The 123,727-nt window shown below is 45.2% G+C and overlaps 2 protein-coding genes across 2 annotated transcripts; both read right to left on the minus strand.

The window, feature by feature from the left end:
- Positions 1 to 12,360: 12,360 nt before the first annotated feature.
- LOC146199452 (solute carrier family 22 member 7-like) lies at positions 12,361 to 36,345 on the minus strand. The gene is made up of 10 exons (XM_084592769.1): positions 35,980 to 36,345; positions 32,122 to 32,225; positions 29,607 to 29,761; positions 24,432 to 24,600; positions 21,109 to 21,238; positions 19,441 to 19,565; positions 17,023 to 17,237; positions 15,621 to 15,802; positions 14,644 to 14,861; positions 12,361 to 12,472 (listed from the first exon to the last, which is right to left on the minus strand). The coding sequence occupies exons 1-10, from the start codon at positions 36,313 to 36,315 to the stop codon at positions 12,361 to 12,363; spliced, it is 1,746 nt and encodes a 581-aa protein (XP_084448895.1). The 5' UTR covers positions 36,316 to 36,345.
- Positions 36,346 to 58,326: 21,981 nt separating this feature from the next.
- LOC146199453 (solute carrier family 22 member 13-like) lies at positions 58,327 to 121,559 on the minus strand. Its single transcript, XM_084592771.1, has 10 exons — positions 121,224 to 121,559; positions 88,880 to 88,983; positions 87,133 to 87,287; positions 86,417 to 86,585; positions 83,658 to 83,787; positions 76,003 to 76,127; positions 74,849 to 75,063; positions 69,243 to 69,424; positions 61,563 to 61,780; positions 58,327 to 58,568 (listed from the first exon to the last, which is right to left on the minus strand). Exons 1-10 carry the CDS (start codon positions 121,557 to 121,559, stop codon positions 58,454 to 58,456), a joined length of 1,749 nt encoding a protein of 582 aa, XP_084448897.1. The 3' UTR covers positions 58,327 to 58,453.
- Between the last annotated feature and the right edge of the window lie 2,168 nt (positions 121,560 to 123,727).

Genomic DNA, 123,727 nt, shown 5'->3' on the forward strand with positions numbered 1-123,727 from the left:
CAACATTATCATCAAACTTTTACCCAAAATCATGAATAACTCCTTCCATGAAGGCAGGAGGAAAGCTAGTTCCAGGGGGCCTAAACAGAAAATACCTGAATTACGATAGAGTGGTGTACACCGACACCTCGGACTACAATATGGCTGGAGGTGCATTTGCCATCTGTGTAATTATGTAGTCCAGTAACCTCGGGAAATGCGTATCAGCTGCTTCGGTCAAAGTCCGCAACTTGGAGTAAGCAGAAGAAGCCGCAATCTCTTTAGCGATCGCTACAAAAGATGCGAACATAACTGTCCGCGATTCAAAAACTGCCACACATAACTTCTCACGTGGCAGAATATCAACTACGGCCAGAAATATCCTCGCAGATATCAGACTGGACAGAGAGGTAGAACTTGTATGGACTCCCGCCCACTCAGGGAACCGAGAAAATGAGGCTGCTCATCAACACGCTCGAAGTTTTGTCGGCAGAGCGGCGACACTTAATGCCGAAGTACTCGAAATGGAAGTATTGATCACGTACAGGGACCTTAAACAACACTTCAAACTCTCTAGGAGATTACATATCCAGCACCACATAATACACTAATAATACAACAAGAAATTATCTGGAGGAAACTACAAACCAACTCCATCCCCAACCCTGCGGTTTACACACACGTATTTTCCGACAGCATAAGCTGTTGAATATTCCGGGTGCTGCCTTCGCAGTCTTCACGGCATGACATTTGGGCCATCCTACTGACAACGGGGGATGGACGTACACGGACTGGAATAGCCCATTCTTTACCGCGGGGTACGGCTGTGTGCGCATGTGTTGTGTTGTGTGTGTCGGTGGGTGGCGCGAGAGAGAGACGCTCGTGCGCGTGCTCCCTTCAAGTGACAGAGACACTCAGCGTTTACGGAGCAGTGCGGTGCATAGTTCATGGAGACGCTCTCCGAACAGTGTCCATAGTGAGTGCAGTTTGAAGAATTAAAATTCATGTTGTTGTTGTTTAAAAATTTCTCCCCAACGTCATGGAATAACGAACATAAGCTCCTGCTGCACTAAGTATGGGGAAAAAACCGACCTTAATAATTTGCTATGATTGCTCAGAGGACCCACCTCCAAGGGCTCTCATAGAAGCTCTCTCGCTTGAATCCAGGGAGGAAGTGCTGCGCAACGCGAACCTCGATATACAATTGGGCACCGTAAACCACGCTGAAGAAGTCGCCGCAAGCCACCACTTGACAGCCACTTGGATCTTCCACAAAGACCTGTAACTCTTCTCCTGACAATGAAGTTTTTCCGCTCTCTCTCCGTAACGAACGCACGCCAAGGAACGCCACGAAACAGGAGCGACGATGTACCCTCCAATCGCACACTTGTAGGAGCACTGCAACGTACGCGTGCAAAGAAAAGAAAATTTCCATTGCGCGGCAAGAGATCTGGCTTTGCTAGCAGAAGCTCAAGGGGCTTGCGATTAACCCTGTGCAGCAGCAACGCTCAGAATTTTGTATTTCGCCAGTGCAGATTTTGCAATGCTCTCGTGAGATTTTTTTTTTCTGAACGCGCAACAAGTTTTCTTAGAGGGCAGGGGGCACTTAGATTCGCCTTTAAGGGCGAGACGCGGTAGCCTTAAGGTGTCTTCTGAGGATTTATACGCCGAGCCATGCTGCCCCAGGTTGGCATTTCACACTTGTAACAAGGTGCCATACGGGGCCCACTGTATCGGGTATTCACTTAAGCTCCGTGCACGGTGAATTGCTGGTAATTTTGGGGCAGTCTGTTATCTTTGAGTCCACCGTAAGAACAAAGGGAACGTCCGAATAAAGTGCTGCCGTGCCGTCCCAGTAGCAGTGGCATTTGCAGCTGTAGTTTATTGCGATGTGATAGGCTGTAATAGCAGAGCAGGCAATAGAATCTGAATAGTTGCGTGAAAGACCACGACTTTTTTAGGGTCAGAAAGTGCACATAAATAAGTGCGACAAACTAAACAACTATTTGAGATGCAACGTCGCTTATGGTTGGCCCTGCTCAACCATGTGGGTATATCGAAGATGAAAAATCCATGTCAACAATGGGCCGTGCTAGCATCTTCTGGATGTGCCCTGGTAGCCAACTGTTGTGACGATCCGTGCACGACTATCAGCTTGATTTACCCTCATGTGTAATGAAGTTGAATCTCGCAGCTCAAATTTCGCAAAACATTTCGCATGGTTCCATTTTTTCCAATGTACCGATTTCTGTTAGCATCGCGCAGACTTTCCAGGGAGTTCGAACTGTCACTCATGATGCCGATTCAGTTTTCAACAGTGCTGCCATGAGGTACAATGACAGAGAGAACGGGAGCACACGAGTAGCTGAGGAATGGACGTACCATACTTGTCAGAACAGGACGTCAAGATGGCCCGTCAACAAGTTTTGAGGTCACGTGAATACCTCCTATACCGAGTACACGAAGTTTCACATTTAAGTGTAGAACCTAATAGCGCTAAGAGGTCCCTCAGACTGTCCGAGGCGTCCGTATTCCGGACTGAAGGGCCATTGCGGGTTGCCGGAGGCCGAGCAGACACACGCGCTCCAGGTTGGCCAGTGCCAACTGTGATGGTGTGGGCCACTGCCACCCTTTAGTTGCCCACCCGTTAAGCCGAGGGCGACGCCGTTCAAGCCGGGGATGGCTGCCTACACTTGCGATCCAAAAATGCGAAGTAGAGAATGCATCATAGGGATGCTCGGTCTAGAGGATTACAGATGCCAAAGAAGACAAACCAAATCGTAAATACGTTTTATAGAGTTTCATACATGGTCTGACTGATGAATCAACATATCGGCTGACAGCAGAAAAAAATAAATTTGAGATATACAATAGTTAACGCATCATTTCGGAATAATTGCGCTACTCTGTCCGACAGACGGAGAATGACTTGAAAGTCAAAGAATTTCGTAAGAGAGAGAACGCGGGGTAGATCTGGAGAATTCGAGTCGCACCCAAGATAGCTTCGACAGGTCAATGGTTGCTTCCAAACACGATTATGTCATCAGAAATGCATGTCCCTCTCTCCTCTTACAAGTTTTGATACAAACTTCTGAATTCGAACAGGACACGATGTCAGGCGTAAAGGAGCAGAGACCTCATGGGGTATAACTGCATGCAACCTCTGTAATTGTATGCTTAATTGCAGGCAAAACAGGACACAGCGATGTCAGAGGCTGCCCAGATAACGAAATGGCCTGAGAGCTGTTTGCTTTAGCACGATGGCTGGTGGTGCAACAGGGAACTTCAGCTGCGTTTAGGTGTTTCCCTTTGAGAGCCGAAAAGACAGAAAATGCGCGCAGCATAAAGTTATCTGTGCGCTTACTCATTATCATTGACATCAGCCGAGATCAGTGCGTGAAAAACAGATCCTCCAATGACCCGTAATTAGTCTTGTGTTGCGGCAGACGCGACATCATTCCTGCCATTACCCTAAATTTTTTCCACCTGTCATACTGCCGCCCTCGACGTAAAAGTAGCACCTTTATTTTTGCCATAATTTATTTAGATCACCTTTCGATAATTATAACTTACGAACACTTCCTCACTTTTTCGTAACCTTACGCATCTAATCTTGCAGTGGTATTTGCTAAAACAATGCATCCATGGCCTCGGCGCACAACGCACCGTCGGTTCACGAAATCTCATAGCGAAGAAAAGCGCCTCGTTCACCGCATGGCAGGGACTCGGGCTCTCGTCCTGTTGGCAACAAGCAATCCTTTTACTGCACGAAATTAATTATTGACAGATGTTATATCACGATGCCTTTTATAGCATCGACGAGCTCAAATGAGCATGCTTGTCAAGCAACGTCTTGCCTACGTCTTTATTCCTGGTGTGCGCGTCCATGTCGCCCAATTTAAAAGACAGCAATGTATACTTTTTGAGTCCCTGCTAAGGAAATAGATACGGAATGCAAGGAGCAAGAGGACAGTGAGTTCTTCTCTGCCAGATAGGCTGCAGAGCAGAGGCTGCCAGATGAAGATAGCAAGCGTCTCCTGACAGCATATATGGGTGTGTGAGCTCCAGTTTGGCACCAATCTGTCGGGATTTCCGCTTTTATTCTGTTGCAAACCTTGGCTAATGATAAGCTAAACTCCGGAGCATGAGTCGTGGTTATCCGTATATTTTAATTCGACGTCTGTTGCATAATTACCATGACCGAAAGTTATTCTCTTCCGTGATTTCTGGTGATTCTTCTAGTGACTATCCTAGGGATCTGATGTCAAATCAACAAATCGGAAGAGACAACTATATATTTCTATGTTCCTTCATTGCGTGTGCGTTCCCACTCTAAACCAGCTCGCGAGAATGTATAACTGTCAATTAGATGACCGAAAATGTGTCTAGTAGTGTTAGGACAGATTTGTACATATCCGCAAGCGCAAATAATTAACCCCGAAAATATCCCACAAAACTCGGTGTAAAGGCACGAATAGCTTCTAACGCCATATCATTAACCAACACATATTGTAGTTACGTGCTACTGTGAATTGCTTTTTGTCATCGTGAGGATTTGGAAGAAGAACGAGCTGGCGGGGTGTGATTAGATTTTTTTTTTGCACCGAAATATGATTTCTTATCCTCACGTTCCTCTTTTAGCTTACCCGACGAACTGCGATCTCGTATATGGACACCTGGTTATTAAAAGGGTACCGAACTTCTAACCGGTGTCAGTTAGCTGTTATTCATACTAAATATACTGCATGTCATTTTTTCCTGCCTCGTTTTCTATCAATGGACGGCAATTCATTACCTGATTATTCTAAGAGGGAATGCGGTTGGCAAACAAAATCAGTGGAATGATTCTCGGCCCCTTGAGTGTTTTTTAAGCGAAGGAAGCCAATATAATAGGCTGATAAGGTCTCGCAGGTGATGCAATATTATCTGATTTGTTACGTAAGCCATGAAAAGATACTGGACAAATATGCGGCCCTGCTCACAAAACTTCCGCAGCAACCAAGATTCATCATAATGGCCCGCCAGGAGATACCGAAACAAGCCTGCGCCATACCCGCAAGTGTCCGTTCCGGGCCTCCGGAGGAATCTGCTCAAATAGCTGAACGGAACAATTGCCTCTCTGCAACCGTCTAGCTAGTGATTTTCATTCTCCTGAACGACACCATCTAGACACTGGATTCCCGCTGGCGTCACAGAAGAAGAAGAAAAAAAAAACATCAATACTCGCGCACCCGTTCGCACTGCGGGTGGTCAGCTCCCGCTCCTTCAGGCATGTACACGACCAGAGTTCAAATTCAGGAGTCATACTTTGCACCGAGAAAAAACAGAATCAAAACGAACGAAGAGACATAGCTTGTCGACGTTTGTGGTCAACTGCCATGTGCTGAAGAACTGTTCGCGTTACCTTATTCTGTGTATTTTTTTATTTTGTTGGCGAATATGGGGCGAAAACTGACCCTACCCTACGTGTTTTTCGTCAGAGCTCCTCGAGCAATATACTGCCCCGCCTACCCCTTCCCATCGTTTAACACACACACACACACACACACACACACACACACACACACACACACACACACACACACACACACACACACACACACACACACACACACACACACACACACACACACACACACACACACACACACACACACACACACACACACACACACACACACACACACACACACACACACACACACACACACACACACACACACACACACACACACACACACACACACACACACACACACACACACACACACACACACACACACACACACACACACACACACACACACACACACACACACACACACACACACACACACACACACACACACACACACACACACACACACACACACACACACACACACACACACACACACACACACACACACACACACACACACACACACACACACACACACACACACACACACACACACACACACACACACACACACACACACACACACACACACACACACACACACACACACACACACACACACACACACACACACACACACACACACACACACACACACACACACACACACACACACACACACACACACACACACACACACACACACACACACACACACACACACACACACACACACACACACACACACACACACACACACACACACACACACACACACACACACACACACACACACACACACACACACACACACACACACACACACACACACACACACACACACACACACACACACACACACACACACACACACACACACACACACACACACACACACACACACACACACACACACACACACACACACACGCACGCACGCACGCACGCACGCACGCACGCACGCACGCACGCACGCGCACACGCACACACGCACACACGCACACACGCACACACGCACACACGCACACACGCACACACGCACACACGCACACACGCACACACGCACACACGCACACACGCACACACGCACACACGCACGCACGCACGCACGCACGCACGCACGCACGCACACGCACACACGCACGCACGCACGCACGCACGCACGCACGCACGCACGCACGCGCACGCACACGCACACGCACACGCACACGCACACGCACACGCACGCACGCACGCACGCACGCATATATATATATATATATATACATATATATATATATATATATATATACATATATATATATATATATACATATATATATATATATATATATATATATATATATATATATATATATATATATATATATATATATATATATATATATATATATATATATATATATATATATATATATATATATATATATATATATATATATATATATATATATATATATATATATATATATATATATATATATATATATATATTAAAACGGGCCAGTCGGGGATTCAGCGTCGGCTAAAACGTGCAGTTTTTTATGTCAGTGCTACACAAGTCATAATTCCTGGTTTTTATTTCGTACGTACCGTTCTACATGCACTATAATGCTGCACAGGTTTATTGCCCGGCTTCTCGAAATGGTCACCTGTGCAGAAACGAGGCAACGACTCAAGTTTAAAGGACATCCACCTTTCACAAGGACGCAATTAAATGAAGAGAAAAACTCTCCATCTGTTTACTCCTCCAACTGTGAATGAGGGCAATCATATCCTTTGCGAATCATACGTTCTCTAACCTTCACTCGGAACGTGAATGCTGCACGCCCATATACAGCCCTCTGGTGAAACTTTAGTGGCGCTTTGCCTGTGTACTGAAAACATAGGCTGAACTAATAAATTTTCATTCCTTTCTTGCCTCGCAATACTTGTTTTGTTTTCACAAGGGCAACGCGGTCTTTGAATAAACAACTCTAAGGATAGGAAAGCACCACTGCATAAGCTGAATGTTAATCAGCAGAAATAGAGAAGAGAGTCTAATTCATTGGAGGAAAGCATCTAGAATGTTTTTATTGTATACTTGTAAAAAATATCCAGGGATTATATAATGCAGCGTATGCGCTGGTTTTGAGAGCTTAGAATGCAATCTTCGCTGCAGCTCTTCCCCTCAAAATATATCCCACTTTCTGAATGAAGACAGCGATAAAGTTTATTGCAGCAAAGGCGATGCTGACCAAAACGCTCCATGGCACAAGGTGTTTTAGTCGTAAGAATCTAGGACCGAACACCCCTTCGTCTAGGTAGAAATCCAGCTCCAAAAGAAACCGAGAACTATAGGATAGAGGAACGTACGTTTGTGCCCAGAGTATTTCCGATTGGTACTCAATGACACTGGAGACCGAATCCCGTACCTCCGCTACACGCGAATAACACTCAAAATCACAAGCCCTCTGAATCAGTGCAATCCGTTGCGACTGAATGCAGTCCTTACTGCACACTGATTAACCTCCCGTTTCGTGCACACATCCAGAAACTTGTGTGGCTCAATTCAACTTCACCCGGATTTCCGCCAGCGTTTCCACACCAAGCGAAAATATATGAAAAACAACAACAACTATCAATAACACTCAAAACCAAAACGAAGCCGGCGGAAAACAAACGCACATAAAGGCAGAGCGATTGCAAGTAAAGCCATATGCAGATATATGCATAGAGAGCTACTGCAGCGGCAGCAATTTTAGAACAGGAGGGAGGTGATCAGAAAAAAGTATTTTTTCGAAAGCAAGCTTCAACAGTGATTTCGTTCTGTTATAATAAAAGAGCCTATTCTTTGCACGTACGTATGTACGTCCATTAATAAAAGGTAAGAAAGTTGGAGAAAGCAGGAAGCTGCACTGAGAAGGAAGACCTTTTCAATGTACAGTCGTGCCTTGTTGTACGGATACTTTGGTTGAGAAAAACTGTCGACAAAGCGAGTTATCCGTAATAAAGAATTTCAGAGAAAGAACATTCAGAAAAACACACAGTGAATAAGCTCTCTTTTTATGTGTTGTAGCGACCAGTGAAGCTGAACTAAACGGTAATTTTAGGAGATATGAGTACAATATTCTATGTGTCAATATGTTAGAAATAGTCAAGTGCAGCTTTATGCACCTGTAGAGACCTAACCCTGACCTGACGGTATTTCGTGGTTAAATGGCCTGACAATGCTACGACAAATCACATCCCGCGAAGCCTCAAATGTATCATCAGCACTCTGTCGGTGCCAGCTACTGACTTGAGCTTTCTGCATGGAACACTCTGCAGTGGCAGTTATCTTCTTCGTCGGTAATCTGAGGCCCATCGACTTGCAACGTTGAACTGTGGAGCACGAAACGAATAAAGAAACCTGTTATTATTCACTTATTTGCATTTTTTTCACTGTGTTTCTCTTACGTCTTTTACCCAAAATGCAGGATATGAATCTTTTAGTTCCGGCAGTAGAAGTTTTGGGCCCATCACTGCCCGTAACAGGCAGCGAGTTTCAACAATAATGTTTCGTGCCTGTAAGAGCTCTCCATAATCCGGACTGGCCACATTAAGGGGTCGTAATAACGAGGCACGACTGTACTTCTCTGCCCAATGCGGACCTTGTTTCAATTTCGACTCACTCGAGGGATGAGGAAGAACCGGTGACGTGGTCCTCCGACGTCCGATTCGGGCAACAGCCAAGACGCGCGGCTGGCATTTTATTCCACTCGCTAGGGTGCCCGTTCTTCACGGAAGCCGCATTCAGCCGGATGCAGCGCGTCACGACAGATTGGGGGCGACGCGAGCGACCGCCGACAAAGACCCGAAACGCGCCGAACGAAAGAAAGCTACAATAGTCGTGTCTCTCTTACACTATACTACGACGTGGGCACACGAGATGATATATTCAGTGCTTAATGCACCTAATGATGTGCGGAAGAAGCTCGCCCAGGGTTTCTGCACTGCCTGCACGTTCATTAGGGTGCGAACAGAAATAGCCCATTGCGTGTCGAGGTTTCTTTAGGGATTAGGTGAGCTAGTTTTGGCTTCATCTGCATGACTTCCTTTTCCTTCCTTCTTGCTCTGCGCGTCTAGTTAGCAGTTATTACTGGTCGTTGGAAGGGATATTCGAATGCTATCTTTACACAAGGAGTTGAGTTGTGTGCTCTCCCAATTGGTAGCATGCAGTGTGTTGCGCTTTTAGGTATGTATATAGGGGACAAGGAGCACTTAGCACCACTAGAGCTTGTTTTACCATCCATTTAACTAAAGAAGGCTTTGGATGTTTTTACCATTATCTTCAGAATTTATTGCTATCAACCTTATGACAAGGTGCTCGAAAGAAGAAATTTTTTTTCCTGTGACGAATTATAGAACGCCGGTGAACTTTAATGCGTTCAATGAAAAGCTGGTTGTGTTCGACAAAGGGCGTGTTATGTACCGTCACGGCAGGTCATGACGTCACAAGGCGATGTAATACGAAGCTGACCCCACCGGGCGTCCGATCCAGGCGTCCGTGCGCCCTTTCATTTGCCGCTTCCTCCAACGCCACACCACACAGCAAACCGAAGCAGGCGTTAGTATAGCAGGAATCAGCGGCGTTTGAAATAGATTTGCAGGATAGGAAAGGCTCGGTATCTGTCACAATTCTCTGCGTACACATGTACCATGCCGTAAAGGAAGGGAGGAATGTGAAACAGTAGTCACCCTCTTTACTCGAAGCGTCATTCACCTCCACATTCGCAACAAATGCGTAGCAGAATGCGGCACTCAGGCTTTCGCTCTTCATCACTTTAGTAGCCAAAGTGTCTCCTATTTTTTGCAAGAGTTTAAGAGGCCCCGATGGCTTGTTCTAACGCCTTACAGGCGAGAACAGTATGTGGCATAGCCGATGGTCCCCCTGGCCCCTTGGTCCTTTCAGAGTTCTGCGCTGAGAGTTATATCTGAATAGAATACAAGTGAAGAAAACGGCAGTAATGAGGAAGTTCCATGCCTCGGCCTTACCTTAGAAACTCAATGTCAATTCCAAGATGGTAAAAGAGCTTTAATTCGTTGACCTTAAGCTTGCTTGAAGTCGCTTTTGTTGCAGTGATCCTTACAAGATTGAGTATGCATTCATTCTCTGTCAACTGGCAATTACTCGGGGGCATTCGATGCAATCAAGCCATGCATGCTCATTTAAACAGGAAACGAGGTTACTAATGCTCGCTTACAGGCACTAAGTACATTACTGAAGCTGCCTTCTTGAGTTTTCCTAAAACGCATTTTGTCTCCAACTCACATATTTTTCTAAGACTCGTATCTTCTGAAGGTGAATTTTCTGCCTGTTGAAACTTCTATATCTTTGCCGTCACTCTTTGTTACCATTTCACGAGTATTTTTGACAGCTGTTTCTATCAACTACGGGGCTGTTTTAGGGGAGGTAAATCAGGATAGGATTTGCAGGTAAGGGAGCTGACTGATATCAGATGGCAGTCGCTGACAAGAGACAGAGAAAACTGTGCATAAATGAAAGATGTATTATTTATTTTGTGAAGAAGGAGATGGGCCCATTCGCTGAAAGCTGACTAAGAGGAAGAAGTGTGGAATTGCAAACGCGCAGATTGTGTTGGTCTTGATCGCCCAGCTTCCCCGTCGACCTCGACGCCGTCCTCGACGTACTTCCTCTCACGGCTCCATTCTCCTTCGTCATTACTGCTAGCTACCTCAACCAATGAGTCTTTGCAGTCGCTAGTATACTTCCTCTTCCGGGACTTCATTCCCTGGTGGCCCTCGTCCGCTTTCGGGGATTTTTCACCACGGTAAACACAGGCAGGGTTGGTTCGTACTTAATTACAACCTGATTCGTGGAGTTGCCGGACACGTCTGTACAGAACCTTGCAGAGCTGTCAATGAGGCAGAGCGTGCCATCATGCTCGGCCATGTCACATGCACAGAGCACCTGCCAACTGACACCTGACAAATTCTAGCCCACCTGCTCACACGGCCATTCAAGGTGGCCTAATTACGTCACATACAACGTTGGCCAATCCGTGCTTAGCCTTGTAACATGGTACCATGTCACATACACTGTCGACCAATCAGTGAACAGTACGACGGGTGAAGTCGTCAAATGCTGCAGGATTTTTGTTTTAATGGGGACTTTAATGCTATCGTATTAAGAAATATTGTTGCACACAGAAGTAGATATGTTCCAAACAAGTATGTCCCTGGGCAAGTAAAGGAAGCAATGGTTGTCATGCGGCTGGATTCCTGAATTGCAATATTTTTAAAGTTCTTGCTCTGTGCAGTGAAGCGCAGGTGTACTTCCGCTGGGCCCATTCACTGGGCCCTATGGGAGTGTCCGCTCTTTACCAATGTTTTTCTCTATGCCTACGCCGGCTTCCAAGCTGGACTTGAATCGCGTGTGGAGGAGAAAAATAAACAAAGAGCTTACACGGACAAAATGGCGCTAAGCTCGTTTCCGGCTTCAGGAAATGCGACGTAAGGGCCCCTCCTCTACGTTTTACTTCCTCCATGTTCTGAAGCATTGCATCTATACTGATAATAGTGGCTTCCCCGCTGTCGTGAAAGAGTCTAAACCGAGTGATCTGGATGGTCTCCTGGAATGCAGCGCTGTACGCGAAGACGACATATAGGGTAGGTTGGCATTCCAAATCTTGTGCTCGGCGAGTCCATGCATGCCGAGCATTTTTGGCAATTGCACAATGGCTCCGTGCGGCCGTTATTTTGCGGATGGTGTGCAGCTGTTCGTTGGTCGCTGAGGTGGACATAGTTCAGAATGACTTGGATAAGCGGTACCGTAAATATAGTTCCCATTACGCTCTTCGGGCCGTAATGGGAACTTGTGGAACATGCGCTGGAACGCAACGTTTGAACGAATGCAATTTCATCGTGACTGCGGCCACATTACAATATCACAAAAGATTACGCAGCAATAACGAAGGCATCTATGCATAAGTTTCTATTCACTTAATTGCATTACATAGCGTTGGTACCACTACGTCTTCTTGAAAACCCCTGTTAATCGCAGGCTGTTGAGTCACTGGTAGCTTCTTGTGGAATGAAAAGAAGCCCACACTGCAAAAAAAAAAATAAAGATTATTGCTGTGCATAATAATAAAAAGTGTCCACTTCCAGAATGCACAATAGCAATGTGAGGAAAATGCAAAGGTAATTTAATGCTACGATCGCATTTCATATCAGCTCATTTGGCCAGAGGCACACGACGCAAGGCTTCCGTCCGCCATAAATATTCGTACATCTCCAGAGCCACTTGCGCGCATGGCGAATTTGTTTTTAAAAAGTATTTAACTTACAATAATAACTATATTAAATAAACATTTCAGAAGCGCAAGTAAATTGCATTGCCTAATACTGCGCACAAAGAGTAACAAGAATTATGTTTTAACTATCTTAAGAAAGGAGTATCGCTTTTCAATTCTATTCAATTTTTACGTCTTGTAAAAGAGTACACTGGACGCCATTTGCTGGGTTGCAGAAGCAGCTCAGCTTTAAAGCGGGTACAATAAATTGCAAAATGATGTGTAGATACATTTGTGTTCGCATAAGGTGCCTTATGCAATGTAGATATCCGTTTTCCGAATCCAAAGACGGCCACGTGCACATCCCCACTCGTTCGGGTGTGCAACTTCCCTGCCTTGTCGCCTATTGGCACTGCTTTGGAGATGCCCGACCTGGCGGACGGCCAAGAAAACAAATGCTTGCCTACACACAAAGCAGTGATGTAATCCTCCTAATCCCCTACAGTATTATCCCTCCATCAGAAGAGATCTTTACTACGTTTTAAAAAAGTTGCAAATATTCGAGCTGTGGCTGTATGGGCTCAGTGCACAAGATGTAAAATCACGTACCCCGATGGATTGCAGTGCGTCTAAATAAAATTTCAGCACAAGTTGAAGATGCCATTCCAAAGAAGATAGACAACAACCTTTTGTCAAGTACCCGCATAAAAAAAACATTTGAGAACGTTATTGAAAAAAAGAATGGAACCGATTTAGCTAAGCTGGTCAAGTACTACGTATGCGCGAAAGCACTTCACGTTTCATTTCGCATTCGATTCGAGCCTAGAATTTCAAGGTCAGGCTTAAGGCGAAGAACAGCAAAATCGGAGACTGCGGACCTTAGTGGTAGCGCAATGTAAAATGTTTGCTTAACGCACCTTAAGAGGGTCACGCGATAGCGGTGAGTTCGGATCCATTGCGGACAGACGGAATTGTTGAAGAGGACGACGCGCCGTGCACCGCACGAGAGAGCGGCAGTTAAACTCCCGCGTAATCGGCTGCGGCGATAGCAATGCGGTTCCGTACTTGTTTCGATCGAAAAATTCCTGAGTTCGAGCCCTCTCTGACGGACTTCCTTTTCTTCTAAGAAGGTCAAGGTATGCGGTTTCCCAGGTACCTCTTGGTTCTCCAATCGTTGCTCCAATTTACCCCGCGAAGTCTAGCTTCGCATAAAAAAAAATATAAGCGGATGTCTAGCTTAGCTAAGCACGCATATACATTCGAAAACTGCATTTCTTTTTTCTTTTTCGCTTGTTTACTTTGCCATGTCTTGCCAAGTCTAGCAAAGTATCATTACGATTTTGTTAGAATGAAGGAATCGTAATTGTTAGGGTCTTAAGTGCAACTACGTTAGAGGCGATCAATGTGATGAAAACTACGACATACGAATCATCATAGCGAAAAGGACAGCCAGCGTAGCACGTCAAGAAGCCAGCTACCAGATCTCGCACTGGTATAACGCAGTGGCTGGCAAAGCTGATCTCTTTGCTTGGGCTCGGGTTGGAAACGCATTAGCCGGGAGTTTTTAATCTTAACGAAATTGAAAAATGCGGGTAGTAATGAATATGCACTGAAATCTGTCGTCAGTATATTGAAAACGAAGATCGAAGGTTAAAAGCACGCCCCTTTCAGGAAAGACCACGTGAATGTCTGCGAGAACATTGTAATTTCATGTACCGCATCCATGAAGGCGGTCAGTACACATACTCTCCTGGAGTTCAGCCTTGGCTTGCTTATTTTTTATGTATGCACCAGTTTGCCGAGAGGTCCGCAATAGCGGAGCACGGCTTACTTGAAAGTTGTTTTTATTAAAAACAAAACAAAACAAAAAACCCTGAGAATTAATTTCACAAGAATTCCATCAGAAGTGCGCTACAGACATTTTTTTTTTTTTTGTTTAAATCGGGAGAGCTTTAAATGCGGGTCAAAGGAAGTGTGTCGTCTTACCGTTTTTTTAAAGGTGGCTTTTCTATCTCCGATGCGTCCGCGTCGCCGGTAAAAATTGGGCAGAAGCAGATACCCTGCCCCTTGCCGTACTGCTCGCCATCCTCAATGGTCTGCGGTAATACGGTTCCCACCGTCTCCGGCAGGAAGAATACAAGCACACTGGCCACCAAGGACAAACATCCGGTCACAAGCATCGGAAGATAAGCGTCCACATGGACCTTGAAAGAAAGGACAATAATTGCGAGGGCATTGAATTCTGCTTTAGTAATATGCGAAAGTATTAGCGTTTTGTTCCCGCTGATGATCCTGAATCAAGTGATTCTTGTTTGTCAAGCGACTCTGGTATGACGGCATCATTTTTGAAAGTCCTCCTGAACTACACGGCACTTATTCGTTACGCTGAATCATGCGACGCTTCTTAACATGTCTTAATAACGACGCAACATGATCAATAGAGCTACATACGGCGCACATGAAGCTACATAAACCATTTCAACCTTAATTTTGGTGCCTCATGACAATGACACTGCATGCCTAGTCATGGTCTCGAGGTGGTCTCTGTCACATAATTCAGTATTACACTGTATGACTTAGCACTGCGCCACTGACGATGATATATGACGGGCATACGCCTTCGTACGGGGTCAGGTGACCTTTTGAGTCCCCGACTTCCTGCGATACGTTCTGCGGATACTTCCGGCGACCCCTTTTACTTCTCGTGAGTCAATAAGGCTTTCTTCTAAAATGGCTGATGAAAGGCAGTCCTTTGACACAAGTCTATGTTTGCTGCTTCACGAGTCGGCAACCAGCCGGATGGTCATACGCAGTCATATGTTTGAATATTCACTAAGGTAGATGGGCAAGTAAAAAAAGCACATTAATTGCTAAATGCCTATCGCGCAATAAAATCAACGGAAAGCAGTAACTTTGGAAGTGAATGAACCATGCGAGCGAACCAGCGTAATAACAGAGCGTACCAGAGAGGCGACCTGGGTTCCCAATAGGCCACCCACGTCTCCGAGCATTCTTTGAAGGAGCACAGCGCGCCCTCGAATAACGGTTGGGAACACTTCAGACGCCACCTGGACCGCAATGTTGTAGCCGCCGGCGAAGAAGAAAATCAACGCTGTGGCCATCACAAGCGTCCATGTGTCCGATTCTGCAACATAATAAAAGAATTCAGAGCAATATAAATCAGAGCAGATGCCTCCGAGGTGGAATTAGACGAGTTGTTTTTGAAAGGTAGCATGACTTCTGAAGAAAAAAAAAAGGGTAATTGTGAGTCAACTCTAGTGCTATTCGGATTACTTTCTTTTTTTTTAACTTATTGCCTCAGGGCATAATGGAATTCGGATTAATTATGTGTTTGATTTATTGACAGGCATAAGCGAGTAAGGCACGAAATACGCTCTACTGCTTTCATTACTGCATTCCTACACTGTAAGTGTTCTCAGAAATTAAGGAATCCAGTTCAGCCTACTATTCAAATAAATTTTTGTTTAGTGTTCAATCTTTATATAAAATAAAATCTGAAATTGCTGATATTAAAAGACACATTTTTCTTTAAACGTGCTTCTCTGGAACGCGAACATTTACTAGAATCCTTGCACTACTCCGGGAGGGTAATTTCAACCCCGACATTGGAATTTGAACAAATATGCAAGGAACGCTCCGACTCCTGCCTTCATGATTAGCGTAAAAACTGGCGCCAACGAATTTTCGCATTTTTATTGCCCGATTTGCGACCTTTAAATAATGAGCAAATAGGAAGTCTTAATTAGGCTTATCTAAACCTATCACGTGATGACCATTTTTTTTTTTTGGAATACAGCAAATGGGGCTACGAAGGGTTGCGGTGAAAATCCCTTGTCTACGCTGAATGCAAGCTCGACAAATCCTATTATGAAATTCGAATACCAAAACATTTTTTTTTTCCCATGTTTTCAGGTGCGTGAGCTGAAAGTTTATTGTAAAATGTCCTGAAGCCAAGTGACAGCATCCACTGATGATAGCACACAGCAGTTGTCAGCGCCACTTCGGGAGTAGATTGCCATCGGTAGGTGTATTGTGTCACAGCTGAGGTAATAACGGCGGAAGCTTGCTCCGGTGTTAAGGTTAGGACTGTTCACGCGGGATAACACGATATTGCGAAACAAGTTTTTCAGAGTGCGCTAGAGGGGGCGCTGGGAAAATCATTGTTGAGTAGCCTGGTAACTAAGGCTTTGATCTGCAAGTTAAATGTGGTTATATTTTTTTCGTCTACATGGCAAAGGGTTACGTCAGATGACAAACGTGTTGACGCATGACTGTCGATTTTTCGCTGACGGGAGCCTTCCACTGCTCCAAAGCTGAACAGGACGATTAGGTCCCATCACTCACCACTGCGGAGCCACCACATGAGGAGGCAGACCACGCCTCCAGCCAGCATGCATATGGAGTTTGGCCAGCGCCGTCCCAATGCGTCCAGTGCAAAGATGCAGAAGAGATTGACCGGCAACTCGGAAGCCACAGCGACCGAGTAGCTGGTGTAAACATCCAGTCCGAGCTGACCAAGTTGCAATGTGGTGCCGTTGTAACACAAGCTGATCATGAACCTATAATAACAAGATTAAAAAAAATGGGGTGCACTTATGTTACGTCTTTTGTTCGTGGCTTCTTTTTTGGAGTAACCTTGCGGATCTCTATATGAGTGCATGTTCTTTGCTACTCGTTTAATCACTGATCTTTTCAGTACGTGTTTCTATACACGCGTAAGCTATCACCCTATATTCAACACTGCCAGATATGGATAAAAAGACTCGCTTCAATCATGCCCACGCAATAAGATGCCACAGGAACATGCTTGCGTGGCCTAGGCGTAGCTTGATTGCGCATTTAAGGGTGCCGTGTTCGATTCCCACCTCATAGGAGCTACCCTAGCTAGGAGCTACCAGTTCGTTTATATGTGAAGTGGTATCATGTAGTCACACAACTCGCCAGTTAATCAGTGCCCGCCGTGCCACTTGCAAACTCCCACCTGCCAGGAACTTTTTGTGGACAACGTCGATGCTGGATTTCTGGATAACGGGGACTTTAAGGCTGTTGCCTTAATGTGATAAGAGAAGAGTTGACGCGGCAGACGCCTGTCATCGCTGGCGTATACTTGACCTCTCTTGTGACAACACTAGGTTGCCGATGCGTGCAATCATTTTACCAATGCCAAGTATTGAATTTATGCAAGCGAATTAGGTAGTAAAGGCTTGCAGGTTTCGCCGTAATGTAACTCGCAGAATTAGGCACCGTGTACGGATGAGAGCATCAGCCTTGACGATTGTATCTTGCTGCGCAGATTTTCTTTAGGTTGGTTTGTGGGGTTTAACGTCCCAAAGCAACTCAGGCTATGAGAGACGCCGTAGTGGAGGACTCCGGGAATTTCGACCACATGGGATTATTTAACGTGCACTGACATCGCACAGCACACGGGCGCCTTGCTTTTCGCCTCCATCGAAAAGCTGCCACCGAGGCCGGGATTCGATCCCGCGTCCTTGGGAACAGTAGTCGAGCGCCGTAACCACTGCGCCACCCCGGCGGGGGCAGATTTTCTTTAAGTGGTCGTCGATGTTAGCGCGCATATAAACTTCTTGATTTCGAGGGACAGCAGTATCTGGCATGCAGTGTCAGTGTTCTGAGATGCGGGTCTAAACCAATGATCACACAGCAACATTTGCACCTCCGTCTGCGTTGCCGTCGCCTATAAGAAGCGAGAAAGTTAGGCGGTATTTAAATGGCTAGTGCTTATGACAACCTGACTCACCTTCGTGGTGCCTTTGAGGGCTTTATTGTAGTACGCGTTCCTAGCTTTGGCGCCCTGCTCCCCCGCACATTATTTGAAACCTGACAGCCCTGAGTCATGCACTTTTGCTTCTGGCATCTGTGCGGGCATCTGGCCCCACCACAGTCACCGCGGCCGAGGCGGGTGCCGGTTTGATTGTCATTGATATCTGCCATAAAGCTTGGTTCTGGGGTCTAAGTCAACAAACTCTCCGAGCTTTGCCCAGAGCATAGCGACGGCCGCATTGTCGAGAGACAGCAGAAGAACCCAGTAGATGCAGCTTGCCGGGCGGCTGGCAATTGGAATTTCGGCGAGAGCCCTGACTCGAATGTTAGAATACTCTTGACAGTTCCATACTTTCAAGAGTATTCTAACATAGCGACTAAAGGAACCGCCTCAAAGCTACGCCCTGCCCCCATTTCTTTGCAAACAAACGTTGCGTCTGTATCTTGTACACCATGAACAATATCCTGGTACAAATTATGCACGTTTTCTGATAGAGAAATCGTAGGGGTGCATTTGTGCAGCCTCACTGCTTAAGCAATTTTAGTATTCGAGGTGGTTAAAGCCATCATTGTCTCCAAATAACTGTTAAAATGAGTGAAATAAGAAAGCGCTAAAAGCATTTACAATAAAAAAGTCTTTGTCAGTTCTTAGGCTAGCTCGGCGTTTAAAATCGGTGTCTTGTAGCCAATTCAGCGCAATGGTTCCCCCAACAATTGCACTCGCATGGGAACCACACAATCAAGCCTTAAATCTGCGCCTTGTGTTTTATTTATTTATTTTTTTACTCACCATGCCTGTAATTTAATTCCAAAACGTTCTGCTCTTAATCAGTGATTTCAATTTGCCCGCTTAAGCAACGTAAAGACCACAAAATTTCGGCATAAAAGACCATTCGGAGAAGTAGCGAGAAGCTAAGAAACGTGAAAGACAGGCATGGAAGCATGCTGCTCAGTTATCAAGGTGAAACCTTTGCAACGCACCAACTAAGGTACATGACCAGGGATATCTTTCGAATATTCGGCGACTTCATCATGAGCCCGGTGCCCTTCCAAAAGCTCGGAGCCTTTTCACTTTGCCTGTGAACCTTTGCTTCATTTCCAGTTTCCTGCAGCTTGAAGAAAAATAAAGCAACGAGAAACATTTAGACACTCACAATAATAATAATATTAGTTGGTTCACAGGAAGGGAAAGGCGCAGTATCTGTCACACTTGGCCTGGGGATACCTGAACCGCGCCGTAAGGGAAGGGAAATACAGAAAGGGGAGCCGCAGTGGAGGGCTACGGAGTAATTTCGACCACCTGGGGATCTTTAACGTACGCTGACATCGCACAGCACACGGACGCCACTTCGTTTCGCCTACATCGAAACGCAGCCGCCGTGGTCGGGTTCGAACCCGGGAACTTCGGGCAGTAGTCGGGCGTCTTACCACTGCACTGCAAAACATAATTCTATGCAATCACATATTCTGACTCTTTTTTACTACTCTTATATATTCCAGGGTTTGTTTACCGGTCTGTACCTGCCGGTGTGCACAGGCAATGCACTCACACGAGTATAAGGTCAGGCCATGACATAAGGAGGGCTCTTTCTTCTTAGCTGAAATTTAGACACAGTGCTTCGATGACATGTTATTGATTTTTCCACTAATTTCAGCAGTAATCGACACGTAGAGTGAGCACCGCAATCTAAGCTTTGATCCCACGGAACAGGCTTTTTGCTCGGTGGGGAGCAAGATTTGTTCCTGTCGCAAATTAGGCCCAACTTCACGCAATGTTGAACGAAACGTTAGCCGTGGTTTTCCAACGCAGTTTTTACGACTGATACTTTCAAAAAATGTTGTTAGTGGTTAGCGAAATAAAACACAATAATTGCTATTTCATAACAGCTTGGGAAACAGGACAAAATTACTGATGTAGTTTCAATTGCTAGCGGCAAAATTTGCCATCCAAATATTTTACCGCTCCAAATACCTAAATACCTTTAGCGTCATATTCACGCCCTAGAATGTTTTGTTTCCTCCTCTAGACGAGCTTTCGAAGTGCAAATTGTTCGCGGATCTTATCTTGCACTCTATTTTGGTACAATCAGGGAGTGGTTCAGGTGTATACTAGCAACGAGACTTATTTGTCCTTTGTTTTCAACTTCCTCTCTTTCTCTGTAGATCGGGTATGTTGAACATACCGTGTGTCGGACAGGCTTTAAGTGGCCATTCTCTTCAAATCTCAGTTATTTTCCGACTGCGCTGTTTGTATTATCGTGTAAGCATTAAAAATAAAGCACTCCTCAATGGGTTGCGCAGTTGCATCAGTGAGCAAGAAGGCTGATTTGAGCGTGCACGCAGGCATACACACGCGCTAGCGCGGGCTGGTTAAATGATGGAATGAAATAGCGTTTATTCTAGCCATATGATTCACTAATTATCTGCGTAAACTTGAGCCAAACTGAGTCAATGCGCTTTGATGAGTTTCACGAATATTTCTGGCATCAAGCAGCGGTTGAACAAGGAGCTATACGTTCGTGCAATTTACTTATACAATAAGCCCCATGGCGAGAGGAGAAATATTGTTTTAGCAAACGCTGCGATAAAGCCTTGAGAACAGATAAGGTAACCTAAGCTACTAGTTTAGCGTAGCTACTGGATACACACTGTCAGGAGCATGTCGATCCGTTCTTCAGACGCTTCCTTTCCATTGAAACGCGCGATTCTCCCAAGAATGACGACGGCGTCTTGCTTGCGGTTCACCGACAGTAGCCAACTGGAGGACTCGGGAACCCACCTCGGGAAACAGACGAAACACCAATATGAACGTCGCTTAATATGCTATATTGACTGCTCAAAAAGGTGTGTCAATGTGATAATAGCCAATATGGGAAGAAATAAACTCGGAAAAACATCAATAACAAATTTGGTGAATTGAACAAAATGTTGCAAAAATGGAGCACTTCCTTCCCGTAAAATGTGCCCCGCGAACATTGTTTGGTGTTAAAACCAAAATCAAAATATGTATTTACACGAGGAAATAGAAGTATAAGCTTCTCTAAAATGCGCCTTTGAACGTTGGCTTGTGCCAACCACGTTATAGGGGCTGAAATGGCCAAGTTTCGTTTGGAATGCCACGGAAATACACTAAAATCCTATGGGGTGCTGCATTCATCTGGTTGTGCCAGCTAAGTAACGATGTAGGTACGTAGGTAAGACATCATTTTGGCCGCCAGAATAACATTTCACCTGTAACATGCCGCCCTTTGCTGTCGTCGTGTTCAATTTATTTACAGGTTTATATGGCCCAGTTTAATATTCGCGATTACATTTCATTAGGTGAACCTCAGATGAGATTATCATTAACGTCGTGGCAAGGGGACCCTTCGAACACTTCTCTGTTACTGCGTGCAGAATGTTCGTCTTTATTGCTGTTCACCGACAGCAGATAACGTGAATACTTGGAAACTCACCTCAGGAAACAAACAGAACGCAAATGGAAAGGTCACTTAAAATTCAATACTGACTGATCGAAAATACGCGTCAATGTGAGAATATCGAGAAAGAAGTGAATAAACTCGGGGAAAGATATTCGATAACAGATATCATAAATCGAAAACGTCGAGCAGAATGTGGCTGTGACCAAGATACAGGAGCATTTCTCTCCCGCAAAATGTTCCAACGGAACTCTAAAAGTGTCTGAACGAAAACAAAAATAGGTATTTGCACAGAGAAAAAAATTTGTAAGCTTCTTTAAAATTTGTACTTGAGCTTCGTTAAACGTTTACCAGATATTAGAGGGTGAAACTAAAGTATCTAAATTTGGTTTGGAATACCACGCAAATAGGGCAAAAAGGTATGTTATACTGCATTCATTTGGCCGTGCCAGCTTGGGAACAGTGTACGTATGAAAAGCATCATTTTGAGGCTCTAGAATTACATGCCACTTGCGACAGACCACCCTTTGAGGCCGTCACTTTCATTTATGAAGAATTACAGGTTTGTTTTGCCCAGTTTGAACCTCGCTATTACATGTCATTAGATTAACTTTTGAGTTAACTTTTTGAAGATTAACTTTTGATCGTCAAGCTGCTGGTAGCAGTAGCTTTTTGCGGCTGCTCCATCCTTGTACTTTGTGCAACGGAAAATAAAATTTGATTTGATTTGATTTGAATTTAACGTTTTTAACATTATGGCAAGATTGCCCTTCAGGCACTGCTCTGTTACTGCAAACAGAATGTTCGGAAAACACTCAAGTGTATATTTTTATTTTTGACTTGACTTTGTGCCTGGCGATCGTCCCTATTGCTTTCTTGCAGGACCTCACTGTTATTTGGCTGCCTTTCTACATACCAGCAATAGAAGCGGTTAATCTCTGGACAGGGAAGTTATTATCGCAGGCGAATTGCATGCCTCATACGAGCATATTGCGCACGCAGTCGCGATGGTCACATTTCAGTTCTAGCTGCGCAGTTTATTTTCCTATCGTGTTATTTCCCTACATGTGCCAGATCAGAGAACTTCATTAGCCACAGGTAATAATAGAACTTCCTACTGGCATTTGGGTGGGCTTAAACGAATACAGAAACGACAACGCAGAACAAAAGTTTCTGTATTCATTTAAGCGCACCCAAATGTCGGTATGAACCAACAACTAGTCCCATTTAAATCATTGCTAGATGTTCCTATATGAGAAAAATGTTTTCATTGCGAGCTATCTTATTCTCTTCTGCACAGAGGTGATTATGCTATCCGGAGGATTTTAATTTCTTGAGGAAAGTGCTGTTTTTCATCGCCGTGTATTCTTCCATTTCTTTAAAAAGCGTAAAGTACAACTCTACTTGGTGTGTCTTGCTTGAATAACGCAATAAATGCCACAAGGGTTTAACAACCACGCACAGAAAGCAGTACATTTATGTCCGGTGTTTTCAAGGCCTGTACTTACCACTCACATGACGCACGTTAGCGCGTCAAAAATTATTTATCCGCGTTTTTAAAATTTCAGGGAAGTACTGAGAAAGCTAACGGCAACCAATCTCCACACGAAAGAGGTGCGAGGAATACCACAGCGCATTATAGAGTCACGCAGCAATATCCGTCTCTTCTCTTTCGTATGTGCCCCAAACCAGACATTTGTCGCACCCTTGTCAGGCCGGTGCCTGGTATGGTTTGTATAATTTTACGTGATGTCAATGAACACTTAGGAGAAGTCATCGTCCATTAGGCAATGCAGGGGCGCCCGTACTCTCCTTGAAATCATCATTTTGGTTAGCTATGTGATGTTTATATGCATCGCACTTTTCTACTGGAAGTTAATGACCATATCATACGCAACACAAGGCAAGGTTCATGTGCTCATGGCACATCTTACTAGGGATGTCAACCTGTATTATGAGACAATACTAAATGTCTTTTCTTGATCGTTTTCAGAGTTTTTAAAAATGAAAGCTCTCATTATGTTTTTCTTTCGCTCCTTGTTCCCTCCTTACCTGCGTCTATATATACGGGAGCCAGAGGTAATGCTTGCTTAAGTCAATATTTTGCTGCAAGGCTAGATATGTTACCTCTTTCGTACATTCTAGTAGTGCTCCACATCATCCAAGTAGGTGACGTACTTTGATTTCAGATGCCCTATGCTTGTTTACAATGCTATATGCGTCGGCCTCACAGTGCCACTAGCAGGTCAAGTTTCGATTTCAGGGGAATTCAAACACATACATCATGATGGCGCAATTATATCAGTACTGTCAGCTCAATTTGTTTAATTTATGGAGCTATGAAGCATGAACAGCACTTCATCAGCATTCTCGTTCCTCCTACAATTTCGTCACCTTGTGGAACCCGTAGCTGAAATACGATCTCTCAGACGTTCAACCTAGTCGACAAAGAGTGATTGCGCAGCCGCGGGGAAAGCTTCTACCTTTCCCCCTCAGCTCTTGCGCCTTTTCTGGCAGGCCCTTCTTTAGTGAGCATTATTTGAGTAAACTCACCACGTGACGAGGAAAAGGGCAACACCGAAAACAGAGTTGGACACGACGAGGGCCCTCCAGTCCTGGAGAAGGTAGGCGTACCAGGGAATTAGCGTGCCGAAAACAGTCCAGCTGACGCTCCATGTGAAGGCCACTAGCGTCCTCCGTTCAGCCACAGTGTACTCCATGACTAGCAAGAGACACAATTACAAGCCGTAAAAAGAAAGGCTTAAAATTGGAGTTGTCCACATCGGAATCACTGAGCGCGCTCTCTGCTGTCCACGACTAGATTCTGCTTCTGCAGAGCAGCTTTGTTGACTAGTGGTGATTATATATATATATATATATATATATATATATATATATATATATATATATATATATATATATATATATATATATATATATATACATATATATTTACTAAGTTATAAACTGATGAAGCTAGCCGTAGCAAAAGTTCTGGTTTACTTTAATTATCTGGGGCTCTTTGACGTACAGAAAAATTTAATTACATGTGCGGCACCTGTGATTATTGCACACCAGCCAAACTTCATAGTGACTCGAGGTATCACGGCCTATAACGGCAACTTGGTCACCCTTTCAGAATCGACAAGTGCCGTATTCCAAAGTAGAGAATGCAATCAGACGAAACATTTCCGCAAAAACAGCGGATATTTGAATATTTTCTGAACATGTATGGCAGGAAACACAAAAGTTAGCCGATTAAAGCACAGTGACTTCTTTTCTTTCGAACTCGACCTATCATTAATAACCCGCGAGTACTGCAACTATGTGACTGCTCTGAGTAGTTGCTGCAGGTGCTGGCCATGTGATAGAACTTGCTGGGGAATAAAAATGGGGTAGAGTACATGTGAGGGGCACACAGGTTCATGAATACTAGCTTATATGCACCACTCCGGAGAGGGGAAATAAATAAGGATTTCACATTTTAACAGCACTGTCATGTACGGCTTCAACTCGAGGCTGAATTAAAAATTGAAGGAGGGGGCGATATGCTCAAGCTCTACCTTTAATAGCTAAAGACCATTAATTGGCACCAGTTTAACGGCTTCACTAGCGGGTTTTAAGCCGAAAGCCTTTTTAGGATCATGATTGTTGTTGTGGCTGTAGGCAGAAGGAAAAGGAAATGCACGGGCCTGCTACTGGCGCTGTAGCTGAGCCACCTCCGCTGCCTAGTGCGGACAGAACAGAAAATAGAGAACAAAGAAAAAGAAGACAGAGAAAAACGCGCGTGCCGCAACAGCCGTCATCCATCACCGAAGCGGTGGCGGGTGCAATGACGGCCTACAACAGATAAAAATTCGGTAGCAGGCTAGCCCCCGCCGCGAGCGGCGGTGACCTACCTCTCCCAGCCCCATTAGGGCACGGAGCAGCCACCCTCCGTCTCTCCCTCATGGAACGAAATCTCGTGCGCAAGATGTTGCACGCGAGATCTGTGCGCGAGATCTGTCATATTCCGTGAGATTCTGCGAGGAGTGTTCTCCCTGCCATCTGCAATCCCACACTTGAACGCGCATCAAGGAACGCCACGCGACAGGAGCGATGGTGTACCTTCCAAACTCACACTTGCCGGAGAGTGTGACAGATACTTCGCCTTTCCTTTCCCGTAAATCAATTATAATTGCATTGAGCACTACGGCGAACGTCGATCAGAGGTAAACGATGAGAGGCAAATGATAGGAGAGGAAGGGTAGGCTTTCGCCATTTTTCTTTTAAGAGACATCTGAGAGACCCTCTAATTTTTTCATTTAGGTAGATTCACTTCGCTACTCGTACTTTACTAATTCTTTAATGGATGCCTCAATTATCCCAGTCGTACTTTGCAGCTTGCAGAAGTTAGGATACCAGGTTATAAGAATGGCCACCCGATATCAATATAAGCCCGCTTGAACCAAGCCGTCATAAACTGCTGATGAGGCCTAGGGGAACCGTGTCTAACTCGGGATTCAAGAATCCTATAGAATGCTATATTCCGATCTCGCCCTCCCATCTCAAAGGCGAAGCCCGAGTTGGCAATACCTGGCCAATCAGCCACGTCATGTGGTCTCGTAACATTAAACAACTCGACGGCCAGTCCAATCAGTGCATGGCCAACGCTAGATTTTCTTGGGGACAAGGCTTTTAACGCTACTTCATAAAAATCACAGAAGTAAAATTGAGGCTGAGGCAGCTGGCTAGAATCTCTCTCATAAGGACAAAGTAAAAATACAAAAAAAAAAAATTGCCTTGCTGTGACAACAGCTTGCACAAGGAAGTTACGAAAAGGGGGTGAGGGGGAACTATTCCAGCCACCGACGAGCCGCGAGTATTTGTGCGCGTGCGTATAGCACTCGCGCGCGAGCACCTGTACGTCGCGTTACACGCATAGAAGCCTCTGCCCCTTGGCAACAAAATTCCCAGCAGGCACCGCAGAGACCTGCAGCTGTCACGCGACGCAAGGGGCCGGGCGCTGTGCGTTATGATTTTCCTAGATGATTGCTTATCGAAACTGCAACTGCATGGAGTGGGCGGAAAGTACGCGAGTACGCGAACTTAAAAAGAATAAGCTGCGCGAGTGGCAAGCACCCCATTCTAGTGAAGCTATTAAACATCGCATGTGGTCTTGTGCATGATTTGTTTGAAAATCTGAGTGCACATTTTTTTGGGGGGGGGGTGTGAAGGAGCGGCTGGGTGCAGACGTAGGAAGAACTTAAGCTCCGACTTTGGGTATTTGATGACACAGCGCTAATGAATATCGCGTCTACCGGCTCTTCTTGAGGATCCTCGTTGGCGTACATGTATTCTTATGCTTGTTTGATCACTAATCCCTTAATCTGTGTCCTTGTTATCTCGCACATACTAAGTTACATGAAGCATTCAGCTATAAAATTGTTAAAAAGAAGAGCACCCGACATATAGCTCTTACACCTGTGTCTCACCGACCCCAGATGACTCCTGTATCGCTTATTCAGGCCGTTGTGCGCGAAGAACTTGTAAACTTGAACCTATCTCTGGTGGTCTATTCCATCGCGAGCCTCAGCGTCCAGTAACATATTCCCATCGTTTCCATCCCAGGGCTCCGCCTTATTCTCCTTGCTACCGAATTTCGGCGGAACGATGAACGCCAGATGATCTCAGAATATGCTTTAACCACTCCCGCATCGGTCACGTTTCCCGGCATTGCTGCAACAGCACATGACCTCCAAAACATTGCAACGACTACTAATATCGCTACTGTTCAGAGATGCCCTGCCATTTTCCGTCTCGATCATAGCTAGACCAGTCTGACTCCACAAGTTCCCCACCTCGTCGGTTTTTCCAACCCCTATCTCAAAAGCACGTCGTTCTCGATGTCCGCAGCTCCATCGTGCCTTGGATGCTTCCATATACGTCTGTTCTGATTTATAAAACAAGCTGATGCAGGTGACGCTGCATCCACAACCCGGTCCACAAAACCTCTGCAGATCGCCTAACAGAACAAACTACACGCTGGAGCACAATGTCTCTGACTTTCGCCATTGCCTCCGCCATGACGTCGTCATACCCGTTTAGTCTCAGCTTTATGTCACGAACAGTGTAACCGTTGCTTTTCACAGATTCTCACCCCTGGCTTTAATTTCGTCGGCAACTATCTCCCTGTTCGGTTAACTGTTCCAAACTCTGTGCTCATGAAAGTTCTCGCGGTCTGGTATTCTGTCAGAACACCCAGCTCTTATCGACTGTTATTGAGGCGCTCTGCGCCCCGATCGCCCTATAATCGATCCTGAACCCTTTCCGTCTTCGCCCCAGTTCTATTTTTTTGACGAACTTTTTTTCTGCCATCGCTCACCGCATCTTTCGTTGCCCTGTGTCCCACCTTGTCTATCGTGATGGTGGGAACCCAGTTGCACCCATTGCCGATCTTCTGTTCAGCCGCAGCGTGGCACTGTGGCACTGACACATATTGTGGCTACGGTCAAGGGCTGTTTCATTGCCGTCTCTCAACATCGGCTACTTGCCCCAAGTGCATGCCTGTGGCATTTGCGTGGCGACGCTCTCCCCTCCAAGTTGCTGTCAACTCGGCCCGCTTCACACTGACTATACTCTTGCCGATCCTAACCACGCTACCAGCCCTGCAACTGATCGAAGCAACTCTGACAATGATGGCGTCGAATTCGCGCCTTGCGTAATTCAGTTAGCTTCGTGCGCTTCTCTGTTCTTTGTGTGACATCTTATTTCACCCAATTTGTAGTAACATTTAAAGCCAGTTTTAACTTAAGCCCTATGAAAGAGCCCACACATCCATATCTTACTCAAGATCCAGGGATTTTTATGCGTTCGATTCCCATTCAAAGAAGCTACCCGAGCTTGCAGTGCCTAGCTCTCACCTATAATGTGTCATATAATCTCATGACGTCACAAACACCAAGCGTCAATCTGTGCCCTGCCATATCGCATTAAATTATCGTTTGCTAAAGCCAATTCCGTAATTTTAGCGCAAAATGCCGATAATGAATTCTATGAGCTGATGAGGCCTTAACGTTGTCAGGTTCGAAGTAACTCAGTTCTCGCTAAGACTTTAGTCACATCTCTTAAGTCAAAATTTTCACAGGGATACTTTTTTTTTTTTTTTTTTTTTTTTTTTTGCGGCGTGACCTCCATCTCTCAAGCTTTAAGGGGGTCTCCTAAGGGGACTAGTGAGGTGGTGATGCCAGTCAGGTTCTGAAGACACTCCGCCACAATCATGGAAATGTCAAGCACTACGTGACGGGCACATGTATGACAATACGTAAACATATTAAAATGCTTCATAACATCGAAAGGAATTTGAACTAGCGGTGAGCGAAAATTTTAAATCCATTTCATCTATGTACAGCATTGGCGACCCAGAACGAAGCATTTTTTGGATTCCTAATGCTGCAGACGACGCGCGTTTCGAATCAATCCTGATCTCATCTTGCAAGTTCATCATTCAAACTAAATTAAATACGACAGACGGCTGTCTAGCGTCTGCGCGCCAAATTTCAACGCCAATAAGAGAGGGGTTTAGCATGATTGTGCTTTTTTTTTTCATTGCGGTTAGTGTATTCTGGTTGGTTTATTCGTTGTTTTTTTCTGCTTAGCCATACAGGAAATGCTAAGCATATTACGGCTTGAGTTTAGCGTTGCAGCAGTCGTTACTTGAACTCTTTTGCAAAACATAGTTCGGCTTACCCAACACAAACACCGTGGTCGTCACTGGGTATGACCCCGCAGCAGCAAAGACCTTGAGCAGAGTGTAGCTTAAGAATTCGTAGAAGAAGGCCCCCAACAAGTTGAAAAATGATCCGACGGCTATGAGCAGCAGAGCTGTCTTCCTGCGGCCGATTCTGAGAGGGAAGAGAAAGCCCTGCACTGAAGCTATGAGGGAAACGACATTATTTTGAGCATGTTCTTTTTATTCTTGAAGTGGCAACGATGTCGTCATTTTCGACTAAAAAACTTGTGGTATACGATAAAGTAGTCTAGAATTTCCATACAATCAGTATCATTATCTTGGACCTGAATACACGGGTCACAAGCGGATCACTCTCTAGCGGATCACTACAATTCACCCGTTCCTGTGCAGGTACATCCGCATAATCTATGCAAACTTCTTAATCTCATCGGGTCACCTCAATTTCTGTTGCCTTCTGCTATAGTTTTTAATTCAGTCAGAATCGGTTATGGTCACTAGATAAATAATAGATCTTTCCTTTTGGCTCTTCCCTGAGAAATGTGCCGTAATGGCCGGTGGAGGGCGAGTTTTAGAGACTTTACTAATGGCGATACTTTTGTTCCTGCTCGTCAAACTGCAAACATTGTCGCAATATTGCAAAAAAAAAAAAAAAAAGAAAGTCCTCACGTATTGATGACAGAAAAGAGACGGATATACGAAGTACCACTGGCTTACTGTATGATCACCGTTAAAAAAGCGGAGGAGACGTAATACTTCAATGGGCATACCGTTACATCATGGGGCGTAGTATTAATTGCGAATTGCGCTATTCACAGATTGCATGTCATAGAGGATGTGCGAGTAGATGTATTGTTATTAGACATCCAGAAATGATCGTAATTTATTTAATTTATGCAGTTCCCGTAGGTTTCTCAACATGTTTATCAATGCTTGCATATAGTACTTTCTAGGCGCCTATACGAACACAACTTTCGAACTTCTTAACCATTCCCCTGCATTTTCGTTGCTTGGGCTTTGGTGTTAAAGCATTTAAACCAAATTATTCACATAACAAAAAGGACGTTAATCGCTCCCAAAGGTAGCCATTTGCTGAAAAACATCGTGAAGCAATGCGATTATCATAGTCGCCCTTAAAACGCGTTTCTGTGTCCAAAAAGAACCGCGGGAATAAAACGTGACATTCATTTCTTTTTTTTTTCGTTTTATCAGTTGAAAACGCTCTCTATTCTCCCGCAAAGGTGAGACTCCTTCATTGTAGCTCACAAGGTTAGTCTATCCGGTCACAGCTGCCGCTGGTCTGTTTTGCTGGCGTTTTATATAGGGGAACATTTGAAGAGATAAATTACTTTCTACCGATGTATGTTTACTGGGACGCCAAGCGTATGTCGTGCCGGATGACACCCTTCTCCTTCCCTCCGCCACGTGTTGTAGACGCAAAGGGCAAAATGAGGGGTAGGACACAGCTGCAATGCTATTGATAAATTGCATTTCCCACTATAAAAAAATTCCTACGAGTTAATATTTAGAAACTCTTTAAAGTGAGGTTCAGGTCCCAGTCACACTGTACGCTCAAGAAAGCACTTTTAATCGTGTCTTCTCTCTAGTGGATCCAACGTTTGATTCTCCTTGGTCAAAAATGTCATGCTCGAGCCCCTGATAGTAGCCTATTAACGTAGGGACAGTGTCATGTTTGAAGTAAAACCATACTTAGTTTTAAGAGTCACTAGAGTGCTCTTCGAAATGGCCTAAAATAAAATATACACCTGACGGTGGCACTGAGCTATAATCAGTAAGCTCAAAGAAACACGCGGATATCCGTTATTGGTTACTGAACCCGAACGTACACAGGAAAAGAGACTTATTGTAAGCATTAAAAGCACTGAAAATAATAAATACCTAAAATATTCATTATTTCAAATTTTAAATATTCAGTATTTAAAAGAATAAATATGTGATGGCAACAAATTATGACGCTCTCGTCTTACAATAATTAGCTTAAAGATACGACAGACTTCAAACAAAAATAAAGTACGCAGCGTTGACAACCACGGTAAGTAGAAAAGTATGATGATATACAGCCCTTCATATAAATGAAAGTACAATCTAACTGTAGTAAAGATCTGACTAAGTGAGTACGTAACATTCTCGTGAATTTCCTTCTCGACTAATCCCAGCCACGTAATCAAGCACTATGTATAGAAAAGTATGATGGTATACAGCCCTTCATATAAATGAAAGTACAATCTAACTGTAGTAAAGATCTGACTAAGTGAGTACGTAACATTCTCGTGAATTTCCTTCTCGACTAATCCCAGCCACGTAATCAAGCACTATGTATAGAAAAGTATGATGGTATACAGCCCTTCATATAAATGAAAGTACAATCTAACTGTAGTAAAGATCTGACTAAGTGAGTACGTAACATTCTCGTGAATTTCCTTCTCGACTAATCCCAGCCACGTAATCAAGCACTATGAAAAATTCTGTCAGAGAAACCTGAGCTGTTCTTACTTATCGGCGAGAAGTCCTGAAAGCAGGTAGCCGGTCATTGATCCCACCCAGAACGCAGTGTGAACTGCGTACATTTTCCAGGTCTCAGCACATACCCAGCCATTCTGAAAAACCGGGAATATGAGAAAATATTAGCGGTCCCTTTCGTATGAAGCCTCACGATTACAGGAACAATACGAAGGGAATAAATCGAAATGCTTTAGTGTTCAGTTGAGAAAATCAGAAGTGTGTGTAGAATTGAAGCAACTTAAAGCAAATTCCAGCCCGATTATAATGCTGTATGAAGTAAAATTATAGAAAAAGGGAACTGCGAAGCTCATTGGTTGCGAGATATTTTAAAAGGATTTCAGCGCCAAGGTTACACAAAGGAAAGAAACGCCCGTTTTGCCTTCTATCTTGTAAAGTCCAGACGATAAAATCCTTTCAGAAGTAAAGCTAAGGAGTGGAAGCTTAGAAAAGCATTATATTGTTATTTATTACCATTCATGTCAGTTACACGCTCAGAGCCTTCATCATGTAATTGTTATTCTTTGCATATAAGCGAGAAGCTCATTCGACAGCTTCGCCTAGTAATTATTACCATTCTCCCATTAGATTTGCAGCGTTTTTCTTCGGGTTTGACACGTACTACAGGGACCCTAGAAGCATTACATTAGCTTTACGCACGTAACATGTTCACGGTAACAAAAACTTATTCGCAGTCGTCCATAACGAGCTGGCTCTCCAGAACCTTCGAAAGGCGTGCTTTAGGCTGCACGCATGACATCTAGCGCTAACAACTGGCTTGAGGTAGCCTCCATCTGATAAGAACTCCACTTAAACCAACTTTCGACAACAGCGCACGCTGTTGCAAAATGTTTGCGTGTAGGATCTTGGAAGCACAGCATTTCTTTCCTTCCTAATAGGTCCACACATTTTCACTGTCCTTGGGGCCTCGTGCGTTCACTTTCTGCCGCGATCAGATATCAAATAAGACCTTTTGTTCGGCGTCGACAAGGTTTGGTACGTTACGTTATATTTTCTTCTTATTTATTTTCCGAGCGTGTTAGCTGGATGTGTATCCCATATCTTGAATGAGCAGCCTATATACCTGAGGGCTTGCCTTTGTACTCGAAAATCAACTGATCACACTCATTCTATTCCACAAGCTATTCGGCTTACTGAATGAGACTGTTTCACTCCTGTGTAGGCATATTGCTGCAGAAAATATCTTCAACCCGGCAATCTTCCCGCTTGCAAAAATTTGTGGCAGCACGCGCCGCCGCGTGTTATCTCCGCTTCGTTCCTGTTAACTGCGGTACCTTCAACGGCAATCGTTGGCGTTAGCGGCTGAAGACCGGGGTTCGATAATGGTGAACACTGTTTGATCATTGTCGCAGCGCATGCTCAGGTGCAAGCCATCTGTAACCAATAGCTTTTGTTAGGCGTCAACCGTGCAGTCCGAAGAACACCTTTCGAGCCCTCTAGACCATAGTCTACATCTAGACAACCGTGCCGACGACTGACGTACCCCTTCTTCTCACCGCGTTAATACCGCTAATCTGCTGCTATCGTGTGCACCGCCTTACAGTTCTGAGCTTACGTGGACATGTAAGGTTTCAAGCTTTCTTTAACCGATCTCCTAAAGCATGTTGCATCAGCGTCCGCAGTAAATTAGTCGACACTTTGTGAGACAAAATTTTATTATGTCACACAGACATAATATTAAAATTGTGCTTCTGATCCCCCTAGAAATCTAATGCAATTTTTTCGAGTCATTTCAAGCAGCGATTTTTTAGAAGGAGCTGATACACTTTAGAATGACACCTAAAACATAGTGCATTTGCCCCAAATGAGGCCAGCGACGAGGACAAAGATGTGCATGGTGCGCGCGCTCTGGCGCGGGCTCTCTCTCGATGTGCTGTGCTTTTGTGCTGCATGCTGTGTCTTGTGCCCTGGAACTCCTAGCCCCGAACCACGTAACAACTTCCGTGGAGGTATGTGGTACAAGCCACAGCACACCACGCAACGACATATTTGCACCATTGTCCCCTTGACACGCCAAATAATATTTAAAAAATGTGCTTCTTGAACTCTTAGACCTAATATTCACTGATGTAATGTTTTGAAGCACTCGGCATGTAACAGAGCTTGACATCTTGCACATAACAACGTTTTGCGGGCCTGCCTTCGTACCGTCGAATACCACTTAGACCTCTTCTATCTTTCTTATCCTGGCTCCACATCTGCATATGTGCAGTGAATGCAACGTCAAGGAAAATCAAGCCTCTGAACTGTTTTATAAAAGGGAACTAGCTCTCACCTCACGTAAAAGGTGTCTATAATGGCAATATAATTATTAAGGCCTATTTTGAAAACGAGTATATTTGTATACTCACCAGACAGTCGGACTTAATACTTTCTCGCGGTTTAATTGACACCAAACTGTGTCAAGTCGAAATTTGTACATACGCTTGCAAAAGCACTCAGTGCGCCAATCCCCCCCCCCCAATATGCCTTAGATAAAAATAATAGCATACTGCACTGATTGCTTGAGTGCTAGATAAATGGCAGAAGACAAAAATGTAGCACATGAATGTGCCTTTATTTATTTTTTTTTTGCGCGCAAGCAAAGCACGGTGAGAAAGAGGCACCTGCGTGTGCCACTGTCCCATAAAGAGTTTAGCCGTGACGTTGCAGGCTGCGTTCTACTAAAAACTGACATCGGCTTTGTGAGCGAAAAAAATCGCGGACAGGTGGCAGATAACAGATTACGCGACCGGATACTGATTGGTCGTCGGTTTAATTGAGGTCACGAGATCGCACGCAATAGCTGAGTTGGCAGCACATGTCATCTCGTGCCTCCGTGCAGTTCGGAAGGTGACATGGGAATCGAGCCATGCAGGACCCCTCGGGTCTCAAGTCAGAAGAGGCAACATTTGGCCGCACTGGCAAGTTTGTTTGCGTTGGTTGAAACAGGGCTATATTTTTTTTGCCGTGCGGGCTTTCCTGCGACGTTGTAACATAAAACTGTAAGGAGTAGTATGCGTGAGACAATCCAGGCACAGATTAAGGAATTAGAAATTAAGCGAGTAGTTACGTACAAGTACGTGAACGAGCATCCCCGGAGGTAGCCGCAGAAGGTAGTAATCAACTATTCTTCCCACAAATTCTTCATATAGGTCCAAAAATGTGAAAGCCACAGAGAGGATCAACAAGGAAGAAGTTAATTATTATTTCCTCAAGCTTAAATACACTGCGCAGATTAGAGTTCTTAAAAAAAGTGGTGCTTCCTCTTTAAGACACTTTCTCCTAATTCGCGATAAAGGTCTTGATATGAGCAGTTGATTTATTGCAGCTTTTATATTACCATGAATGAATATTTAGTGCTCTGTGATATTAGTACATAATTTTATTCCATTCTTTTTCCCGTTGTCAGTTGAGTGGCTAGAACGTTCACAGCCCGAGGCCAAGCTCCCTGAGCACAATTTCGGCCGCCATAGTTGTATTATATGTGCAAGAACTCCAACTCGAGCCCAACATAGCGGTGTCATTCATACTGCTCACAAATTCAGCTTGAGGGCAATGAAATCCCAGCACATTACTCATACTTCTACCTGCCGCCTCTTTACGGTTTCCGCAGTATTGCTGTACTTTCCGAAGTTGTTCCGTAGACTCCTTTTCAAATTAATTTTCGTTACCGACGCTGCAGCTTGCATTACGTAACTGACCATCTATTGAATGAATATAGTTATAGACAAACTACAAGGCCCAGTACAGCTTTCTTCGGGCACAAATGCGAATAGTCTATATGTAAGCAAGAAGCAAATAAAGGATACAACTTCCTGAGCCTCGCATGCTAGCAGCACGTTTACGCACCTCCATCGTTACTGATGTGAAGAACTGCGATGAGTCGAAGTGCCATCCCGTGGGGCAGAAGGCTCTGCTGCCATCGGCGACGGTCACGTTCACGCCGTCCCTGGACAGGCTGACCAGTTGACAGCGCCCTCGCCAGAGTGCCCTGTAATTTGTCAGGTCTTCGTACGAAGTGCCGTTGACGAAGCACCACTGGCTCGTTGGTGCAATGAGCAGCAATATGTGGAAGTAGTAGCACAACGCTGTGTTCGCCGTGGCCATCACCAGAGCGGCAGTCATTATGGTCTTGTTGAAAAGGCCGAAGCCTCCCACTTCCCTAAGAACCTTCTCGAACTCCATGCCCTGCGAGGAGCCCTTCGCGGCAGTTGAGCTGTCATCGGGCACTTGTGGTTCTGTTCTTGCAGCAGGAGATGAAGAAAACATCATGGGACCAGCTTTAACGATGGTCATAGTGCTTCAAGTAGACCTGACAGTCGAACATCTCCGTGACATTTGAGCTGTACAGAACATAAAAAAGGCTTTCGCGTTGTTCACGAGCAGAGGGCAAGGATAGAAAGCACTTAAAGAGCGAATGATTTCTCTTAGTAAGAGCAGTGATACTGAATCAATTAGAGGGTACCTTGGCCGCCGGGGTGCCTCTAGCCACACTCTCGTGGCTGACTCGACTAGGTCTGCAGAACAACTGGCTGTGAAGTGAAAGTATCCGATTTATTTTTTTATTTGCTCCGCGCCGCCGTGCGTTGAAGCCCCATTCGAAACAGATGCGTGCACACAGACCTCGTGTGAAGCATTCAGAGCATAAGCTCTCAAAGCCGGTTGCATCCAGTCGCAAGTCGTCTATTTTATGTTTCCTAGGGAAAGAGCCCATCAACGGCTGTACTGATGAGCTGTTAAGCACGTGTTGTCGTATGTTGGTAATATGAAATGTCCGGTAAAAGGGCAGCGAGAACTGAAGTTCAATGCACGGCTACAGGACGCTGATAGCGCCGTGCAAAAATCTAATTCTTTCGCGCACTGTTTAATTTCGCCCCGTGGGTTGGGCGAAAAGCGAGATTTTGACTTCAATATCACTAAATTTTAATGTTCCGATTCAACGTGAGCTTTTATACTGTGAAAGTGCAAGGCCACAACGGCAGTATGTAACTCTGTGATATCGTTTTTTTTTTTTAATAATGTAGTAAATGCGATTATTTGCAAATCTGCGCAGTGATTCACACCGCTCTTCCCCGATACTGTTGCAAACGATCAGAACATCCTTGCGACCTTTATCAGCATTGAATCTTGCGTGAAACACGGCTTTGCATTTTCACATTTCGATAGATTATATATATATAGATGGGGGTTTATTGAGGGAGTGACCTAGAAGCACGTCAGGAACAGTCCGCGTACAAGCAGGTCCAGCGCACACACCGATAGCGATGTCACTGGCGACAGCGCACGGAATCTTCTTCTTTATTTATACAAGGGTCCCCAGGGAGAAGAGGAGCCACTCTGGCGACTTACGGCGTAGGCAAAATGGCAGGGTCGTAATATTGTTTAAGGCACTGGACGTGGACAGTTTCGCGGCCTCGTCGACGGAGATCAGGTGAGGGCGTCAGGGGTTCCACAATGTAATTGACAGGAGAGATGCGCTCCAGGATACGATAGGGGCCGTGATACTTGGAAATAAATTTTGAAGATAGTCCGGTAGTCCCTGATGGAATCAATAGCCACACAAGACTGCCAGAAGAGAATTGCGGTGTCGTCTGATGGTTGTCGAGGCGGGATTTCTGGTGGGACTGGGTTTCAGTTGTGAGAGACCGGGAAATTTGGCGGCATTCTTCTGCGTGTCGGGCAGCTTCAGAAGCAGTGGTATACTCAGATGCGTCTGGTTGGTACGTCATCGGGATAGCAGAGGCAGGTCTTCCATTTCAGTCCACGTAAAATAGTGTCCATCATTCTCTCGAATGTAGCAGGAGCATTGCAAAGGCCGAAAGGTATAACAGTAAATTTGTACAGGCCATCTGGAGTAACAAAAGCGGGTTTAGAGCGGGCGGCTACTTCCATCGGTACCTACCAGTATCCGGAACGCAAATCCAGGGAGGAAAAGAATTCAGCCCCTTGCAAACAGTCCAATGCGTCGTCTATGCGCGGAAGAGGATAGACGTCTTTCTTCGTTGACGGTAATCTACACAGAAGCGGATGGAACCATCCTTCTTTTTAACAAGCACAACAGGCGAAGCCCAAGGGCTGTTTGAGGGCTGAATTACGCGGTTTTGGAGTATCTGGTCTACTTGCTCTTCAATAACTTGGCGCTGTGTGGATGAGGCACGGTAGGGTCGCTGTCGCATGGGTGCGTGGTCTCCAGTGTCGATCCGATGACTGACAGTTGAACTTTGGCCCTAGGAATTTTGATGGGAGTCGAATGAGGAGCTGAAATGTTGAAGGAGGGCAAGAAGTTGCGTTCGCTGAAGCGGAGAAATACTGGCGTCGATGGAGGGGCGGAACAGGTCTGTGGAATAGGAAGCTGGTGCAGAAAGTGGAGGGTTGAGCGCAGTCATAGCGAGGCGTGGTGTGTCGTCAGTCTCTGCATATATACTCCGGCCTAATATAGAATTACTCGTACAATCCACAAGACCAGCAACAGCTGCTCTAGTAGGCCTGCAGGATAGCAGCGGCACAAGGGGCCCTGGACAGCCGGCTCCACTCAGGAAGGAAGGGATAAACGAAATATATGTTTTCCTCCTCCTTCTCGACACTATTGTTGTTATGTTGCTGCGCGTAAAACAGTGTGTCATTAAAACTCGTTCGCGAGGAAAGTATAGTGAATTATATTTAGTACATGCTAATTCTGGCGCATTTCTTGATTCAATCAGCGCTGGTGAAAGCAGGAAGCTTATATCTTCATTCACTACAGTTATTCGGTAAAGTAACGTGGAAATAAATTAGGCAGGTGAGTTGATCGGACTTCATTTGCAGTACACCGAGAGAAAGAAGATGGCTACACAGTATAAAAGAGCATTCAAAATGGTTTGAGGGTGTGCTTCAATTTGCAAGCCATGTGTTATCCTCCTCTGGGCCCGTTGGGTCGGCTTGAGAACTGAGGCACCCCCTCAAGCCTTGTTCAGTGCTCTTTCATCTCGTTTAAAATAGTTTTACAATAACTAACTCCGCTAAGAATAATCACTCTCTTTGGAAGAGTTATAGTCGTGGCCCACATTCCAGTGCACTAAACTCTGAATGCGTAGTCAGTCAATCTAGTAGGAGCTAGTAGCGCAAAATCTGACATAGTGCAATGCGGCAAACTTTAATGCTTGGAACCGCTAAACATTTAAGCATTTCCGCTACAGTTCCTTCTAGTAGATTTGGCTGGCTGGCTGGCTGGCTGGCTGGCTGGCTGGCTGGCTGGCTGGCTGGCTGGCTGGCTGGCTGGCTGGCTGGCTGGCTGGCTGGCTGGCTGGCTGGATGGATGGATGGATGGATGGATGGATGGATGGATGGATGGATGGATGGATGGATGGATGGATGGATGGATGGATGGATGGATGGATGGATGGATGGATGGATGGATGGATGGATGGATGGATGGATGGATGGACGGATGGACGGATGGACGGATGGACGGATGGACGGACGGACGGACGGACGGACGGACGGACGGACGGACGGACGGACGGACGGACGGACGGACGGACGGACGGACGGATGGATGGATGGATGGATGGATGGATGGATGGATGGATGGATGGATGGATGGATGGATGGATGGATGGATGGATGGATGGATGGATGGATGGATGGATGGATGGATGGATGGATGGATGGATGGATGGCTGGCTGGCTGGCTGGATGGCTGGCTGGCTTGCCGGCCGGCCGACCGACCGACCGACCGACCGACCGACCGACCGACCGACCGACCGACCGACCGACCGACCGACCGACCGACCGACCGACCGACCGACCGACCGACCGACCGACCGACCGACCGACCGACCGACCGACCGACCGACCGACCGACCGACCAACCGACCGACCGACCGACCGACCGACTGAAACCAAAGCGGTAGCCTAGTGGTAGAGCATCTGCCTCGCACTTGGGAGGTACCAGCTGTTCGATCCTTGGTGCCACCGGGTACCCACCGGTTTTTCAATGGGTACAAGCTTTCCCCCGGCGTGATGCTCAGCTCTTTGAGGTGAAATGCTTGGGAAAAGGTTTATAGTTCATAAATAGTTTTGTCGATGGGACAGTGACCAGTTCCTCCATCGGACAACTATAAGTCAGCCTCGCATGGCAAAAGCCCATTTGTGACCCCCCCCCCCCCCTTTTTTTTTTGGAACTGCTGTCGCTGCTCTCGTTGATATTACCGAGGCTTAAAGGAAGAGCCAAGGCAAGCATGAACCACCTTTGCAGGCTGCTAGTTATTCGAAGCTAGGTTTGGTCCACCAGGGGCAGAGCGGGGTTTACGGAGCTTCTCCCAAGGGCACACCCCTAGGAGAACCGGGTGCCAGGTCGGGGGACGCTTTTACTCATTTTTCCGGTGGGTGTCCGGTGGTGGGTTTCCAACTGACCACCTCCTGTAGCCGAGATGAGCGCCCTAACCACTGTCTGACTGATTGATTGAGAAGACAATAATTAGTTTAGAAAATTATCAGCTTCGACTCCAGAACTGGACGTCTAGAGACCGTGCTTCATCCCTACCTTCCACTCTCACTCCCATGTTGTAATATAGCGGGTAGCGAGCGGCAAAAAAATTAAGTGATAAACAACCGAGCCGCAGGTAAGGGATGGGGCTGGGGGCGTTTTCACCCCGAGTGTAGAATTCTACATAAAAACCCACGCTGTACCCAAATCCTTCGACAAAAAATGACAGTGAAATACATGGGTCATATTGTCACCCCTTCACCCCCCCCCCCCCCCTTTCCCAAATTTAGCACCTCCAGGTGTGACCCATAAAGCTACCCCTAGGTTGGCCCATTGGCGCTTTCGTGAAAGGAGCGGGGTCTTAGCCTGCAATGTTCATTTTTTTCTGGCTCAGTCTGGTGCATGAGCAGAGAAGAAAAAAGCAGAGGCCCGCTTTTAATCCTATGCTACGTAATCTAACAGTGCTCCGCAAGCTAGCTCAAAGCTTTTTTGTTTTGTTTTGTTTTGCAGCAGTATGATACATTATTAAACACCTATTGGTATTGTTTCTTTCCTTAACACAGCTAGAACCTTCGCGAGACCTTTTTAAGGCTGACCATTTCTTGCATGAGAAAAATTCCGTGAATTCAGTCTTGTTATAGAGAAAAGTAATAGAGCAGGCAGAAAATTTCGGCACTACATCTCTCGGCGCTGTGCGCGTGCGGAACGGCAACCCTATCAGAAGTTGCCATTGGCAGCGGAAGCAATAAATAAGTTGATTGCCCTCAACGTCACTGGGTACATCAGTCGGCGAGGAAGCCGCGTTAAACGCTTTCCAAAGCCAAGCGTCTAGAGAGGCACGCATGCAGTTCCATCTGACCGGAGCTCGCTCGAAGGGATGTCCTCAGTGACTCATGCTTAGGAATGAGAATCACTTCTGCATTTTCCATTCGTCCGGTAATTTACTTTCTTTCCATACTTTGTTTATGTATCTTGTGATTGCTTCCACCGAGCCTTCATCTAGATTTCTAAGCATGACATTTGATATCTTATCTGGTCCAGAGGCCTAGCGAGTTCTTAACCCCGCAATAGCTGCTCTGACTTCTGCTACCGTGATATCTGCATCTAGTTTGCCATTCTCTAGACCCCCATATTCCGCTTGTTTAATTTCTGTTGTTTCTCCTATGTATATTTCTTTGAGTTTCTCCATTAGTTGCTTATCCGTCCCATGGAAAGCGTGTCTCGCCTTCACTTGGTTGACGCTAGCTGTCTGTTTTGATTTGTTCGGGTGTAGGAGGTACCTCAGTAGGTTCCACGTTTTGGCTAAGCTCATATTCCTGCCCATTTCGTCACACATGCTGCACCAGTTTTGCTCGTTTAGTTTTATCGCGTAGGTTTCCATGTCTTTCATATGCCTGGCTGCACTCGCTGTTTGTAACGTCACGCTAGGAGGATAAATGGAGCTGCGACTACTGCGAGGAGCCGAGCTGCAGCCCCATTTATCCTCCTAGCGCACTGACTTGTCCCAGGAGGCGACCCTTAAATCATCCGAGATGAAGCTCACAGGACGGAAAAGAATGAGAGAATTTGACAAGCAATGACTATACTTTTTAACCTAATTGGTAGATTCTTTCTATTGGGCAAGAGCGTTTACCCGCGAAGCAAGCCCTGACAATTGAAGAAGTGTGATCTGCAATCATGTTTAAGACCACCGGTCATTCGCGTACTGGGAGTCGATCCAAATCGCGGTTCCGTTCCACAGTGAACAAGGAAAGGATATAGTAGCCTCATAAAGATTGTATTGATGCATATAGAGACTACTTCGTGTGGAAGTGTAGAGTCATTACAATAAAGAGGGATGTCGCGGTTTTGGGATGGTGTCTCATCTGGCACCTGGGTTGTCGCGTTGTAGAACCTTGGTTTGGGCCTGCTGGTCAAAATGCATAGCCCTGTTGTCTTGCGTCCGTCCTTGTCTGTTCGCGCTGCCTCTTATTACTGCCCCGTTGTACCTGTGGGCGAGGCTACATTTCCATATTTTCTTTTAAATGTTAAATTCCCCGTGCACTATCTTAGCTGGCCTTGCCATACTTACCGAGCGTGGTGCCATGGTGGTTACTATTTTTCGGTTGTGTGTATTGGTTGGCCCTTCTAAATAATAAAAAGGAAACAGTGGTTAGCAAATCTGTGTCTTCGCATTTCACTTTTTCGTAATGGGTGCAGAAGTTAATGCATTAGTTACGCAGGCTAAATGTGTTAAGCATTGCATGCATGTACTGTGAAGTGCTCACGTATGAATGCAATACGGGCAGGAGTATTAACGGCAATCTGTTTCCTAATGTAATGCCATCACATCGCAAGGCTTGCTTCGTCGGAAGCTGGCCGATTCCTTCTGATTGTGCCCACTATAAGAGTGTCATGTTCAAAGCAATAATTCTCCTAATCTGCGATCATTGTTTACCTAACAAAATTTGCACTATGTAAGGCCATCTTATATAAGCGGTAAGGCGAACCTTATAAAACAAAAAGGGGACACGTTCAACCAGGCTTGCGAAAAAAAAAAATATGTAGTATCCATGGGATGAGAAGCGCCTCGACTACATGTAAGCAGCCACAAATCAATCTGATTCTCAGAAGGCGATGGAACCGATCTTTCACTATCCCGCCGCGGTGGATCAGTCGATAGAGCGAACCCAAGGACTCGGAATTGCATCGCGGGCGTGGGGGGCTCTTTTCGATTGCAGCGAAAAGTAAGGCGCCTGCATTCTCTGCGATGTTTGGGCACGTTAAAGAACCCAAGGTGTTTAAAAATATCAGTCCTTCATTATGGCGCCTCTCACAGACGTGAGTCGCTTTCAGAAGCTAAACCCTAGAAATCAAAAGTAAATTTCTAACCGCCGTTCAGCCCAACCAGCGGTTGGCGCGAAATGGTTCCTTTTCCAGGCAGGGGCCCGTTGCACCAGCGGTGCTCCTCCATCAGGGACGCATATCTTGGGCGAGACAGAAGGGTTTTGACTGATGAACTTGTGAATTTTGTGCAGAAAGTGTTTACACTGTGCGTTTATACAGGATTGCAAAAGACATCGCAAAACACTAGAACTGGTTGGCCTGTCTTCCCGGGAGAGACTCCCACTTTCGGCAGAGCCGATGGGGCAAGGCAGCGACCTAAGACACGACCCAAGCCAGAACAACCTACTTTCATTCGCTACCTTCCGTTTACAGCTCGGGTTCACACACCTTGGCCTGAACTATCCAATCAATGGCCATAAGCGGCGTGATTGGTCCAAGAAAATTCACCCTCGCACCGTACTCGGTCATCGCTGTCCGCAGCGCTGCTCCCGCACTGAAAACAATACAGGCATGTGATCCATGGCGCTCGTTTCCTTTTTTTTTTTATAAATCATGAAACTGATCCCGTGAGAACTCTCAAAGATGTTCGCTCCCACGCATCTTCCGTCCTAGCCTGTCTGACCATCGTTAAACGATTTGCCGCTGTCATCCGCCGACGGCACCTCTCTTAGCCTCCGTTGTCCGATACCAGGTCCCGACACAGGAGTGATTAGGGGACAGTGCTGTCGCTGCGCGGCGCCTTTCTTGAAACGCGACACGGAGGGGCACCCACTTCCCATTCAGGAATTCAGAGGGAATCAACCAAACAATGCCCCGTTGTGTGGGCGCTAGGCACCGGCTTACTTCCCAGCCACTTCTTGTCGGCTTCCAGTCGTCGGGGCAATGGACGCCCCCGCGCGCATTTTCACGATCCCTTATACCAAACCAACCTTTCATTATTGTTATATCGGTACAAATAAAGATATTCACCGAGAGCTGTCCTGTGCGCTAAGTATGCGAGCAGAAACGCGTTAAAAATACCTCTCAATTTGGCCATCAACTGAAGAACCCCCCCCCCCCCCCCCCTTCCAATATGTGATGTGCAGGCTTGCTACAAGCAGTGCAATTCCTGGCCTATGCCCAGAAAACATTCTCGAGAGCATCACCTCCCCAGCTCACCCCAGATGTGGTTTTCAGTGAACATGCAGGTGGGAAACCAGGGATCTGAATATTACTTAAAATACGACGCTGTCTCCATCTACACTAAGCAGACACAGTTGGTCCTGTTGCTGCTGCTAAATAGCAACAGCGATGCTTATTCCAGCAAAAGTCGGTGATAACGCCAGCTGTTGTGCAAGCCTGCCCAGTATTTCATGCGCTGGTGACAGCTGCTTCATTGCATTCTATATAAAAGTACACGTGTTCGCCGCAGCAGCCGATACAGCCCGCCAGGCAAGTGTCGTAGTGCGCGGCTAAATCTTGAACGAGTATATTTGGGCACTGCAGCCATGCTTAGGACTGCCACTGCAAAATTTTTAACCGTGACGGAAGAAAATCCGGCTGTTTTGCCCTAATCTAGATGCATAAAGCTTGTTTGACTCTTTAGTGCATTATTATCGTCACTAGTAGTTCATTAATGTGCGTCATTAAGCGTAAAAGCACGATGACGAAATCAGTGATCAGATAACTCAAAGCACAGCGCTAGCGGATGCAGTATGAACTTCCTGACTACGTACTTGTTCTTTTCGCGTTGCAGCAGCGAACCCAATTTCCAGTTGTGATCGTGCTCCGGTGGCAACGTCGCTGTCTATTTTCGTAAACCTGTTTACTCAGGTGTTGTTTTAGTTTTGTAATGCCAGAATTACGTGTTTATTTTGCCTTCTTCTCACTGGTGGGTATACCCGCATAAGATTCTTACCGCGAGGCTATTTTCTGCATTGTCATTCATTTCTACTCCGTAATGTCAGGTTGTTGGTTTTAATTAAGTGGAGAAATTTAGAATGGGCTGGTGACTTCGAAATGCATAAAACTATAAATATACATCTTTTAGATTGTGAACGTATTACAGACTTGTTGATGGCCCTCTAGAAGAAGAAAAGAATGGTGGTTCAACCTGGGACCAATGATTTAGGTAAAGTTGGTAACCATAAGTAGGTTTCCCAATCTGATTTTTTCACGATAGGGGAAACAGAGACGCCTGAAAGGGTAAATAGCTGCCAAAACCAAAGGAAGCGTTGGTAGGACCCCCTTCTACGATATATAATTTTCCATATTCTGCTCAAATAACTATCACGTTTACGATTAGAAGCACTCTACTGGCCAATGATTAGCCCATTCTGGCGACGATAGCGATCAACGCGACTGATGAAGCGACATAGACCACGAATTTAGCACGGAAAATGGCTTTGCTAATCGTATAGAGCCGCATTCGATATAGTTCTTTCGCTAAGGGAAGCGATCACCAGTGCTGGCAGCCTCAAGAAAAAAGTGAGCCAATCGCAAGTTGTAATGCCAACGTTTATGAACGTCACATAATTTAGACCGCCTTTTTCACAAGAAAATCAGGCTTTAACCAAACGACTTTGGGTTGCATGACACTAATGTTTGCTCCTGCTGCACAGAAATACATGCGTCGCTTAGTTTTTCTTTCGCACTGAGCGAGCCGGCAGCGCAAGTCGCGCGCTCGCTCAATATTCGCCGACCGCACATCAGGAGCGCCACAGCTGTATGCGTGCTCATGTCTGGCGTATGCTCTGGTTTCATGACGTCATTGCTTCCACTACGGTACACAAGGACACCTTGCATCCCCCTAGGTTAGACAGGTGCAAGTAGAGTACTGTGCAAATGGCTGCAACACTACAGCATTGGCGCTGTGTAGGCTCGATTAAAAGAAAACAAGAGTGTCCAGCTGCACAAAGAAGGCCTAACTAAATACGCTTACCTTTGCTGACTCAGCAATAAAAAGGATATGATTTATTGGAGATAAAAAAATAGCTGTCTAATCTGTACGACGACTAGATTGTTCTATTGCGGGAATGTATACGCGCTGGCCCATGTTCTGTTGCCGCAAACAAAGTTCAGTTTTTAGTCACTCGTGTCCTCTGTGCTGTCGCGCAGGACAGCGAGTAACGGCACGTGGTAACTGAAGTAGAACCCATAGAACATACTGGTTACGTCGATGTGTAACGTAACGATGTAATCAATGCAAGTCGCACTTCTGGTAGTGGTTCTAAGTTGGTTAACAATTGTGACCCGAGTAGGCTGCGCATGAACGCAGACAATCACTGTGATTTCTTACCGTCGACGATAAAGTCGCCGCAGATGATGAGAGAAGCGCACAGTGTCAGCGGAATGCATGTGCTCCCATCAGCGTAGATCATTGTCCCGAGATACCGATGTTTCGGCTGCTTCGCGGACAGGTGGCGCCATGTGGTCCCAACACCGCAATTCTTGTTTCAATGGCAGCCGTTAGAAGCTCTACCAGACTAAGAATCATGTGCCTTAATTCGCAATGTCGTTATTCTAGTTACTAAATTAAAACCCGTTCTCAATTAATACTGCTTCACTTTAGGATATTTGAAGTATTACAACAGCGCACGAGATTTTTCGAAACTGCTCTAAGCCTCACTACATGCACCTATCATTCTCCTTTGACGTTCGTGGACGGAATCTTGACGGAGAATGGGAGCTGAAATTACTGCCGTTAAATGCATTCCTGCATTAAAACTCTTTACAAGCAGCGGATATATGAAACCGGCCACGACACAGAGTATATTTTCAGTTTGAGAGTCTTTTTTTGCTACAAGGCGCACAGAACTAGCAAATTTATTTATTTATTTATTTATTTATTTATTTATTTATTTATTTATTTATTTATTTATTTATTTATTTATTTATTTATTTATTTATTTATTTATTTATTTATTTATTTATTTATTTATTTATTTATTTATTTATTTATTTATTTATTTATTTATTTATTTATTTATTTATTTATTTATTTATTTATTTATTTATTTATTTATTTGCGGAGAAGGAGTGCCTTTATATTCAAACAGCGCAGAAAAGACGATGACAGAACAACGTCTATGGTACGAAAACATGGTTGCTCAGCTTCAACTTTTATCCCCAGTTGAGTCAGTGCTGGTGTAGTGCTTGTTCCGCCTTGGTCTTTTTCGCTCTGTTTGAATAAGAACAACCGACACGAACTCGCTCAGTTTTCTGTCCTAAAAAATGTCTCCAGCGTTAATTACATTACTTACAGCTGCTATTTATAAAACTGACTAAAGAATTAAACCTTTATAGATTGTCTTTAAACTGCGAACTTTGTCCTTTCAAGATATCCTTATTTTACTTTATTTTTCTGAAACTAGCATAATCTTGGTTTTATTTTTGCTTTGTTTTCATGCACGGAGGCGTATTAAAGTCCACGCTAATGATCATGCTGTTCATTGAGTTACTAGGATGTGTGCTGCGGTGTAATATAAGGATAAAAATTTGTGCGTTTTGCTTTTCTTTGCTCTTTTCAAAGTTAGGAAAATGTGCACCACAGATATACAGCATATATCGATATCGTGACATCGATAACTGCATTCTAGTATCTCGCATAGTTTTGAAAAGATAAATCTGTATCCGAATACACAAAACACCCGATACACCGAGCGTGTTTCAAAAATGTCCAGGATTTTTTATGTAAAGGTAACTGCTTTTCTAGGATTTTTTTTTTTTTTTTAGAGGGTTGGGCCATACGGCGGAGATCAGGTAAGAGACGGAGTGCTTCAAACATTCCTAACTAAATACGTTAAATTTTATATTTTTATTTCAAGGTGCCTGCCCGAATAACAGAATCTTAGCAAAAAACAAGAACCAGCTGACGCGAGAAATAATTGAAGCTGTCATCATTGACAAACTGAAAGCAGACAGCATCAGCATGCCCTCAGTACCCTCCTAGGAAACGAGATCACCTTCTTGTCCGGGTCAATTTGTGATGACCATTTTCTTACCCCTCTCATTCTTTTTTGCCTGTTAATTCTTACATAATCCTTTTACCTGATTTTAGCTACTCATTTAATTTTTGGCTGCTGATCCTTGCCTCATTAAATAATTTTTTTACTTGCTTTTATCTATAGCCTCATTGAAGTGTTTTGGCGTGTAGTTTGTTGGCCTAAATTTATTTTCTTTATGCATCTTCACCTATTCATGAATTTCGCCTTGGTAATTGTTGGCTCATCCTTGCCATTTTTCCCTTGTTATCATGTCTTGTCTTTTTACTTGCTTCTATGTCTCGTTTCTAGCCTCTTTAGAGATTTTAATTTTATTTTTTTGCGCGGCGTTAGTATTGTGGGCCCAGCCCTTGCCTTTTCTTCCTGCTTTTTTCGTGATAAAAAAAATCATGGCTACTGAGATTTTTATATCTGTTTTGTAGGTGCGCTTGCGCGTTACTACTATTCTGTTAAATATAAAGCGCGGATCAAAACATGTATAAAATAAAGTTGGAAGTTTACTCAGTTGCGTTTGTGTATCTCGTCCCCTTGTCTTCGTCTGCCAGCGCTACGATTCCATGATGAACGACAAGTACCAACTAGTCCAGCAACATACCCTGCGTTAATTACGTTTTATAAACTTAATTACTTTGTCGCGGGCACCCTGTCACCAAGAGCCGTCACTCTGTGCGATGGCTCCTCCAAAATATGCATCCACGCCAACTTCTTCGTGTTGTTACTGATTTCAATTATCCGTTATGCCCTAAAGAACAGCAGACAAAAATCACCTGCACCTTGCGTTTTGAGCTACTACGCAGCGCCAGGGCTAGTTCTACCCAAAATACGTGCTTTCCACACAGTAATATGGTTCCGCTTTGTGCCCAGTGATGGCAAGCAGTTGCATCCATATGAAATAGACGTCCTAAAGATAATTAACACTGCTTTCTGTATACATATTCAGTGTTTTAAGCCTTGCTGACAACGGCAGGAAAGCACTTATACGAAGAAATATTATAAAATGAAATCAGATGTGCCGACCAAGTCCTGAAACGTCTCACTTTTGCTTTGACCAATAGAAACGGTAATAAAAGCAACCTGAAGTTCCTGAGCGGCCGAGAAACGCAACCTTTCCTTTCAGACGGATCTTCTTAGCCAGCGGCTGCCTGCCATGAGTGCCAAAGATGTTCCACCAGTTACCTCTTCAAAGACCAAAGCAGAAGCCTCACAGGGCAGAGAAGCGTCGAAACTGCACGCTCCTGCTATCAAAATTATTACAACAGCTTAAAACAAGTGTTATCTGCAAGCTCTGCGACGTATACTTGCATTTGCATCCAGGGACTGCTTCAGAAGGCGCCACAATACTGACAGGCTCTAACGTATTTCATCACGAACAAAAATCTTACGCCATAAGGAACATTCTTGTCTCACACAATTAGCTACAAAATGAGTACTCTGGATTTTTTATTGTCTTTACTTCCGTACACTGATATTTTTAGTACTCCTATCTGTCAGAAAACAATTTTCCGATGAGTGTATTTTTTTTTTTTATGACGACCGCTGGTTTTCAATCTGAAGTTGAAAAAAATAAATTTTTTCTGCATTTTGATAGCGGCAGTTAATTGAGGTCATCCAAGTTATCACTGTAAACAATCTTAAAAAACACCCAAAAAATATACTTCTTTTGTTGTTGAAAGCAAAAAAATTAAATCCTAAAAGTGCAGTGATATGGCAAATCACTGATACGCTTAGCAGCATCCCACCTCTGCATTATTTCTTCAGAAATTCAGCCCATGTCAAAAACAGGCTTATAGCAACGAATTTGCAGTTACTGCGTGTGCGCAACAATGAATAGTCGTTAAAAGGCAGGTAGAAGCGTTGTTCAGGACAATTAGAGAAACTTTGATCCTTTTATTGAAGAAGAAAAACGAACTCATGTTAGCAAAAACCATTTTTATTATTTCCACATTTATGTTGTTTCCGGAGACATGCACATTACCAAATACGTTCAGAATGCAAGCATCCAAAACAAAAATATTAGCAGCAACCGCAAAGCAGATTTTAAACAAACCACTCACTCCTTTGCAGTATCATAATTTGTGCGACAAGCGAACAAAAGCAAATACTACAAGCAGTTATCGCAGCGAACCCTTTTATTCGCATGTTTCTCACACGGGAGAGTGAAAATATACTCACGAACCTTGAGCCTACGCACCTACGCAACACGTGGCATGAACACTTCTCACAGCGAACGGGTGAACACGGCGCACGCTGTAGAAATCCTTCGCATGATTGAAAAATGACCCAAATTTCTTTTGAAGCCGCCCTCAAAGCACAACGCGCACAAGTGAATCAAACAAGGTAAACACGAAGTAGCAAGTGCTGGCCGAACTGGCTCTCTGCCAGCTAGCAGATGTGTAAGAGAGGAAGAGTGCGCCGGCACATCCGGCTGACTGATCTCGATGTTTCGATGCTCGCAATTATTGTCGGCCCGATAGAAGCTGAGAAGCTGTGACAATTAGGCGGCGCTACTCGGCGGTGTGGAGCTTTCTGCTTCGTCACAGATGCCACTATTATTTCAATCTGTGTGACTGCCCTGGTCCGCTCGCTTCACTCGGGCAGATGGTCAGGCGAGATTCGCAACATAGAGATGGGTCAGCCTGATGTGTCAACGCACTGTCTGCTGCGCATCTGCTGGTATACAGAGCCCTGTCATGCACTTTTGCCCATTTCAACAACCGTTCGCGTATTTCATTTTGCTTTGGGTGCATCTGCACATTTGTGACGAATGCCTTGGAGTGCATAGTGCACACCTTTCCAGCTTCGCTTAGACTGCACTGCCGTGCAACTGAAGACAGACGCAGATGTAATAGTATAGACCTTTTACAGAGAGTAGTTCCATTCTCCTTAATAGGTGGCGCCACTAGGACGACCGACATTGCTGGCCTTCGGAACGCATCGGCGCGCAGTGCGGACTGCTGCTGTGCATCTTGTGTGAGAATGCCGGCTGGCTTTTAAACACCGCTGCTTTGATGCAGGTGTCATCTGTATTGTAGAAGCATTCTGCGAGGAAGTAGAACTAATGACCCTGTTGTTTATTGACGGAAGAACAGACGATGCTTTCTACATAAGGTGCAAATCATGGCCTAGGCCACTGTTTTTCTCGGAGGTGTATCATGAGTTCCCCCCCATGCTCCTTTCTGGGACAAGAAAACACGTGTGAATTGTAGAGAAAGGCTATACCTCACGCACCAGCTCATTTTAGCACCGGCAGCAGCCATGGGAATGCGAGAACGACCCTGCCGTTTTCTGGGGAGTTGCATATATTGCGCCTTTGCACTGCTACCGCGCTATTTTCGCAGGGCGTTAAGAAGTACCTTGACATGGCTATTAATGTACATATATGCATTTATAAGAATTGATTGTGCAGAGAAGGAAAGTCAATGCGGGCATGTCAGTGAGCCTTCTTACTTTAATTAGGTACTGTTCCCAAGGATATGCGGTATTGAATTCCGGCCTCGGTGGCTGCTTTTTGATGGAGCCGAATACCCAAGCACCCGTGTGCTGTGCAATATCAGTGCACGTTAAAGAACGCCGGGGGGTGGGAATTTCCGCATCCTCCACTCATAGCCTGAGTCGCTTTGGGACATTAAACCCCACAAATCAAACGAAACTTTAATTAAACAAGCAGTGCTGCAATACATGTTATAACTGCTGCCTTTATAAAACAAATGCACGGGCGAATGATGAAATTTACCAAAGATTTTTTATATCCCCACTTGCTTGGGCTGCCTAGTGTGGGTTCTGAATTCCCGTGCAGTTTCCAGTCACTTTCGCCCGAGCGCAGGTGAACGCCGCTGAGCGCCTGATGCGGCCTTCAAGCAGCGTAATAATCTTGAAGCCAGGACATTTACAGGAGGTAAAATTATACCTTATCAATTGTCGGGGATTACACGCGCGTCCATATTGAGCAGTAAATATTGTGCACAATGTTAAATGGTGAACATTCATAATGCGTCTCAGCCAGCACTGTCTGAACATGCATTCGCCCCTTGCTCAAGAAAATTAAAAAAAAAAAAAAGATGAGTTTGAAGGGATAATCAGTTTTTTGAGGGGATAATCAGAGGGAATAATCAGTAATCTATTCAGTTTTACAGGAAATCGTGTTTTTCAAAAAGAGCGCTAGAGGGGGAATTGATAAAAAAATGACGGCTGACGAGTTTGTAGAAACGTTGCAGCTAATGCAGGCAGTTAGGAGGACGCAATAAATGAATTGCATGGTTAAATTAAACATTATTAGCACCTACACATATTATGGGCATTCACATGAAGTTTTCTGGCTGTCTACAAGCTCGCTGCCCCCAGCGATAGCGGGTACGCCGCACCGTGCAGCCGAGTACCAGCGCGCCGGAAGCCGTCAAACCAGAAGGCCCGAAGGACGGCGATGGCGGAAGGGTCACATGATCAAATATGGCAGCGCCCATGCTCTCGCGCTGTAAAGGGTCTATATATCTAGAGGCATATCGGAACGTGAATGCTACCTGCGGCCCTCCGGTGCAGGAAAAAAAGAAAAAAGGATGAAGCAAGAGCAGTGAACCACGCAGTGACTAATGGTATGTACGACAATTGTTAGAAATAGTGCTTAACTGCATTTATACCTCGGTAATTTATCGTAAAACCTGATTTCGAAGATTGCGTATGAGTCACGCGACCATCGCCAGGTGACGCCGCCGGGCCGGGTAAAAGTCAGTAAGCTTGTGCGAGAACCCATGCACGTAGGGGATGTCAGCTAAAAGTCAGTGAGGTTAGGCTGTTTTGTGGCATGAGCCTGTGGTAGACGTCGTGTGGGTTAAGTTCGTTCAAGGCCAACAATCAACGCGGCCAAGAATAAAGGATGAGTGAACAGAAGGGGTGTGTAGAGGAGGGGAAGGGTGGCGATAACATGAAGAAGGGAAATAAGCATATAAAATAGAGTGATACTCTTACGGACCGAGAGTAGAAAAAGAAGAAAGAAAAGAAAAACAACCGCTGGCGCATCCCTTCTTATCTCTCCCGCCCCTCTCCACGTTGATGTCATCCCTGAAAAGAGTGCCAAGGGTCGTTTATTACCCTCGTGCTCTTTATCTCGCTCCAAGATTTGTGCCTGAATCTCTGAATAAAAAGGCAAACTGCTGCAACTCGGAAGCGGAAGTGCTCCGAAATTGGGAACACGTCCAATATTTTCTCTTTCGGCAGGGCAAAAAAACAAAAATTAAAAAAAAAAGCACAGTGTGCGTGGATGGCGACATAGCTGCCGCGCCACAGTATACGAGTTATGTGGCTAGCGCGCGTCAGGCTTGCGAGGCTCGATGTTGACGTATAAAAGATGTAATTTGTGCTCGCCGCAACTTTCATCTCGAAAGAAGTTCGTGCTATATGAGGGCTGCGCTGGAGCTAAAGCGAAGGGAGCATCGCCGCCCAACCGGTGGTTTACTTTTTAGGCTATTATCGTTGCGGTAATTTTTCTTCACTCTCCAGATATTTTACCGCTGGGATATTACTAATCTGGAAAGAGAAGTGCCTGTGTTCTCCCCAAAGGCAGGAGGCGCACCATGACACATATTCCAATTAGTCGCTTTGCCTTCAAAAACAATAATTTACACGTAACACAGCCCTGCTTACCTCGTCATCAGGCATGCTTAAAGTCTGATATTAATTTGCCGCTTGCTGTGTGAAATTGCATGAGGAAATATTCAGACATGTGTCCCCTGAAACTGGATTCTGTATCCATTCGCCATATATAGAAAGCGCGGTTTCGGTGGACAGCGCTGTCAAGCGTAAAAAGGCACTTACGTTTTTCCCTTACGTGCGCGAAACAACAGCCGCTTAGAGCAGACTAAAAGACAGACAACCTACATCGTTCCCTGTACACCGGCTGTTGAGCAATCACTTTCAAATATTCTAAATGATGACTCCGAGTAGGAAAATATATTTTCAATCATATGCTTTAAGCTACGGTTGATGTTTTCTGTTGTTTTTTTTTTTTTTTTTTTTTTTTTTTTGCTAGAATAGTTCAAATTTCGTCAACAAGAAAAGTAATACTAATCATTTTTTTTTTGTTTCAAATTAATTTCTGTTATTTTGTTAGTGCCTATGAGGTTTTGAAAACATTGTTCAAATGATACCATATCACCTTATTAGACAAATAAAAACGTGTTTTCTAGAGCATTGCGACGAGAGGAAATCTGGCGGTTCTTGCTTCGCGAACACAAAACTGAGTACTTCAGACGGCGCATCAAGGCTCGACCGAAACGAAAGGCCTACCGATGATGTGTCGCGCTGACTAAAGCTTCGATTCTTTTTTTGTTTATTTTGCTCAGTTGCTCTAAACATAATGAGAATGCAGTTAGCAATGGCTGCCGTTTACATTCCATCAAGTGGCGAAGCACAAAAATATATAAGCACAAGACGTAACACAACAGCGCATGCAGTTTGATTGTGGTATGAATCATGATCATGACCTACGCACTCATTGAAACAAGCTATCAGTGAACGTCTCACTTCCACTGAGCTTCCAGCGCGTCTATTGCGATCAGTGACTGTTTAGGGACAAAAAAAAAAAAGAAGAAAAGCGCTGCATTTTTTCGCGATGTAGGGCCTTTGAAAATGAGTTTTGCATTGTTTCAAGGACTGATATGGCGTCTTCCTGCCCATGACTTTGGAACTCCCCCTTTGCACTAGCCGCCGGTCTACGTTCACCAAAAGTCAGTTGTGAATTTTACTGTAAAACTATGTAATTTCTTTTTTAAGTCGATATTTATTGCCTCAGGGCATCAGTAGGTTATGAGATGAAGGATGAATAAATGATTAAATGAATGGAAAAAGGTTGGCTGCTTTTATGAAGTCCAGAAGTGAGCGATGATGAGGTCCCTGCGTCCAAGTGACGTATGAGGCAGGATTGGTTGCTGAAAGGCCAGCTATTCTCAGGTGCCGGATTCGTGTTGGCTTGAGTGCTGGGCAGTCCCACAGCAAGTGGTGGATGTCGGCCTCGACATATTCGTTGTTACAGATCGGGCATCCTGGGCGAGGATATAAGTGTTGGAAGTATGACCACGTCCTAGTTACTGCTGGTGTAAGGGCAACACCGACCCGGATCCTCCTAAGCGCAACCTCCTCTGCACGGGTGAGACCGCGGGGAAGGGATATCGCACACGGAGGGATAAGTGCACGTGTGCGGCGCCGGAGGTGCTCCTTTCTTGACAAAAGGAGGGTAGCGTCAAAAAAAAAAAAACTATGTAATTAGTACAGTTTTGTGAATAAACAGTCAACTGTAGTGAAGAGTTTATTTCCGAAAATATTTCATATTTATTTTTTATTTCCTATTTTGATTTTTTTTTTAATTTTCCCACGCTAAGTATAAGAACTCCTCGGAATTTCCGGACCATTATTTTTACGCCACCACAACACTGTCCAGGACTTGTCTGTGTAGATGACATTGATGCAGCCTCCCATGTCAAAGGGATGCCATGGTCTTGCACCCTATGAGACACTGGTGAGTCGAGACTGTGCATGTAAGTAGCGTCATGTGCACGCTCTGATCACGACCCCGTGATATCATTTCCAACTGTCTATGTCGCCGGGAACGGAGAAAAACATCTCAGGACGAAACAAAAAGAAGCGTCGCAAAATGAGGACCCGAAATTACTGTTACATTCCTGCGAAGTGTTGCATAAATTGCCTGAATAATCGAAAGCAATCAAGAGCATCCCGGAAGTTAACGCGCGAGCACAGACGTTCAAGAGCCATATATGACGACACCTCGCACAACGTCGTAATTAGGCGGCATGGTGGAGGTCAATAACACTAAACATCGTGCGAAACAAAGTTACGCTGACGTTTATGTGACCTACCAATAGGAGCCTCACCAGGTTGCAACGCATATCGATAAGTTGAATAAAGCTGTGCTGGAAAGGTGCAGTAAAATTAAATTTCCCCTATCATCATCGCAAGGCTACGGCGGTGTGCACCAAGAGAAATATAGCTCTAGCCCACAACTCAGTCACACGGTTTTGCTATCAGCGAAGAGAACATGCGCCCAATACTCATTCCTTGAAACATTTCCTGTGACTAGATAATAATTTTATTCTTGCTGCATTCGCATCCCGTACACCTTGAAGAGAATTGTACTAGCAGGAAACTGCATGCTGTGAGTTCAGCAATGCTTATAGAGCCCCGTTCTAAGCCGGAGTTTGATAGAAACTCTTTTTAGTAGTGAAATTTATTGTAGTTATGTTACCTTTCTCTTTCTCCTCGCTTTTTTTTAACCCTTCATTGTTTACTGTCGGCAGCCTTCTTTCCTCTTAGCGAGTGCTTGTTTTCTCACAAAGTGAACATATGTTTCTGCCGAGATCTTGACGCAAATAATTTTTATTGCCACTTTTTATAGTTAGAGTGAAATAGCGATTGACAAGAAATAAATTAATATCATTTACTTAGTGTTGGCCTAAATATCTATAACAATGTTCCTGCAGCAATTCATGCCGGCTAGCTAGTTCACTTCATCTCCTAGTAAGCTTCCTTCTTCGTAAACATCGATTGTTATTCTTTATTGAAATGTTCAGCTTTTAATTTCGCAAAATCAGCGACAGTCTTCTTACCCTTGAGGGGAATGCATGCTTCCTATGCGTGTACCAAGCAGATTGCTTCCAAAATACTTTAGTTGTGTTTGTTAGGTTCCACCTTCTGAGCTAATTCAGGAATTAATAATAAATGTGGGAAATTTAGCATCAAATAAGTGTAGGAGAATTTACAAAGCAAGTTCTACGTACACAAAGTGAATTCAAAACACTCGTAATGTAATTTTATCGTAAGTACATTGTTAGGCGGCATGTTATTACGAGCTGATTACCCCAAGCCTGACGTTACCGTAAATCTCTTATAACAAAACGAGCCAGCATCTTTATCACTGCCATTCTTAAGCTGAAACTTTTACTGTCAGGAAAAATATACTAACTATTGAAAAGATACTTTTACTGTGACGTTGTAGAATACTCTCCAACCTCATTTTAGTAAAGACTGTGATGTATGTAAAATTACGCAATCCTCCACATGTGTAATCTGATAAGAAGTCAATTCCCTAGTGCGGGCCCTGTACTAGGCCCCAGAATTAAGTGCGAACCTGAGCAGCTCATTCAAAATGAAAAATCGGGCTTTTTTGTCCAAAAATGCCAGTTTCTTATGCATATGGTTTCCTGGTACTTCGCATAATGAGAGAGCTCGATTGCAATACTTCCCTCGTATAGATAATTTCTCTCGAGAAATAAAACCTCCCCAGAATTCAGCGGTAATCTGTAATATATGGCTTCACATGCTGCAAGTGTAAACCAAATAATAAAGTTGCATTATTTTATATACTTGTGACAGCTATTTTCCTTTTTTTTTTAGGGAACCAAAACCAATAAGCTTGTATGCAGCTTAAACATACGCTTCCCGAAAAAGGATATCAATTCAAGGCCACTTAAATAATCAGGACTGTTAGTAAGGATTTGAGGTCGCATCAGACTGCACAAATTTGAAACCTGAACACATCCCAAGTTTTTTCAGATACACTCTCGTTTTCTTTCCGGTTGCATAAACTCTGAAGTTTTGGTAATAACGTAACACTAAAATGTGAATGTGGTCTGTATTAGTTAGCCCCACCGTGATGGCGCTGTGGTTAGGGCGCTAGACTGCTATGCCCAAGGATACGGGATCCAATCCTGGCCTCGGCGGCCGCTTTTCGGTCCAGGTGAACAGCAAGGCGTCCATGGGCTGTACTATGTCAGTGTACGTTAAAGAACCCCAGGCGGGCGAAACTTTAGGAGTCCTCCACTACGGCGTCTCTCATAGCCTGAATCGGTTTGGGACATTAAACCCCACAAAAACAAACAAACTTTGTGTAATGCATTTATTTTTTCATCACAAATAGCACGAAAGTGAGCTGTGGGGCTGAAGTTCACTCTGAATGTTCATGGGACAGCAGTAATAATGGGTTTGCAGACCAGTGAAGTATTTATGAATGTTCCGTCTACAACAACCACAAACTGTGGATGCTTCACTTAAGCGTAGTATATATTGTTGGCACCACCACAGAGTCGCCATCAAATCCTATGTTCACTGCAGGTTGCCGGGTCACGGGCAGTTTCTTGCGAAATAGAGACAGACGGGTCCTGCGCGAGAAAGAATCGCCGAAATTCATTAAAGCAAAGCAAGGTCCCCTAAAAAAAAAACTAAAGGGGTGGTCAGAAAGTTAAAAGTTTAATACAGTTAGTCAATGGCATTGTACGGAGTACTGCTTTCGCTCATGGTTTATTAGGTCAAGGTCCAAGGACAAGTCAAAGTAATGGTTCGTCATTGGTCAGTCTAAGGCTACGGTATGCTAGCCTTAGTTTAGACTGCCCGCGCGAGATCACTCAGTTGTGCCGTCCCTAAAGAGTTTATCCAATCAGAGCGACGGCACATAATGTTCGGCGGAGTTCGATTCTATTTCGCCCTTGCGTATGAGAAGAGCTGCCATTGCTGGCATATTATTCCAGCTAGAAAATGTCGTCGGGTCTCGTGACGTCACCTAGTCCGCCGACGAATTAGTGCCCGCGGGTTTGTCATTTGCCAGCTACCACCCGCATGATGAATGCCCTTGATTGTTTGAGGCTGCGGGCTTTAAACAGGGGGTTGCCACAGCAACCAACGGGCGTAGGCTTCTATGGGAAATGCCAATGACGTTGTTAGAATTAAGACATTTCGGAATAGCCTAACAAACCAGGGCAACAGCGCACAGAATTTTGACGTTGAATTTGGGTAATCCTATAAGTGTAAAGTTCAGCACAGTAAACATTCCAGCCTTGACAAGCTGGTAAACGAACAGTAGACTAACATTTCCTGGTAGCACACTGTAAGGTAAAGTGTATTTTACAATACAGGTTCGAGCAGTTGCTTCGCTTACGGAAGCACCGCCTATGATTTAAGCAAACAACACGTATACAGTGCGCATAAGATCGCGCTATTGGTTTTCAACATCATGGGGGGTTTTAATTTCGGTATTCAGCTCACTATAATGCCTTTCGAACCCTTGCAAACACTCTGTGAAATGGGCTCATATAAATGAGTTCATTACACACAGTGTTTCAGACAGTGGGTTCATATGCGTTCATTTCACACAAAAGTCAGAGCATTTGTGCCTACCCTTCATGAGTGCAGTAGGCGAACATTACGAAATAGATGTACAGTTTTTTGCACACAGCAAAGCAGATTATTCACTTCTCCATAACCGACAGGACTCGGCACGGAGTCCGCCATGGTGTGCCACTGCCAATGAAGCTGCCCGAGTTTAACCCGAGGAGAAGAATCCAATAGAGTGAATTCGGTGCCCGGTAACCGTTTTGCCTCTAATGTCCGCGTCGTTGGGTATTTTTCAAATGAACAAGGGGCTCCACTTTTGAACAGAATACGAATATCGATCAACCGTTCATATTCTGGTGGCTATCAAAATGTTTTTGTTTGCTCGTCCCTGATGTTTTGGCATATTCACCATTGGTGCTCAAGGAGACTTTTCTGCTCAAAGCATTCACCGCATACAGCGCTTCTTTTTATTGGCATTGAGAGTAGTAGCTCTACTACTAGCCACGTACGAAGCCCAAAAACACCTCGTTTCGTCAACCTGACCTTCGAGCTCAGCGAAGGTTAAACTGGGACTTAGCGTGCCTAGTGACAAGTCTCGCTAAGAACGGTGTGCTATGGTGAACTGGTGCACGACCACATTTCTTACTGACTACTTTTGACTGTGTAAATAACTGACCACATTACTCAATACATGTCGTAATTGAATACACTTATTGGTTAAAAACTGAACTTTATGCGGCAGCATCCAGTCACATATTGTTGTATATAGCTTATGTCAAGTATAATTGCACTAAATGTATAGCAGGCTTTAATTATCACTCTTAAACAGGTAGTTCTGGATTAGAAGTAGCACTGCACCATAATGCAAAAACATTTATCATTGGATAGCAAATGTTAGGAACTGCTGCACTTGACTGAATGAAGTATTAGTAAATTACCGTGAAGTATTCAATTGTGATTGAATATTCATCGTATCTTCCGGCATCAAGAGATATATTGCAGGATAGTCTATTTCGTGTACTATAGCACTGCATTAATTGAAGATCGTAATTATTGCCGTTAATTAGTTATGTAGGAACAAAATATTACTTTACGCTACAACACCAAACCATATTCGTTGAAAAAGTCTGCACAAGTAAAATCTGAAAATATACACCAACGTACAGCTATCGCTTTGTGTGTGTGTGCGGGGGGGGGGGGGGGGGATAGTGCCTCAGCACTTGGAATTTAGAATACTTTGACAACATAGGAGTGTGTTCGCGTTTCTCCTCTATCTAAACACTGCCGTCCATGCCGGCTTCAAATCTATAGCCTCGGTTCCGGAAAGCGAAACCTTAATCGCTGTGCCACGGAGCCGAGTGCCCGATAGTTTTGTTGCTTTTTACCTTCCTTTTCGGTGGCCCGGAACAACTATCGCATCAGCGAAGCAGAAGACATTTGCTGACGTCTAATGAGATCTCGGTATCTGAATGTAAACTACCCATTCAAAAACGCTTCCCGCTCTCGTGGAGCAAAAAAGTTGCTCTGAGTTATCGATTGGAAGGCGTCATCAGAAGTGCTTTTCACAAGCAGGCGACGAGCATCAAAGCGACGACATGAAAACAGAAGTTGCTGGCATCTTCAGTGTCATTTATTAAGACACGCAGCAACTGCTGTTTCCGAATCACCCCTTCCCCTCTCCGAAAAAAAAAAAAGAAATATATAAATATATAATCGCAGGTCTAGCAACCAAAATGGTTTCGACCAATTCACGTCATATGCAGGCTTTCTCGCCCGAGGGTTTGTATTTTCACAATATATTTTATCACTGGTATCACAGAAAGAAAAACAAAAGGCAAAACAGCTTCTGCCTTTCTGCCTGAACATGGGGACGTCGCCTATTTCACACCCTCTCTTGAATCCTCCGCAGCGGGGCAAGCGTTAAGTCATTAATGAAAAGTAGAGAACTTGTCATCCCCACCGTCATGAGTACTGTTTAAAGAATATTAAAAAAAAAAACTTTTTTCGAAGAATCTTCACAGTTAGTTCGGTCACTTGCTTCATACCGTTCTCTCCTTGACGATTTCTTATTTGCTGGCGCATCGGAGTCACGGCTGAACAACGGACAGAAGCAGAGACCTTGACCCTTGCCACAGCGCTCGCCGTCCTCAATAGTCTGCGGCAGTGGTATTCCAGCCGTTTCTGGGAGGAGAAAGACGAGCACACTGGCTACCAAGGACAAGCAGCCCGTCACCAGCATGGGAATGTACGTGTCCAACTGGGCCTGAAAGAATAAATATGTCTTGTTATTTGCGGGGAGTACCTCAATCGAAACCCTTCAAAGCTGAAACAAAAAGGAAGGTCTCCTTCTAAAGACTGCGATCACATGCAAAAAAAAAAAAAAAAAAAAAAAAAAGCTGTTTTGAATGTGTAAAAAATGCAATAATTCAAGACAGCCTCGCCCAGGTTTTGAAAGCAAATATATAACTAAGTCATATTTGTATCCATGACATTTTTAGAAACTGTGAACAAGCCTTAGACAAGATGTTATTTATGAGCGTTATTTATCGCGCATCGCAAAATTTCATTACAGCAAAAAGCATAAGCGCATACGCACTCAGGGGGCTCGTGTATGCTGTCGGTTTCACTAATAATAGTTCTTGTAATGTTTGACGTTTTTCCTAGCAAAGGACAAGCTTAAAAAAAAAAAAAAGATTATGTTGTGCATGGTAAATACAATTACTATTTTTTTTTTTAGTATTTCTATAGAAGGCTCTTGCAATTTTCTGACGTTCACTTATTAACGTTGATGTCCAAGATAGCTTGACTAGCCCCAAATTCGTTTGTCGGATATTTCCCTAAGCCTTTACACAGAGTTGTTCGCTCGAGCCCAGACCTATGTTTTATCGTTGAAAAGTGCAGTACTTCTGAAATCGTTTTAATTAGCTATGTGTTTGTTATACTCTATCTTGCAGAAGTAACGCTCGGCAATTATTCAAATGTTCAGTACAATGATCTCATTGTAACCCAGAAGGCCCAAAGTGAACGGTAAAAGACAACGAGCTGACACTGTCATTGCGGCCAATAATTTCCTCACTCGTACGTGCTATATGCCGTAGCACCTCAGGAATCGTCAAATGCAGTAGGCCGTTTTTCCATTTTTTTTTTTTTCTGACTTCATGCGCATCGCTTACCCAGTTTTCGTAAGAACTTTGTTGCATACCGTCTCTCGTGGGCCTGAGAAGGCGAGCATTTTGGTAGAGGCCGATACGGCAGCACCTCAGCCGTTAACCACCTAGACAACTACCGCATCCGATCTGCCACTTGCCGAGTCCACGTACACAACCGAATTACTGTCTATCGAATCGAAGAGCCTGATTAGGGCTTCTAGTCCCTTTTCCCTTCTCTCCGTGCTGAATATGGGATGCATGTTACAAGGAAGGGGGGTGGGGAATTAATAAATTGTCTCGGCAGTACTGCGGACTGTTTGACTTGCCTTGTAGTCCCCTACCTATTTGCAAGTCTACCATTTTGAGGATAGATGTGACCGCATTCGTTCAGCTTAATCTTTCGAGCTGCGAAATTCTGACAGCATCTGCTATTTCGTCCCCGCTGTTGTGTCTTCCTCTGCTAATTTGTAAGCCCAGGGTGTTCTTTATGCACAGTCGAATGAGTGAGTCTAGTTTCGTCTTCTCCTCCGACCTGATGTTTAAGAAAGAAGCGGCATAGCTCACGCGGCTTATTACGTAAGCTTGGGTTAGTTTAAGCAAGCTTCTTTCCTTCAGACCTCGTCGTTTCAGCGCGACCGTTGTAAGTATTCCATGGACTTTCGTGGCAAATCTCTCTAGCTTTTTGATTTTCTATCGTTACATCCATTCTCCTGAATGAATTGCCATAAGGTTCTGATGGTATCTACCTTTGGAACTGGTTTCCCCTCTGCTTTAATGTCAAATTCCCAGCTGCGCTTTCATCGGAGCCGCTTTGTATTATAGGAGAATAATTGTGATTTTCGCGGAGAGCACGAGAGACCTCGACAACTGGCAGCATAGTCCACGACAGTGTCCGCCGCCGCCTCCAGGCGCTCCTCAATGCCGGCATCGGTTCCCTGGTTTATCCCGAAGTTGATGCCATTCGCAAAAATATTAAAAATGAGGCCCCCCTCCCCTATGCTTTTCAAAGCTTCGGCAAGGACCCTAATCGCCACATTGAAGAATAACTGGGAGATAATCAAGCCCTGCGGCGTTCCCCTGCTCCCTAACCTGACTGTGGAAGACAATGTCTTGGAAATTTATTCAGGAGTTCGATCTGATAAAACATCCTTTATGTAGTCATAAGTTTGCGCGCTTACCCCAATCACTTGGAGAGCGCGGATGATCGCTTCGTGTTTAACATTATCAAAATTTTCTGTCATCTTCAAGCAAAGTATTACTTTTGGCGTCTATAGAATGCAAGTGTTCAACCCCCGCCATTGTGCAGGATATAGAGGTAATCGGGAAAGTGCGATGCAGTGACCACAGGATGGTGAGGTCCCGAATTAGCCTAAATCTGAAGAAGGAACGCAACAGATTAGTAAAAAAGAAACCCATCAACGAATTAGCGGTGAGGGGGAGGGCAGAAGAGTTCAGGATCTCGCTACAGAATAGGTACTCAGCTCTAACTGAGGATGGCGACATTACCCTAGAGGCAAGGAACAATAATTTCAGAGATATCATTACTGAGTGCGCGGTAGAAGTAGGCGGTAGGATAGTTAGAGAGGATACCGGTAAGCTGTCTAAGGAGACGAAAGATTTGATTAAGAAACGCCAGAGTATGAAAGCTTCCAATCCAACAGACCAGATGGAATTGGCCGAGATATCAAAGCTAATCAATAAGCGCAAGGTGGCCGATATAAGGAAGTATAACATGGAGAAAATTGAGCATGCTGTAAAGAACGGGGGAAGCCTTAAAGCGGTAAAGAAGAAATTGGGCATAGGCAAAAACCAGATGTATGCGATAAGGGACAAGGCGGGCAACGTCATCACTAATATGGACAAGATAGTCAAAGTAGCCGAGGAGTTCTATACAGATCTCTACAGCAGCCAAAGTAGTCAGGACCGTAATGAGTTTGACGGTAGGGAAAAACAGTCAGACGTTCCACCAGTGACGAAAGACGAGGTCAAGAAAGCATTAGAAACTATGAAAAGGGGGAAATCAGCTGGAGAGGATCAGATAACTACAGATTTGCTGAAGGACGGGGGGGATATCGTGCTAGAAAAACTGGCCACCCTGTATACGCAGTGCCTGTTGTCATCGACGGTACCGGAACCATGGAAGAATGCAAACATTATCCTCATTCACAAGAAAGGGGACACTAAGGACCTTAAAAATTACAGACCAATCAGCTTACTGTCTGTTACGTATAAGGTATTTACTAAGGTAATCGCTAATAGAATCAGGACAACCTTAGACTGCAATCAATCAAAGGATCAAGCAGGGTTTCGGAAACGGTACTCTACTATCGATCATATCCATACCATCAACCAGGTGATAGAAAAATGCTCGGAATATAACCAGCCCTTATACATAGCATTCATTGATTACGAAAAAGCATTTGACTCAGTTGAAACCTCGGCGGTGATGCAGGCATTGCGAAATCAGGGGGTAGACGAGCCGTACGTGAAAGTGCTGGAAGATATATATAGTGGCTGCACAGCAACCATAGTTCTGCATAAAGAAAGTAACAAAATTCCCATAAAGAAAGGTGTTAAGCAAGGAGACACAATCTCCCCAGTACTATTCACAGCTTGTTTAGAGGAAGTATTCAGAGACTTGGAATGGGAGCAGTTAGGGATAAGGGTAGATGGAGAATACCTCAGTAATCTGCGATTTGCTGATGACATTGCCTTGCTAAGCAACTCGGGGGATGAACTGCAAATAATGATTGATGACCTAGATAGAAAAAGTAGAAAGGTAGGCTTGAAAATCAATATGCAGAAGACTAAGGTAATGTTCAACAGCCTCGGGAAGGAACAGCAGTTTACATTAGGTAGCGAAATACTGGAAGTAGTAGGCGAATATGTCTACTTAGGACAGGTAGTAACCGCAGATCCGGACCATGAAAAGGAAATAACAAGAAGAATAAGATTGGGATGGTGCGCATTTGGCAAGCACTCGCAGATTATGACTAGCAGCTTACCGGTATCGCTCAAGAGGAAAGTATACAACAGTTGCATCTTGCCTGTACTCACCTATGGGGCTGAAACGTGGAGGCTAACCAAGAGAGTTCTACTTAAGTTGAGGACAACCCAGAGGGCTATGGAACGAAAAATGGTAGGGGTAACATTAAGAGATAGAAAGCGTGCAGAGTGGGTCAGAGAAATAACTCAAGTTACCGACATTCTAGTGGAAATTAAGAAGAAGAAATGGACATGGGCAGGACATGTAGGGCGAAGAGAGGATAACCGATGGTCGCTGAGGGTAACAAACTGGATTCCAAGGGAAGGAAAGCGTAGCAGGGGGCGGCAGAAAGTTAGGTGGGCGGATGAGATTAAGAAGTTCGCAGGGGTCAAGTGGATGCAGCTAGCACAGAACCGGGTTAAGTGGAGAAATATGGGAGAGGCCTTCGCCCTGCAGTGGGTATAATCAGGCTGATGATGATGATGATGATGATGATGAGAATGCAAGTCGATTATGTCATGTTTGAAGTGGAGTATCACGTCCTGCGTACACAATCCTGGTCGGAAGGCGACCATTTCCTGCTACTCCAGGTCGTTTTGCTCCATAAAGCGCGTAGTTCTGGTCTAGACTACGCACTCCATAGGTTTCCTCTTGCTTGATGTTGAGAAAATAGGTCTTAGATATTATAGTTCCGGGAGTTTGCCCGGCTTTGGGATTAGAATTACGTTTGCCGACTTCCACTGCCGAGGCAGTTGGAAGCCTTTAGTCCCGAGTTCTCGCATGTACTCCGTGAGAGCGCTGATGGAGTAATGGTCCAGGTTTCTTAAAAGTTTGCTGGTTATCCCTTCAATGCTCGGGTATATTTCGTATTTAGTCTCAATATTTCTGCCCTGACCTCCGCCTCATGATAGTTGTGTCGAGCTCCTCCTTGGGAGCTCCATTATACTCTGGGAGGGAGGTACTGTGGGTATCGCAATTGTACATAGGGATTAATTTGTCCATAAATTTGACGTCTGTACCCTCAAACGCTTGCCTGGCTTTTGAAAACGTGATTCCCGATTGGGCCCGGGTTTCGAATTGGTCTGATCCAATAGGTGTCTCAGCAGGCCACACGTTTTGGAAAGGCTCATGACCCTTCCTTCTCGTCGCATCTGCTGCACTAATTCTGTTCACAAAATTTTATCGCATAATTTTCAATTTCTTGTCTATTTCTAGCGGTCCTCCGTCTGACATCACGGTTTCATGTTTGTTTCTTAAGTCTATGCTGTATGCCATGTTTTGCTCCCACATGTGAAGCAGTTTGCTATCAGCTATCTCCGGGGCATCGTCCCCTTCAAGCGTCTTTGTTGCTTCTCCTACGTGACGGTTGAGGGCCTCCGTTTATTTTTCTATGTTTGTGATCCTCCCTGTGGCAGCTTTCTCTCGCTTCGCCCTAAATCGGTCCCACTCCGTTACCCGCGGTTGGCGTGCGGGACGTGTCTACACTCCATTTTTCAGGATCGAGGCCAGAATGAAATGATCGCTGTGGACATTTTGCTCCGAATGTTGCTAATTCAGATCTATCACATTTTTGGAAAAGGTCCGGTCAGGGGAGCTGTCTGCGCACGCGCTGTTACTAACCCTGGATGAACTACTAGAGTCTGTGTGTGAGGTCAATCCCAGCTCGTGCGCATTTTCCCATAGCTACCTGTCCTTAGAATCTTGTTGAGCATAATCCCATTCTGGGTGCACCACGTTAAATTCGCCAACTATAAGTAAGGGCTTAGTCTCGGTATCCTTAATCTTTTTGCGAAAGAGAGCCCTGAATCTCGCCTTTCTCTGGTGTGGGAAACTGTACAAATTTGAGAAGAACATGCTCGGTTCTTCTTTTTGTCTCGTAAGAATTTCTAATACCACTGCCTCAATTTCTCTCGAGTTAATTTTGTGCTCGATTGCCCCACTGTTCCTCCTAATGAACGTTGTGATGCGTGATTTCTCACCTCTGTCACTCAGAAAAACTGGTATCCAAAGACTTTTGCTACTTTTTCTCACTAGAAACAGCTAGCTGGTTCTCATCAAACAGCGTCAAATGCATTTCTGTTGCAGTAACGCTCGCTTGAGTTGGAAGCCACGACATTTCCACTGCCAGATTAAACACTGCAGCTGGTCGAATGTTTCTTAAGCTGTTTGTTGTTATTCTCCACTGACAACTAAATCTGCCCTTTGCCTTTGTACTCTATCCGTAAGGGCTTGGATCTGAATTTTAATCTGATTTATTGCTCTCACAATTTGGACCATGAAATATTCGCATTTGGCTTTGTTTTTGGACAGTCATCATTTCTTTAGTACTTGCTCAGTGCACCCTGAACCCAGCAGGAATGCCTATGACAGTTCCATATGTGACGCCGTGATTGGCTAAGTAAAAAATAATAATAATAAATAAAAAAACAGATTGTCATTGCTGACTGCCGTTTCCAATGGCTCGTAATTTTGTGGCGTCAACAGAATCCCTCTGCACTCACCGATGAACGAATCTGAGTTGAGTGAGACATAGCTGGACCGTAAGTTCACAGCTAATCGCTCGTAAACATCTCCATAACCGCACCATTTGACAATTTTCGTCTGTTCTGATTGTAGATCGGTTCGTATCTATGGGGCAGAACAGGCAGCTAAATCTGGAGGAAAGGTATATAGGTGGTCACGAATACACATTAACCGTATATCCAGAGTCAACGGTAGGCATGGATGTAGTTAGCCTCCTCATATGCAGTGGGATAGAAAACATGTTCGCTTATTCCACAGCGACTTTGACCACTGACAATGTGTACACACGGTAACGCTTAAAACTGCAAAAAAAAAGAAAAATCAATCTTCAATAAAAATTTTTCAACATCACTGCAGAATCTGGAAGGAAGAAATGCGTAAGCCTAAGCGTTGCAGCGTTGCCCGCCAAATGCGCCAGCGAGATTGCACGGGTGACAGATACTGCGTCTCTCATTTCCTTTAAACCAATTACAGAACGCTGGTGAACTTTGATGCGTTCAACGGAACGCTGATTGTGCTCGACAAGGGGCGCGTGATGTACCGTGTGCAGGAGCAACGCTCAGGCTTTTGCATTTCTTCACTCAGATTCTGCAGTGGTCTCGGAATTTTTCAGACTGCAGTTTGCTGATTATCTGTCTTTACACACTTTTTAAGCATTTCCACCCATTTGGGCGCGCAAATCACGCCTTTTCTCGTTCGTTCACGTTCGAACATTTCAATTTTCCCGTTTCCGGAAGTCTACACATGACCCCCTGTATTTACACATGACCCCCTTTGAAAGCCGACGGTATCCCTCCTGACTATTTCGACGTCTGATTGACTTAATTGGCTGGAATTAACTAATTGGTCCATATGCACCTCTCAATTTCCCATAAGAGTTTTTATGCTCTATCTGATGCAACTATTAATTTTCTTTTAAACTCATTCGTTCGAACGTAATTGTGCGGACAAGCTCATGATTACACCAAACCACAAACATAGCTGTACAATGGTTACGCATTGATAAGCTGAGTCCCATTAAGGCTTTCCTTGGCAGTCATGAGAATACAAGCGCAAAATACGCGTACCAGCGAGGCGACCTGGGTTCCCAACAAGCTGCCCAAATCACCGAGCATTCTCTGGAGCAGCACGGCACGGCCCCGGATCACGGTGGGGAAGAGCTCGGAAGCCACCTGAGCCGTGATGTTGTAGCCGGCGGCCAAGGAGATAACCAGTGTGGTCGCCATCACGAGCGTCCACGTGTCTGAACCTGCAAAAATTGCGCGAAGAACAAAACCAAAATGTACCGTAACACGGGAGCCTATGTTTGTAACCCTTTGTTAGAAGTAGCCACTTCTCAGTCATATAGTGGAGTCTTTACAGAACGTCTAGAGAACAAAAGCTCTCGAATTTGGAGTGCAAAATTTCTCTTTTACTTACAAAGATTTAGAACTTTATAGGAACCATAAATGTCTCGTTACAAATCTAAGGAACAAACTTCGTTGTCTAGTGACTTTTCCACACACACACACAAAAAAAAATGCGCACTATCGCGGTAATAAAAGTGCGATTAGAGTGGCGCCTACGCGCTCCGCTGTTCCAATGTCAGGTCGCCGCACTTCTACGTTGAACGGAACAAAACGCTCGAGTCTTCCAGGAAACACTGAGGAACTGATTGCATTTTTTCTATCGCCCCTGTATATGGTTGCCTCCTACTCTCATGTCAGCAGTACTATACATAGCTCTTTCCATCCCGTCTCAAGCGAGAACAAAATATGTTTTAGACCCCTAGTAAAAAGTAAGTTTTTTGACCCAGCTAACACCCCCGTTTGTGACACCCTAAAAATAAAAAAAAATATTGTCCTGACATCTTGAGAACAGACCCCGAAAAGTCTCATTTTTCTATCAAAACAGCGCACATTTGAAGACTTCTCGGGTGGCGTTCTAGGTCCTTTGCACGCGGCGGTAAAAGTATCATTTCACACATTTTATTAGAGGAAAGAAAAGTATTTTACATGGAATTCAGGAATCTAAATTTACCATAAGTTTATGCACGAGCATGACGTATAATTCCGACTGTGGTGACAATTCCATAAATAAAAGCTCATCTAATTACGCATGTAATTTGGTACATTCTCACAAAAGTCTTGATCTTCTGCTTTGATGCTATCTATTCTGTCAGACGATCATAAAAAAAAAAACAATTTTTCTGTAAGGAAATTAGAAAATATTGGTTAGTGCATTGATGGGTCTCAAAGGGATAGCCCTTCAGTGCGTTAGGGGCTAGTTATAGTACTATGAATTCATCTTTTAAATTTCGCTGTACCTGATGCTACAGAGGCTACGCAGCATCTTTTGAGGCTATGTGAATTTATTGCACATCACAACGAGCAATACGTGAGCTCTCTGTGACATTGTACGTTTCGCACCAGCTCATCGAGAAGCCATTTTAGTGTAATGGAGGCTCCGGTGTGCTTCTGGAGAAGCTCTCTTTATTATTTAACTTGTATATTGCCACACAGAGCATAACTAACATAAATATATGGCAAGTACTGGCAACAGTGAGCTATGTAAAATCTGAAACATTGATTGCATGAATTGATAATGGCAATCACCCATTAAGAGCCATCCTCAAATCACCGGTAGTTGCATTGAGTTCTTCAACGCAGTTTATTGGGGCACTTCTACAAATTAAAAATATATTCTCACTTGTAAATCTCAGCGCGCTACGACTCATTAACAATTAAAAAAAATTAGTTGTGGTTTAGCTCTGGTTAATCCTAGTTGAATTACGAAAGCAACGGCGGAAGCCTCTTTTGAATGCTACATTATTCTCCTATCACGCCCTATCAGTGTAAGGTGCTACATTATTGGATACAAGTAAGCTCATCCTTCAAGGGTATGACGCGAGAGAGTAAGAGAGACCAGCCCACATATAAAGTCCCGCTTCAACCAAGCCGTATGGACGTGCCTGCGTGTCGTAGGGGCAGCGGGAATGCAAACGGTTCTGGCAGGCTGATTCTGATATCGCCCTCCCATATGAAAGGAGCGACCCGAGTTGGCAGCTCCTGCCCGTTGCATAGGGGTAACCTGAATTCAATTGTCATGGCAGGCCGATTTTTTATGAGGAGACCGTAGCTACGCGTCTTCACGGCGTAGCTGCGGCCACCCGAGGTCTCGGTTTGGCTATCGTAGTATTGATTCCTCAGTAACAAACGCAAAAAGAGAGAGGACGAACAGAGCGCGAACACGAAAATTCAACCCTTGTTATTATGCATTTTTTATGCATGATTTGCCATCGGATTATCACATATAATGCGCCTATCGCCGCACCTCTATCCGTTATTGATAAAGTTAATTTCGGATCTCGTCAATGCGATGTAAGCATCACTAACACACTTCTCTGTATCTGTCTTGCTGTTGCAAAGTTGCGTACCTCTGGTGGTCTTGACAGGCAAATAGCTTGTGGAAATAGAATTTTAAAAATTTCCATGCACCCCTTCGCAGGTGTCGAGCGCAGGCGTCCCCACCCATACCATTAAAAAAGCTACTCGCCACCCACGAGCCTGTTCATCTTCTTAAAAAAAAAAAAAAAAATAATAATAATAATAATAATAATAATTGGGTCACATAAAGGGAAAGGCGCAGTATCTGTCACACTTGTTTGTGTGGACACATGAAACGCGCCGTAAGGGAAAGACGGTGGGAGTTAAAGAGAAAGAGGAGCCGTAGTGGAGGGCTACGGAGTAATTTTGACCACCTGGGGATCTTTAACGTGCGCTGACATCGCACAGCACACGGATGCCTCTTTGTTTTGCCTCCATCGAAACGCAGCCGCCGCGGTCGGGATCGAACCCGGGCAGCTCCTCTACCAATAGTAGTATTATGCATGTCTATTTTGTCGTTCGGCCTTTCCCATTCAGAAAGCATATAGAGCACGAAGACATATAGCGTCATCTCTAGGTATCGAACGAGCGATAAAGGGGCGTGAGTATCGCCACGGCCGCTCGATGGAAGCGCACTTCCATCGAGCGGCCGGGGTATCGCTCTCCAGCTTTGCAATGCAACTTAAGTCCTTTAATTTCCACGATTTAGTTTTGCCTTATAGCGCCATATACAGTGAATCTAAGTGATTATTTCCACTTTTTCGAAAACAAAGCACCTCACCGAGTGAACTATGTTAAAATATAACGCATTGTTTCATTCTTGGCTGCTAAGGTGGTGCAGCGACCAACATTCCGCAGCCGTCATTCAGCGCATGTGTTGCCGCCGTTGTGAACAACTCTGAATCTGCTACGCGATGGGGCTGGGACAGGTAGGTCACCGCCGCTTGCGGCGGGGGCTGGCCTGCCACAGAATATTTATCTGTTGTAGGCCGCCATTGCCCCCGCCACCGTTTCGGTGGTGGACGATGGTTGTTGTTGCGGCGCGCGTCTTTCTCTCCCTCTTTCTTTTCTTTCTTCTCTATTTTCTTTTCTGTCTCTTTCCACTTTCACTCCCATCGTCCTCCCTTCCCTTACGGCGCGGTTGTGGTGTCCACAAAAAAGCAAGTGAGACAGTTACCGCGCCTTTCCATTAACAATATAAATAAATCAAGAAATCAATCTGCACGAGGCAGCGGAGGTGGCTCAGCTACAGAGTCAGTAGCAGGCACAGGCATTTTTTTTTTTCCTTCTTCCTACAGCCACAACAACAGGCGAGCGGTCGCTAGGCCGCTAAAGTTTGCTAAAAATAAATTTTCAAGTTTAGGTGGGGACCTGTGCAGACCCCAAGGTCAATCCGCTGATTGATTTAAGCAGGTTTTTTATTTAAGGCCCTGATTGTGATGCAGGAAAAATCAAATGCAGGCCGATACGCTTCGTTTTGTACCCTCGAACGCAGCGCTGTTCGACAGCGCTCTTGAACTGTTTTACAATAGGAGGATAAGCTAAAGGTACCCAGCTTCAGTCCGCAGGCTGAGAACTGAGGCTTCCCCTCAACACTTGCTTGTTTTTCTTAAACTGTGGAGAAGTGTTTCAGCCAGTTACATCTGCCTAAGCTGCTCTGAAGAGCCACTTTATCGACAAGTCTATCAAAATAATGTTGCTTTCTGGAATGCTTGCTATACACACGACAGTGAAACATTTATTTTATATCCATGCTTAACATTTAAAAAATGCGAGGGACTTTAGCGAATAAAGTAGTGACTGGCGAAAGACTGAGTGCCCCATCCTGCTACGCAACTGGCACTAATTAGTGAATAATAATAATTAATTAATAATTAAGAAGGTAATAAATTACTTCAGCGTTTAATTAATCATAAATTGGTTAATTAATGCAATACTTTATGGGGCATCAATTGGTAATTGCTTTATTTTCATTAATTAGTAATTGATCATTCATTGACATATGGGGCATGCATTCGCGCATACTGTGGTGGTGTTCTGTGATTGGTCGAGACCTCTATGACGTCCTCCTGCCTCGGCCAACCTGAACGCCGCAAAAGCGGGACACATTTTGTTCACGACAGCATGATCCATTGAAGGCTTTCGCCTTAATAGTTCTGGTTCTTTCAGCATCAAGTCTTTAGGATCGAAATCCCAACTTGCATAGAACAGGTCCTGTACGTCTGGAATGGAGGTCCTAATAGAGAGATTTAACATAGTAGATATGTACTATGGTAGACGTAGTAGTAGTTGTATTAGTAGTAGGAGTAGTATTAGTAGTACTTGTAGTAGCCAAATAGAACAGAAAATAATTGCTCAAAATTGTAAAGTATACCAGTTTACCGGATGCCTCCTGCTACCGCAGACTGGCATCGGTGGGCAAAATGCGGCAACTGCACATGCGCAGCCAGCCTAGTCTACAATTGCATCTACACATGCAGGTATCCCCTATGCTAAATTTTATGAAATACACGTGAAAAAAAAAAGAACATGCCACTTCCCCCCCTCTCCCTACACACGGTCACAGTGTGCCATATAGGAGCTCATTAACGCTAAATATAGATAAAATTCTTTCGAGCACCTCTGATCCCGAAGTAGGAGTCACGTTGCCCTATTTACGGCAAAAGATCGACAATGTAGTCCCGTTAGCTACGGTGGTCGAGCTTGCACCACATACTAATGAAGCGGCAACTTATACTCATATGTACCTTTTTCAAATATTGTGTTTCGTTGATGAATAACATAGCCAATGTTATATAAGAAATGTCTTAAATGTTGAATGTAAATAAAAAAATTGAGCATACTGACGCCTCGTCCAATTTTTACGATTAAGTTCGGCTCCCATAAATGTCCTGAAAATAAAAAAGCGAGCGTTAAGGCAAATTAAGCGACCACTGCGGTTTAAGCGAAAGAGGATATCTAAAGAAGAGGCAAGTACCATGCACGTCTCTACTTAGTGTTTCTTTCAGAAAACAATGCCCAGCATCTCCGATTCCTGATTTCATGGTTCATGAAGCCCCTTCTGACACGCATGCCACAGCCGTGCCCATGCGATGCGTGAGCATCAGGCTGTTTCCGCTTCAATAATGCGTAGCGACCAAATTCTCTACGTCGGATTTTTGTTCTCTGGCCTATATAATCTTATGATTCTTGTTTACGAATCAGCAGCAGTCTTTGCGTATAATACAGTGAGAGCACCGGGGCAAACGATCCGGATTTTGTGGAATCGATGAACATATAGCTCAAGAGGCATATAGATTCTCACTCACTGTCCCTTAGGAACCACATGGCGATGCTGACGACACCACCCAGTAGCATGAAGCCAGCGTTCGGCCAACGCCGCCCCAATATGTCCAGTGACACCATGCAGAAGATGTTGACGGGAAGCTCGAACGCCACAGTTACAGAGTAGCTAGTGTAGATGTCCAGGCCCAACTGACCGAGCTGCACGGCGGTGCCATTGTAACACAGGGTGATTGTGAACCTACGTAAACAAACAAAAATTTTGAGGAGGGGGAGAAGGACAAGAGCGAGTGAAATGTTCAGTACTGGTTTTTATTTATTCAAGAGTGCCGAATTTACTTCTGACAGCTGCTGGCTAGCACGATGACTTGTTTTAGAAGCGAGGTGCCCAACGTTCTTTTATTCAGTTTTGGAAGCCTGATTCTTTTCTACTTGCTTCTTAGGAAACCAATGCTGCCTTGAAAACAGCCAGTACATTCCTGAACTGCGAAAGTAAATGTTATGTTAGTTGCATTGGAACTGTTACTCTACGTGTTTCATTTTATATGTTTCGTGCCGAAAGAGGTATTATTTGGTATTATTACATTATTACTTAAGGGTATTTTTTTATTACTTAAGCGTAGTAAGTAGGTTACGAAGGCACAAAGCGAATAGTATCGATCAGCCCTCCAGAACCGGAAGCGCTTTTTCAAGTACTCCAAAATTCAGTCCCCTAACTTACCATCTTCTCGGCCTTATATATAACTAATCTCAACTTTTCATCACTGGCCTCCATGCTTTTCGTGGCATGTGGTTATGAACGAGCATATTTCAGCAACTAAACAAACTAACGTTTCATAGGCTATAATTCGAAGAGTAATACATGTATGTCTATCATCCCCCAAAATTATCATAGCGACGCACATTCTTCTTTTCATGAAACACATTGTTCGTTTTGCACGGATGGATGGGGTTCAGTCCCTATAATTCATCCTCTTTATTCTTTGTCACAACATATTTTCTCATGTTTCTTGCACAACGAATTGCATCTAAAAATGAGGTGAGGCCAGGTTTTGTTTAACTTAATTTTATAGTAAAATCTGAATCCGTTCACCTAGATTTTCGAGGCTTAGTTTTTAAAATTGAGCACCCTCAGAGACCGTCACCGCTTGTTTACATAGCGAATAGATGTGCAATGTACCAGCCGAGGTATACGAGCAGCGCCATCTTGCGGATGTTTGGAGACTTCAGCATCAACGCTGTTCCTTGCCAGAAGGTGGGAGGTTTGTTGACGCTCATCTGGGCCTGTGCATCGTCGGTTGTTTCCTGTAGATGATGAGGAAGCCGTTATGGTACTCAGGCTATTCACAGGTTTCGGCCATATAATAAGCATGGCTCTGGAGCCTCTAGACCGCTAAGACGACAATCAGAAAATTATAACGTGATAACAATTTGTTATACCTGAATCTGTGCCTGCTGCTTCCGCTATAATTCGACTGCTGTAGCGCTTTAGATGTAAAATGTGAAGAAACCATTCCCCAGTTACACATCTAGGCGATATGACACTGGAAACGTTTCTTTGATGTGAGCTATAGACATATCATTAGTGTAGCTTCATCCCAAAGCCAAGCCTACTACATTTCGGCGTTCTGAAGCGTGCACAAATGTTCCTTGAGCGCGCGCGATTATTAAAGTTGCATTTTTCGAAATTATGCAACTTTTCTTTCTTTCTTGTACTTCGTGTATTTCTTAGTCCACTTCCGCCCCAATCGCCTATTGGGTGCTTGCACTTTCTCGAAGTTAGACGCACCCGGGTTTATTTTAAACGTCAGGGTTTCTCACATCACTGTGGTCACATTGTGCACGTAGGCCTGGATGGCCTTACATCATATAAGAATACTATTTATCATATCTCTGTCTGTGTTCGTTCACCGCCATCGATGGTGTGAAATTATCCTCAGTTACACATATCACGCACTCGTCCTGAAGCTCAAAAAGTAAAGCGCTTTTATTTTCGAATTGTCAGGGAATTTCTTTTTATTTAAAGGTTACAGTGTAAATTACATTTTTGGGCGGTGTTACATAGGAGATTTGTTCAGTTAAGGTGGACTGATTTTCTGAAATATTCAGTTCAAAAAATACTCGTCACCTTTTTTTACCACTTTCGAAGTAATCTACATTGAGACAAATGCACTTGTCATACTTTTTACGCCGTGTCTGGAAAACATGGGCGAAGCCATTTTTCTCCATCTGCATCAAAACCGCCTTCAATCTTGACCGTATTCTGCCGCTTATCAAAATGAGCTCCCTTTAATAATTTGTTTTTGCTCCAAGTAGAAGAGGGCGCTGCGAACGAGGTCGTGATAGGGTGCCTCGATTTCAGCGCCGTCCTTGGTCGCGACGGTAAGGTGGAGGAGAGTTTGTTGCGATGTCTTTAGGGTCACGAAATCGGGTCACAATGTTTGCAGTGCGAGCTCTCGCGTTGTCATGGCGCAGGTTACAGTTTCACACACGTTCTGACCTGTCTTACATTTGCCTTCTGGTCAATGTGTCCGAAACACTTCTGTAGAACTTGTCGATTAGTGCCTAGCCTGTATAGAAACTAGCTGGCCGTGGAGAATGATCCCGTGTGGCCGACAAATATGCTTTGTCTGCAGATATTGGAGCTTAGCCCTCATTGTTCAAGCCAGCCCGTTCACAACCGATTCACTGGATTGCACCTCATCTTTTAGTCACGACAGTATAACCAGTGCTCGTCTAAAGCCATAATGAACTTGAACCGGCCTTCTCCTTCTTCCCGCAGGAGCCTTTTCCACACGAGATAATTTTTTTTTTGTCTCTGCACTAGCGCAAGCAGGTCTCTGCTACTTGTGACCTCTTCAAAATTTATGCATGCATCCTACTTAACTAAATATATGGCTAGTTGTCTGAGAGGAAGACATAAGCGGATTTAATTGTTGCAGCAGCTGTGTTGCGAATGGTTTCCACAGAAAGGGCTGAAGACCACAGATCCTCCTTGGTGACTCCTGCAGTTTTTTTTTTAATTATTTATTGTGATAAACGCACCCGATCCCTTTTCTATGGCTGTCTCAATGAAATGGGGCAAGCACAGCACAAGCTTTAAAAATTGGTGGATTTCTTAACCGCATCCTTAACAAAAGAAAATGGGGGAGCATTTATGTTGTTGGTTTTAAGCAACAAAAGAGTAGCTTCCAGTGACTAGGTCGCAATCTGAAACCTGGTAGTGGCGAATCACTCTATTGTCATGTGTAATTCGCCAATAAGGCGAATTTCTAGCAGGTCTACCATACGACCTTTTTTCCGGGAGTACTGGGTTGCCCTAAGTGCGTGCTGCATTACACGCAGTGTTAAGGAATCCTCCAGGGATGTGCTAGGTAATGAAGACTGCCAAGCACGTGAGTGGAGTGAGGGAGCATGTTCGCACTACACACGTAATTACGAAGCATATTCTTGGTAGGTCGACATGGCGACGTGCCCTGTCAATATATCACAGATGAGTTACGTTGGGGAAGAGCGCACTAGAACATTTACTATTTGTGCGAAGTTTATGCCCACACATCCTCTGACAGGTATGTACAGCCCCCGTCAAACACACAGAAGACGCTTAGGCTTCGTCTTTAAGAGCTGAATGTGATAGCATTTTCGGGCATTGTTCGCATAGCATTATAATTTGCTTCTCATACTTTTAAAGTTTGCCTTCCATATCTCCGAATTCGTATACTCGGGATGTTCGGGCCTTCGGGCCGCTTCTCACTCGGTACTCAGCGCCTTCAGCCCACTTCGTCCCCATTGCTTCCGCCTCCCCCGATCGGCACTGAGCGCCCTCGACCCGCCTATGTTGCGATGCTTTTGCCTGCCTCGCACGACACGTTTGGTCCTCAGCCCATTTCACGCGAATTTCGTCAACATATCTTGCTCGCATCTGAGCGCTTTTGCGCCGAGTAGCCCTCAATCATCACCTCTGCTTGAATAGCAATGGTCTCTGCCTGCTCGACTTCAATCTTATTTGGGCGACCACGTCGGCGAGCAGGACAAGACGGAAATATACACCGTCCGCACCCGCAGAAGACGACAAATCATACGAACGCCCTGCACTGTAACTAGATGGCACCGCGTCCATCGTGCGCATGTTTCGGAACTTTAGAAGCGCGTCTGTACTTCGCATGCTTCATATATATATATATATATATATAGACATGGATTGCTTGTTACTAATGGGCCAGGGTTAAATTCAAACAGGGTGTCACACAACTTTCCCGATTACCCGATCAGAAGATTGCAGGGAATAAAATAGATAATCGGGAAAGTTGTGTGACACCCTGTTTATATATATATATATATATATATATATATATATATATATATATATATATATATATATATATATATATATATATATATATATATATAGAGAGAGAGAGAGAGAGAGAGAGAGAGAGAGAGAGATGAAGGGGAAATGAGGGTGCTCGTTATAATACATGAAGGAAAGAAGCCAAGAGTCGGCGAGGCCAAGGAAAGCATTGGGGATTGTACTTTGTCTTTTTTTTTTATTTTTACTTTGGTAATCACATAAATTAGTAATGCAATCTGTTTAGGGGAAGATAATTAAACACAAAGTCGAAGAAATAACAACGTGCCGATTGTGGGAACCGCACCCACGACCTCCGAATATCGCGTCCGGTGCTCTTCCAACTGAGCTACATCGGCTGCTGTCCCACCTCCTACTTTCTTGGGTATTAATGTTGTCTGTATAGAGTGTTCACCAGCGCCACCCTCAACCATAGCGGTGGACGTGGAACGTTCTGTGTTACCGCCAGTGTCACGTAGAACGGGATCAAGAGCGAGGGCGAAAGCTGAGCTAGAACCCTCTTACGCTACCTATGGCTTCAAGACTGCCAGAACCGAGACAAGCAGATAAATGAAGGGGAAATGAGGGTGCTCGTTATAATACATGAAGTCGGCGAGGCCAAGGACAGCATTGGGAATTGGGAAAGTCTCTTTTCTTTAATTTTTACTTCGGTAATCCCATAAATTAGTAATGTAATCTGTTTAGGGGAAAAATAATTAAACACAAAGTAGAAGGAAAAACAGTTCCCACCATCGGCACGCTGTTTTTCCGTCTACTAGGAACTTCACTCTACGTTACCTCGTAACCATTGATAAGTATAACATTTCAAATGTACGTACCTTTCAAAGAGTACTGCAATTGTACTTTCGCCGAGAGAATGAAGGTATAAAAGAAAGTCGTCCTCTGTTTTCGTTGAATTTAAAGGAGTAGATTTCACGAAAGCTACCCTGAGTGCATAAAAATATGAAGGACATTTAAGCTCCGCCCTGAACGGTATGACGAGACAGCGTTAATGGCTCCCATACGGCTTTCTTTGTTGATCCTCTTTCGCTCAATTGGTTATTATATTAATCCGCCTTTTTCAGAAGGCCGCTTTGCGTATCCGCGCCCTACCCCTGGTTTAAAAACCCAGCTGCGTATGCGCCATTCTTGGCCTTCGTGATCGTTGCAGCCGGAGCCGATAGCGGAGGCCCACTGTAAAAACAAAAACACCCTTTTGGGTATTTGTTTCATTCAAAACACGGTTACACCCTGAGTTTTGGGTGTTCGTGCCATTGCAAATCACTTCTTGCATACCAAAGGGGTGCTATAGTTGGAGAATATGCCAAGGATATCACTCAACATGCTGGGGGTAGGGCTGCATAACTTCGTAGAATTGTATACACAAGCGACGCTGCTGATATAACCCAACACCTGAATAAAGCGCCAAAAATAACGCTAACATTAAAATTACACAGGAATGCTTTCTAAAAATGCAACTGAAACTGTAACAAAATTTCACCGCCAGGAGGCCGCCGGTAGCTACCCATGCTCTTTTCAAATTTCACAATATGGCCGTTTGCACGTGGTGTGCGTTTCGACTACGTTTCGGCGAATGCTGAATGTGCTTCTTCGATTTCTTACCGTCGTGAAATGTGTTGCGTGTCGCGTGCATATCTTACAGAAGTGTGTACGCTTGTGAAGGGCCTTCTAGATGTGGTGTTTAACGCAAACGGGCATTTATCGTGTCGACAAGTGTCCGTGTTTCTTTGTGCTTTGCTCAGGCGGAAGGACTGCTGCACCGTGTCATGTTTGAGAGGCTTGAAAGAAGACGGCATGAACGATTTTCTTTTATGCGTGACTAAGAGGTATATGCGCCGACTACATTGCACTCGCGCTGAAATCGCACTGGTTGCTTCGGTTCCGGTGATACGAAGGCGGACAACGTACTGCACGGTTGACGCAATCGCCTGTAAAGGTAAGCATATTCTTACGCACGTTGCGCTTTGTGGGAACAGTGTCCTACCGGATTGCTGCATTCTGTGTCTTTTTGTGCCGGAATGCTCCGGAATGTGCTGAAGTGAAAAAGTGGGAAACGCGCTTTGTTTTCACCTGGCTGCCAAAATGACATCGCACATGTGGTTAGATGTTGCGGCGAGTTACGCAGATTTCGCGCACGAATATCAGCCTCAACTTTATTTGGCAGAAATATTGTGTGCTACGTTTTCCTTACACTTAGTACGCGCAGGAGGTCCACGAAACGAATTTAGTTTCTTAGCAGTTAGTTTCTTCACAGAATATGAACTGCTCATGCATGCTTAATTCATATTCGTTTCAGGCTTATGCGAAAGATGGTGGTAGCTTGCAAGTACACATAGGGTGCCTCGATGTTGCCCGCGGCGCGCGGGCGCCATCGACGCACCTTAAATACAGAAACTGTACCCTATAGTACACACATCGCCACTTCACAGGCGGCTGCGTCTCCCAAGGACCAGTAGCAGACGAATTTTCAACCACTCCGCAGAAGGCGTGAAACCTTTTGCAAGAGGCGGATTTGTGCCGCCCTTATCTCACATATACGGAATAGCACATAATAGTATAACCTACCGCATTATGTGGCAGAGCCCTGCTTATGTGTTCTGCCACGACGCCGACAGCGCACCGCTGAATTTTCTTTAGAGCAAAGTATTTAACGATGTCGCGTTAAATGCTCACAGTATTACTAGAGTGACCGCATAAACGCACATGAATGTATTATGACAGTTAAGGTAGTAACAAAATTGGAACAAAATAGCGCCAGTGCGCAACTCGATGTTCTCGACTCAAGATTCAAGCCAACTGACGGTATTGGGCGCGAGCTCTACCACTGGAGCGGGCGGCGCTAGTGTCGACCTAGAAAAGCAAGTGAGATCACTTGACCCCGTTTACTGGTGCTGAAACAGGCGCTGGATTGAATTTGTACGTTTTGAAAGCTAAAAATCGCGGTTTTCTCAGCAGTTTTGCTTTTTGACGTCGGGTGGCAGGATAACACACTTTCATCTCGCGTCGTCGCTGTTGATGTTTTAGTTTATTTAAGCGGTTCACATGGTCTTTACTACTCTGTATATATACGCGACGGAACCCGGCGCACGCTCCCATTTCTCCCCGAAAAATTAGCTGATTGAAGATTGGTTAAAGAAATTGCCAATGTGTAAAGGAGTCAGTGGGCATCCTTGTGTGTGCAACAGTCGTTTCATTCAGCAAGATTTCATCCATATGGAGTTGGAGAGTTCAGTGAGCTGCGGCCGAAGGACTGACGCAAATTAAAGTTTCTATTCTTGCGCTTAATACTTGTGAAGCTAAGTCTGATTGCTGGCGGGATAGAACATATACTGGCTTCTTCGCCGAACAGTACCTACCCAGAGCCAGGAATGTTCGTCCGAAAGTGGGGACGTGCCAAATTTCTTCTCATTGAAGACATTTATGCCCGAAGCTAAACGTGTCTGCTGCCACGCGCAGCGGTACGCGTTGTGAATCGCCTTATGCAACTTCAGCAGTGATTTCAAATGACCCATAAAGCAAATAACCATGCATATCATGATCTGCTCAATAAAATTGCGCGGAAAAGCAAACACCCACCCGAAGCTCGAGTGGCAATGATCGCGGTCAGTGTGCAAGAAGGAATGCATTTCTGCGCAGTTACTTTAAACGATTTCTTCGCTTCATCCCCACTGTAAAACTTGACTACTCAAGGAGCAGCCGAATGGCACGCTCTTGTCGGCACTGCGCGAAGTGCACCGCATCTGTCACCCCTGTGAGCTCTGTTCCTCTAGCATGGATATTTGATTACCGAGCAAAGCAGGGATACAGCGGTGAAGCGCATAATTTTATCAAAATGGTTATCGTGATTTATGACCACTTATTTCTGACTGGATCTGTCGCATGTTGACTTTCTTTAACAGCGACAACCACACTGCAGGTGTGCGGCGTCGTAGCAGTACTTTAAACTCGTCGGGTTACGCTTCGACAGCTCACGGGTGCTCTGTGAAATTCCTTTTTGCCGGATAGAATTTGTGTAACACCTCAAATAGCCTCCATCAGGACTAGAGCGAAGTGCATATGGAGGAAATAAATAAATTCAGCATTAACGCGCCACTAAACTGCCTAGGAAAGCATCGCACAGCAGCAGTTCAACGCGCGTTATCCCACTTACTACGTCATGCGGCGCTGCTAAACGGTGGCGCTACGGCATGTCCTCGCACCCAATAGGTTTGTGAGCTTCGTGTGGGAGACATTGGGTGCCACTCGCTTCGTGTTCAGCATGCCAAAACCACACTGACCTCATTCGGTCACGCAGCCTCGCCTAATGTGGCACGCAAAACCTCGTTCTTCAACGAAGAGTTACGTTCAGAGGCTCTGTAACTCCTTGTTCCACTTTCGCTCGGCTCATACCGAGTGCAAAAAAAAAAAAAAAAAAATGCGATGTTATTGAAACCATTACGCGGAAAGTTACAGTGCGAACTACCTACCTGGAACATTTTGTTGAGTTGCTCTTCAGACACATTTTTGCCGTTGATGTGCGCAATTCTCTGCAATGTGGCGAGGGCGTCTTGCTTTCGGTCCACCGACAAAAGCCACCTCGATGACTCGGGGACCCAACTGAAGGTGTAAATTGCAGGTTGTGATGTGTCTGGTAAAGCTCTACAAGTACACGGTATCAAGCATGCCTTACGATTTTGCACAGAAATTGTGTGAACACTTAAGCTCCACATATAAGGTTAAGACGCAACAGCCTTAATAACTGCCGATTCTGCGGCTCTTCTTCCAGATTCTCGCACATATATATCCACTGATTACGCCCATTTATGACGATGATGGACGATTTATGTAGCCAGAAATGAGGGATTATCGCTTAAACTTTTATGTCAAGAAATTTTCACAACTGCAAGTTTAAGTACTTTGAGACATTATTCAGAAAGTAAATAAAATGAAAACAAAAACCACGGAAATGGTTGACGACAGGGGAGACACCTTTTTCGGCGTTGTGGAAGACGCCTTTTATCTGGCTGCAGCCCAGGATACTTACCCGGTCCCAGAGAACGGTTTTAAGCGCCTAGTAGCCTATCCCATTGCGAAACGCCTGGTGGCGATAATTTTACCAGGCGTTTGGTTTAGAACTCCCACTGAACGCCTCCCGATAGGAAGTAAACGATGCAAAAATAACATCAAATTTCCTTCAAAAAAGTATGAAGAACAGTTAGCTCCGCCTTTAACGGTATGACGCGATAACGTAACAACTGACGTCTGTGGTTCTATTTTCGGTTCCTCTCTCGCGAACATGCAGTATCTGCTCGGAAAATTACTAATTACTTGCTTAAATGTTGCCCGTAATATATCACACATTATTATTAACATGCACTCCTAAGCTAGGTTATTCAGCTACCGGTCGTTAGTAACCACCTCGACATAGATTAATCCGCGCTGTAACCCGGCACTACGAACATGTGGCCTAGAATTAGCGTGCCTGGCTCGAAAGAGCCATGGAAGGTTGATTCATATCCCACACTCCCACTCAGATGAGCAACCATGTTGGCAGCGCCTCCAAGCTTTGTGATATCATCTGGTTTCCTTCCGTCACACGCGCCCGTCGACGAATGAGTGCTCGGCCATATAGCACCTGCCAGCTATCGTCTACCAAAGCAACGCTCATCTTTTTTCGCTCACAACTCCGTATTTTGTGTATAACGGGGCGTTTAACGTCATCTCTTAATACGACATTCATAGCAAAGATCGCCTCATTGGCCCACTGGGTTGCGCGCCACATCCGACAGCATGCAATGTGTTCCACAAAACTGTCTCCTCTTTCAGGCAAGGGAGACGCATAAAGGCTGCTGACCGAACCGTTCCCATGGTTTCCAGAGATTCCTTGGTCATGACGTTCCCCGCAATTCAGGCTATCATCGCACCCACCCAAATAGGCCAGACGCTTTCGTTGAACAATGGCCGCGTCCCTCTGCTCGGCGCAGTTTCGCTCCAGCATGCGTCTTTTCCCGAGAACTGTTATCGCCTGCGTCATTGAGAATTAAGACCACTGCGCTCTGTCTGGCGGCCCTTATTTTTCCTCGCCCATTGCATTGGAAACCTTTATAGTGCATGACTTCAGCGTCTTTTGAACTATAAAGTATCCTATTCAATTTTTCCGGCGTCGAACACTTGTTATTATTATTGGCCTCCCTCAAAAGCACTCTTCTGAACCGTTCCATCCAGCGGTAGTTCTTTTCTTGCCAAGGGGCGTCCAGCTCGTGGTTGTGACGCATCTGGTCCGTCCGCTGGCGACTCTTTTGATAATGTATATTCCCTTGCACCTGTTTTCAAATCAGGCTCGGAGTAAGCAGCCTTGTCGGCATGAAGCGAAAAAACAAAGGAGAGGGACAATTAAGCTTCACTTTTAAATGACATAAAAGCCTTAATACCTCCCATTTGCCGGCTGCTCTTGCAAATGCCCGTTCACATATATTCACATTGGGCCTAGCGTAATCAGTAATCTTATTTTGATACATCTATTATGCCAAAGATAATCGTTTGCATACGGTCGTAAGACACCGCATTAGGTTAAAACCCACTCAATTCAACACAGATACAAAACCCCGCTTTAATCAAGCCTTACTAACGCGCCTGCATGACCTAAGGGTAGCTTGCCTGACTGGGGATCCAGTGGTCTTAGGAGGCTGGAGTCTGATCTCACTCCCTCATCTAAAAGACAACATCCTAGCTGACATCGTCTGCCTCGGCCATGTGATGTGGTCTCTGAGCATCACACAGCCCGACGACCATTCAGAGTATACTGCCATTCCTTCTGCCAGTTACGGCCTGTCAGAGCCTAGCCGTCATTTTTCGTTCCCAACGCCTACGCCACATTTTCTGGAGAAAGGTAACTTATGCTGGACATGGTGAAAAAATGTGTCTTGCTCTTCGGAAAAAAAAAAAAGAAAAGACCGCGCGAAAACGAACGAAAAAACAGGGCAAGCGTGGAAGATCTGAGAGCATGATTCAACTCGACCAAACCAGAAATTTGTTCAGGACGTTACATATTCACGCATTTCCGCTCGTGAATTTCTCGGTTCTCCTAGGATATTCATTTCTCTCAAACGATTCGCCTTCTGTTTTCTTGTCTGTCACGAATGCCTTGCGAACTATTACATCCAATCCCCACCTGTCCATTAGGAGCAGCGACGAGTCACGTGCGGGCAGGAAGCTGGAGGCACGAAAAATCGATGGAGTTACTCACCACGTGGATAGAAAAAGGATGACTCCGAGGCAGGAGTTGGTCACGATAAGGGCCCTCCAACTCTGCAACAGGTAAGCGTACCAGGGCAGTGTCGCCCCAAACGCGCTCCACGTGACGCTCCATACGACGGCGATCAGTGTTCTCCGCTCAGCTATGGTGTACTCCAATACTGCGTCAGTGAAACATCGTACACCTCAAGCGGCTTATGTGAACTTCTGGCTTGAATAGTTGGGTCAAGCATTCAAGCAATGAAGAACAGACAGCATAAAAATACGCCCGTAATACCAACGAATGTGAAAGAGCACTCTTTGTGGTATATTCGGATAAGCAGGGTTATGATAAGCCAAAAAAAAAAAAAAAGCGTCAAGTTTACCCTCGAGGCATTGCGCATTTCATAGGCCACTAGACTGGTGCAAAAGGCTCACTCGAGTCGGAATGTTTCGTAGATATATAACTATGGATAGGGCATGAGCATTACCTAAACAAGACAGCGTGATACGCGACAAGTATTATCTCTCTCCGTATGACGGCAATGAAGCGTCGGTGTATCGATTAATCAACGTGGACCGCCTCGCCAGTACTTTTCTTCCTTACTTGAAACTCTTTCGCATTTCGCCGACAAAAGCGAGGTTTTGCCTCCACGAAACGAGCTTTAAAAACTGTACTTGTGAAACATCCGCCCTGATAAACTGAAAATATGAAATAATGCAGCTTACCTAAAACGAAGATGGTAGCTGTCACAGGAAATGGTCCTACAGCAGCGAAGAACTTGAGCACCGCGTAGCCAATAAATTCAGGGAAAAAAGAGCTGAGAAGGTTGCAAACTGACGATACCACTATGAGCAGCAACGCCGTCTTCTTGCGACCGATCCTGTGAAAGAGAAAGCGGAAACCTTTTGCCTCAATTTAAGAGTCGAACTTTGCACGAACTTCTCTCATGACATTTAAGCGATGAACGGGAAAATTGCGTACTACTTGAGCATGTATCCATTATTACCGTAATCCAACATCGATAAATTATTTTAATTGTATCTGCCTTTAGGAGGAAAAGTCTGAAGCATTCAAGCCTGTCCAGCATCCACTATTAAACATTGTTACATCCGCAAAGTTCATTGGCTATGCTGCTCAAAGAGAAAAACGTTTTGAAGATTTCGAAATTTATTTAAATCAAATCTGGTCATATATATATATATTGTAAAGAAGACAAAGAACAGAAAACGCTGCGGCATCGCCATCACCATCGCTTGTCTCCGGCGCCCATCTCGCTCGCGCTGAAGCTGTGCCCTGCGGCTGGTAATTCGATCCTGCTGTGCCCGAAGTACTGCCAGCGCTTGACGTTCCAGCCTACCATTAAATCCACATTTCACTATGTGGAGGTGCGGGGTATGTTATATATATATATATATATATATATGACGTTCCAGCCAACCATTAAATCCACATTTCACTATGTGGAGGTGCGGGGTATGTTATATATATATATATATATATATATATATATATATATATATATATACGCCTTCTAAACGGCTGCGGGAGGTGGATCGTTCGAATCCACCGCCGGTCACCCAGCCGGTAAAAATTGGTACAAGCTTCCCCCGACCTTGCGGCCGGGTTCCTCAGGGGGAAAGCCTGGGAGGAGGCTCCTCACATGCGGCTATGTCCTGTGGAAGCAGACTCGGTGTAGAAAGCTGGCGCATATGCGTGGCCGCTGTTCGTGTTCCGGTGTTATCCCCCCCGATAAAGGCCGACCCAGATTACGAATACTGGGTTAGGGCCGTGTAGAACACCGGTTTTTAAATGGGTACAAGCTTTCCCCCGGCCTGGTGCTCGGCTCTCTGGGGTGAAATGCTTGGGAAAAGGGGTCACGGCCACGCCTTCTAAACGCGTGTTATCTTTCTGTGTTATTCGATATATACTATTTGTACCGTTTTGACAAAATTATATTCAGTTTTAGTCATTTTTTGATAATTTGGCGCCTTATTTTTATCGTTTGCTCATTAATTTGTATTTGTTTTATGTTTATTTTTTGTTCAAGAATTCTTGGTATGATAGTGGAATTTAGCCTCGCCGTAGTGGCTAAATGGTTAGGGCGTTGACGACAGAAAACAAGGACGCGGGATCGAATCCCGGCGGCGGCGGCCGCTTTTCGATGGAGGCGAAAAGCAAGGCGTCCGTGTGCTGTGGGATGTCAGTGCACGTTAAGGAATCCCAGGGGGTCGAAATTTCTGCAGCCCTCCACTAAAGCTTCCTTCACAGCGTGACTAGGTTTTGGGGGCTAAATCCTGTAAACAATAAACCGGTAGCTGAATTTAGGATGTTATTTGTACATTGTACATTCCTTAATATTTTTTGGAAACTTCTTGAAAATATTGAAATGCTTAATTGTTAGCAGCTGAAGTTTTTCCTCGAAGAGGTCTGGTTATATTTTTTATATCATGACTATGTGGTAATGGTCCTTACTTGTCTGCCAGAAGTCCTGAGAGGAAGAAGCCTGTCATTGATCCCGTCCAGAAAGCGGTGTGGACGGTATAAGTTTTCCAACTCTCACCGCATATCCAACCATTCTGAAACGGAAACAAAAAATGCATTATTGGTTACTGGTGACTGGCGCAGTGAGACCGTTGCTCGTGAATGCAAGCGGATGGGAAGAGTGAGTCTAGCAGTACTGAAGGAAGAATGTAAAGATGCAGTCTCGGCGTAATGCCCACGTTAGACAAGTCAACACCACTTGGCCGAGTAATGGTATAGAGACAAGCAAAATCCTATGCAGTCCTCGACCATGTGGCAGGCTGGCAGGTTATTTTTGAATTAACATAAGATATTTCGTAGGGAGAAAGACCCAGTCGGCGTATGTGATGTAGTGACCAAAGGAGCCACCTGCCACGGATACACAGATGACGAACTGGAGAGGGAGAAATTCCCATTGCCGCTATTAAGGAACAGAAGCCGGAGGTTGCTGAGGCGGAATAAATACAAAATATTAGGTGCAGCGGTGGCGTAGCGGTAGAACATCCGCCTCGCATGCAAGAGGACCGGGGTTCAAATCCCGGTGCCGTGCAATTCTCCACCGGATAAAAAAAAAAAAATCCGCGTGTCGATGGAATTGCATACACAGGTTTGGGGTGCGACCTGATGCCGGTGAACACCTCCGGCAACGCACTCCCTCACCAGAACAGGAGTTGGCCACCCTGGTGCAGTAATTGGCCGCAAACTCCTATGACAAGCTCCATAAAAAAAACCCGGCCCTCAGTCACCAGCGGCTGCGGAACAACTGACCACGGCGGCGGTCAGACCTGTGACGCAGCAGGGGGTGCTAAGAAAGCCTGGCTCCGCTGGACAGGCCGCTATTGGAAACTGACCCTGGCAACGTTTAATGCTAGAACCCTAGTTAGTGAAGCTAGTTTAGCAGTGCTGTTAGAGGAACTAGAGGGCATGAAATGGGATGTCATAGGGCTTAGTGAGGTTAGGAGGCCGAATGAGGCATATACTGTACTGAAGGATGGGCATGCACTGTGTTATCGAGGTTTACCAGAGAGGCGACAACTAGGAGTAGGTTTCCTTGTCTATAAGTATATAGCGGGTCATATAGATGAATTCTATAGTATTAATGGGAGGGTTGCAGGCACCGTAATTAGGCTTTATAAGCGGTATAAACTGAAGGTTGTACAGACCTATGCACCTACATGTAGTTATGATGACCAGGCAGTTCAACGCTTCTATGAAGATGTAGAATCGGCAATGCGAAAAGTAAAGACGCAGTATACTGTACTAATGGGCGACTTCAATGCTAAGGTAGGGAAAAAACAGGCAGGAGACAAGGCAGTAGGTGACTATGGCATTGGTTCTAGGAACAGCAGGGGGGAGTTACTAGTTGAGCTTGCAGAGCTCAATAACTTACGAATCATGAATACCTTCTTCAGCAAACGGAAGAACCGGAAAAACAGTCAGTCGTTCCACCAGTGACGAAGGACGAGGTGAAGAAAGCACTAGAAGCTATGAAAAGGGGGAAATCAGCAAGAGAGGATCAGATTTGCTGAAGGACGGGGGGGGATATCGTGCTAGAAAAACAGGCCACCCAGTATACGCAGTGCCTGGTGTCATCGACGGTACCGGAACCATGGAAGAATGCAAACATTATCCTCATTCACAAGAAAGGGGAGTCTAAGGACCTTAAAAATTACAGACCAATCAGCTTACTGTCTGTTACGTATAAGGTATTTACTAAGGTAATCGCTAATAGAATCACGACAACCTTACACTGCAATCAAGCAAAGGATTAAGCAGGGTTTCGGAAACGGTACTCTACTATCGATCATATCCATACCATCAATCAGGTGATAGAAAAATGCTCGGAATATAACCAGCCCTTATACATAGCATTCATTGATTACGAAAAAGCATTTGACTCAGTTGAAACCTCGGCGGTGATGCAGGCATTGCGAAATCAGGGGGTAGACGAGCTGTACGTGAAAGTGCTTTAAGATATATATAGTGGCTGCACAGCAACCATAGTTCTGCATAAAAAAAGTAACAAAATTCCCATAAAGAAAGGTGTTAGGCAAGGAGACACAATCTCCCCAGTACTATTCACAGCTTGTTTAGAGGAAGTATTCAGAGACTTGGAATGGGAGCAGTTAGGGATAAGGGTAGATGGAGAATACCTCAGTAATCTGCGATTTGCTGATGGCATTGCCTTGCTAAGCAACTCAGGGGATGAACTGCAAATAATGATTGATGACCTAGACAGGAAAAGTAGAAATCTAGGCTTGCAAATCAATATGCAGAAGACTAAGGTAATGTTCAACAGCCTCGGGAAGGAACAGCAGTTTACATTAGGTAGTGAAATACTGGAAGTAGTAGGCGAATATGTCTACTTAGGACAGGCAGTAACCGCAGATCCGGACCAAGAAAAGGAAATAACAAGAAGAATAAGATTGGGATGGAGCGCATTTGGCAAGCACTCGCAGATTATGACTAGCAGCTTACCGATATCGCTCAAGAGGAAAGTATACAACAGTTGCATATTGCCTGTACTCACCTATGGGGCTGAAACGTGGAGGCTAACCAAGAGAGTTCTACTTAAGTTGAGGGCAACCCAGAGGGCTATGGAACGAAAAATGGTAGGGGTAACATTAAGAGATAGAAAGCGTGCAGAGTGGGTCAGAGAAATAACTCAAGTTACCGACATTCTAGTAGAAATTAAGAAGAAGAAATGGACGTGGGCAGGACATGTAGTGCGAAGAGAGGATAACCGATGGTCGCTGAGGGTAACAAACTGGATTCCAAGGGAAGGAAAGCGTAGCAGGGGGCGGCAGAAAGTTAGGTGGGCGGATGAGATTAAGAAGTTCGCAGGGGTCAAGTGGATGCAGCTAGCACACAACCGGGTTAAGTGGAGAAATATGGGAGAGGCCTTCGCCCTGCAGTGGGTATAATCAGGCTGATGATGATGATTGGGTATATATAATTGATAATGGCTCTGAAAACTAAAAATGACTAAGAAAAATTGACAATGACTCCAAATGACTAATCATTACTGAAAATTACTATAAATTTCAACAATTACGAAAATCATTGAAAACGAGGGACCAAAGAGCGCACTAAGTTTGCGCAAGCATATAGGATCAGTATATTAAAAAATACAGTATGTGAAAAATGCATGGTGTATGCAGTATATGCATATATGTAAAATCACAAGCCAGCGTTGTCACCCCACAATAGTATTAAGCGCGCCCCGAAACTTCTTATTGCGAAAGTATTTATGCGCTACTTGTCGAGATTTCGCGAATGTCAAAAAGAAAAGGAAGATTCAGTCGAAGTCATTGGAGGAATGGGTAGCCGTGGTAAACATAACAGCCAATGTACGATTTGGAATTGGCTCTCCGGGATGCGAATTGCATCGCATGCAATGCATATTACAGTACATTGTGCGTGTCATCTAGGACATGTCGTGGAGAACCAGAAATATGATCATGGAACGACCTTGGACAAATTTGAACGCTGATTAGTTGGGGTCGGGAGAGAATTAGATGAGCCCATGCCAATATTGGGTTAGGGCATTCTCGAGACTGCCTTGGCCCACCCCAAAGTGAAACTAGCCCACTCACAAATTTGCATGTATAAGAATTGAATTGGAACCAACTTGGGTAACTTCCAAAATAAACATCACCCACTCAAAAATTTAGCAGCCCATATTGAAGACTTTGCCTAATGCGAAAACTGAGTTTACCCGCGACAAAAACCGACCTGGCGCACCACCAAAAAAGAAAACAAAATACAGGATTGCATTTAGCTTCGCTTAAGAGCTTAAAGGGCAGCTTCATCACTTTTCGAAAATTCCGCGATATTCACCGGACTCTTCAATCGGACCTATAAAGCCGAACAAGGCCGCAGTAATTTTTTTTTAAGCGCCGCCTCACAGTAACAGGATTAGTTGTTTTCTCCTCCTATTGCCAGACACATCTAACGTGGCGGCACTTTCTAGAAACATTATGCGCCTGTGTAGTAGTAAAGTAAACCTTCTTAAAGTTCAAAAGTTCTATCTGGGTTCTTATCTATTTTAAGGCGAAAGCCTTTAGCAGCTCATCAGGGGCGTGCGTCCGACTAGACAGATTCAAAGCCAATCCAGCCCAATCCGCGTAACAAGTCAAACCATAATACAGTCTATAACCCAAGCGATCCACAATCCAATCAAATAGGCGATAGCCCAATCTGAAAGCCAATCCAGAAAAGTGTCCATAATCCGATCCGAATCCAATTGAGTAAATTCATTAACCTTTAATAAAACCATCGTCCGCTGGGAATCGATCTCCTACCCCTCCGAGCACCAGCCGAGCACGCTAACAAACTACGCGATGCCGGTTGTTTTTGTTTTTTTTCTCATTATTGCATGAGAAAACTTCCTAGAAAACTGTAGCAAACAGCTTATGCCTCAAGTCACTGGCCTGCAGAATGCAAGCCCGCTAAAACTAAGTAATTCATCACCATAAGAAATGTCGAATTCAGGGACGCACACACAAACATCGAGATGCAGTAGCCAACACGCGGCTTCTTCGGGGAAGAGTATACACTCCCCGGTGGTAGTGGTAGTGGTTTATTATTATTAAATAATAAAAAAGATGGAAAAGAGTGTTGCCGGCCGCGGCAACTGCTATCTAAAACAACTGAAGCACCTGAGCGGCGGCCGGCGGGAAAGAAAAGTGGATAGGGAGAGGATAGCCAGGTGAAGTATAGAGGGAAGCGATAGGAAGAAAGGACAGGGGAGCATTATACATTATTTAAAAAATACAAACGGTCAACAAGTTCGCGTCGCTCGCGCGCTAGTGTCCGAGCACTGTCCACAAATACCTGCGCGCGAGCGGCCACTGCAATTGTTTACAATATATATATATATATATATTGCTGCATAGAAGACGACGCCAAAGATGATGACTGGCCCCACAAGCGCGAGCCTGGAAGAGATGGAAGTTGGAGCGCAAGACTCGTCCAGGTTGATTATTAAACCCGTCCTATCTTTGGGTCCTCCTTGGCGTTTTATCGAGACGTGACACTGGTGGAGCGCGCTGGGGTATGCATAAGACTCCTTCCGGCAGTCCACAGCGAATCCCAGACATCGACACGCCTGTACATCGCGCTAGACGCCGCCTTCTAGGCCTAGCCCCGGAGTACAACTCTCTGCAAAGCGACTCTTCAAACGACCGAGTCCATCAGGTCTCCCAAGCCATGGCACATCCCAACCCTACGCCGGTGACTCTTCAGAACACCAAGGCGTCAGAGTGCTTTCGCGGGGAAGCGTTTGAAGAAGTCGAGGACTGGCTTAACCAGTTTGAGCGAGTGGCCAAGATTAATCAGTGGAGCGCAGATCACAAACTTTGCAATGTTTATTTTGCCCTTCAGGATAATGCTAGAACGTGGTTTGAAAACCACGAGGCCAGCTTATCCACATGGAATGACTTCCGTCACCAGCTCGTAGACACCTTTGCGAGAACTGATCGACGCGACAATGCGCTGCGCCTGCTTGAAGTGCGTGTCCAGAAGCCGAATGAGAGCGTGGCTATGTTTGCGGAAGACATGGCTCGCCTTTTTCGCCGTGCCGACCCTGATATGAGTGAGCCAAAGAAGTTACGGCATCTCATGCACGGTGTCAAAGAACAGGTGTTTGCCGGCTTAGTACGCAACCCACCTAAAACCGTAAGTGAGTTCATTAAGGACGCTACGGCTATAGAGCGAGCCCTCCAAGATCGGTGCCGCCAGTGCAACCGACCAGCCAGCTGTGCCCCGACGACTGCGGCGGCGCTGACTGCAACAGATCAGACCACTCTTCGAGACATGATTAGAGAAATTGCCCTTGAGGAGTTGCAGCGAATTACGGTTACGAAAGCTCAGTCGTCAGAGGCCCTCGTGCAGGCTGTAAGGAATTAAATTCGGTGCTCCCTATCACCGTCTGCCCAGTGCAACGAGTTTTATCCAGTCGACAACGCGGCAGCCATTTCCGAACCACCATACTGCGTTCCACAACCGGTCAACTACACGGCCAACATTCCTGCACCTTATCACGAGCCGCGATCTGAGAGCTACGCCGCGGTCCTACGTCGCCCGCCTCCAGGCCACGCCTCACCGAGCTCACCAAGCCGTCAGGAGACGCGATTCTTCCAGGGGCCTCAGTGGCCTTCCAGGCGCTCTCAACCACGCCGAACGGACAGGTGGCGCAGTTATGACAGCCGGCCAGTCTGTTTCTACTGCGGACAACCTGGCCACGTATATCGGTACTGCCGCTACCGCGAAGAGGGGCAGGCCTTTCCGTCTGCTTCTGCTCGCCGCCGCTTCGACGCTGACACTGCCCAAACCGAGGACGGCCTTCCGGTCAGCAGGGAAACCGAATCCCCGGGCTTCCGCCGCCGCTCCTCCCCATCGCCACAGCGTTATTCTCCGCCGATGCGTCGTGGCAATGCTGACGTTGGCGGACGGCGGTCCCCTAGCCCTCACCGGGGAAACTAACAGCCGCAACCTCGCGAGGGGAAGTTGCACACAGTCTAAAAGTGTCAAAACCCTCACCACCGCCGCAACTGCCGACAGCCCGTGCTTCTGACGCTGCCGTTAGTATTGACATTGCCGCACCACCGCCGAAAATGCCGCCTACATTACCACCGAAAATGCCGCACCAGATGAACAGCCCTGACGACGAAGCTGACACCGCTGACCTTGCCGCACTTCCGCCGAAAATGCCGAAAGAGACGAGCAACCCAGATAACGTTGTTAGCGCTGACCTCGCTGTTTCCATTGATGGGCTGGAGGTACATGCTCTGGTGGATACCGGGGCGGATTTTTCAATTATTAGCCAGAAACTGGCTGACACGCTGCGCAAAGTAAAAACCGAATGGACTGGGCCAGTAATAAGAAGTGCTGAGGGCCAGCTACTGGCACCGACAGGGAAGTGCACTGCCCGGATAGGAATAGGAAACGCGGTGTTTGTTGGCAGCTTCGTTATTCTCCCTGACTGTTGCAAAGATCTCATCTTGGGCATGGACTTTCTGCGTCTTCATGGGGCTGTAATCAGCATTCGTGACAGCGTCGTTGCCTTCACCAACAATCATGAAGACCTTGGTTATGCGGAAGTACCACTGATGCCCTTACGCGTCGCCAATGAGACAGTGACATTACCTCCGCGATCATGCTCTCTTGTTGAAGTGAAGTGCGACATGGCGCATACCGGCGATGGTATCGCCGAAAGGGCAGTTGCCCTGGTACTAAGCCGAGGTGTTTCTATAGCTCGAGGGCTAGTCAACTTGACCAATGGACAGACCGAAGTGCTGCTGACAAACTTCAGCGACGAGCGTCAGCAAATTCCGAAAGGCACAACTGTGGCCTTTTTCATCAGCCTCCCAAATGTGCAGCACTGCTTCTCACTGCAACAGGAAGGATCAATGTGCAAGACGCCCGTAACCATCGTCGATGTAAGTCCAAATTTGTCTTCTTCAGAACGGGACCGCCTTTTGGATCTCATAGATCAATTTCGAGACTGCTTTGCTTCCGAATCGCGGATCGGCCAAACGCCTTTGACAAAACATCGAATCATCACGGATGACTCGATTCGCCCAATTCGACAAAATCCTTACCGTGTAGCTCCGAAAGAACGTGCAGCCATTCAGCGCCAGGTGGCCGAAATGCTTAGAGACGACGTTATCCAGCCGTCACAGAGCCCTGGGCTTCCCCCGTGGTACTTGTTAAAAAGAAGGACGGCAGCTTACGATTTTGCATAGATTACCGCAAGCTCAACCAAGTAACTAAAAAAGACGTGTACCCTCTTCCTCGCATCGACGATTCCCTTGATCGCCTACGAAATGCACGTTACTTGTCATCAATGGACTTGAAAAGTGGATATTGGCAGATAGAAGTAGACGAGAGAGATCGGGAGAAGACAGCATTCGTCACTCCCGATGGATTGTACGAGTTTAAGGTCCATCCGTTCAGTTTATGCTCAGCACCAGCAACATTTCAGAGGTTGATGGATACTGTGCTCTCGGGACCTAAGTGGCAAACATGCCTGGTGTATCTTGACGACGTGATTGTGTTTTCGGCCACATTTGAAGAGCATCTACGCCGTCTGCTAGCTGTATTTCAGGCCATACGATCTGCGGGCCTCACACTAAAACCCGAGAAGTTCCACTTCGGGTACGAGGAGCTGCCATTCTTAGGTCACGTCGTTAGCCAAGAAGGTGTCCGGCCTGATCCTGAAAAGCTCTCCGCAGTCGCCAAGTTCCCGACACCTACGGACAAAAAGACATTGCGGCGTTTCCTGGGTCTTTGCGCCTATTACCGCCGGTTTATTGCTGGTTTCTCACGAATTGCCTGGCCATTAACTTTGCTGACGCGTGACAACGCTGTCTTTCACTGCGGTGAAGAACAGGAACAAGCGTTTAATGAGCTGCGGAGACGTTTACAGACACCACCTGTCCTGGCGCACTTTGATGACGACGCCCCTACACTACTTCATACGGATGCCAGCAACGTGAGCTTAGGTGCTGTGCTGGTGCAGCGCCAGGATGGTGTGGAAAAAGTAATTGCTTACGCCAGCAGGACCCTATCTAGAGCAGAAGCGAACTACTCGGCAACCGAAAAAGAGTGCCTTGCAGTGGTATGCGCGGTTATGAAGTTCCGCCCTTATTTGTACGCTCGCCCCTTTCAAGTCGTTAGCGACCATCACTCGCTCTGTTGGCTGACGAATCTAAATGACCCTTCAGGTAGACTCGCGCGTTGCAGCCTTCGATTATAAGAATTCGACATGGCAGTTATTTACAAATCTGGAAAAAAGCACACGGATGCTGACTGCCTTTCGCGAGCGCCGGTCGAACCTTCCACTATGACCGATGAAGACACTGCGTTTTTAGGTGTCATAGATGACGCAACGCTTTCCCAACAGCGGCGAGAAGACCAGGAATTGCTCCCTCTTATTGATTTCTTGGAAAAACGAACTACCGTTGTGCCTAAGATTTTCACCCGAGTAATCTCTTCATTCTTTATTCGCAACAACGTACTTTACAAGAAGAACTTCCGCCCTGGGGGAAACAGTCATCTACTCGTCGTCCCATCTGCTCTCCGCTGTGAAGTTTTGCAAACGTGTCACGACGAGCCAACCGCCGGTCACCTAGGCTACACCCGCACGTTGGCTAGAGTCCAGCATGGATACTACTGGCCAAAACTGCCTGCGACAGTGAAACACTATGTACGTACGTGCATAGACTGCCAGCGCCGTAAATCACCCCCTGTAAAACCAGCTGGTACACTCCATCCTCTTCAAGTGCCAACAACACCTTTTAAGCAAATCGGCATGGACCTCCTGGGACCATTTCCGATGTCGACAGCCGGAAATAAATGGATAATTGTCGCCACCGATTATCTAACCCGCTACGCGGAGACCAAGGCTCTGCCAAGGGGTACCGCCGCCGAAGCAGCTCGGTTCTTCGTAGAGAACATTGTCCTGAGGCATGGCGCCCCGGCGCTCATTATAACTGACCGAGGAACTGCATTTACGGCCGAACTTTTGGAGACCGTTCTCCGCCTCAGTGGTACCAGTCACCGCAAAACTACAGCCTATCACCCCCAAACCAATGGGTTGACGGAACGCCTCAATAAAACCTCGCAGACATGCTTTGCATGTACGTTGACGTGAACCACAAGAATTGGGACGAAATTCTTCCCTACGTCACGTTCGCCTACAATACGGCACGCCAAGACACCACTCGTATGACACCATTCAGCCTCTTTCACGGGCGACCAGTAACAACTATGCTGGATGCAATGTTGCTCCCGAATGCCGACACCGACGATCTCAATCAGGACGCCGAGGAAATCGCTCAGCGTGCAGAGGAAGCCCGCCAACTAACGCGTGTGCGGATCAAGAATCAGCAAGAGCATGATGCACGACGCTACAATCATAGACGCCGACAGGTTATGTACGAACCTGGCGACAAAGTGTGGGTCTGGACGCCTATTCGCCGCCGTGGACTCTCGGAAAAACCATTGCGGCGATATTTCGGGCCATATGTTGTTCAGCGACGTTTAACCGACGTCACTTATGAGGTGGTGCCAGACGGGGTGTCGACCTCAAAGCGACGCCAGCAACAAGCCGACGTCGTCCACGTTGTACGCATGAAGCCGTACATCTCGGACTGACCTTGACCTCCTACTCCCTTTTATGCTCATCGGAACGATGCTTCATGAGGAGGGGGGCAAATGCCGCATAGAAGACGACGCCAAAGATGATGACTGGCCCCACAAGCGCGAGCCTGGAAGAGAAGGAAGTTGGAGCGCAAGACTCATCCAGGTTGATTATTAAACCCGTCCTATCTTTGGGTCCTCCTTGGCGTTTTATCGAGACGTGACAATATATATATTGTTACATTGATGTATATACATAGCCGCGCGCACATAGCGTCTTATCGTAGACAGATCGCACGCGACACAATGCATAAGGTGCCAGGGTGGGGCGGCCGGCAGCGTATACGTCCAAGGTAGTACACACGGAGCGTCCGGGTCACTCACGCACTACCTGGCGAAGAGCAAGCGACGCTTCAAGCCCGCCTGCTCGATGAACGCACAGAGGCTCACCATTGTCCTGTCACGGGTGTGCGCACTTCCTCGCGGACATAGGAACGTCTCGATGCTGTCCGGGATTATTCCGAGCGCCCTATATGTCCCGAGCATCTCGCGACGTGGCTCTGCGGATGCGGTAAAGCAATGGCGCATGTACTCCAATGTCTCCACTTTCCCGCAATCACCACACACGTCGCTCGACGAAAGTCCGTGGCGCACCCGTCTTACCCCGGGCCACACGCAGCCGACGCGTACTCGGATGGTCATTGCACACTGTAGGCGCGACACAATGAGCGTGCGCCGACAGCAGGGATGCGCTCTCCTCGCGCGATGCGTGGGTCCGGGTGTTGCTGACTGAGATGGTCATAGGTCACCGCACGCACGTCCTCCAAAGCGAAAGGTTCGTCGCAGAGAGGAAGCTGATGTGCGGCGGTGGCGAGTTCGTCGGCTTGCTCATTGCGGTGTATGCCGCAGTGGCCGGGCACCTTCTGCTCGCGAATGCTGCACCTGCGATCTGCGAGGCACTCGAGGCGCTTGCATATCGTGCACAGCAGCGATGTGGCATGGCCAGGAGTTTGCAGACGGCGGAGGGCGGCGCGGGTGTCACACAGCAATGCACACCTGGGCGGTGGCGAAGCCATATAAGTAATAGGTCCAGGCACGGCCGGTCTCGAGGGAGAGCGCGTTTCTTTCTTCTCTTACGGCCTCTCCAATGGGGTCTGTTTCCACCGCCCGCCGCGCCTCCGTGGGGTCGCCACCGCCCCACTGCTGCTCCTCCGCTGCAGCCGTTCACGCGCAAGGGAAACGCGCGCTCGCTCTTCGCTCCGCCCGCATCGGTTGCAACCGGCAGGTTCTGATATTTCACCCCTTATGGCTTATAGGAAGAAGCCGTAATCAGCGTCTGATTTATCGTGTATGAGTCAATAATGCGCGTGCGCCTTCGTCAGTGCTGTCGCGCACGGTAGAATGAAGTTTCGGGTGCACTTACATCAACACTTTTTGCCCCTAAATTTTTACAAAACTATATGCACCATTTTGCGCAATGTGCCTTTGAAAGCTGTAAGCAGGTATAGCGCGACCTGAAGCTAGTGCATGGTAAACTGTTCAGTGGATATTCTGTCAACCGCTGCCGTTTTCGTTTAAATCAGAAGAGGCACTGACGAAAATTCATAGCACGTCTCAGATTCAGAGTAAGGAACAAAAATTTACGCATACAGTTAAAATTTCAGTTGTCTAGTGGAGTGGGCTGTTCTAGCTTCGTTTAAAACAAATCAATAGGTTGAAAGACAGCAAATGTATACGTAGTGTCGCGACTGACGCAGACGTAGACAGTCGTAGTCAGTTTAATACAGTGATAGAAAAATAACATTTAATCAAGGAAATGGGAATAAACAGATATGCATAATCGAAAAGAGCGGCAAGCAATAAAAAAAAAATGTCCTTCAAAGTTAACGCATTGCACTCATTCATCAAAACGGTACATGCGGATAGAAAATTAAAGTCTCAAAATCTTTCTGGACAGTTTGTGCACATAATTGAGCTGGCCTTTCGTTTCTATCTGTCACTTTCTTAGCATAATTGACAAGAAGAATTCTGAGAAATTTCTCACATATAATGCTGCATATATATATCTAATATATATGCAGCATTATTCTAGCGTTCTTGAAAATGACAAAACAACCCTGCACGAGCATCTAGCCTACCATTGGTGACGGTACACAACTATGCAATACAGCGCGACATACAACTCCTGAATAAATAGCACAGAGAAAAGCTTTTATATCCATTATTGAGGAGTGTCCCTTGAGTAATAGTGGCGAATGTGTAATAAGCAAACCATTCTACCGAAATAATGGGGCAGCGATTGCTCTCTAAGGCAGGCATTACTGCACAGATAGTTACAAGGAACTATTAGTTCAAAAACATACTAGAAAAAGAAAGAAAATATTGCTAGGAATTAGGGCTTGAAATAGATTTCCTATTTTTTCATGAAATAATCATGATATCATGTAAACATTTCATTAAACCAACGTTTATTTGCAAAATTAAAATAATGTTTATAATACAACATAAAAGATTTGCTGGTCTATAAATTATAGCAAAATTGATAACAAAACTTAAAAGCGTCTACTCTGACTTTATACCAATACTTTTTGTCATAAGAATTGTGCAACTTACATTACATTTTTATAAAATTATTTTCATCTTCGGTGTTACCTCGACGGTTTCTCATCTAGCGCTGACAGACGGTTTTGCAGTTATTGCTGTTATGTTTGCCTTGAAGAAGCTTCGATGTGATCACTGCTCATTCATTTTTTTTATTCATCTTCTCGTACAGGCTTGGGAAAATTTCAGATTAAAATGAACAAACGTAGATACCATGCCGCAATACATGTCATATGCTTGTCGAACGTTTGCTGAGCGACAGTGTTTTTTAATATAAAGACTCTATTCACGTGTGTAGCACGCTGACAGGATGTCGCTGCAGCATCTACCTTCTGTAATCTTTCATTTAGGGGCTGCACTCACCACGAAACTCGCGGGCGACAGCGCAAAACCAGGCAAAAGCCACCCGCCGCCACTGAAGCAGATGCGGAGCGAACAGTGAGCAGGTCGCGCCCCTTGCGGCGGCGGAGAGCGTAACTCAAGGAGAAAAATTCCCATTGTTCACGCGGCGATTGAGAAGGCCGTAAGAAAGAGCGCGCTCTCTCCCTCGAGACCGGCCATGGTCCAGGCCACGGGTCCAGGCGCAGGAGAAGGGTCTAGCGGACGCCGGCCGGCGAGCGACCGCTGCCTGCGCCGGCGCGGGAGTGACCCTTTGTCTACTACTGCGGCAGCCAACCCACCCCGCTCCCCTCCCTCTCCCTCCTTCGGGACGGAGACGGGCTACGTTTCAGGCCTGAATTCCTCTTGGCGTTCGGTAGCGACGGCAAGGAACCGTCCTTGTGTTGAAAGGACCAGAGGCGCGTCACCGAGCAGCCTTGATCCCGCTCGCCGAATTCTCGAAGCAGGCGGGTGACCTCGCAATTACGTGGGGAAATGACCGCCGCCAACGGGCGACTTCGCGGGCTGTTTCGCCTTGGTGCAGGATCTCCACCACCAGCACAACATCGTCATCGACACCAGAGCAGTTCGCCCTCGCCACCCAAAAATATGAGAGGAGGTTCAAGCATCACCCTCGGCAGTGGGCGGCATACCGAGAGATCTCTTGTGCCCCACTGATTGGACTACACCGATTGAACTTTGTTCCCCCAGCTAGGGAAGTTGGGACAACCGACCGTATTTAAGCGGTGGAAATTGCCTTCACAGAGAGCTCCGTTTTCTTCCTCCTACCTGTAAATGCCCCATCACGTAAAAAGCATATATAACACGTTCTTCTTCGCCTCTCCTGCTTGGCTGCTCCTGTTCCTTCTCCTACATCTGGGCCCCTATGGTTTCACTGCGGTGAAGCCTAAGCCCCCGAGCCTCGATCATATCAACTGGTGGCAGCTGTGGAATCATCCACGTTTGGTCCTGACATCGGCAGAGTGGTGAGCGCTTGACTTTCTCTGGGAATCTGCCAGGTTGATAACTCTTGAAATTTTATTCGAACCTGCAGAATAAGTTTCTGCACGTGCTCGCTTAGGCTTTTCACGTAGCAGCTCGAAACGAGAGTCCTCGTTCCTGAATCGCTATGGACCGGTGTGAATTAAAGAAATCAGAGTTGATTTTACTTTTTGAAGAGTTGGGTATTGAAGTCGGGGAAAGCCTTAGAGAGCCTCAGCTTGTGAGGGCCATTCAGGAGTGTGGAGCAGAGGATGACGAAATTTTAGAGATGTGGGAAGTCATTCAGGAAAGGTTCAGGGAGGCTCCGGAGGAGGCCAACAGACGCAAGGAGAACGCTTTTAGGGCTGAGAAAGAGCTCCTTTCTTCCAAGAATCAGAAGCAAGGCAACGTGAATTCAGATGATTGGATTTATAATAGCTGAGGTAAAACGGAACAGTTCGACTACTAATCAGGCGGTTTCAGCGAAGTCGGATATCAAAATTAAAGAGCTTCAGCGAAAGGAATCTGAGCACGCGCACGTCCTATCAGGATCTAAGGTTGCTTGGTATAGACGATTTTACAAAAAGGTGAAGGGCGCTGCCATGTTGGGGCGCTGGGCGGCTCCCGCAGCACAGGAAGAGTTGGCGACACCCCCCCCCCCCCCCCCCTTAACAACTCAGTCAAACCGGTTTTTCCGAGGGTCGTAAAATGTTCCATATAGTCAGGGGCACTTGCACGAAAGGGAAAAATGAGAATTCCGTGATAAACTCGTCGTCTAGTACCCGGCCTCCAGAGCAGAGGATTGCCTCATGTGCAAAAGAAGAGATGACAAAGGAAAGGATTTGTAAAGATAGAAAACCGGCCGTCCGTTTCTGTCGCCGAGTGCCAGGGAACGTTGCGACCGGCTGCCGTAAGCCGAAAGTTGTCTTTTCGTCTCAATCTAAGGGCAACAACTTGCAACCCTCACAGCCCTTTCGGCGAGAGCTAGCGGTAACAGGAAAACCGCCTAAACTTCCCCTCGACTTGGCTACTGGAAAGGAAGTTGTCTACCCGATAGATGTACAACTTGCGGAATTCACAAGTGAACGTGTATTCAAAAGGCACGCTTATCGTCGGCGTCGAGATCAAGGAGACATATTCAAGCGTGCTCAGACCGCGGCAGGCATCTCTCAAAACCTATCCAAGCATTATCCCTTCAGGTTCTTTAATCACTCGGATATGCTCGTTAAAGGAAAGGGCCTTTGTTTTGGAGGCGACGCTGCCCGAAATCTCCCAGGATAGCGCATTGCAAGCAAGGCGCGAGGATGAAGAGGGCAGGAGTGAACCTAAAGGCGAAGGGAACTTTCACGATCACGAGATAGAGCGGGAGGTGCGCAAAATTGACCTTGCGAGGGAAAAGGGTAGCTTGATCTGTAAGGGCTCCACGAGTACTTGCGACGCGCCAGATAAACCAGCAGTGGAAATTTCAAAAGGGCAGCATCACCTTCAGAAAGCCTCAGGGGAAAGTTTCAACAAGGAAGAGAAAGCTCGGATCACTTTCACTGACGAGTTTTAAATCGTGAAGCTACCTAAGAGCCAAACATCGGCACCTCAACAGTGTATGTTCTACACGCGTCACGCTAGGCGAACGCAACTGCAACTACAGTCGCCTTCAGCTTTGCCTAAGTCCCGCCTGAAAGGCAGTCGTAAATCAGCGACTTCAAGGCCCCACAGCACTTCTAACGTGTCTACCCATACTTCGAGACCTGCGTCATTCTCGCTTGTCGGGTAACATGTTTCGCTTGCTTATTAGGGCGCAGAGCTGCCGCATTAAATTAGCACAGCCTAAACGTGCGCAGCGGAAACTAAAACGACCTACGGCCCAGTCAGTGTCAGGACGTAGAGGCTTATCTAGATGCAAATGCGCAATGTCCCTCGCTATTTCAAACATGTCCACCTGTACCTCGGAACACCTGGGTCGTTTTCGCTTGTCAGGTAACATATATCGCTTGGTACGGAGGTTGCGTAGCTGGCGCGTGAAAGGGCACAAATTAAGCGCGCGCAGCTGAGAGTAAAGCCAGCTACGACATTATCAAACTCTGGCCACGGAGGCCTTTGCAATTCGAGATGTTCCAGGGCCCTCAGCACTTCGAAAATTCCTAACTCAGGACACCGCAGTTGCCTGGCGAGAGTTCACACGAGTAGCTTGCTTCGAAGGCCGCGTAGCTGCCGCGTGAAATTAGTACAAGCTAAGCGCACGCAGCGTCGACTTAAGCGAACCACTGCGCTATCAAAGTCAGGCCGTAAAGGCTTTTGTGGATTCAAATCCTTAAGGTCCCTCGGCTTTACGAACATGTCTATCAGTACCTCGAGGCGCCCAGGTTGTCGTCCTTTTTTCACGTAAAATGCTTGGCTTGCTAAAGAGGGTGTGTAGTTGCCGTGTGAAAGGGCACTACGGAGCGCACGGCGGTAAGGAGGGGACGAAGCATGCGAAGAGGATCCAGGAAAGGACTGCGAGGCAATGGGTTCGCAGTCGCCCGCACCTATCTCGCGTTCGGCTTTCCAAGTGTCAGCCAGGTTTCGGAAACGGGCAGTTTGAACGCGAAACGGGCCAGGATCGCGAGCTGATGTCCTCAAGGCTTTTTCAAGTTGCAGCATTTACAGTCGCTTTAGGAACGCGGCCGCCTAGGGCGCGACTGAAGCAAAAACTTGCTCAGTCCCAATGGAACCGAAAGAAAGAAAAAAATCTTTCCACCCAGCTACTCTTCATAGTCAAGCAGTTTGAGGGTTCGGACTACGAACGTCCTTTTCAGTGTGTGCTGTAGACAAAGACGAGTGACCGCAGTGTAGGGGTCGTCCTCACCCATCAGGTTGACAAGGGAGGGGAAGCACCCCATGGTGTTTGCGAGCGAGGCAGTGCGTTCGAGACGGAATGCGCTGTCTCGCATGAGCGAGGCCAAAATTTCAGTGTTAACTTACAGCACCGGGCTTGATGGTAAAAATGATTTTTTTTCTTTTGACCTACCGTCTTAACATGTCTACTTCATTACCTGGAGGCAAGTTTTCCAGGAGTTCGCATTTGACATGCTTTACAGAAAAGGGCGTTGATGGCCTCAGCCTAAGTTTTCCTGGGCAATGCCATTTTGTTTGGCTCCCAGACGTTAATAATTCGCTAAGCATATCGTATTTTCTCTTTTATCTTGACATGCTTCTTTTTTTTTTTTGCTCTTAGTTCCTTGCAGCTCCACCTCATGATATGTTCTCGCAGGATTGGCTTTCTATGGCATCTTTCATGTTACGACATTTATCAAAATTTCAGCAAGCATACTCACTTTGAACAGAAATTCTGATCTGGTTTCTTGTTTTCTTTGACAAGGGTTCTTTCGGATGAGGACTAGAAATTCTCGGAAAACCATTGTATTTCTTTTCTTTTGCAAGGGCGATAATTGCTAGACAGCAGCCTGGCACTTCACAAAGTTAGTTTTGCTCTTGCTATTTGCTGTGTTTTGGACCTTGCGTGGCTGAGACTGCTAACGCAGTCCAGCGAGGAAGCAGGGACCAGATAGCCAGGTTTGATTCGTGGCTGGACCGACTAGGCTGAACCGACTCCAGGTCTCTTCGGGGAGCGGCGTGGGCTGCCCCACTGCGAGACCTCTTCGGGCAACGGACGGGATGTTGTGACCGGGGTTCAGGCCGAGGTTCGCGCGGTCTCCAGCAGCTGAAGACAGAAACGGGTCTAGCGGACGCCGGGACCTTAATCCCGCTTGGCGTTCGGCGGTGATAGCAAGGAACCGTCCTTGTGTTGAATGGATCAGATGTGCGTCATCGAGCAGCCTTGACCCCGCTCGCCGAATTACCGAAGCAGGCGGGTGACCTTCTTGGAATTACATGGGGAAATGACCGCCGCCAGCGGGCGACTTCACGGGCTAATTCGCCTTGGTGCATGATCTCCACCACCAGCGCAACATCGTCATCGACAGCAGAGCAGTTCGCCCTCGCCACCCAAAAATGTGAGAAGTGGTTCGAGCACCACCTTCGGCAGTGGGCGGCACACCGAGAGATCTCTTGTGCCCCACTGATTGGACTACACCGATTGAACTTTCTTCCCCCAGCTAGGGAAGTGAGGACAACCGACCGTATTTAAGCGGTGGAAATTGTCTCCACAGAGAGCTACGTTTTGTTCCTCCTATACCTGTAAATACCCCATCATATAAAAAGTCTATAAAACATTCATCTTCGCCTCTCCTCCCTGACTGCTCCTGTTCCTTCTCCTGCGTCTCGGCTCCCCATGGTTCCACTGCGGTGAAGCCTAGGCCCCCGAGCCGCGATCATATCAGTATTGAAAGTGCCCGCAGTGGCTGTGTAGCTATATTTATTTCAAATAAAGTGCCACAATTATTTAATCAATGGAAAGCTTCGAATAACATGCACTAAGGTATTGTAGGTACTAACTATTCAATAGTTAATTAGTTGATGGTGAATAAAAAGAATGGTTTGGTTTATGGTGTTCAACATCCGAAAGCGGCTCAGGCTATTAGAGACGCTGTAGTGCCGCACACCATAATTTTCGACCACCTGTGGTTCTTTAACGTGCACTGACATCGCCCAGCACACGGGTGCCTTTCTTTTCGATAGCCCCTGAAAGGTTGATACAGTCATACCTCCCTGTGAACACTCATTTCGAGGGATTAAAGATCATTCACCACCGTCATTATCAAAATAAAAATGAACTTCACGAAACAATATCAAGCCATATATCATAGGATAGCTTACGTTGAATATAATTGCACTTGACTATTTGCAGGCCTTAATTAATTGCTTTATTGAATTAACTGAGATTAAAATTTTAACTTATAGTACGATTGCACTAATTGCCGTTTTAGTTAAAAACTATCAATTATTAATGGTGTTTAGTACTTGAACCTTAGGTTACAACGTCATCTTATATCACGATATAGCTTATGTCGAGTACGATTACAGTACAATAATTAGCGGCATTATTTAATAACCGTTAATTAGCTAATTGTCATTAACCATACAACTTTAGGCTACAACGTCACGTCGTACATCACGGGATAGCTTATATCAAGCGATTATCGCATCCAAACAGACCCGTCGCCACCATTGAACAATGGCCGTGTCCTCTCTTCCCGGCGATATTTCGCTACCCCACACCTCACTTTCCCAAGAGTGTCGCTTGTGTCTTCAAGTATCAGGGCCGCCCATGCTCGGTTTTGTAGCGCTTCCCTCTTAGACCATGGCCGCCTCAGGACTTCCGTGGGAAGTCCTGAGGACCCAGGCTCATTTGGGCTCTTATAGTTGGACGCTTATTATTGCCCTCTGTCACGTGCACCAGACCGACCCGTTGCCACCTAGAGGGGCTTTATCCTCATCAGACCTTGACAATGGCGGGCCCGCCGCATGGTTGCGAAGCTGGGTCGACTGTCCTCATATTTGGCTCCCCTGGTGCTACACAGCTTTCGCCCCCCTTAGGCACGAAGTAAACCGCCTCGTCGGCGAGCCAAAAGCGCGCACTGCTACGCATGCGGCCATTCGGGGGTTCTGGAAAACCAGTCGTCATACAGTGGGCCGCTGTCTGGGCCTAAAGTCCCGCGCATGTTTTTCAGCCGCTTTCTGTCGACGCACGATATTATCGGAGAAACTGTGGTAACGGAGCACCGGGGAACTTAACATATTCCCTTAAACGCTCCTGCGCATGTCTGCGATTCGTTACAGAGGTATTCTGTGCTGCGCTGGGACTCTGCTCCAACCGTTCCAAGCTCCTTGCACTTCGAACAGCTCACGATTGAGAGCAAATATGTCGCTGTAGCCGACGAAAGCTTTCAGCGTAAATCAGCGGAAGTAACTATCTTGCCTCAGTTTCTATAGTGGCTGCACATCAACCATGGTTCTACATAACGAAAGTTGTAAACTCCCCGTAAAGAAGGGTGTTAGGCAAGGAGACACGATCTCTCGAGTTGTGTGCTTAGAGGAAATATTCACATTTGGATAAGGGTTGCTGGAGAATACCTGAGTAATCGACAATTTGCTGATGAGATTTTCCTTGCAATGTAACTCTGTGCAAAAATTGCAAATGATGATGAATAGCTTAAAGCATAGCGGTACAGTAAGCAGAAAATATTTAATATGCGGAACTAATGTTCAATAGCTTCGGAAAAGAACAACAGTTTAATATAGGTAGCGAGGCCCTGTAATTGGCAAGAGAATACGCTTGCTAAGGACAGATCATGGCCACAGATCAGGACAACGAAAGAAAAATGACTATGAGGAACAGATTTGGGCAGAGTGTATGTAGCAAGCATTCTCAGCTCATGAATGAGAGCTTATCAGTATCCCTAAAAAGGAAAGTATGCGCAGCAGCTGCAACTTACCGGTACTCACCTATGGGGCAGAGGCGCTAAGTATAATGAAAAGTGTTCAACTGAGGACAATGCAGAATGCTATGGAATGGAAAATGGCAGGTAGATAACAGACAGGAAGCTTGCAAGGCGGGAACAAGCGCGCGTTAGTGATATTCTGGACGAAATGAGCATGGGCAGGGCGTGTAATGCGAAGGCATGATACCAGCTGCTCCCTAAGGTTAACTGACTGGATTTCAACTGAAAGCAAGCGTAGCAGAGGGCGGCAGGAAGGCGGATGCGGTTAGGAAGTTTGCAGTGGTGAAATGGACGCATCTGGCATAGGACCGGGTTAATTGGAGCGATATTGGCGAGACTTATGCCCTGCTGTGGGCATAGTCAGACTGATGATGACTTTGAAAGGCGCTGAGGACTACTAATTTTCCTTATCCTTCTTGTTTTTGGTCTGCATGATTTGGGGCGATTTTTTCACCAGTTCAAAAGTTCAGTGAGAGAGATGGTTAAAAGCTTTCGCCTCTGCGCACTTTATACTGTCAAAGCGAATGTTTGCTATCGTTCTTCTCCGCGACGCCAGCGCTTGGTTTCTCACGGAGCGGGGAAAAGCCGCAAAAACTACGCGCAGCCGCGACCGCGCGGATGACTGCGGAGCTAGAGTCAAATAAAGTCAATGGAACTCTGAAAGTACCGCAACTGTTTTCTCTTTGCCGCGGTGCCGCCCATTGGTCAGCTGTAATCACGTGCTCAAGCCCCGCCATGGATTGTCTGCTCGAGCAGACTACCCACCGTCAGAGCAGGGCTTTGGCGGTACGCAGGCGGCGTGTTTTACAACTAAGTTCGTCCCATATTGCTCTGTGCGCATAAAACACACACAATGTGGTCGCTCTGGGTCGCCGAGTATGCAGGGATGTCGCGCTTTCGGATGTAAATGAGGCAAAGCCCTATTTACTGTCCCGAGCGGAAAGTGACAATCAGAGAACAGTATGACCGTGTCAATGCATCGCTTTTGCACGACAAATTTTTCCCAACGAAGGATATCCGGCTTTACGAGTTAAGTATTTTATGAACTCATCAGTTGTTACCAGAGACGCAAAACGTTCATCCTGTGATTTACTAGTTAGTTTCGAGTCCTTATATAGCGAATCTCCACTGCATGATTCGCTGTAGATTTTTTGTCTATGACAGCTACGTTTTCCGACAGGTTTCGGGCGCATTTTTTTTCTGGAGGTCATTCATACTGGCTAATGCGTAATGAGTCTCGCAACTATATGTTGGTCATTGTAACGTTTTTCCTTAAGTACAAAACGATTCCCGAAACGACACACGGGCCATGAAGGGTGCCGAAGGTGAGGGTTCAGTGTCAAATTAAATAACTTGGAGTTCTTTAACATGCGTCAACATTAGGAACCGACAACTAGGAAAAGTCACGAGAGGGGGGGGGGTGGGGGGGTGGCATCACTCTATTTTTCGAGTACGATGGCTTGAGCGGTACGAATGAGCGTTGGGCTTCGTGAATACCTCACTGCGCGACTAATGCCTTGCGAACATGCTAATGAGCGCGGTTCACGCTCTGATCTTTAATTCAATCACTTTGAGAGCACATCATGTCCTCCCGATGGCTGGAGTCTTCCGTCAGCCTGCCATTTCATTCGCACAGCTGGTCTGCACGGCAAGGCTTACCCAAATATCTCCTCAGCTTGGCGCTTAATTTTTTGCTACCAAGCAATGCCTCTACCCGTTTCCTTTACCCCTTGTAAGTAGGCGCAAAAAGATTTCATTGGGTGACCATATAGCCGCGATTTGAAAGCATTTGCCTCGCGTGCTGGAGTAGTTGGAGCCGCCTAACACGTCACTCCGACTGACGCGCGACAAGACGAAGGGTAGTAGAGACGGGCATGAGACAGCAACCGCTAAGAGAATAACCTTCTATATCCATTACATTTCAGGAGAGCTTTCACGTGAGCGTGGCACATATGAATGCTGTAAACAGCTTGGCTGGTCCCAAAACATGCGTTTACGAGCCTTTTAGAATGACAGGTTTCGGCTATATAAGGCAGAATAACCTGTGCTACACCAAGGGAAGCACTACGGAACAAGTTTGCATCTTGCAGTGTGCGCACGCCCGGGGAATGAAGAACGGTATTTAATAATAATAATAATAATAATAATAATAATAATAATAATAATAATAATAATAATAATAATAATAATAATAATAATAATAATAATAATAATAATAATAATAATAATAATAATAATAATGAAATAATTTCTTTATTTCCATCAATGATGGAGGGGACTGCGGGTAAAAGTCGCTTTAAAAGCAAGTGACTTGACAGAGCCCACAGCCTCCTTTACAAGGCAAGTAACGATAGAAAAGTAAGCAGACATACTTAGCACTTGACTTAATGCGAAATATATGCAAAAAATAAAATCAAAAATCATAAAAATAAATTATAAAAAATAAAATCATAAATAATCAAATCACTTGAAAATTTCTGCTTAACTATTTAAGAAAGCATAATTAATAAAAAGTTCATGTAATACTCGTACATGACATGTGTGAAAATCAAGACCTGATTTTTGAAAAGAACTTGAAAGAGTTGGCAATGTGTATGATATTTTTGTGTGGAATAATTAGCTCTCGGAGTGACCACCTTCCACTGTTCTGTACATCTTGTGACATAAGAATGTGTGTTCATAGTCAGATTAAATAATTCGTGAAGAAACTTTAAATTTTATTTTACCTCCTGTTTAAAAGCTTGACTTAAACTCGTAGTTATAAAAAATAAACAAGGGTATTATATGTGCTTTCGGAAATACGTCTAATGTGTGGGCATTGTAAGGTAAATTAAGTAGTGCTCGAAGAAATTTTTATCTTCTCTAGATTCGTACGTGATGACGAGCAAACAATAATTTAGCGTACCAAAAAGAGGGCGTTATAAACAAGAACTTTTATTCTGTAGGGTAATAGAGCTTTCAGCGGCACCATTATACCAACTACACGAGATAGCTTGCCCAAAATTGATTCTATATGTATGTCCCAAACCATATTATGTGTGAAAATAACTCCAAGCATTTTAAAACTATCTGCAATTTTTATATTTTTCTCATCATAAATGAGGTTGATGGAACGGATTATTTGCTTAGATTTGGGCCTAAATATTACAGCTTTTGTCTTGTTTGTATTGATTTGTTGACAGTTTAGTTTTGACCGTTCATGAAGAATTTTCAGAGCAGTGTTAGCTTTATTCTGAAGGCTGCTAGAGTCAAGTGAGGAAAAAAATATATTGGCACCATCTGCGTACATTACGTATTTATAGATATCTATATTTATAGATATTATAGATATTTATTAGATCATTTATATACACAATAAACAAGACCGGGCCAAAAATACTGCCTTGAGGAACGCCTCTGGTGATATGTTTTAAATCTGAACGGCTATTATCTATTTAAACATATTGGTAGCGATTATCAAGATTTTCTAAGTTTTAAACACTGCCCTTGAATGCCATGTGTTTCAAGCTAATCAAGTAGACCAGAATGAAGAATGCAATTAAATGCTTTATTAAACTAAATATAAATACCAAGGATAATGCTGTTAACTTCAAATTGCGATAAAATAAATTCCTTTTGATGGAGAAGGGCTAATTCCGTAGATAGTCGTTTCCTAAATCCCAACTTGGCGGGAGAAATTAGGCTGTACCTATCAGAAAACTTTGAAACCTGCATTAGTATTAGATTTTCTAACCCTTTTGAAAAAATGGGTAATATAGAAATAGGCCTATACTTTTTAATATTATTAACGTCATCTTTCTTGAATAATACCAAAACTCTGGCTATTTACATCCGTTTAGGAAGGATAACGCTTGACAAATAGATATTAAAAGTATAGGTAATGTACGGTGAAATAATATCAAGCACGTACTGATAGGGCGAACCTGCATACCCTCTACATCGCAACTTGAGCTCTTTTCAGTGAAAGGAAAATTGATATCACCTCGTGCTCAGTAAAGGGGTGAAGAAAGGGTGAAAATGGATTTGCTAATATTAGAGGACGCACTGCCATCAAGAGAGGTTACAAAGTAATCATTAAAAGTATTTGCAAGAACACTCCCCGATACCTCGTTGCCGCCAAATAATAGCGTTTGTACTCGTGGAGCAGATTTTTGCCGATTTAAGACATAATTTAGCTTTCTCCATAAAACATCAGGTTTCTTAAAGCAACCCTCTCAAAGTCAGCATTAATATAATACTTCCTATGCAATTTTAGTTCTTTATTAAGCTTGTTTCTAAACGACTTGTATTCTTTTAATATACCTGGATACTTATATAGTCTGTATGAACTTGTGATAGAGCGCATTTTTATGATGAATTCGTTTCAGCAATTCAGAGGTTATCCATGGCTTCCGTATTCTTTTACCGAGTTTCAGTTTTTTTTTTCTTTTTCAGGAAAATTATTTTTATATAATCGAGACTTCATCGATAAACTTACCGTACGCGATTTCGACATTATTGTTTTCTAAAATTTGCTTAAGGTTGCACCGTAGTAGTTCGTCTCTGAAGCTATCTAGACGTGTTAGAGGAATATTTTGAGAAGAAATGTACTCATGCTTTTTGTTTCCTCTAAGATTATATTTTCTCAATAAAAAGATCAGGAAGGTGGTCACTAAGATCATGCGACATTACCCCGGCAGTAGCGTTTACGGAGTCAGCATTTGTAATAAACAAGTCCAAGAGTGCTTCGCTTTCGGTTGTAATCCTCGTTGGCGTAAGGATAAATTTTTCAAACCCATTTGAAACCAAAATATATAACATTGTATTTTGTGGTACAGAAGTGGTCAACATGTCAATATTAAAATCACCAGCAGACACCAAGAAATTGTCAGTTCCAGCCGTAAATGACAGCAGCTGATCATAGAAAGAAAAGAACTGAAGAAGATTTCCATTTGGGGGCCAGTAGCAGGCAGAAAAAGTGTACTCATTCACACGACCTGTTACGATTTCGATATCTTCGCAACAAACACAAAAGTCAGGAAGCAACTCACAGCTTACATGTTCTCTAAGCAAATTCAAAACACCACCGCCGCGGTGGTTTGTTCGGTTCAAGCAAAACGACTGATAAGATCTAAACTTCGGCATATCGCGATCGTCTCTGCACCAAGTTTCACTGAGTATCACAGCATGAAATAAAAAATGAAAACCATTGATGAAGTCATCTATATCTGTTTCTTTGTTATAGAGCGAGCGAACATTGAGGTGAAGGCACTTCACTGAACCAGCATGTTGATTTGAGACAAGATTATTTAACTCCGGCGGACAAAAGGAACTATCGCTAGCAATTTTAAGCAGATACGATCAACCTCGGTACGCTCACAAAGGAGCAGGCTCAGGATGGAAAGTCTGACCACTACGACCACAGAGTCACCCTCAGCCTTTCGCAGCAAGATTTTTACATTCCTGTGCCATGCGTATTTGTACCCATTTGCTTTCGCCCAATCTTTAGCCTCTCGAAGCAGTTGCCTTTTTTGACTGGTCATATTTTCCTGAAAGAACACCTTGGTTTTCTTTTCTCTGAGCTATGAGCGATTGTTCAGCTACTGGTCTCGAGCAGATTGCCTGAGATACCGAACAATTATACCAGGAATGTTTCCAGCTTTGCATGGAAGGCGACGAATAGCAGTGACATAGTTTTCAGTAAGTTCAGGAACTTCAATCAAAGCGTAAACAGAATTCCCTTTCGGAAGCAAATTTTCAACGTCCGTAGCACTAACACCGTGAATTTCTAGGTTTAACCTGCGGTTTCTCCACTCCAGCTCATTTAGGTCCGCCTCTAGCTTCTTTTTGGCATCACTACTGGCCTGAGCGTTCTATTCAAGATTTTCAAGCCTTTTCCGGATTTCTTTCGTGTACTTTTCTTGCGCGGCTAATCGTGCCAACATTTCGTCATACTTTTCAGACATTAGTTCTATCGACCGCTCAATGCTTGGGACGGTCTTCTTGAGCGGCAACAACTCATCCAGCTTTAGACTTATGTTCGCTAAAATTGACCTTATTTCAGTTAGTTCGTCAGCTCACGACTTCCGGCTTGAGCATGCGGTATCTTTTTCTGTACCTTTGTACACAGAGCAAGTCCACTTTTGTTTAGCTGATTCTAATTTTTTCTTATACTGTTTCTCTAATATGCCAGCGCATGTTTCAATGTGAAAAGGTTCTACATTCGCACCATAACACAGACACTTCATCTGAGCTAGCAGCTTCATTGCATGAGCAACAGGTGCCCTACAGTCGACATGGGAACAGGATACAGAAAAACAAGGGTCTAAGTGCCTCCTAAAATTTTTTAGTTTTCTATTTCGGCAAGCAGCCCGAGTGACTGCCATCATCAAGGCAGGACGATGCCTCGGACAGTTTAAATTTATATTTTTATTTGATTAGGCACTGCAGATCTTAACTTTCCAGAGCAAGTGCTTTGGTCACATTAGTCAAATGAGGGAGTGAACCAAAAACGTCATTGTGTACAATATGCATCCAGCTTTCCAGACATAATCTTTATTTTTGTTTTTAGAAAGAGCTCCAGTGTATGCTGTATTTTGTATGCTGTTATATAAAACTGATTGGGTGCCTGGCCGCTCAACGCTATCGGAGCCTGCCAACGTTATCGGGTAGTTGACCATTACGTCACCATCGTTGGCTGTAGCCTTCTTCTGAACGAAAAGTCTACATTGGTTAGTAAATCTCTAAATAGGACATTCATCGATTCTCCAATGTTTTATTAATGCGTTCTAGATATCATGTACCCACAATTTATAGGGAGCTTTCTGAATTACATTTGTTTACCGAACTCAGTAAAATTGGCCTCTGGCGAAGAGAGACAATTTTTATTACATCTAACTTTTCGACCAGATGATTGTGTCTAGGTCATTGTGGTCTAGATTAACATGTGTATGAAGGGAGCCAATAGCCATTCACACCATGAAAACATAGGGGAATGGTTTTTATTTTGTAAATATATAGAATAATGGAATGATTGAGATAGTTGATTAGAAAAACAGAAGAAAAAAATAACCGCATGCCACCTGTAGGATGTGAACCGTCCACCTTCAAGCCTTGCGGCCGATGCACTACGACTTTGCTGCGGCAACAGCTGTTCAATATTACACTTTGTTAAGTATTAGCTGTCCTTTAAAATTCACCACAGACACCCTCGTTTATAGCGGCAGATGTGGAACATCCTGTGGTACTGCGATATATCTCATAACATATGTATCTCATAACAAGCACCCTTCATTTTGCCTAAATTTGCTTGCAGACTAGATTGAAATGCGATAGTGTTTGCTTTTAAACTAGTTAATACCAATTAAAATGTTTCGAATGAGTGACCGTTACCTGCGGACCATGAGGTAAAAGATTGATGATTAACTTCACCTCATTAATGCCATATTTCGGGTATGCTCAGCATACCCGAAATATTGCTCATTGCTGCTTGGTTTCTTATCTTTCGGAAGACATCCTTCATTGTTTGTAAGCTCTGCACAAACTGTCCACATTTTGTTTAAGGGAGCCGCTAAAATACTGATCGAGTGAACGAAGACGCCAAACCCTTTGATGGGCTGAATACTTATTTTGAGAAGAATTGGTAGTTGTACAATCTGTAGTGTTTTTTTTTTTTAATGACATTGTTGAAAAGTCTTGGGATCTCATATATTGTGAAATGTTCGCCCTGACACCCGTTTTCTGTCGTGAAGCCTCCTTTTCAGCCATCATAGACTCTTAACTATGCATCTTCTCTATATTGCACTATCCCATTCGAACGAGCCCCTCGTGAACAACTCTAACCCGAATGTTCGTGGTCCACTTAGTGTTCCCATTAGCAAGGGCTTTCACTATGTGAGGTGATTTTTAATGCTAGTTAAGCACGAAATACGTACCAAATGAGGGAACATTACATCTTTTTCCAGTGGCATTCAGCATTAGGCGTGTCCACGAACACTTTTCAAAGCAGGCTTCTGGAATTCTTGCAATCGCGCCAGCTACATGCGCTGCATCTATTCAACCTATAATGAGAACTTTCTTAACAGTGCACTCCAGAAAGTTGGAGTCCGACGGTCTAGTGAAGCAGCTCAGTGTGATTCTTCACAAACACAAGAAAGTTCATTCTCCGCCCTGGCCTTGCGTCGGTGTGCTCTGTCCTCACGGACTGCCTTCGGTTCTCTTGGTGATATTTTATGTTGCTTCGTCCTCCTCTGCGTCCAGATATTAAGGTAACGCTACAGACGAGGTACAGTCTGGTAGCAAAGTGTAAATCTCATTGTACTCATCACTCTCCCGACTATTTCGATCCATGTGTAGGTGAATAATCATTCCATAACAAGCTAACAAAGTGATCTCGAAGTAGGATGAGCTCATTGCTATATGCATACATTTCACTTTTGTAGAGACCGACTGGTTTGGCGTAGCCGGTTTAGAGCCTTATTTATAGCCTATAGCCCTTTATTATTTGGCTTGCATCTATGTTTCTTTTTTAATAATTTACCCAATGATATTTGCTTGCAGTAAGTTTGACATAAAAATCTTTCTCATCTTTTGACGGCCAGATTGCAGTCTTGCAGCATATACATTTTTTTAAAATTCGGTACTGGCTTCTCTTGCTGTGCTTTACATGTGCAGGAGACACATAGCATGTAAAAACATCTGCAATATATAATTAGATGACAAATATTTATCCAGGTCAGCTGCTCGAAGAAGCACCCTAGTTCATATAGTCAGTATTCAAGGAAATCTAGCAATGGAAACCTCACTGTGTGGAAGATATCCATGTATACCCCTGCGCAAAAGTGGAAAGACCACGTGCTTTGACAAAACTGCACAGCAGTTTTTCCGGCTGTGGAGCGGACATTTCTGAGATATGCATAGGGTACCTTCCAAATGTAATTTTGATTTTGCCGGACCAATTTTTTTAATCACATCTTTTGTACAGAAATAATATTAATCATAGCAGTTCGCGTGCACCCACCCTTTTTGGGCAGGGGTGTACGTCTGTGCCTGCTATAGGGCTGAGGTTCAATCTTTCTGCCTTCTTACTTATTTGTTTGTTTGTTTGTATTTTGAAGTGACTGTGCTCATTTTTGCTGACACATGCACTTTCGCCCCGAAGTGTCATTCTCGGAGGCTTCGTGCTTCGGAAGACGAAATCCCATGGTACAGAATCTCCACGTATTATTCGAAGACCGCTCGCTACACGTAGGACCTCGAAATTCGGTTTCTCTCTATATCTCTCTCCCTCTCTATAGCTACCCCCCTTTACTTTATTGTGATGTCTGTGGCAAATATGGGATATGGCATGTTTGCATGATATGTATGACATGATAGCCTAAATAAAACAGAATTCAGTTGTTAATAGCCAGTGCATCAACAATCCTCTTCACACACTATGTAAAGATAAAAATTCAGTATTTCGAAACAGGTTTTAGCATGATAAAGTTTGGGATTGTAGTCTATTAGTACTTCTTTTTCGGTACTATAGTCTGTATTACATGGTACCACAAACCATCGACCATAAAATAGTTGCAATTCTTCATAGTTACCAGGCAATCATGCAGTGATGACTTGACATGACCATCTGGACATAATATTAACAAGTGCCTGAAATATTTCTTCAGATGTCGTTCATCGTGATGGGCTTTCAGAACACGACGTTACCATTGGACAAATCTATCATTTTTTCACGAATGAAATACTAACCAAAAATGGTACGATGCAGAACAGAATAGAATTTAACATGCAGCGGTCTGCGGTTGAAGAGAAGTTTGTCACACCGCAGATGAACTCACAACGCGCCGCGCCAGACGAAAACGAAATGCAGTCCGCACAAGCTGTTGGCCTATGTTCTCTGTGATAATTTTAAATCAAACGGCGCCGCAGTGGTTGTGCTGTTATGTCGTTGAGTTCCTTTCTTTGTACTTCGTTTAAACATGTCAATCAAGAGAGTTCCAGTGTAACACCCTGCTCAGAGAAAATCCGTCATGGTGAGCCGACTGGATTGGCTGCTGCGCTATATTCTTTTCATATATGCCACGCAAAATGTTGTAAGATGCCTGCGCCTCCACAAAATGTAAAACTTGTAATGCTACATATAACTAAACAGATTAACGGGCTGTGAAACAGCCGCAGTGACGCGCTCGTACCTTCCTTCCGGAGTAATTTGCATGTGTGCCATTTTTGTAATTCGGGACTCAGCAGTGCATTCACAAGGTGACGCCCGTCGCAAAACCGCGTGAAATGTTTAACGAACTCTGGCCAAAGTCGCTGTAATGCTGCCGGCGTTCAGAGAGATCAGCTTAATAAAACATCTTTGGGGTAGATTGTTTGTCTTGCCCTAGTCGTGCCCACAGTGTCGCTACAGTCGAAAAAGCTCAAGGCCTGGAGTTCCTTGAATCTCCGTTACTCGCTTGTATAAATTATTTGCATAATGAACTGTACGTAACCTGTCAAAATGATAGGTGAAATGTAAGATAATAAGAAGAGGAATCAGAGAATTCTTAATTTTTAAAGCCGTCCTAATCCTTATATCTCTACATGAGGCTTCTAGACTTTAAGTGGTTCAGTCACTTTCCAGCTGTTACGAAAGTAGTATCCGCCATCTTCATAAGTTGGGGGCGTGCATCTTTGCTAGTGCAGGGTAAACCCACCACTGTTAAGTCCGCTTCCAACCTCGGAAACTGGTACAAGCGCACAGCGGAGGGGCTGCTATGACCACGAGGACAGACGGTGAAGTCATGGGGGCATTCACTGTAACATTTTTTGTCCACTCTCTCTGTATAGGCCAACTAACGAGGCCCGTCTGCCGATAAAAATTTATTTTCCTTCTTTTGAGGAGGAAAATGAGGAGGAAGAAGTGCAGAAAGGTTAACTGGTAAAAGAAACCTGTTTGCTACCCTGCACTGGATGAAGGGGGTGAATGGATATAAAAGTGATGGGTAAGAGAGAGATGGGTGAAGTGAGTATAGTCACCTCACAGTCATATCACGTCACATCACAGCGAAATTACAACCTATCGATCAGGCCCAGGGTTTTCATGACGTGGAGAAGTGTTTAGCTGACAAGCAAATTGCTCTTCGACGAATAGGATTTCTGGCAGCAGCCAGGCAAGGCAGCATAGGGTTCCCTGATTGTAGTTCGATAGCGAGAGGCACGCGGCTTCTCTCTAATGACCAGTGATACCGCTCGGTCTTATTAGCACCCTGGCACTATAACGGTGAAAAAGAAAAAATCTCCGAAAAATTCACGTGAGTTCAACCGCACATCGTAGGCATATCATCTTGATAAGCGTGGAAAGCATTTCTTCACAGTGAATGAACAAATTTTGCATGTATTCTATTTCATCAGTCTTTGGATGACGCTCTGTGTACATCCTCAAATAAAACATAAGATATGAGGCACATGAGCGCAGTTTTGTTTTATACGAAGCGTCTAATCGCAGCAAGAAAGAAATGAAAAAAAAAAACGAATCTGCTGGGCGACAGCGGCAATATTTCTTTTTCTTTTTGAAGAGAAGTGAGAGAAGAAAGACAGCAGTTCTTAGCTTTTCGGTTATCGTATTCTTGGACAATTTACAAAATGCTTTACTTATTTTTCTTGAGAGACACACTAAAATTGACCTACGTTTTCACTCAAGTCCGCTTTAGTGAAGAAAGCGATAATTACAAAATTGTTCCTTTATGTGAGTCTAGAAGAAGCTTTGGTACAGCTCAAGCAGCAAAAATCAAGATTTAGAGAAGGCGAGGTCTAAGCTAAGAGAATAATTATGTGAAATTCGCCTTCCCACGCACCTCCATCGTGACGGTAGTGAAGAACTCAGACGAGTCGAACTGCCATCCCGTGGGACAAGTGTCTCTGCTGCCATCAGCGACGCTCACGTTCATGCCGTCGTTAGCTTGACTTATCAACCGACAGTGTTCTCGTGGCAGGAGGCTGGGATCCGGAAAATCTTCGAGTGAAGTACCGTTGACAAAGCACCACTGGCTAGAAGGCGCGATGAGCAGGTACACGTGGAAGAAGTAGAACAGGGTCGAGTTTGCGGTGGCAAGCACCAGAGCCGCCAAAAGGATGGTTTTGCTGAACAGTCCGAAGCCGCCCACCTCCTTCAGCACTTTCTCGAACTCCATGCTCTGGTATGATATCCCTTCCTCAAGTATTCGTGATTTGCTGCTTCAGACGGGAAGCGCACAATCGTCTTAGAACAAAGAGAGAAACAAGGCTGCGACCCCAAGCTGTGCAATTATAATCGTTAAAATTGGCTGTAAGGAATGCCTTTGTAACAGTGTCGCACTGTAACAGTGCGACATATGCACAGCGGACAAAGGGTGTCTTTAGACGACGGCTCGCATTACCAATGAGGGAGTGGCACCTGTGTGCTGCGATCGCTTGGGGTCCCAATAAGCTAGTAAAAGGATTGATGCATACGGGCATGGGAGCACGTACCGAGATCGAGCTTAACCGAAGCGGACCTGCGGCCACCTGGATGGGAGTCAAACGGTTTATCTTTGTGAGTTGCATACTATAGCAGGTGACCGTTTGTCAGAACGGATGCGCACTCGTCTCGCTGAAAGCCGAGCCAGGACAACAAGCCGTCGCTTACGTTCCTATGCACTCAGGCAAACGGCGAAATCCGGAGCTCATCACTAGTTTTTGCTGATGTAAGTTTAAGACAAAAAAGTGCGCATTATATAAAAAAATGTTCTGTTTAAAGCTATTATTCACAGTTTCTCTCAAAATATAATGCTGGTCTTTCAAAGTTGTCATGCCATTTATCTGTTTTTCTTTTGAGAACAAAATCTATTCGTTTTACTAATATTTCAAGCTGCAACTCCTGTCGGCTGCATCAATACGGAAGAAACGTTTGAAGAAACCCATACAGGTAGGAGGGAGGGGGGGGGGGGGGGGGGGGACTCTATTCACCTATTTATACGGAGCAGGGCGCACTGATGATAGACAAGAAAAGACGCACAATGTGCTCGCTATGAACGGAATTAATAAAAAAAAAAGGCAGCTTTTTTTTTTTTTAAATGCACTGCTCTCAAGGCCGCATTACTTGAAGAACAGCGGCAATTAAAACAAGTTCTTTTTTTTTTTTTCAGATGAACCTAATTTAATAGTGAACGCCTTTTTGTGCGACCGTTCTCGTAATTTTCAGTGAGCGCTGCTCTGTTGCAATTGTTCTAAGACAACTAGAAATCAAGCTATCAGTTCATCTTTTCAAAAGAGAAACTAACTATTTTCACCATAACTTTTCCACGAGTAGGGTTCGAATCAGAGAACAAACGGAGCAGGTTCATTTCTGGTTTAAGCCATTGTGCCATCTCATAAGATACTCGCGCTGCGTGCTCTAATGGTAACCTCGAAAATTATAAAATACTGCACTAGTCCATATTGTGGCAAGCGCAGCAGTATAAATGCAGCAAATTAACTTGTCCAACGCCGCATACGCATTCTACAATTTCACGTTTGTATACACATAGTGCGACGGGATTATGTCGCCCTTCATGAATACAAAGCCAAAGCAACCATCCTCCCGTTCAATCTTCTACTTGCCGCTTGTGAGCCTAAGCAATCTGCAGGGCACAGTTTTAGCAGGGCTCAGGCGCCATTACGAAGGGATGGTTATTTTATTGTCCCGCACGCCATATTCCTTCCCTGCTTAAGTCAGTTCCCTTATAGCAAATATATTTGTACCTCTTCCCCCCCCCCCCCCCTCCCTCCCCGCGTCGGTCACCTATTCATGGACAGCAGATGTGCGCGCGTGGTGTTCCCTAGACATCGGTTTGTTCCGCTCGCCGCATGATCCCTCCGAGCCTGTGCTCATCTCCGCGCATCAACAGGCGCTCTCCTTCGAGCACACATCTTTGTTCTTCGATTACCTTCCTTCGCCCTAGGGACCTTGTTTCACCGCTTCATATATGGTGATGCCGAATAACTAGAGCATCTGCTTTGCTCTGAGCCTGTGTTCGTCTCACGCCTATGTTAATGAGATAGCGTTAAGGGCCCCATTCGTGAAAAGATAAAAATCGGCGCTGGCGTTGTGAGCGACAAATCAAGAGCATGGCGCCGGCAAGTGGTGGTCTGGCAGCTGATATGGTCGCACACTGACTTTACGTAGGGTACCCTTACGTTACATTTGGCAGGAGCGCCCAAATCGGGCCTCTCCTTTCATATGAGAGAGCGATATAAGAACAACCTCCCAAGGCCCTTGCATTCACGTTATCCCTAGGCCACGCAGGCACGTTCATAAGGCTCAGTTAGCGGGGCTTTATATGTGGATTTGTTCCGGTACACA

The sequence above is a fragment of the Amblyomma maculatum genome, chromosome 2 (assembly GCF_055883805.1).
Source record: "Amblyomma maculatum isolate TAMU_Amacu chromosome 2, ASM5588380v1, whole genome shotgun sequence".
In the NCBI taxonomy this organism is placed as follows: Eukaryota; Metazoa; Arthropoda; class Arachnida; order Ixodida; family Ixodidae; genus Amblyomma; species Amblyomma maculatum.

Bases quoted from the DNA above. Each gene is read 5' to 3' on its own strand.
- LOC146199452 (XM_084592769.1), bottom strand. From the start codon at position 36,315: ATGGAGTTCGAGAAGGTTCTTAGGGAAGTGGGAGGCTTCGGCCTTTTC. The intron at 19,566-21,108 runs GTGTGTATCCAG...TTCAAGCTGCAG, and splicing joins GGATCGACATGCTCCTGACA to GAAACTGGAAATGAAGCAAA. The intron at 14,862-15,620 runs GTACGCTCTGTT...CTTTCTTTCAAG, and splicing joins GAACCCAGGTCGCCTCTCTG to GTCCATGTGGACGCTTATCT.
- LOC146199453 (XM_084592771.1), bottom strand. From the start codon at position 121,559: ATGGAGTTCGAGAAAGTGCTGAAGGAGGTGGGCGGCTTCGGACTGTTC. The intron at 86,586-87,132 runs GTAAGCTGCATT...TCACTGACGCAG, and splicing joins AGCTACCATCTTCGTTTTAG to TATTGGAGTACACCATAGCT. The intron at 83,788-86,416 runs GTGAGTAACTCC...TTACACCTTCAG, and splicing joins ATCCTTTTTCTATCCACGTG to TTGGGTCCCCGAGTCATCGA.